Source organism: Vigna unguiculata, chromosome 6 (assembly GCF_004118075.2).
Source record: "Vigna unguiculata cultivar IT97K-499-35 chromosome 6, ASM411807v1, whole genome shotgun sequence".
NCBI lineage: Eukaryota > Viridiplantae > Streptophyta > Magnoliopsida > Fabales > Fabaceae > Vigna > Vigna unguiculata.
Window position 1 is genome coordinate 23329133 of NC_040284.1, and position 125852 is coordinate 23454984.

The following is a 125852-nucleotide window of genomic DNA, read 5'->3' on the forward strand; positions in this document are numbered from 1 at the left end:
CCAGGTGTGCAATGTGTGGTTTCAACAGCTAAAGGGTTCACTGTGGTATTTTCTTTTCTTGGAGCGAAAGAAAAAAGTTCAGACTAATGCAAGAGACAATTGAAGACCACAAAGCAAACTTGGGATGTTTCAGTATTCATTCAAGCGCAAATGATTTGATTTTCCAAAGTACAAATTCCCTTCCTCATTCTAGTTCTTTGAACTAACCTTCTATATCCGTCATCATAAAAAAGGGTTTAACGTTACAAAAAAAATGAATATGACAGGGCATCATCATCTATACTCCGCAGGCAATCGGTAACCCGGCATGACTATTTTATCTGCAGACATTTTGCCAGTCTTTGGCATAACATGCCAATGCATGGTAAGGTTATATTCTTTGCCACGCAAATTGCTTCCCTGGGCACGAAATAATTGAAAAGCTGAGTCCTAAAAAAACATGAAGCAAATCATAGCAGTGAAAAACATCATTCTGGAGTTGTATACCTGGTCAATGAATCGGTATTTATTTGATGTGTGAATCCAAAACTTCGCATGCTCTTTAGAGGGAATGATACCATCCCAAAGGGATATCTGTAAAATGGAATATTTAAGAACCTTAGTAACATTCATGCACGACAGAAACCAGGATGGTAGAGATGCAGCATAATATGCAAAGCCACAGCTATTTGGGTGATACGAATTGTATTAGAAAAACTGTGACTCGAAAACATATATCAGTAAAACAGAATAGCTATTTTATGCATGAATCCAAAACTTGCCCTGCTCTTTAGAGTGAATGATACCAACCCATAGAGATATCTGTAAAATGGCATTTCAAGAACCTATGCAGCATACATGACACAATACATACCAAAGATGGCAGAGATGTAGCATAATATGCAAAGCCGCAGCTATCAGAGTGATATGTTAGTATAAAAAAATTCTGAAGCCACCACCTCACCAATTAAAATTCAATATCCTTTAATAGACCAGTTACCATGGCTTCCTTTTATTCTTTCTTTTATAAATACAAGCTGGCAAACTAACAATTTACATGATTATATTCCAGTTGTAGATGCAAACAAACCAAACAATTCATACCTGATTCAAGGAATTCTTCGGTGTTTCATACTCAGCAGCTAGAAAAACAAAAACCTGCAACCATACAAAAGTAATAGAACTGAATCACTGGACAGCGACGAAATTTCTAGCCTTGACACAGTTTATCTAGAATAAATAATTGATTGGAAATAAGGATCCGATTGATGTGTTATTAAGCAGCTCGAACATTTCCATGGAAATACAATGTTGCACAGACAAAAAGAAAAAGCAATGGGCAAAAATATAAATTAATATTCCGCAACATGAAACAAGATGTAACGATAGGTAAGGCGATTCAAACATTAAGCACACGTTATGTTAGCCTTGTGAATGAATGAGGGATTTCAATAATTTCAAGAAATTGAAATACATGCTACTTGAATTATTTGTAATTAAATTTTTTTCATTTTCAAATTATTCTGTTTGTATAGAGTAATTAAAAAAATCTAATATTTCAATTTTGTTGTTTCGATAAAATAATTGAATTTTTCTTTTAAGATAAAATTTCATTTAAAAAATATGTATTTTACAATTCAAATTTACAAAAAAAAAAAATATTAGTCAAATTTAAATACTCAAATAATATTTAACAATTTAATTTTTTTCAATATGTATATGCATATAATATGTATAAAGAGGTATAAAGAGGGAGTGACTAGTTGTGTAATTTCAATTTCCTTCTTCTTTGAATGAATTTCAAATTCTCTTATTTTAGAAACACTTTCTTAAAATTCTTAAATTTCAATTTCTTTACTCATCCAAACAACTCATTTTACCTCAAAGAATTTCAATTTCAACAAATAAATGAATTACTCCCCTAAATTGTCTTATCTAAACATGGAATACGGAAGAGCAAACAAACACATTTGTTTTTGGTCATTTCAAGAAATAGTCATTCTTTACCCAAAAGCAATTACATCATTCTTCACTGTCCTACTAAGAGCATCCATAATTTTCAGAGTCAAAGGGAGAAAGACAAAAATGATTATAATGAAAATTCTAAGTTAAAGATAGAAACCTGTTTTGTGTTCCACGTGAAAAGGGACTGCAAATCTGCTGATATATTCAGTGTCATGCTGACCTGCAGGAATAGAAACGCTTCCACTTCAGATTTAATAATGAATAAATGACATTTAAATATCAGAGAAAAAGGATTACAAAAAGCTGTTTTTTTTGACAAAGTATGGTATTCAACGTCATAATATCATATATGCATCTTACAGAGCATGAGCATGAAACATGAATACGGTAAAACTAGATCTTCTTCTAAGCAAAAAGCACAATAGAGTTATAAATTTTACCATGCCAGGCTAGTTTAAATAGCACAATATACCTTAAAAGCTTTAAAAAAATCCCAGATTAATATGTAAAATTATGGTTTATGTATGGTTGATAGTCCTGGGATCTGGAACAGTAGAAACTTAAAATAATTGAGCTGTTTGTAATCTATTTGAGCTTGACCCGCTAAACATGATCAAACGACTATACCCTACTACTTCATCTTATAACATAAAAATCTCTACTGAAAAGAAAATTGGTAAACCTCAAAACTCATTGTGAATAGATCTGATGGAAGGAAAGCAACTATTCAGGCTAAAAAAGAACTAGAAAAATCAAACACAGACTTCATATTTTAGAAAGTCAAGCGTAAGATTTAAGTTTGCCTCTATCTTTACATCGCAAGTATAGTCAGCGCTTCAAGTGCTCAATTTTGCTCATATACAAATACTAAGCACCATAGACTCGTGGAATTAATTTACAACTTTCATTTCATTTGTGTTTGATTGTTCAAAACTCTTTCTTTCCTATGTGACATAATAAATAATCTACTAATAAAAAGTATCCAGTATGCCATGTTTTAGCCATGTTTTTTTGGAAGCTGCAACCAAGGATCATTCAGTGGTAACTACTCACGTTTAAGCATTGATGGCTGGGTTAATCGAATATTTACTACTGCAAAATCCTACAGAAATTGCAAGAATTTAGTTGTTTGTTACTGAGACGACAACCATAAACCTAAAATTGCAGAATGAACTGTCTAAGCATCAATATTAATACCGAGTTCGCAACCGCAAAGAGATAAAACAGAAATAAATACAATCTACTGCACAATTATGTTTAATTTTGACAGAATGTGAAGTGCAAAGAACTCAATGGTTTTTTTACTTGTGGATCAAATAGAAATCAGTAATCACCCTAAGTATAACTTTTAAAACAAAGGAACAATTTTCAGTCACATCGCAATCCATAGAATAAATGAAAAAAAAAAAAAAAACTGTAGCTTTAAACACGATCCTAAATCTAAGAGACATTCCAGAGAAGAAAGCGGAAACGAAGAAGCCCAGCAGACCTATCCACCAGCCAGGATGTTGTTTTTGATCAGGAAAAAAAAATGACTTACCTCGTCATTGCCGTTGGGCTGTTTCTGAAACCAGTTGATATTGAGCACCTGCATCCAGAAAAGCAAAAAACGGGATAAAAGAATTGGCGAATTGCAGATCCGTAAAATTGAAATTATATAGAGAGAGAAGACGGACCTGGACTTGCGCGGAGGGAGTGGGAGTGTTGAAATTGTCGGATAGAGAGGCCATGGCGCACATAAGGGCAAGAATTGTTATGGCAAAGGTTAGCAACGCGTTGGCTCTGTACCCGAACGAATGCATTTTCAGGGTTTCTTTTCTTCTCCTCCTTCTTCCTCTTCTTCCTCTTCTTCCTCTTCTTCCTCCTTGCGCTCTGTGTGTTTGATCAAAAGACTGAAAGAGAGAACAATAGTTGACTGTTCTGAGCAGACAAGGAAACGTTTTGGAGCGTTTGTTTCGGTGTTCTGTCATTGGATCAAACACGCCCTCACTCCTCCGAGCCACGCACACAAATCTTGTGCCACCAATTATACAGTGCCACGTCACTAAAAGTTCCACATCAGCATTCTCTTAGAACTAACTAAGGCCTAACTCCATTAAAGCCATTTTAATGTTCTTAAATGACTTTTTTATGTCTAAATTACACATCCAAAATTAGATGTTTGACCATAAAATAAATTATTCCATAATAATAAATTATATATTTTCCTCAAACTTGTAATCTACAATATTTTAATTCCTTTAGAATAGCATAACTTAAAAATATAATAATTTTAAAAGATCATTTTCGTTTAGAGTAATGATACATTGACATCCCATTTTTACCAATTTCATGACCACCTGACGTGGCAGCAGCATTTGGATTTTATTTTTTTATTTTTTAACAGAAAAATGAAATTGGCATTCAGAGGCGTGATTTCCCGCACAAGCGCGTGTTGTCACAGCCTTTTCCCACTCCTCACACACCAGCGCAAACGTTAACATTTTTCGTTTTTGAAAACTCTCCACCGCTCCACCGCTTCTCCACTCTCCCCAAATCTCGCAGTTCCTTTCCCCAGTTCGTCGAAAGCGCCCAGTTCCAGTTCCCTTCCCCGCACCCGTCACTCGCGACTGATAGGGAACACCGAATGGAGAGGCCAGTTCCCTTCCCCGCACCACACAGACACGAAACCGGCGCCCCACAATCATCGTCCCGCACACCCACACACCTTTGGTGGACGTGATCCCGCAACCGCCGCCGTACATAACCCTTCCTGCACCAGACACAGTTCTGCTCCACGACTTCAAATCCCTTACCGCTCCACAAATCCCCTCGCGCACCTGAACCCCAAACATTGGTGGACTTTTTGGAATTTATCATGCGACTCAGTGAAATATAAGTTGTAACCCAGCATAGACTTTTTGGACAAATTACTTGTAGGATATTTTTAATAAAATAATAATCCCAAGGCATTGGTGGACCCCAGTTTGTTTCCCCCTTTCAAGGCAGACAATATTTAATTTCTTTGACTCAGTGCATATGTTATAAGTGAACCCCAAACATTGGTGGACTTTTTGGAATTTATCATGCGACTCAGTGAAATATAAGCTGTAACCCAGCATAGACTTTTTGGACAAATTACTTGTAGGATATTTTTAATAAAATAATAATCCCAGGGCATTGGTGGACCCCGGTTTGTTTCCCCCTTTCAAGGCAGACAATATTTAATTTCTTTGACTCAGTGCATATATGTTATAAGTGAACCCCAAACATTGGTGGACATTTGTGTGACAAATGCTGCTCCACTCAAACTATATAAATCTGTTAGAATGTGTGTGTTCAAAAAGTGTATCGTGCGTTACAACTTATATTTCACTGAGTTGCATGATAAATTCCAAAAAGTCCACCAATGTTTGGGGTTCAGGTGCGCGAGGGGATTTGTGGAGCGGTAAGGGATTTGAAGTCGTGGAGCAGAACTGTGTTTGGTGCGGGAAGGGTTATGTACGACGGCGGTTGCGGGATCACGTCCACCAGAGGTGTGTGGGTGTGCGGGACGATGGTTGTGGGGCGCCGGTTTCGTGTCTGTGTGGTGCGGGGAAGGGAACTGGCCTCTCCATTCGGTGTTCCCTGTCAGTCGCGAGTGACGGGTGCGGGGAAGGGAACTGGAACTGGGCGCTTTCGACGAACTGGGGAAAGGAACTGCGAGATTTGGGGAGAGTGGAGAAGCGGTGGAGCGGTGGAGCGGTGGAGAGTTTTCAAAAACGAAAAATGTTAACGTTTGCGCTGGTGTGTGAGGAGTGGGAAAAGGCTGTGACAACATGCGCTTGTGCGGGAAATTACGCCTCTAAATGTTAATTTCATTTTTCTGTTAAAAAATAAAAAAATAAAATCAAAATGCTGCTACCACGTCAGGTGGTCATGAAAGTGGTAAAAATGATAGTAGATTGTGGTAAGTTCTGAATTTAAAAAAACATATTTTTTGCACCGGTGAAGTGTTTTCTGAATATGTGTTACCAAATCACTGTGTCTGAGGTTAATCAGCGAACAAAGCAGGGTAAAAACAAAAACATTAATTCCTCAGAGAACAAACAAGAGATTTTATTCTCAGTTTACTTTATTAGTGCTTATTTCCTTATAAATAAGCATATGTAAAAACTGAAACTTTCTAGTCTCTCAGACATTAACAAAGTTGAAGAGATCCCCACATTTCACCCCAAACGAGCTCAGTGGGGAAGTGCTAAAGCCAACCCTTGATTTTGCAAGATCGAACACCACCAGATTCTCTTCCAATTGGCGTGCTCCTATGGTGATTTCAGCTCTAGGTTGCATTCCACCATTCACAACGGCCAAACACGACACCCCAGGTTGTGTCTGCACGGTCAAATCCTCTCCAGAGATTCTCCAAACAGGGCCATTAGGCTTCTCCATCACAAGCTCCACGCTGGGATACTCACTGATGTTTTTGGTACGGAAACACAGCTCAAATGGTGCCAAAGCTTTCACTTGGGATTGCTTCGGAAGCTGCTGAGCAAACACCTGAACGAAAGACTCGTAAAGAGATTGCTGCAGAACCATGTGAGGAGTTGAGGTGCTAATCATGGTTCCTCCAGAATGTCCTACTGTGGTTGATGATATCTTCTTCACCGGGGCCACGCTGTACTGGTTGATCCTCATGGAGTTGACTCTCACGTTGTACTCTCCTTGTGGGGTGATGGTTAGCGGCGTGTAAGCCAAGTCATGGAAAATAGCGTGGCCGTGAAACTCATGCAAGTTGTTGGGTGCGTCTCCGAAGATGATAGCACCCTTGGAGGATGAAGAGTAGCGAGAGAGACAGGTGGTGAATTGGCGTTGTAGGCCAAAGTGGGAATCGAGTTGGTTTGCGAGAGAAATAGGTGCATGGCCTAATCCAGCTACTCCTTCGATGTTTTTGGGAAGACCCTTTTGGAGAAGGAAGGAAGGAGCACAAGAGAAGAGGAACTGAGGGACTGTGAACACTTCACCGAGTTGGGTTCCCAGAGAGATGTGGATTCCAAGAACATCCTGACCTAGTTCACCCAAACCGTTCTGTTGGGTGACAGGGTTGGTGGACATGAGACCACATGTGTTTTTGTGACACCCTGGTCTTGTTGCCGCTGGGCAACTGAGACACTGGTGTGTGTTGGCTCTGAAGCACTGTGCAGAGTGACAGAAGGGTGCTTCGTAGGTTTTGGATGAGTAATGCTGCTCACAGTTGAGCCAGACCTGGTTTCCATTGAGGTCCACTAGGACTGGTACTTGTGTTAGAGGGGTTCTTTTGAGAAGGTTGGTCCAATGGAGACCAGTGGAAGCATCTTTTTGAGTAGGTAGAACAAGCATGTATGCAGGATTCATGACATTGTTGGACTCAGATGGTGAGAAAAGAAACGAGCAAGAAAGAGAGAGGACTAGAAAGTAGAGGAGAGAAGCCATTATTGCTATGCTCAAGGTTGGAATAAGAGATGATAATGTATGTTACTGTGTTATGAGGTGAGATTTATAGAGAAAGGAGCATGTAACCCTTTGGATGGAGGTGAGTCATGGGAAAAACATAATGGCAGAGAGATTCTCTTTCTTTTGGCAGTGTTCATCAGAGAGCCAGTTCATAAATTGGAACTGTTTGATGTGAATTTGCAGAAGATTAACCTTATTAGTAAGAAGGAGAGAAAAAACAAAAAGGGTATGGTGAGTGAGAGGGTACTTGGCAGCTGAAAAGAATGCTTAGTTGCATGCATTCAGTGAGCCGTGTTGAATTTGTTTTGGTAATCATTGCATTACAATTTCTCCACATGTTGCTCAGTTCAGTTCGACTAAGTTATGTAATATACTGAGGTTGAAGTTCGAGTTACAACTAAGTTGGATCGGTCATTTGTGTTTTCACTGATTCTATAAATTTATCTGCAAATTTTGGCCATTAAACTTGTTTAAACACTGTGATATATAGTTTGTATCAATTCGTATAACTTTCCTGGTTCGATTTTACTATAAAAATTGTCACATGCACCAGATATTTGTTGAAAAGTCTCTGTCACCACTGTGATGATAGTCGCAAAGGTTTGGTTTGGTTCTGCACTTTTGCCACGATATCCTTCACGGAATCTCCTGAGTAGTATACAAACAGTTAAATTTCACATTTATCGTCTCTGAGACAAATTTACAATATAAATTAGTGTAATATTCATCTTATAACTTAATTTCACATGATGAATTAGGTTTAAATTTATTTTTCAAATGGAAACGAAAATACTCACTTTATAAATTAATTTTATAAAAATAAGTTGAATTTAAAGTTCACTTTTAAATTTTTAAATATAACATAAGAGTAATATAAGAAAACTATCTTAACTAACAAAATTTATTATTTAGTAAATTAAATTTAAAGGCTACTTCTTGAATCATAATTAATAAAATCATACATAAATTAAATTTTATAGTTTCACTTTGTTATGATTCCATATAAGACGTTCTGAAATTTTTTTTTTTGGAAAATAATTTTAGGTTTAAATATCTTTTTGGTCCTCATTTTCGTAGTGTTTGTTGCGGATGGTCCTCATTTTGACAAAATGTTTAAAATGGTCTTCATTTTTTACAGAATGTTTAAAATGGTCCTCATTTTCGCAATTCATGTTTTATTTGGTCCTATTTTTGTAACGTCGTTCAAATCATTAACGGAGCATTGTACATATGACACGGTTGGTTTGTATTAGGGTGTGTTACGTGTACTGTTGTACTGTACAGGTGGCTAACGTTAATTTTTCAATTTAGGGGAAATTTTGCAATTAGGAAAATTTCTTCATCTTCGTCTTTCTTGAGCTCAAATTTGTAGAGGAAGCAACTAATACTTGTTATTTCATCATTGGATTGCAGTTGCGCTCTTCATTTCAATTTTTCAGTTAATCATCATCAACGAGGTAAGTGGGTTTAGGGTTTTTTAGGTTGTGTTTGCTCGTGGGTTAGGGTTTTCGTAATTCTATTTCGGGGTTTGTTTGTCTTTCGATTGTTGTGATGTTCTGCATGGTTTCTAAATTACCTGCTGAGACTGCACTAGATGCCCAAACTGCTGAGAATGCACCAATTGCTAAAACTCAAACAACTCAACCACCAAGGAATGAAGTGGAGAGTCAAGCACCACTACTACCAACACCAGAAGAACCATATTAGCAGTTTAGGATGAAATTACATATTAGGAGGAGGCCATGATAGCAGCTACAAACGTCTTAGTTATTTTTTGAAATTTCTGATGTAGAATTCATTATTGATGTACTACATTTTGACTTTCCTTAAACTTCGTTCAATTTCACTTTTGCCAAACATTGATGTAGTGCATTTTGATGAGGATGAATTAACGTTATGAATTTAACTTCTTCCAGACTTAGATCAATTTATTTTTTCTCAAGCTCAAGCTTAGATCAATGTCATCTACTTCAATGTTCAGATTAAGATGTCATTTTGAACATGTTGGGACTAATATCATCATAATCAAACTAATTCATTTCTTCATTTAACAATAGTACAAAATATATTGGACTTTAAAAGATTACACACAATAACAGTACGAATAATACAATAACAACACAAGTTAACCCTATTACTAATTGCAGCCTCTTCTCAGCAACCTTTAATGACTTCTCCAAATCATTAATTTGCTTCATTTGTGTCATCATGATGATATCCTTTTCATCAACGCCACCATTTGAAAAAGTTGCAGCCCACATTATTGGAACCACCACTCTGTAAATCAATAAACCAAAAATTAAAACCAATTTATTATTAACACAAAAATAAAAACAGAATGTACCCAAAATTTTCTACCAACATTCTTTGGAGTTCTTGCCATCCTCAAAGCTGCCATTTCTCTGCAGCTAAAACTCGGGTTAATCCATTTCTCGTTGAACCACCAATAGTGCACGAAGATTGGGACCGTAACATACCTATATAATGGGATTGCAGGAAGAAGAAGATTGCAGCAAAACCAATTGGGAATGGAGGAATAAGATTGTCAAAATTCACCAACTGTCCAAACATTTCTTACCAAAACCCTAGCTCACTTATTTATCCCCAAATATCTAATTACCACACCTGTACAATACACGTAACACACCCTAATACAAACCGTGCTACCTGTACAATGCTCCGTTAATGATTTAAACGGCGTTACAGAAAAGGACCAAATAAAACACGAATTGCGAAAATGAGGACCATTTTAAACATTCGATAAAAATGAGGACCATTTTAAACATTCTGTCAAAATGAGAACCATCAGCAACAAATACTACGAAAATGAGGACCAGAAAGATATTTAAGCCATAATTTTAATATTCCGTTCTTTCATAAATCACATATTTCATATATATTATGCAAACTACAGTATAATATTCTGAATTACAAGTGATTTCAGTCTTTCATTTTAAAGAAGTAAAAAATTTGAATGATTTATTTCCGACCATTAATTTTGTAAGAGAATGTGTTCTTTTTTCAAATCCTCTTTCATTATAATGATATTACTTATGAGAACTTATCACCATGTTGTGAACACATAGAACACTCATCTTACATCAAGCAACACCCAATTGAGTAATAACTCACGCTTTAAAAAAGATTTGTTAGTAACATCACCATGATAAAATAAACATTTTACGAAAATAAAAAATTATACTATAGTTATTAGCAATTTATGATTTTTATTATTTTATTAAAAACATGTTGAACAACCAAATTTAGTGAATAAATCTCCAACAAATAGGTTGGAGTATCAAAATTTTCTTTTATTCATTTGGAAGAGTCAAATCTTCCTAATGCATATTGAAATTTCTATCATAAAGATGGTCATATTTAGGAATGACCAAAATATTTGTATATGTGGGTATTTGTGAATAAAACTTGTGATGGATAGTAAATATTCGTTCATAAACGGAATGATGTAAGTATCATATTATTCGTATCCACAAATATTCGTGCATGGCCGGTAAAAGATTAAAATTAAAATTTATATTTTATTAAGGATAATTTAATTAAAATTAAATTTAATATATATATATATATATTAGATTAAATTTAATTAAAATTAACATATTTAATTTAATTTATATTTTATATATTTTTGTAATTTTATTTAAGTTTTTTTTATAAAATATCATTTTCAAAATATCTGCATATATTCACAAATACCAACAAATTTTAAAAAAATTGTAAATATTTTTTAAACAAAAATCTAACAAATAACAGAATAAATAAACAATCAATTTTTCTATTATTAATGGAATTGTGGATAAACAAACTATCCATGTCCGATCCAAAATGTTGTCATCCGTAATTGTACTCTTAAGTAACATTCAATAGCTTTCAAATACCTACAAATATCAAATAACTATTTTCATTACCGCATTAATTGAATTGTTCTCGCTAATTAAAGTAATAAAAATTAATGTTTATGTTTTAATACACTATCACTTTTATATTAATTATATAATATAATCTCACATCCTTTAACATTTGAATATATAAATAAATAAAAAAATTAAAGAACGAGTGAGATAATAATCACATTAGTATTAACGAAAAAATTTAAAAAAATCAATTAAAGATATATCTAACAATAACCACTGAATAGATAATAAATTTTTATTGAGGATTTAATTAAAATATTCTTAAGAAATTGAAAGGTAATTAAAGTATTCTGATGATGTGAAATAAAATGGAATGAAAGTATTTGTTTTCCTTTTTTTTTTACATTTTTTGTGTTGATAAAAAAGCCTTGCCTTTTTCCTCCATGGTATCCCCGTCACATGATTTGTTTGTGATCAATCATGTCTAAAATCATTGCTACATTATTGATAAATTTTTGATACAAAAATTCTGTTTTCACCTTTTTTTCCCTCGTAGTCGTGACAGCGAGATTGGTTTTGCAGTTATTTTCCTACACATGGGAAACAGAAAATAATATACGAATTTAAAGGAATGAACTTGCTAGATTATTTTTAAATTAGTTTAATTTAAATTTAAATGTACACTAATGAAATTATATACCGTGTCCATTTTTTTCATAATAAAAAACGATAAAATATTACCAAAACTTATACTAAAAAGTTATAAATCATTTGTATAATTTTATTATTGATAATTTTACATTAACAGTTGTTAATTGAGTTCAAAAAATATAAAAAAATTTTACAAAACTAATAGTCAATTTAATGGTTTAACAAAAAAAAAAAAACGAAGCCAACCTAAAACAACACTACTTATATCATCTTCTAATAAATAACCTCTTTCAATCTTCCCATTCAAATGTAACTGACAAGTCAAGATTAATACTTATAAATAGTAACTAAGATTACACTTAGTAACTAACAGTTTCAAACGTTGTAACTTCTTATCTAAGAAAAAACAATCAATCCTATGTATGACCTTAATTCAAGCTAAAAAGAGATAAGAAAAACGTCTTACTACAAACTGGTGTTTTCTGCAGTTAAAGTATTCGATGTTTTGTCTCTTAATACTTTCACTTTATGTCTATAGGCAAAAAATATACATATATATATCCAAAACATTTTGGATTTTACTTTCAATTTAGTTCATAAACAACTTCGACAAGGTATCGATGCTTTGGGTTTGTCAGACTCTCACTCTATCTCCCATTAACAGTGTTCCAAAATATGACAAGTCTTATAAATAATTGTCTCAATAATGTAAAAACAGCTCCATAAATAGAAAAAAAAGATTTATAATGTAAACTATAATATAATCTAATCTAAAGATTACACATTTACCAGTTCTATGAACTCCCAAAATACCAAAACACAGAATGTAATAGTTGTAACTACTCATTACTAAATGATTCTGCAGCTCTCAACATTCTCATCACTGAAAGTATGAGTAATAGGATCAGCCATTGGGTGAGATGGCATTGGAGGTGGTGCCATGTAGTTCATATATGGATGTGGCCTACCATACATCATGTTTGTTGGATACATGTTGTTCATATTTGCTTCATGTTGATAATGATGCTGATGCTGATGATGCTGATGTTGATGTTGAGGTTGGTTCATCATCATACCCATCATGTATTGCTGCTGCTGCTGTTGCTGAAGGTTATTATATGGAACATGCTGCATCTGCATTCCTTGATGTTGTTCCATTGCATCATACCCTTTTTGGCTTGGACCTACTTTGCCATTTTTATGAAGAAGAGGGGTCTTGTCATAATCAAGAGAATCAAAATCTTTTTTACCATTGCTATGATCCTTCATTTTTCCTTCCTTCTCTTTCTTATTTCCACTTCCATTGTCTTTGTTCTTGCTGTTACTGCTATAAGTTACTTCTTCTAATCCAACCTTTTTGCTCTTTCTCCCCAAACCTAGAAACCTACCTAGCAATCCACCATCCTTTTTCTTCTTTTTACCTTTTTGGCTACTTTTCTTCCCTTCACCATCATCAACTTTGGCTTCATTGTAGTTCCCACCTTTGCCCTTCATTACCATTGCTTCATCAATAACACCACCTTTCTTGTCACTTCCATTATTGTTCCTACTCCCACCAGCATTGTCTTTATGGCCATTATTAATGGCAGGCCCATTCATTACACCACCAGGCCCATGAGGCCCACCTCCATCTCCCATCTTTGGCATCATCTTTTTATGATGCACTGAATTACCATTCCCATGTCCATGCCCATGCCCATGCCCATGGGCTATTACTTCCTCTTCTTCTTCCTCTTCATCATCATATTCATCAAAACTGTCCTCATATTCATCAAAACCATCATCACTAGCATCAAACTCCTCCTCTGGTAAGTTGAATCTCACAGATTTTTGTTCCTTGACAGGTACCTTCAGATCTTGAACCCCTTTCATGTTTGGGAAGTGTGCTATTTGACCTATTTGACCAATTTGACCACCATCACCACCTTTCTGACCCTTCTGATTCTGGGACTTAGTGTCCCTTCCTACTTTGCTGTTATCAACATGAAAGTTCTGGAATTTAGGGTTGATGTGATGGTTCATATTCTGGCCACCATATATCTCAGCATGTTTCCCTCCCATCTTTATCTTTTTCACCAGTTTCTCTGGATCCACATCCCCTGCCACTACCACTCTCCCTTCACCTGCATCTACTTTCACAGAATACACACCTGCACAACAGCAATAGCAAGTTCTTTTACAAAACTAAACAAATCTACTCTAATGAAGATTAGACACAGTAAAGTTGAAAAACCCAAACATCATCTGTGTATCTAATTAAGGAAAGTTGCAAACCAGAAAAAGCAGGACATGGTAATAAAGTTGAGAATGAAACATGTTAACATGAAAAGAAAATAGGGGTGTGCTGAGATTAATGTACCATCGATTTTCTGCAGGGTTTTCTTTACTTTCTGTGCACAGCCATCACAGTCTATATTAACCTTGAGAACACAGGTCTAAAAGGAGACCAAAAACAGAAGAAACAGTTCAGAATTAACATTTCATGGGCCCAAAAACCAGACACAAAAACATAACTGTAACTACAACAGTACTAGAGAATGAAGTGTTCAGTGTACCTGAATTTTCAGCAAGTCTTGTTTACTCATTTTTAACAGAAGTGAGAGAACAGAGAACAGATAACAAAGAAAGAAGAAGAATGTTGAAGAAGATAGTATTAATTTTATGTGTATTGAGTATGCTCAAGCTTTCATAGAGTGTGCAAATAGTGACTCTTGCAGAAGACAGTTCCTTTTATTTATAGAAAATAGAAGGCGGTCACAGACATGAAATAAACAAAAAAGAAACAATGAGTTGTCTTTCACATACGAGGCGGTGATAGAAGCTTCATTCTCAAACCTGCATTAAGCAAAAATATAAAAAAATCATTGTTCAATATTTAAGGTTTTTCTGTTTAGTTTTTTATGAAACTAATTTGAAGATTTTTGAATGAGAGTTTCTTACTGTTTCAAAAGTTTGAGTTGAATATAGTTTATGTAACTCACTTCAACTCCTTTCAGTTTTGCTTATTCCTTCACTCCCTTTTTATTTTTTTACTATTAGTATATATATAAGCTAAAGAAAGAGTTTATATGCTAAAAAACTTCAGTTACTTTGACTCAAACTCTTACACAACTTCTTTCATTTGTATAAAAAAAACTGTTAGAAATTAATAAAAAGTTTTAATTTCTTCTGAAATATTTATTAACTTGTTGCTAAATGACTTTTGTACAGTTTTTTTAAGTTGTTGCCTGTTAAGGAAATACACTTGACATTTAATGCAATGTAAATTATGTTAAATTTATAATTTAATTAGAGTAATTTTTATCTTTTAACAACAATAAAATCTTAAAAATTAATTAATTAGAATATGCTGTAAACAGCGTATATTAATTTAAATTAAAATGTATGTTGTGGTATATACTTATATTGAGACAGTGTTATCAAAGAATCTGCACTTGCATTTGGTACGATGGTTCGTATAGTTGGTGGTATGTGTACTTTTGTAATACAGATAATGGGAAAAAGACAAAACCTCATTTTAGTGATTCTTGTGTTCTAAGTGATCCAAATATCATTTCTTTTATGCACCCATAATTTCCATGTGGGTCTGTGCTGTGAATCACACATGAATTTGTGTTCTGAATTCTATACTTTTGAAGATATTTTTAGATTATAAAATAAAATTTGGAAGTAAAAACTAATTTTAAATTATATAGTTTAGAAAAGAAAAATGGATATATAAAATTTGGAAGTAAAAAAATTATAACTTTTAGATTGTGAATTCAAAAAATACTTTGGATTATATGATCTAAATTTGTTTTTTAGAAAAGTATTTTTTGAATTACGTTATATGAAGATTTATTTTATATAAAATCTGACTTTTAAATTACATGAAGTAAAAAAAATAAAATAGATTACATAATTCAAAATTCTAAATAATTTTTAGATTGTGAAACTGAAAATTTTATTTTTTTCATATAAAAATGATTTTTTATATTGTATGATATAAAATTAAAAAATAAATCGGATTATATAATTTAAAATTTTAAAAGCTTTTAAATTGTATAATCTAATTTAAAACAAATTCTGAATTATATAGTTCAAAAATTGTTTTCCAAGCATTAAGTAGGAAATATTTATGGGTTCAGAAAAAATGAATATTGAGGTGCAGAAAACAAAATGTTGGGGTGCAAAAGAAAATCCACCAAATGGAACCTGTTTTGGTATTTGCAAACTCCCTTCTTCTAAGTTCAAATTGTTTATTTCTAAATACTACATAGGAGCATGCTTCAATTTATATAAGCGCACCGGAAAGTTATGTTTTATTTTTCTTATTTTGGGTTTAATTAATATTTTACTTCTTATATTTTTTTCTTTGATTAATTTTAATTTTTATATATTTTTTATTTAATTAAATTATTATTTTTGTAAAATAGATTTAATGTAATATTTTTATTAAATTTGCGTTAATATTATTTAAAAATATCATACGTTAAAGTTTAAGTTTGAAATTAGATTATTTTATTATTTTATTATTTGAAAGATGTGACATGTCAAAATTAAAAAAAAATTAATATGAAAAATATAAATTTTGTTAGATAACAAATTTAGATTTTAACACGTGATACTTTTAAAATTATTAATTAAATTTTGAAAAAAAAAATCACAATAAATTATTTTACAAAAAGTATGATAAAAACTACAATGAATCAAATATCTTAATATAAATATTAAGTTATTAATTATATTTTTATTTCATTCATCTATATGTCCATGAAAAATAACAGAGCAAGTATGTTTTGTTATTTCCGTAGGTTTAAATATTATTTAGTTACCATACATGATTACTTTTTTTTTTTTATTCCCAACTTATACAATTCACTTGTTATAGACTTTAAGAATACGTTTTCAATTTATTTAATCTGTATAGGTATTTTCTACTGTTCAAATTTTAAAGGCGAAATCTTATTTTAAAAAAAACATGTTGTTCAAACTATTAGTTTCTAAGTATTAAATAGAAACTAAACAATCATAATATATCATTTTACATTGATGAATTCTTTGTCAAAACTATTTGATAAGCTAGTTGGCAAATAATGATTTATAAATTTTATTTATAAGTTTGAAATAAGTAAACTAGTTTCCTGAATTAGAAGTATAATAATTCTTGCACTTCGAACGATAACACTAACTTTTTTTTAGTTGACTGAAATAAGTTTCTCAATTATATTGATTTGGATCATTTTAAAAATTAGAAAAAATAGTAAAGTTGGAATTGCAATGAAAGGATTTTGATGGTAAGAATAATAGATGATATATCAAATCGTGTATATATAAAAAAAAAAAAACTTGACCATTTATCCCATTTACAATACTAATGTATAAGAGTTTTATAATATTGAATTTTAAGTGTAATCAAAGCCAAATGTAGGCAAATATATTTCTGTCAAACATACAAATCAAAGTCAAAGTCAAAGAAAAATTATGGATAACTTAAGTATAATTAAAACATAGGAATTATGAATGAACCATGGACCAATCTAGGTCATTAATTTAAATCTAAATTTGAGTTATAAAATTCAAAAAGTCCCTCTTTGTTTAAAATTCTTGACCAAGGACTTTAGGCATCATCCTATATGTGAATTTGAATATAAGCCTAGGTACAATTATTTTTCATTAAGCTTTGAATTTCTGGACTCAATAAGTTATAAATAGACCATCGTTCTTTCTACAAACAAGGTTTAGATATTAATTGAATCGATAGATATTTATAGAGATTTTATAAATTTATTTTTAAATTGGGAATTTTCTTTTTAATTAAGTTTTATTTTAATTATTGGATATTAAGTAATTATTTCATCTTATTTTTTCACTTTTTTTTTATATTCTCTTAAAGTTGAGCAGTAAGTAAATAATTAAAGAGATAAAATACCAATAAAATGCAAGTCTAATTTATTATACATAAAAGATTAATATCATCTCAAATCTAAAACATTAAAACAATAAATTTATAAGTATTTTTCTTTATATATTACTTAACTTTCTTATAAACTAGTACCTTCAACAATAATGCTTTTAACATGCATTCATTTCACTTTTCCATCTTATCCTTAAGCACGCTAAAAACTACAAGATAATGAAAAAAATGTGTTTAGGTAATAGAAATTCATAATAAATGAATAATCATTTAAAAGATGTTATCTAAAATTGTAAAAGAATATTGTTAAAATTTAATAGTCAAAAAATCATTTTTTTTTTTACAAAACTTAAACTTAAGTTAAAAGGTGGAGTGAACTTAGCAATGAAAAGTGTGGGAACTAAAATGATTGCATTAATGATCTTTCAAGAGTTTTATAATGGAATGAAAATGCAAAACTAAAGATCCAACCAAAGTTGTTAAATTTTTGTTTGGTTGAGTGCAATCATAAAGAGATGAAAGCTAAAGAAAGTTAATTTATAAAAGAAAAGTTGAATTGACACAAAAGTCAAACGAATATATTATCTATATTGTGTGTAGGGATGACAAAAATACCCGTGCCCGCAGATATCCGCGGATAAAATCCGTGACGGATAGTTACTACCCGCGGGTAGCGGGTAACGGGTATTTTAATACCCGGTTATAAACGGGTCGGGTACGGGTATCATACTATCCGTACCCGCGGGTACCCGTTACCCGTAAAAAATTAAAATTAATATTTAATTTATATTTTATTAAGTTAAATTTAATTAAAATTAGAAGTAACAGTATATTTTATTATGTCAAATTTAATTATAATTATAATTATAATTATAATTTAATTTAATTTATATTTTATTTTTATAATTTTATATTAAAAAATTTATAAAATTCATATTTTTTTAAATATTTGCGGGTATCGGGTATCCACGGATACCCGTGGATTTTAAAAATATTCGCGGGTATTTTTTAAGCGGATACCGACGAGTAAACGGGCAGGTAACGGGCGGATTTTTTTTTAGCGGGTTAGGTACGGATATCATACTATCCGTGTCTGACCCGACCCGTTGCCATCCCTAATTGTGTGTACATACACTAGTTTGGATTCAAAAACCAATCACAAAAATTCGTAGTAAAAAGCAGAAGGAACGTGGGTAGTTATTGCCATAGTTCAATTTAGAGCACAAAATAAAAGGAATTTGATTCTTGCAGACAAAGAATTTATTCACTTTTTGGAATACTTTTGTTCTCTGTCTTTCGGAAACGCGTTTATCACTTTTTGTTTGGGGCCAACTCAAATCAATGTGGGAAAAGCTTAAAAAACCAAATATGAATACAAATAGAATATGTTATTCTTTAACAAGTAAGGGAGAGAAATAAGTGTGAAAAAGAAAAAAAAAGGTTAAATTCACTGTTTTCTTCAGTTATTGTATACTTTTCTGAATTTCCAATGTTTTCAAGGAATTATATTGAAAAACAATAATTTCTTGATGCGAGTGTACCAGAGTCGAGAAAAATTATGTTGTCTTGAATTTCAAGACAAAAAAGGAAGGGAAAAGTATAAGTGATCCATGTAGAGATGGAAATTTTTAAAAGATATAATATAGCAAAAATTATTTATGAAATTGTTATTATTAATTATATTTTCTTACAAAATATTCAGATGGATTTCTTTTTTTCAACTAGTTCTAATAACTTTTTATTTGGAGGCTTAGAAGGGAAGATAAAAAAAAAAAGAGCGAAACTTTGGTTTAATTTTATATCCTAAGCTTTTGAGAAAAATAGGGAGATTTATTTTTTAAGAAATAATCACACTTTTTTCCTGATATTTATTTAATGTTATTATTGTTATCTCAATCTCCTTGTTACTTCCTTTTCTAATGCGTCAAGGTAACGTGTATCCGTCATAGGCGACAATCTTATTTAAAGATCCAAAAATTTAATCGAGTATTTGTCTCGCTCTAATCATGTTATTTATGACTTTTTTTTCTTTATATGAAAATTTATTGTTTTTAATAAATTTTCTTTATTTTTAAACAATGCATTAATTATTTTTTTGTTCTAAAGTGTTTTCAGTTAATTAGCATGCATTTACTAAAATGCTAATAAACATTTTGAATCGAATAACATTTTTTTCCACGCTAATTTAATTTAAGAACAAAAGTGTTTATGTTCAATACTTCTTTAAAGATGATAAAAATAATTTCAGAAAAAGAAGTTAATAATTAATTTATTATGTTAAAATAAGTTTTTGAAAGTATAAATTAGTTGAAAGTGTTTAGTTGAGTGAAATATTTTTCAAAACAATCGACACTGATAATAACACGCTAAACTTCTGAGACGATAAAAATTACCACAAATCAACACGCTAAACTAACTTATTAATAACACACTCCTTTACAATTTTTTGCAGCCAAAAAAAATAATAAAAAATAGACAAGTTACATGGCCAAACTCCGCCGGTTAAACCGGTGGCCGAGCCGAGTCAACGGCCCTCGGCGACATAATCGGCGCCGTGGATGACGTCGACGTTCTTTCAACATCGTTGTTCCGCACCCTGGGGGACCTAATAGACAGCGCCCTAGCGAAAAACGGCGCAGCTACAGAGAAAATCCATCGGTCCGATTTCACACTCCGGTCCAACCGCCTCGAATGTTTCCCCCGACTACTCCCTTCTCCTCCGGTTCGGTAACCCCGCCTCGAACTACCTTCCCTCGGTAACACGATCAAGCTACTTGCACGATGCAATTCCCGGTTTATTAGTTGCTTGCGAACCTCCAGAGGAAGTCTCAGAGTGAACCGGTCCATATTTTCGCCCGGTTGGACGATCGAGTGCCCAGTCGAGTGCGACTTCGAGAACCGGCGAGGCCGGTTCGACCGCGATCCACGCGTGCGGTTCCGTTTCAGCGTTTTCTCCACAGAAAGAACTTCCGGTTCGGTCAAGAAACGGTCAGAGTCCGAGTTCTGCTGCTCTGGCGCGGTTTCCACGGCGTCGTTTTGCGCTTCAAGGTCCGGCGTTAACATTTGCGGATCGGGAACTGCAGCAGCAGCGTTGTTGGCGTCGGAATCCTGAGATTCCGCCGGAACGAGATTTGCGCGGCACACGGGACACGTGGTGTGGGAGCTCAACCACTCGTCTATGCACTCGGGGTGGAAAACGTGGTCGCACTTGGGGATCAAACGCAGCGTTTCGGCGTCTTCAAACTCGCATAAACACACCGCGCATTCCAAGGGTTCTTTTCCGATCTTGTGGATCTTGACCTCGGAGTATTCGAGAATGGGGAAGGTCTGAATGACGGCGGGGTCAAGGCCACGCGCGACTCTTCTGGAGCGTGCGGACGTGAGAGGCCTAACGCTGTTGGGAGGCGTATCGGCGCAGTGGCGTACGTAGACGGAGAAAACGGCCATGACGAAAAGCGCCGCCACTAATATGACGATTATTGCGGCCAGAGAGGGGTTGAAGTTGTTTAGGTTTGGATCGGTGAATTCATTGGGCGAGGGCTGGGACTGCGCGACGGCGATTGGAATTGACGGCACCGCCACCACCACCAGGAGGAGGAGGAGTAGGGTTGCGTGATGATGGTGTTTCTTCATCTTGTCGAATGAAGAGTGAGAAAAAGGGTTTGTTGTTTGTGTTATTTAAAAGAGAGTGTTGTTGTTGGTCATACTGTGTGTGCTTTCTGCTTACGTGCTACAGCTGCCTTTGGAAGCTTCCACAGAAACTGGAGAAAATATTGGTTGCTTTAGCACACAAAAATAAACACAGTTTCTACTGAATTTCAGTCACATAAATATTTTTAATAAATATTTCCATCAACATTATTACCGTTTTTTATTTTATTTTTTCGAGTTATTATTATTATAGAGGTCACATGTTAAAATAAAATTCACTTTTAAAACAACTGATTTTAAAAGATGGATAAATTTTATTTTCTAGAGATTCTATAAATCTGAAATTAATATTTGTCTGGTTAGAAGTTAACAAGTGTACAAAACACCACTTTGTTTTGTGTTTGAAAGTTAGCTGTAATATACGCTGCACACTTACTTGTCAAAATAATAAAAGAACTATTATTTTTATTCAATATAATTACTTCCAAAAAAAAAATTCAGGAATAATTAAAAGTAATAATAATTCACTACAAAATAATACTGTTATTTGAATTGTAGTATACTCAACACTCATTATATAATTAAAAACTAAATAAAATATGCAGTAATGAAATTGACTGAATCAGCATTAATGAAAAATGCATGTTCATTTAACTTATTACAAAAAAATATTTATTTTCAGTACCTTCATTTTTCTTAAATAAGTGGAACAAGAGTTTAAAATGAAAATTAAATTAATTTTTAATCCAAAGAAGGATAGGGTAGCACTTAAGAGTCTCCGATTTAGCCCAATTCGCGAGGAATAAAAAAGTCCAATAAAGCCCAGTAAATAAAAAAAACGAAAGCAAGCCGCGAAGTTTGACCAAATCTATTAGATGTTTGTTAACCATTGAATGGAGTATTAAATTTGCATTAATTAATATACACCGTATTATTAGTGATTATAATTTCTTTTACACGGTTTCAGAATTAATAAACATAAAACTTAATTAATTTTTTTGTTGACTTAGCAAAATGGATCACTCCTCTTGAGCTTCGACAACACCGAGTTTCGTTTTTTTTACTATTATTATCAAATATAAAAAGAATATAAAAAGTTAATTACAATTTATGCTGGAACATATAAATATTCTAAAAATACTGATATTTTATTGAAATTAGACGTTTTGAAAACAAAATAAACTAAAGTTTGACTAGTTCTTGCAGTTGAGGGTGAAAGTCAACGTTCTTAAAGCTATAGTCAAGAGTTAAACTATTAGTCAACCTTTTCAAATAAATTTTCCTTGCTAGCGGTGGGTTCCATAATATGGTTACTTGTACAACATCGTTGACTAGTGGTTATTTGCAAATCCATTATTACTGTTCTCTTCTTCGTAAATTTTTAGTCTTTGTCATTATTTTGATTCCTCCATTTTTCATCTTTAACAACAACAAAATACAAAAAATATTATAATAATAAAAAAGTACACGATTTGTTGATTGAAGTTAAAATTAAGCAAGTGGCTAGTGGTTTAAGGATTTTTTGACTTTGATTTGTGAAATTTGTTTTATAAGTAATACATAAGTATTCAGACAAGGAAAAAATCAAATTAAAAAACATTAAATTTGTTAGTTCAATGTAAGCAAACTCCTATCCAATAAATTTGATTCATTAGAAAAATTTACACAGGTATCAAATCCTAGTCTCCAAGAAACACCGATACATAAAATAAAATAAAAAAATCTTTACCATCATATACACAAATTTATTTCTAAAAGAATGTGCTTGAATCAATAAACCTTTTTTTTGTAAGTTCTTGTTAAAGACTTTGTCAGAAAAATAAAATGTATTGGTTTGTGTAGCTTTGAATGTAAGAGAGGAAAGAGGGTGTGATGTTTAGTTTTTGGTAAAGGACATGAAAGGGTAGATAAATTGTGATGGCTTAGACTTTGGTGTTTGAACTTTGAACGTTTCTTATAATAAAAAATCTCAGAAAGTTTGAATAAAAGGATGGAGGTGGCAATTAGAGAAAGATAAAATAATTACATAAATTCTAGAAGGAATGAATTCGAATTAGAATAAAAAATGTGTTTTTTAATGTTTTAACTAACTACGTCTTTAGTACAGTTCGATGCAACCTAAAATTTAACTACCTTGGAAAAAGTCAATCCTTTTTTTTTTCTTATAAATAAATAAATTGTTATACGTTGTTGGTGAGATATTCTAACATATTACTTTTATTTTTATATATCAAAATCCATCATTTTAGAATGGAATTTATATTTATTTAATTACTCTATAAAGATTTGACTTACTTATTGATCCTTTTATTATTACCATAAAATAATGATCAATTATACTTCAATGACGTAGAAGAAAATATAAGAATGAAATAATAATTTTGAAATTGTGTTATATATCGATACATATAAGTTTGTAAGATACTCAATAGTATTTACCTCGTTTAGTAAGATTAAGAATATATCTTTCTCTTTAACCTTTGAAAAAACGGTGAAAGAATTATAAATTTTAAAACAGATAATTTAAGATATATAATACCTTAAATGTAATGAATAATAATAACAAGGTTATTTTAATGAATTTGAAATTCAATAAAAGAAAATGTAAATTCTCCCTCAATTATTACACAAAACTCTACAAATTCTTTCCTCTTCCTTTCACTTTTTTATTTTCTCACCATATGCCTCTTTTTCTTGGCACAACTCTCTTCCATTCTTCCAAGTGCTTAATAAGTTCATAATGTTTTGCATTGTTTTCTTATTTTATCGAACATCTGACAGTATTCTTATTAGTATTATTGTTCTAAGATTCTTGATTTGTTATACAATATTAAGTTCTTATATTGATGTTGTTCTAAGCTTAAATAAAAATTATATATGATTTAGAAAGATGATTTAACCAAGTTCTCGAGGTCCATTGCTATTGTTAAAAATTACAAGTGTCAAAATTTTAATAATTGATACGAGAAATTCCATAAATTATAAATAGGAAAATAGGAAAACACTGTTAGAAATGTCGAAAAAAAATCATATTCGTAAGAATAAAATATAAAAGTATTTCTATGAAAGAGTTGCATATCTAAAATTTAATATAAGGTGTAATAATGATAATGTTGATTTTTATCTATTTTGGTTTGTTTGTTTTCGTGAATAAAATCAACTCGTCATGATTTTTATCTTGTTTATCTTTCAAGTTTAGTGAGTTTTTGCATTATTTTATGTTTTAGTTATTTTGTATTTGTTTTACCTTTAATATGTATTTTGAGTGTGTGAAATAAGTTAATAAAAAATAATTCTGGTGGAGAAAAACAAGTTGAAACTCAAAAAGCATGAGTAAGCAAGAAAAAATGATTTCTAGATAAATACTGCGTCGGACGACACTAGAGTTGCGTATAGCGCTACAAACATGGAGAGATGACTCACATGCATGTCTATATTGTCATGGACCACCCTTAGATGGCAAAAAAAAAATACCATTGGGCGCCAGGCTGACTCGCTGGGAAAGCTAGCTACTCATTGGGCGAAAATGATAGCTCAGACCTGCAATATTCAAGTTACTGGACGAACATATGGCTTCCCCCTTCATCAATGGTGATTTTGAGGATGTAGATGGGTTACAAATTGGGAGTGGAGATGCGAATAAGATGCGCCATTGGAGTGTAGACAAATTGCCAATAATCTTGTGAAAAGACTTGTTTTTTTTATCTATGGTTTATTTTTCTTTTCCTATTCCTTTAATTTGTAAACCTAGGTTCACCACTATGGAGATCTAAGCCTTCTTGTTGAGATTAGATTTAATCAACAAAGTTCTTGTGTATATTGTGGTGTTAATAAATATATTTTTCCATTTCTATGTGAATATTTGATCTCTATGTTTCATATTTGTTGTGGCTTGATCCCATGGCTTGATTATTGGTTCTTGAAGTGTTGATAAATGTCTTTTGAACCTTGAAATTAAATTAAATATCTAATGAAGATTGTATCTAGGGATAAAATATATAATAATCTTAAGACTCTTGAACTTAATGCATGGTTGTTTGTTGAGGATTTACGGGATTGAAACTTGATGAGTTATCATGGGCTCAAAGTCATTAGGAATATGATTTGAGTATGTTGATGAGTTCATTTTGACTTGAATATGAAATTGAGATGTTATAAATGCATGAGAATTAAGTGGTATGAAATCTAATCTTGACAATTGTAAATATTTTATATTAAATTGTTGCAGCAACTATTTGATAAAAATACCAAAAAGAGTTTATCATGCTTTTGTGACCTTTGTTGTCTAATTGAATTATGGATTATAAGAATTGTCATGTGTTGCACAAGTCCCATAAAAAAAGCGATATTTATCACTTGTTATTTGTGACCGGTACACTTGTCGTATTGCATTATCAAATAAAATCCAATATATTTAGTGATAAATAAATTTATTCAATTTTAAAATTTTTTGACAATATATTAGAACGTGCATAAAATATTAGAGTTATACATAGTTAAACCATAAGAAATATCATCTTTATGTCCTTTTTTTCTTTTATGTCCAGCACCTAAAACCTAAGTCCACATGTTTTTTTTTTTTTTTAGGTTATTTTTTCTCTCTCCTTAAATTAGAGGAAGACACTACTATGACTTAATAGTATGTGGTGATTTGAAATAGGAATACTAGATGAACTTCACCTCCAACCTCACAAAATTTTAAGGAAACATTGAATTTTTTTAAAACTTTTAAGTTGGTAAAGAAAACTTAAACTATTCCTTTGTAGAGGAAGGTTCTTTAAAATGTAGGGAAAATGTTTCTTTTTTTTCTTACCTCCAAAGAATAAAATAATGCTTAAAAGCAATTCAAACCATATTAACTTAAAAGTGAATTGTATTTCAAATAAAATATTGTATATAGATGACATAACTCTCTTAACAAATATAATGTGTAAATAATAACAAAAAACTTTTGTCACCAACGAAAAAAATAGTCTTATCAAGTTTGTCAAACCTTCATTTTTGAAATACAACTTTTTATACCTCATGTTTCTTTGTTCGTCAAAATTGGGATCTATTGAAATTTAATTACTTCTCTTCAAAATCCTACAAGTTACAAAAAAAAATGTACATTTATACAGTTTTTATAGAACTAAAAAATAAATTCAAACTTCTAACTTGGATCATTTCTTCCTGCACCTCCTTAATTTCAATTTGTAATGCGATATAAAAATTATTTCAAATTGTATATTAGAAATATAAAATTTACAATTCAGAATACAATAATCTATAGAGTGCATGTAGAAATTTATGGAAGTGCAGAAACTGGCGAGAAGAACTCTTGAGTTGATCCAAACTATTGGGCTTTGCCCAACCTAATTTGCATGAAAATTCTTAAATATTTTACGAGATATCTTTTTACACCCCATGGTTTCCTCCTCCACCTCATGTGTGTAAAAAGCAAAATTAACCCTAAATACCCACCCTCTCTGTCTCGGTTGTTCTCTCGTTTAATTTAGGTGATTACAGACATTTCCCACATTGTAAAATTTATAAGTATTTTTTTTTCTTAAGGAATAATTTTTAGATTATATAATATAAAAGTCTCATAAACTTATTCAAATTACACAAACCTTTCTACAAAGCATAATTTTAACGCAAATGCAAAATAAACAGCACGAGAATATGGACAAAAATCCCCAATATATTATGAGATAAATTATGTGACTATGGCCCATTTTATGTGTATATTTTAATTGGGTAATTTCTTCCTGCACCCCAGTACGTTCTCCCCGCAGCTCCTTGTTTTTCAAAATTTCAATTATAATACTGTCCTGTTGTAATTATAATTTTAGATTTTGCAGTCCGTATATATTCGGATTGAATTTTTAAAGAAAAATTGTATTTTAGATTATATAGTTCGTTACATAAATTGTGTTTTGGATTTACATCATAGATGGTATAATTCGTAATATAAATTTTCATTTCGGATTATTTGTAATATAAATTTAGAATGCAATAAAAAATATAAATTATATTCTGAATTGTACGATCCATCATGTAAATTACATTCACTATAATGCAAAATTATTTTTCGGATTATACAATTTGTAATATAGTTTTGTATTACAAATCGTACGATTCGAAACGTACAAGAATTGTGAAATTGTACTTACATTTCACGTTTTTTATCATTGATTTTCATCGTCTTCTTTGCATTTCATATATTGTGATTTACATTTGTTTTAATGGACATCTGTGAATATTTTTTTAGGGTGGAGGTGGAAGAAGAAAAAGATTGGATGGAGGTGCAGGTGGAAGAAAAAGATGGAGGTGCAGGTGGAAGAAAAAGATGGAGGTGTAGGAAAATGTGGAATTGTAGTGGAAAAGGATGAGTGAAGAAGATGAGGACAATTTTTCACCTTTCTTATGAGGTGCAGTAAGAAAATATGGAGGTGCAGATATTGATTTATTTCCTGAACTTAAATTAGCCAGGGAAACCTTAGTTTATCCTCAAGCTAAAAAAAGGAAAAAAATAAAAATAAAAAAGGGTTTGAATGTCAATTTTATTATGGGACCCAAAAGATGAAGCATGCAAGATGATGAATATGAAAAAGTATCCTCTAGAACACTTTTATTTAGCTAGCTTTTATGTAATTTGGAATTTAGTTTAGATTCAAATCAATAATTATCATCTTAATCGTCATAATGCTAATCCCAACTTAGTAAATGGAAATGACTCAACCCTATTTCCTTTCACTCATTTTCTTCAGAAGAAATAAAAAATTTGTAATTAGCATAATATGTAACACCACTCGTTCTTCAACACTTCCTTAGTTATAGTATCATTTGGTTAAGTAAGGGTGAATGATTTTTTATATTTCTAAGTGCTTAAGTTATTCTAAGTTTATATAAGTCACACACTTTCACTAAATTTATATGTTCATATTCAGTGTCAAACTTCTCACTAATTACTTCCCATCACCTTAAAAAAAAAAAAATCTAAAGTGTTTGCGATTACAAATTAATTTAAACAAATTAGAACTTGAAATTAAGACTTTTGTAACAATGTAATTAAAATCAATTACAATTCCAATTCAACAAACACAATAACAGACTCATACAATTAAACATTATATATTTGAAATTTGACACACTATTAAAATTTCTTACACTCTGACAAAACTGATTTATTTATGTTTAGTTTAAATTATATTTCAGAACCGATCTTTTTAAATACTTAACGATAATTTTAAAGTAGTCAATACAAAGTGTTTGTGTTAATAATATTTAAAAATATATTAACTTCAATAAGTATTTTTATAACTTTATCATGGAAGTTAGTGAAATAAGTTTAAAAGAAATAACAACGACCAATATAACACAGTTTTATTTTATTTTAAATTTGTATATAATATAATAAAATTCACTTTTGAAAATCACTTCAAATAGTATGCATGTGAGAAAAAAATAAGTTCAATTACATTTAACTATTTAAGTTGCGTCATTGAATTAACTTGAATTACATTTAATTCTTGCCAATTCAATTAGAATCAAACTAACATGTGCTAATGATTTTTTTCTCTTAAACTATATATAATATATAATATAAAAAATCAATAAATAGTTTCATTAATAAATTAGAATATTTTAGAAACATTACTGAATGTCAACTACTGCATCATTAGAATAATTTTAACATTTACAAAAAAATTAATTTTAGATATATTAAATTCAATATATGTATTATTATTTTATTTTCATAATTTATGTATAATATAGGGTTGGTTGGATATATCGATAATTGGGCATGGTATGGTTCTGAAAGAAGCATGTCTGTCTGTGAAGGATGAAGGAGACTGTGAAAGTGGTGGAAAGTGTTCATTAACATGTTTCTTTCTTTGTCTTCTTCTTTGGAAACCGCTTTTCAAATTTTGGGGAAGTGGTTTTTCATCGGAAGCCGTTGTTTTGATGGTTTCGGAACACTGTAGTGTGATGTGTGGTGACAGGAGGAGAGACACGTGTACGACCGAGATGACTCCACACACATCTTGGTGCCATTCCAAACACATGATGACAAACTCCTTTACGTCCAATCCAAATCACCTCAATAAATCCAATCATACACGTATGCACGTAACGGATCATTCTTCCTACACCTTCTAGCCTTTTCCTTTCCATTTTCATTCTCTCTATTATATAATAATATACCTTTTCTTCTAATAAACACAATGCCACATTCTATGGTGAAAACAAAAAATCTATTTTTTTTAATCTAATAATATATATAGATAAATATTAAAATTTAGATTATCATTCTCAAGAATTAATTTGATAAAATTGAGGATTTGATGTATGAATAATTAGGGTTTGTGGAAGAGTGGAGAAAGATTGGTTTTGATTTTCACCTGGAGAATATAGGCAAAAAGGGTAATGAGAAGGGTTTGATTTTGAGGTGAATCGAACTTTCACTGTGAGAATCATAATAATTATGCAAAGGTACTTTGGATGGTGACGTAAAGAAGGGTAGGTGAGGATTGTGGGCGCTACAAGAATTTTCGCCACCTTCAACAAATGCAATTCGATTTTGCCTCTGCATTAGGGTTTACATTTTTGGAACAACATTTTCTCACCTTTTTCTTAGACTTAGAACTTGATTTCTGTGCTTATTGTTTTCGTGAGATTCTGGATTCAATAATAAAGCATAAGCATTGGATTGTAAAGATCCACTCACAAGATAAAAGAGAATAATTCAGTTTGTCAAATGCTTTTTGCTTAGAGAAGATAGAACAAACAAGACAATGGATTAATTATATTATATAAGGTTTTTTACGCTTTGTATATTGTATGTTATTCTATGCATTAATATATATTGACACTAAGACAAAGCTAAGTTTGCTTTAATTAACTTATTTAGGATCAAATTATGATAACAATACAATGCACTCTTGCTTCATTCTCATGTGTTCATTAATGCTACCATCGTTATTATTGTCATTATTTTAAAATTTGTTATATTAATTATATAAGTATTTTTCAACTGTTATGATACTTATTATTTTATTTCTTATATATTTTTTCAGTTCATGTAATAATCTACTTATAATGTGAAGAAGGAGGAAGTTTACTAAACTTAAAAAGTTTTCTATAGATTTGATTTTATTTTAAATTTTAGAAAAATGTAGTTTAAATATCCCGCCCCTATATAGAATAATACTATATATAATGGTCCAATGACAACATGGTTTCAACTAGATCCTATACTCTTGGAACATTTAATATACACAATATTGGTCTTAACAATTAATTAATTAGAAAAAAAGAACTTGCAATTTTATTCAATTTGCCAATAACTAACATTCTGAAAATTTAAGGCAAGGAAGGACTTTTTTTTTTTTTTTTTTTATATGATTAAGACTCAACTTGTTATTATTTAATTATAAATACTTTTATGTATCTTCTCCCATAAAAAAGGGACTTCCTTATTATACACGAAAGATTAGTTAATGACTTTATAATAAAAAACCAATGTCGTATAATTAATGTCTGTTTAGGTATACACATTTAACCCTACATGTCTGTCAAGCTATAGTAAAATGACTTAAAACTGTTATTATAAACTAAGGCAATGATAAAATATGTAGTTATTAAAGAGGTTGAACCCTACATGTGAAGATTTTGGTGGATGATAATATTAGTTAATAGAATTAACCTCACATGAAACATGGAGATTCTTGAGAGTGTGAGCTGTTATACACTTGGATAAACTTATGCAGATAATGATTCATGAACATGTTATATGTATTTAGGATGTGATTCATAAGAGACAAGTCTCAGACTAGACCTGCGTTTGTTTTGTCTAGGCAACAACAAAATCTAAATCCTTGAAATTAAATGTTTCCGTCCCAGTTACGTAGCCTCTGATATAGACAACTTTTTTCTTTGTCTTTAGTAGTGTAAAATTAACGACTCAATCAAAGCATTAACTATATATGTATATACGTTTTTTTTTTTTTTTATTTATTTATTTCAGGTTCCTCCCACCAGAAAATTGTAAGATGGGTCCGTTTGATTATTTTTTTTCAAATGGATCAAGTCGCTATTTGGGAGAATGACTCCAAGGTCGGTTTTGTTTTTTTTTTTTTTTTTTTTTTTTTTTTCTAAAATGAATGTTTTGCGTCACATAATGTCTCTATTTAATAGTAAAGTGAAGTTGTCCACGACTTCACTTTTTATTTATTTTTTTTAATTTTTTAATTTCTCAGTTTTAATTATTTCCTTTTCTTTTTTTTATTTTATTTTTCAAATATTTCAGATATTTTTTTAATTTAACGGTTTTGTTTATTTTTTTATTTTTCAGTTTTGATTAATTTTTTTATAATTTTTCAGTTTTCGTTATTTATTTATTTTAAACGGATCAGTTATCAATATTTTTTGAATTTTTAATTTTTTTTCAAATTTTGTTAGATATAAAAATTATATTGATTGTATTTGTATTTATTTTTCTACTAACTTAATTATTGTATTTTAATTATTAATCAATGTTAAAATATATTAATGTAATGTTTATTTGTATTCTATTAATTTTTTTTACTTATTATTCTTCCAAATCTTAAAAAATAATCAAAATTCATTTATTATGGAAAAAAAAGAGTGAAAAAATGAAGTCGTCATGTGTGAGGACGACTTCACTTTTTCATTTTAAACCGCTGTTCCGCATTACGCATCAGCTTTTTTAAAAAAAAAAATTAAGAAACCGTTGAGGGAGATGACGACATTGCCTCTAATGTCGTTTCTCCCTGACAACTTGACATCTTTTCGCAAAAAAAAAAAATTAACGAACCCATTTATACAAATTTGAGTTCCAATAGACCCTAAACTACAAAAAAGCCATGTATATACATATTTGCATGTATATGTGTTGTTATAACCAAATGAAAACTAAGACTCTTTTATCAAAGAGTGTTTGACAACCGTATGTTAGTAGATGGAACAATAAACCTAACAATTTTTTTAAAGATGAGTTCTAACAATGACTCTGATATCACATTAAGAAGTAGACTATAAAGCCTAACTCATCCTGATAAAATCGGCTAATAAGGTGAGGTTTGCACCCAGATAGATATATACTCCAAACTAGTTTTATTTCTAGTCGATGTGAAACTTTCGATACTTATTAATTATTAATGTCTATTTTTAAGAGTATATATTTTTATAACCAACCTTGAAAACTAAGACTCTTTCATTAAAGCGTGTTTGACAACGTTTTCATAGTAGGTAGACCAATAAATCTAACAAATTTCATTAGGATAAACTCTAACAACGACTCTTACCAGTGCAGTAAGGGCTTTCTGCCCCGATTATTTTTCACATTTTGCCTCGGGTCTGGAACCGAGGCATATTGGGGCGAGACCAAAAGGTACACCTTTTGGCCTCGGTTATCACCCGAAGCCATAGACCCAGTTTTATGCCTCGGTTGTTTTGAAATCGGTGCCATATACACAACTTTCTGCATCGGGTCAATTAGGACCGAGGCCATAAGTGATAAATATTTTTCTTACGTTCCAGTCCCATACCCACCACAGGATTTCTATCGCACAACTTCTACACCAGAATCATCAATGTCCCCAGGTCTTGAGATTTTCCCTATCACATCCAACTATCAATGTGGTTCCTCTAACTACTCTCACAAATCCTCTAGATGGGTTTGAAGATCCCTATTGGTCAAATTTATCGAGTCTTGTGGTCTCCCACAACCCTTTTCTTAATTGAATCTTGTGTCATTCTCTAGATCTAAGAACTCTAAGGCCAAGGAAGGGCATGGACTGGGTGGAGTTCGGGGAGAGTTTCTTGACGAGCTTGATCTCGAGGCACGTGGCGGTGGAGGAGGAGGCGGAGTACTCGGAGGCGATGGCGACGGCGCTGCGGAGGGCGCGGAGGAGGATGTAGAGGTCGAGGGCGAAGGCGATGCGGTCGTCGTTGTGGCTGGAGATGCGGTTGACGCCGTTGTCGGTGACGAAAGCCTTGAATTTCATGGTGGAAACGATTTCAATGGAGAAATTGAAAAGTTGAGTGAATGAATGAAGAGAGTGAAGAACTTTGCGTCTGTTTTTGGTGGGAAAATTGATTCAATTCAGTGGTTTATTTTTTGGGGAAAACAAAATGGGAATGGAGAGAGTGTGAGAAGACTTACGCTCTGAAGGCCCAGGGTTAAGGCCCTTGCTGCCATCGTCGGGACGCTTCCAGAACGCTGCTGGTGTTGTCGGAATGTCGTCGGAAGAATGCTGGAACGACGCTGCAACGGTGGAGCTCGAACTACAATTGCCGGAAAAAAATTGAGACCGCGCGAGAGAGAGAGCGACAGAGAAAGAGAGCGTACGAGAGAGAGCGACAGAGAGAGGAACCCTATGGAGGCACTGGCGCGAGGAGGAAGAAGGGTTCTCGAATTTCAAACCCTAAATAATGGCTTCGGTTGTTAGAGGAACCGAAGCCATTGACCCCCTTTTGGCACCGGGTCTCCTTGGACCGAGGCTTATACCCTGACTTCCAACCACTTTTTGGCTTCGGGTCCTACTGGACCGTGGCCTATACCCCTCTTTGGCACCGGTTTTGAGCGAACCGTGGCCTACACCCCTCTTTGGCTCCGGGTATTTAGAGAACCGATGCCTAAAACTTGGCTCTAATTGCAAAAATGCCACCGCACCATTATATGCTTCGGTTCCTGGCCAACCGAAACATATAAGGCGAGGTAAAATGGGAATTCTGCACTAGTGAATTATATCATATTAAGAAGCAGATTTTAAAACCTAACTCAATCTAACAAAACTAACTTGTAAAGTGAGGTCTGTACTTAGATATATACTCCAAACTAGTTTTATCTATAGTTAATGTGAAACTTCCAACACTTAGTAATGTTTACTTTTTGTTGTTAAGATCGAGCGCTTATCACTAAGTCAAAAACTATAGTCATTAGTTAGGGTACAACTCTTTTTACTTAAAAGTGTGACAATCCAAACGTCACGATTCGATTGTGATCCGACTCACTTGACCTTTATCACAGAACAATTGATGGCAACTACAACACTTCTAGACTCATGAGTAGAATTGGTCAACATATGTATGACAAAACGTTTGTATGTATACGTACGTGAACCTAAGTGGATGGCACTGTTATTTCAGTTGGTGTATATACTAGGGTGAAGGAAAACCTTTGATATATTATATTGTGAAAGTTGTGGTGAGTGATTGGATTGTACTGGTTAGTGAGTGGTGAGAGTTGAGAGATTTTGAAGTTGAAAATTTTGGAAGCTGTTGGGTATTGGGCTCCCTTCCTATGTGGAGAAAAGGCCCAAAATTTGAGAAGCCCATGTCTCACTTAAACCTAGTGGAGAGGAGGCTATAAAATAAAGAGAGAGGCAGAACAATAGAGTCAGAATACACTGAAAGCCCTAACACATAGAGGGAGAGGTAAAGGGAAAATTCTGTTCACGTTTTTCATAGAGCTGTCGCAGTAAATTCGGCGCTGCGGATTCGTTCACCGTTGGATCGGGCTGAAATTTTTACAGCAGGTTCGGAACTCATTGCTCTTCATTCTGACCGGTCGGATCTTTGATACGAGGTCTGAGTTGGGAGATATTAATTTCGCACTGCAGCAGTGATTTGTAGAGGTTTTCCTCTCTTGTTCTTCTCTATTTGAAAGCTTTGTTGCTTTGTTATTTGGTTGGGTGTTGGCACTAATTTGTGCTATTGATTAAGACTCTTTTGTACTCTTGTTGATCATAGTGAAGCTATTTCTTTGGTCTGGACGACTCGTGGTTTTTACCCTTGATTTGAGGGGTTTTCCACGTTAAAAATCTTGGTGCCTTTATTTGTGCTTTTGGTGGTTTATTATTGCTGCTCTTTGATTATTGCTCCTCATAGATTCTTGCAAGTTAGGGGAAATTATATCCGCTGCATTCTCTGGTATATTGTTTGTTATTGTTTTCCCCATCAGAGTGGCATCAGAGCTCTTGGTTGGGCTATATTTACTTGCTTGAATGATGGAGGCAAATGCAAAGATGGTTGCTTTGAATGGTACAAATTATCATTTGTGGAAGGGCAAGATGAAAGATTTATTATTTGTCAAGAAATTGCATCTTCCGGTCTTTGCTACACAGAAGCCAGATTCTATGTCTGAAGAAGAATGGGACTTTGAGCACCAACAGGTATGTGGTTTTATTCGGCAATATGTTGAAGATAATGTTTATAATCATATTGCTAATGAGACACATGCCAGAGCTTTGTGGGAGAAGATTGAGTCTTTGTATGCTTCTAAGTCGGGCAATAATAAATTGTATTTGTTAAATTGCTTGATGAATTTGAGGTACAGGGAGAATTCTTCTATTTCTGATCACTTAAATGAGTTTCAAGGGCTCCTAGATCAATTGTCAGGAATGGGCATAAAGTTTGATGACGAAGTTATGGGATTATGGTTGCTTAATACTCTACCAGAGTCTTGGGAGGTATTTCGGGTTTCAATTACGAACTCTGCCTCGAATGGTGTTGTTTCTTTTCAGATGGCAAAGAGCGGTGCTCTTAATGAAGAGATGAGAAGGAAGGCACATGGTTCTTCATCTCAGTCTGAGATGCTTGTTACAGAAGCTAGGGGGAGAAGTCAGAAAAAGGAACATAAAGGTGGTAGAGAGAAGAGTAGGAGCAAGTCCAAGTCAAGATACAAGAATTTAGAGTGCCATTTTTGTCATAAAACTGGACACATTCAGAAATACTGTTTTAAGTGGAAAAAGGAGAACAAAGACAAGAAGGGCAAACAGAGAGAGAATGATCATGATGATGATGATCGTGTCACTACTGCTACAGATGGTGATCTTGTTCTTCTTCGTGACTTTGAGTCCGTTAATCTTGTATCTGATGAGAGCATGTGGATTATTGATAGTGGTGCTACACTGCATGTTACACCTAGGAAGGAGTTCTTCACATCTTACACTTCTGGTGATTTTGGAGTGTTGAAGATGGGTAATGATGGTGAGTCTAAAGTGATTGGTGTTGGTGATGTTTGCCTGCAAACCAACATGGGAGTGCAGTTGTTGCTTAAAGGAGTCAAACATGCTCCGGATGTTCGTTTTAATTTAATCTCTGTGCAGTTGCTTGATGATTGTGGTTATGACAATCACTTTGGTTCTAGTAAATGGAAGCTCACTAAAGGTAACTTGGTTATGGCCAGAGGGGAGAGACAATCTAAATTGTATTGGACTAAAGCTTTGGTTGCTAAAGACAGTGTGAATGCTATGTATATGGAGGCATCTTTGTGGCACCGGAGGCTTGGTCATATAAGTGAGAAAGGGCTTAACTGCTTAGCTAAAAAGGATGTGCTTATGGGATTGAGAAATGCAGAATTGGAGAAATGTTCTCATTGCATGGCTGGTAAACAAACCAGAGTATCTTTTAAGAAGCATCCTCCCTCAAGGAAGTCAGAATTGCTTGAATTGGTGCATTCTGACGTTTGTGGCCCATTAAAGGTAAAGTCATTTAGTGGTGCACTTTACTTTGTTACTTTTATTGATGATTGTTCCAGGAAGCTATGGGTCTATGCTCTTCAGCGGAAAGGTCAAGTACTTGAAAAGTTCAAGGAATTTCATGTTATGGTTGAGAGGCAATCAGGTAAGAAGCTGAAATGCATCCGTAGTGATAATGGTGGTGAGTACCGTGGACCTTTTGATGTTTATTGCAGGCAGCATGGTATTAGACACGAGAAGACTCCTCCTAAAACTCCTCAGTTGAATGGTCTAGCGGAGAGGATGAACAGGACCTTGGCTGAAAGGGTTACATGTATGCTTTCAGAAGCAAAGTTGCCTAAGCACTTTTGGGGAGAGGCATTGCTTGCAGCTGTGCATGTTATTAATCTCAGTCCCGCAGTTGCTTTGAATACTGAGGTGCCAGACAAAATTTGGTTTGGTAAGAATGTTAGCTATGATCATTTGCGTGTCTTTGGTTGCAGGGCATTTGTTCATGTTCCTAAGGATGAAAGATCCAAGTTAGATAAAAAGACAAGGCAATGTATCTTTATTGGCTATGGTGAGGATGAATTTGGCTACAGGTTTTATGATCCTGTTGAGAAGAAGCTTGTTAGAAGTCGTGATGTACAATTCATGGAAGACCAGACCATTGAAGACATTGATAAGGTGGAGAAGACCACACCCGAGAAAGATAGTAATCTCACTGATGGTAATCCGATGAGGTTGCCCGCTCACAATTTGGAGAATGTTGAAACGGAAGCTCAAGACAATGAGCAACATGGTGATGTTGATGATCAACAGTTTGGAAGTGGAGTAGAGGTTCCAATTGATGATGCTCAAGAGGAACATGATGATGATGACGATCTTGGTGATATACCTGAATCACCTCAAGTCCAACTCAGAAGGTCTAATAGACAAAAACAACCTTCTACAAGGTATTCCTGTGATGAGTACATAACCTTGACTGACGGTGGAGAACCTGAGTGTTTTGAAGAGGCTTTGGATAGTGAAGAGAAGAAACAGTGGCTGGATGCAATGCAAGATGAGATGAAATCTTTGCATGATAATCACACTTACGACTTGGTGAAATTGCCTAAGGGCAAAAGGGCATTGGAAACTAGGTGGATTTTCAGGGTGAAACAAGATTCAAATTCTACGCTTCCAAGGTACAAGGCCAGATTAGTGGTGAAAGGTTTCAGACAGAAAAAGGGTGTTGATTTCAATGAGATTTTCTCACCTGTGGTGAAAATGTCATCCATCAGAACTGTGCTAAGTTTAGCTGCTACTCTTGATTTGGAGGTTGAGCAGATGGATGTGAAGACAGCTTTCCTTCATGGTAATTTGGAGGAAGAGATATACATGAAGCAACCTGATGGTTTTCTTATTAAAGGCAAGGAAGATTATGTGTGTAGACTAAGGAAGAGTCTATACGGTTTGAAGCAGGCCCCAAGGCAGTGGTATAAGAAGTTTGAGTCTTTTATGTGTGAGCAAGGTTACAAGAAGACTACTTCTGATCATTGTGTCTTTGTTAAAAGGTTTTCTAATGATGACTTTATTATCCTGTTATTATATGTTGATGACATGCTTATTGTTGGGAAAGATATTTCCAGAATTGACAGGTTAAAGAAGACACTTGGCGAGTCTTTTGCCATGAAAGACTTGGGAGCTGCTAAAAGGATTCTTGGCATACATATCTCACGTGATAGGAGAGAAAAGAAGATTTATCTATCACAAGAGCAATACATTAGGAAGGTGTTGCAGAGATTCCAGATGGAAAATGCTAAAGCTGTGAGTACTCCTCTTGCTACTCATTTTAAACTGAGTGTTAAACAGAGTCCTTCAAATGAAGTTGAGAAGACCAATATGAGTAGAGTTCCTTATGCATCTGCGGTGGGCAGTTTGATGTATGCGATGGTGTGTACAAGACCAGATATTGCACATGCTGTTGGTACAGTTAGTCGATTTTTGTCAAACCCAGGTAGAGAGCATTGGAATGCTGTGAAATGGATTTTGAGGTATCTTCATGGTACAGTTGATATGAAGCTTTGTTTTGGAGGTGATAAACCTACTTTGATGGGTTACTCAGACTCAGATATGGCTGGGGATATTGATTCCAGAAAGTCCACTTCGGGCTATTTGATAAAGTTTGCAGGAGGAGCTGTGGCTTGGCAATCAAGACTACAAAGGTGTGTAGCGTTGTCTACTACAGAAGCAGAGTTCATTGCTATTACTGAAGCATGCAAGGAGGTGTTATGGTTGAAGAAATTCTTGCAGGAGCTTGGTTTTAGGCAAGATAACTATTCATTGTTTGTTGATAGCCAAAGTGCTATCCATCTTGGTAAGAATCCAACTTTTCATTCTAGATCCAAACATATTGATGTGAGGTATCATTGGATACGTGATGCTTTGGATGCTAAGTTGTTGGAGTTGAAAAAGGTTCATACAGATGATAATGGTGCTGATATGATGACTAAAGCATTGCCAAGAGGAAAGTTTGAAGTTTGTTGTGAGATCGCCGGTTTGGCGGTTATCTCCACATAGTTGTGAGGGGGAGATTTGTTGGGTATTGGGCTCCCTTCCTATGTGGAGAAAAGGCCCAAAATTTGAGAAGCCCATGTCTCACTTAAACCTAGTGGAGAGGAGGCTATAAAATAAAGAGAGAGGCAGAACAATAGAGTCAGAATACACTGAAAGCCCTAACACATAGAGGGAGAGGTAAAGGGAAAATTCTGTTCACGTTTTTCATAGAGCTGTCGCAGTAAATTCGGCGCTGCGGATTCGTTCACCGTTGGATCGGGCTGAAATTTTTACAGCAGGTTCGGAACTCATTGCTCTTCATTCTGACCGGTCGGATCTTTGATACGAGGTCTGAGTTGGGAGATATTAATTTCGCACTGCAGCAGTGATTTGTAGAGGTTTTCCTCTCTTGTTCTTCTCTATTTGAAAGCTTTGTTGCTTTGTTATTTGGTTGGGTGTTGGCACTAATTTGTGCTATTGATTAAGACTCTTTTGTACTCTTGTTGATCATAGTGAAGCTATTTCTTTGGTCTGGACGACTCGTGGTTTTTACCCTTGATTTGAGGGGTTTTCCACGTTAAAAATCTTGGTGCCTTTATTTGTGCTTTTGGTGGTTTATTATTGCTGCTCTTTGATTATTGCTCCTCATAGATTCTTGCAAGTTAGGGGAAATTATATCCGCTGCATTCTCTGGTATATTGTTTGTTATTGTTTTCCCCATCAGAAGCTGTGTATCCCGTGATGGAATCAATTGACAGGACCTGCAAATAAAAACATTGCATGAACTGTGAAATATGGATGATCGTTCAAGTTGGTGATGAGTGCACGGATACATAGTTGGCCCCATTATTCACATAACATTATATATGTCTCCCAGGGTCTCACCTCTTTTCCTACACTCACGCTAGTTGTTTTCCACCATATACGTACCTTTGAAAGTACTTGCAGGGTACAGAGATTTGGGTTATATGCTGAGAGATATTGGCTTATATTGCAAAACTTTTTGTGTTAATTTGAATGATTTTTTGTTAGCATAATGTATATGATTTTGTTGGATGAAAAAAGAAGCATTTTTGGATACATTATTGTGAGTTGACTTGTATAATAATATAGTAGTAATAGTCATTTGGGTTTCTGAGATGAACCAGCCGGCCTAATACCTAAACAATGGTGTAGCCCTAACCACGTCCACTCCTAATTAATTATTAATTAGTGATAACTATTGTGTCATTATATATAATTAATTTGTGTGACTTTAATTACCTACTTCATATCTCAGGTGAACTTTGCTGTGGATTTCACCTCACAGCATAGAGTTGGAAAAGTGTAACTTCATGTTTGGTTTTTTGAAATTATGTTTCTCAGAAATGGTATTGAAAAAAAAAAAGGTATGTTACTCTTATTAAATTAAATTCAAATTCAGAGAATAACCCTCTAAGTGTTTGTTTAGTCTACCATGAAGATGAAAAATGGAGGAGTTGGTGTAATACGGGTAAGAAATTTAGTACATTTTTGAAAGCTGGAAAGAAGAAATTTGGTCTAAAGTAACATGCAAATTTTGAATTTAAAACTAGAAAAACTTAATTAGCTAGCATCCATCGTAGGTGGATGATATAAAGAAAGAACAAATCTCTTCTAAGTTGGTTATGTGTACAAAAATTTGTACGAGTTTGACCTAAACTAATGTAAAGCTATAATTGCATTTTTTTTTTTATTGTCAATGGTGATATCGTTGCATAGAAAGTCCAAGATTTGCAAAATGTAGATCTTGATTAGTTATGGCAATTACTAGCGATAGCACGAAGAAAAACCCATTTCAGGTAAAGTTCAAAAGAAAAATGAATTGATAATAAGATGGGGGACAAAAAGTTCGAAAAACCTATTTTATTGAGGAGTTTTTTAATTGAAATTAGTTTTTTTTTTAATTTTGGATCAATTTAGTCTCCTATCTTTAGAAATATATGATTTTAGTTCTCTTAACAAAATTTTATTAAATTTATTTGACGTTTTAAACACGTTTTTCAACTAACACAGAAGAGGAAATGTGTTCAAAGATGTAAACAACTTAAATGCTATCATGAAACGTGTTTGAAATGTCAAATAAATTTAACATTTGGCTAAAAAAATTAAATTTACGCATTTTTAAAATTGAAAGTCTAAATTGTACCAAAGTTCCAAAAATAAATTAATTCTAATTTTCATTGAAAGTTAAGTGACGAAAAATATATTTAACCTTTGATAAATAAACTTAAAAGATTAATCAATCTGATGAAGAAGAACAAGATAATTAAAATCATAGTTTATTCTAATAAGGTTGTTAAATTTACTCTATAATATATATATGTAAAAACTATAGATCTTATACTAACATGACATGCCTAAAAGATTATTCATTCAAGTATACTCATTGGTTAGGGACACTTAAAACATCAATTATTGAGTTCGATTGACCCTTGTTTACTATAATTAAATTCATAAAGACTATATAAAATAATATTAAAGTTAGCATGAATAAGACTAATATCAAGTACTCCAATATTAAATAACTATTGACTCTTTCTAAATGCCACCAGATATACAAGTTCATTTTATTTGTTGTCATTTAAACTTTTAACTCTTTCAGCCTCATAAACATTAAACAAAAACTATTATATATCAGTATCCTTAACCTACCCAAACCACCTTGTTGCACATTCGACATTGACATTACAAAAAGTATTTGAATTATGACAACAATTTAATAACCAACAAATGCAGATTAACGTAGGAGTAAAATTAATACTTTATATTTCATAAGTTTATTAAGAATTTTCTTATATACTTATATGACATATATTAATTCTCTCTCATTTATACTTTTATTTTATTTTCTTGTTTCACAATAAATAATTAGAATGTAATTAACAGTGTTTACTATTTTATCAATATTGTAAAACTATCATTAAAATAAAATATATGTTTTTAAAACCTCAAACAAAGTAAGTAATTGCTTAGTAGAATTATCTGTATATAGCAAACAAATATATACAAATATACATTTTTACGCTACTGCTTATGTTTTTATTTTTACATAGAAATTACAGATATTTTTTATTGGAAAATCTTACAGCAAAATTATGATAAAATTCTTTATAAATATTTATATTATTTGTATATTTAATGTATTTTTTTTATGATGAGAACTACCACGACAAGGTAGTGATTGAGTTCTAATTGATGTTGTTAATTATATCCAGCAATTAATAAAAATTAACACAACATGCAATTATTAAAAAGTAATAAAGAGGTCCCACTTAAGTGTGAAATTTCTTATTGGCTACAGCATTCTTTGTTAGAAGCATCTTCACCATTATGAAAATGATTATGATAATCCACACATCTGACAAGATGCTTAACACATGATTAATGTTAAATTATTGATGTAATAGTAATTATAATAGTCAATGAAAACTATATAGTAATTGTGAATCATTCAATCAATAATGAGTACGTGGCAGTAGGGTCTACATTTTTCATATTTGATTTTAATAAAGTTGAGTACTAGTTAAGATTTAAAATAGTTAAAATCTTTAAATCGAGTGTGATGAGCAATGTATTTTTGTAATCTTAACTTCAATGACTTTTTTAATTATTATAATTGTAAATTATATCATTAAATAAATAAAAAATTACATTAGTAAAAAATATATAAGTGCACAGACATTATTTATTAGATTGCTATTAAACTACTCACAAACATCTAATTTCATAACTGAGATGTAAATATATTAATTGAAAGTATTGAAAAGTGCAAACCTTATCTTATATAAACTAATTTTATAGAAGTTAAACTTAAATTCATTTTTTAATAAAATAAAAAATAATAACGTTTATTTCGATAAACTTGAATAATATAAAAACTTGCTAAAACAACCTTTGATATAATAAGTTAATACCATTATTAGACGGAAACTATAACATAAAAAATTAACAAAAGTGTAGATTATGAAAAATAAAAAAACATGCAAAAATAAAGATTTGAAATGTAAATAGAATTTTAAAAAAACTAAAGGCGTCGAGTCTTGAAAAGTAAAGGATAACAATATAAATAATATGTCCTTTTAAAAGAACAATATCTTATTTTTAAACAAAGTTCATTTTAAAAAAAAAATATTTTAGATTTGGTTGTTTAGTTCGTGAAGTGTCTTTGTAGTTAAAGTGACTATCATTATTGTATTTATCTAGATGATTTGGAGATGGAAATCATAGTAAATGTTATGTTACAATTGTTTTTACTTCTACTATTTTTTTTAAATTAAGGAGATAATTCATATGATGGTTTTATTTAAGGACGTAATATGATGAATTTCATATGCTAATTGACTTAAATTGAATATTAGCGGTACAACTAGGGATTGTCCTGATTTAGCGACATGTGCTTAGAGGAAGTCGTAGTAAATATGCTGGTAGTTTTTCAATCTTTTCGGGGTGTGAATTTCTATTTATGTTGACTTCATGAGAGTCATTTATGCGTTTGGAGTGAGAATTTTTGAAATCTTTGATTTAGCGACATGTGCTTGGAGTGAGAATTTTTGAAATCTTTGACTGAGTTTGTCATGGATACTTTAGTTTGTCATGAGTTTCTTTTATCAATGAGTGATTTCTTAGAGTTTTATAGAACGATGGTATCAGTATATTTTATAAACATATGCAATTTAAAATTTTTTAGTTTTTCACAAAAAAAAAATCACTGTGTTGATAAGTTTGCTAATTTGTCTTTTATTCATACAAGTGCTTTAATGTTTTAATTTCATGTATCCATGAATTTATTCATACTTCTTTTATAATAAATTGTCTATATTTTGTAAAGTGTAATTTATATATATATATATATATATATATATATATATATATATATATATTACTCTTCATGCTTTGTATTATTGTTTTTTCTTTTCTATTTTAATGAAATTCATATGACGTTTCTTAACCCATTATTAAATCCAGTTTGTTTTCTATAATCTTTTCGGTATACCATTACCCTTAATCAATCCATAAAACTACTTTTGACATCTTTCTGTCATCACATTCAAGTAGTTTTAACTTAAAACATTCAGAAAAAAAGAATAAAAATCTAACCAGTACCAAAACAAAACATGCATAACTTTGATCAAAAGAATGACTAATAAAACTGTTACATTGTAGCACTATTATAAAACAATGTGAAAAAAAAAAATCTAAACACATTGTTAGATGTGTGTTTTAAGTAGATAAATCTATGGGCAAATGTTGAGTGTGATTTTTGGTGAAATGAGTTTGCAAATGGAATCCTTTGGTATTTTGGAAAGTTTTTGTTTGTTGATGTTAGTTTTGAAGCACATGGATTCTCTGCAAGTTTCTGACGGTGAAAGTGTGGACAAACTTCTTAACCCTTTTTCTCTCAGCTTTGCAATGCAAGAATCTCTCTCTCACTGCATCAGCTTTTCTTTTCTTCTTTCTGCTCTGCTTCTCCTATTTCCGACCGTCTTATTACCAAATCACGAACTCCTTTCTTTTTTGTCTTTTCACTTTCTCCACGCACCTCCGCCTCACGCGCCCTCCACTTGAGGCTCTCATCTCTCCGTGACTCCCACGCGCGCTCTTTATCCTCTTCCATTCTTCTTGAATTTTGTGTGTTGTTGTAACATTGTAGTGAAGGATACCCATCACAACCAGGTAAAATTAAAACCTTTGTTCTTGCAAGGGTATTCACGTGCCGTTCTTTTTTTTTTTTTTCTTAATTAATTTATCTACTCATCAATTTCTCAATTACTTGAAAAGCTAAACTTTTAAATTATACCACAGAATGTTATTTTATTTTTAACCTGTACCTTGTACTTGTTTATTAAACCACTGGAAACAATTTCTTATTTGTCTCTTTCTCTCACATTAATGGTTTAATGTTAAATGAAAATAATGCATCCACCTAACCTTTGTGTTGATATAGTATAGACTTTATTATCTCAGCGTGTAATCATTTAAGTTTTGTGTGAGTTAACTTCATAGAAATGAAAAAATTAAATAGAAAATTTATTAATTTAATATCTACAAGTTTTAGGTTGGAGTTAGGTTGGAGTTGGAGTTAATTTCTTATATATGAATATTGTGTGCATTTTATGATATTTATGTGGGATTAGAAAATAAAAATAATATAAGCACTATCTAATGAAAATACACATGCTAAATTAATTAATATTTTATTTTTTAAACAGACATATGTGTACATATATAATTAAGCATGATAATACAATAATCATTCACTCGTTATCAATCAATTGATGAATAGATTTAATAAGGTCAAATATATTATATAATTTCTTCATTATGTTTTTTTGATTTTGTGAAATTTGATTTTTCCCATAAAGCAACACTATCTGTGTCTGAACTGTTGGAGAGTCAATGCAGTGAAAAGTAAGTATAAGGCTTTCATGTGAACATTTTTCTATATTGGATTCCAAATGCTAATTAAGACACGTGAGCTATTCTACTTCTAATTTAGTTTTTCTATGTCGCCTACATAATTAATTATACTTTTACTAATATTTATTTTAAAATATCTTAATGAGAAAGTATTATTCATCTTAATTACTCGTACAAAAACGTTGATTACATATATACAACAATAATACAAATAGAAGTTAAATATTAATTAAATTTAAGATATTTTTAAAAATCATTAGATCATCTAAAAATAAAAAGAGTTAAAGATTTTACTTTTTTCTTTATATTTTTTCTTAGCATAGATGGAATATTGTTTTACTGTCTCTTTTGATTTGTTGTTATCTTTTACAAAGAAAAACATTTTTATTGTCATTTTATAATATCAATAAAATATTTAATATTACTTTTTTTTATGTCATATCATTGCACATAAGAAAATAAAAAATACAAATAAAAAAATTAATTAATATGAATAGTTAAAGATATCAAGAAATAAACAAAAAATCATGAATCTTAATATATAAATTTACCACCTCTCTAATTATTGAATGCAAATATTCCAATGTGGCATGAAATATATCGAAGTTTATAAATTGATGGGAAGGTTTATATGAGAGTTTACAAGTGATAAGTTTTTACAATAATTTTGCATAAAAAGTTAACAAAATTATTAGAATAATGAGAGGACATATAGGTTAATCTGTCATTTGCATTGAGTTCATTTATATAAGATATCTAATATAACTTGCAATCCAAATATACGTTTTTCATCTCATCATCTTTATTTAATGTAAAACAAATAACTTTACACATAAATATCAATATAAATTAATTTAGATTTTGAAAATGTATTTTTTTTAATTTTATCAAAATTGACTTTAGCTGGAGTGTATTTTATTATGCAAAAGATTTCTTGATTTCTTGAATTTATAATATCTTAAGAATTTAAGGTGATTTGAAAATAATATAGCGAGTACAAAAGTAAGATGAACATGTATATTACCCATGATTGAGAGATATAAAAATATTCACAATTAAGAAAAATATTGTTAAAAAGTTTTACTGCATTAGATAAAAATAAATAAGATATATTTTAAGATTTTGAATTAAAAATAATATAATTTATCAAAAAAATTAAATGATATAATGTCTAGTCTAATGAGTATAATGTAAAATGCAAATATATATATATATATATATATATATATATATATATATATATATATAATAATTATTATTATTTCCTGTATACTGTTCACCTTATAATTGGAGAGCCAAGTTTCTGAAATAATATCTGAGTTATTGTACTCAAGTTATCTGAAGTCTAAACTCTAATCCTTATTGTTCCATGCTGTCCAAAAAAATTCTTTATTGTTCCTATTCTTGTTCAAATTTGTGTTCACTCCTGTATATATATGATACACATAGGTATTTATTGTTTGTACTTCAACACCAAAGAATACACATTATTTAATACATCATTCTAAATTTATCTCTGTCATTGTCTCTGAAATTTATTAAAAAGTTAACTTTTTTATTTATTTTTTTGAGTCAATAGTTTTAATTAATAGTAAAATATGCATCAGAGAAAAGAGTAGTGTCTGCTCCTATTTTGTTCTTGTTTTTTGGCTACTGTAAAATCCTAACACATAGGTGGTGTTCTCTCTATTTCACGTGCAAAGCACTGTCCATTTTTTTGTGTCTTCACCTTCTTCACCTTTAAAAGCTCAAAAACACTCTTCAATAGCATGCAACTTGGTATTTTCCATCTCCATCTTCTTCTTCACCTTGTTCTTGTCACATCAAAATTTTGTGCATGTGTTTATCTGAGGGAGAGAGAGGCATGGCTCTAGAAGCAGTAGTGTATCCCCAACCTCAGGACCCGTTTGGCTCTGCAATCAAAGACCTCTACAGCTACAACAACTTGTTAGAAGCTGCTGCTGCAGCAAACTGGGGTTATGCAGATTTCACCCTTCAAAAAGAAGACCAAGCTTCTGTCACTTTTTGTGACAACCAAACAGAGAATTACTCCTATGGAGAATGGAACTCTTCTCCTCCATCTCTGTTGCCTCACACCATGGATGCATCAAACCCTCCTTCTTCAGAAACCAGCAACGCGCAGAACAACTTAGATTCTTCAGTTTCCACCCCAGCTCGTACCAAAAGACGCAGAACCAAAAGCAGGAAGAATAAGGAAGAGATTGAGAACCAGAGAATGACCCACATTGCTGTAGAACGCAACAGAAGGAAGCAGATGAACGAGTACCTCTCTGTTCTTCGCGCTCTAATGCCTGAATCTTACGTCCAAAGGGTACCAAAAGATCCTTCTGCTTTTCACTTTCTCGAAAGGGAACTCTTCAATTTGGTGCCTTTAAGTTTGCATCGAAACTGTTTGTGTTTTTGATGAAACTGTTTGTGTTTTGGTTTGAATGCAGGGTGATCAAGCGTCGATTATTGGGGGTGCTATAAACTTTGTGAAGGAGCTTGAGCAGAGGCTGCAATTTCTTGGTGCTCAGAAAGAGAAAGAGGGGAAAGCTGAAGTACCCTTTTCGGAGTTTTTCTCATTTCCTCAGTACTCAACAAGTGCCAGTGGTGGCTGTGATAACTCTGCAGCAGCCATGAGTGAGCAAAAGGGAGAGGTTCAGTCTGCCATTGCTGACATAGAAGTCACAATGGTAGAGACCCATGCAAATCTCAAAATAAGATCCAAGAAACGACCAAAGCAGCTTCTGAAAATAGTATCTAGTTTGCATGGCATGCGTCTCACAATCTTGCACCTTAACGTTACCACAACCGAGGAAATTGTCCTCTATTCTCTCAATGTCAAGGTTCGTGCTATCTTTCAAAATCTCAAACTTTACCTTCAAATGAACAACATAAAAAAAAACATTATGATACATGGTACATGGTACATGGTACATATGTCTCTCTGTGTAAGTGCTGAAGTTTTGAAAATGTTGTTGAAGGTGGAAGAAGATTGCAAGCTGGGATCAGTGGATGAGATAGCTGCAGCTGTATACCAGATGCTGAACAGGATTCAACAGGAGTGAATGGTGAATTAAGATCTGAAGTTGAGCTAATTTAGTCCAATTTTTGTTTTTTTTTAACCTGATCAAGACCTTATCATATTTGTTTCTTCTTTGCTTTATTTTTTTTTTGTTTTGAAGTTGTATCTAATTATTGCAACGGCTGTTCAACTGTTGTTAATCTACTGAAGCACCTTGATCGATGTGGGGTCCTTGGAGGAAGTTTTTGGTTTATTCCTTCTCACATTGTCTTTTTTTTTTTTAGCTTAGTTCTATTTTTTTATCTTTCTCTCTTTCTTCTCTGTGTGGAGAAGATTGTAGTGTATTCTGCTTCAGACACATTTAAGTGCTCTCAGTCAATTCTGCTACCTTGCTTTAATAGCTGTAGGGCCATCTTAATCTCATTCACAGCCCAATTTGTCAATTCCAAATTCAGAATATCTCAAAGCAACTTTGAATAAAAGAGATACCCAAAGATTTTAGCAGATTCACTCCATTTTTCCATTTGATTCTTACATGCGTTTGTTTATTAATAAGATTTTAGGCATTATTCGTTTTGGAGCACGAGATTTTATCATAAAATTATTAAATGTATTGAAATAAATGTTTTTTTTTTATTTTGGAGTTTGAAGTTCTATCACTGTTTCGTGTTTGTCGGTTTTTACAATAGATATCAATATTTCAATTTGATCCAAATTTGTTCGACAATCATAATTAGTAACAATTATTATATCATCGAGGTATTGTTTGTTTTGAAAGGTAAAATTTTGTCCTAAAAAAATATTTCAGAAGATGAGGAAGAAAGAAATACCTAAACAACATTTAATCTCGACTCTGATTTCAACTCTTAATCGATACGAGACTCACTGATATTGGGGAAAAAAAATCTTTTAAGAACATTTCAAATATACCAACATCAGGACCTTCTGGGATAGATTGGCTCGTATATGAACATATTTAAAATCTAATTCTTTAAGATAATATCATATTAATTTAATGTATATCATTATTGTATATTTGTTATGTTATTATTTAGAAATGGCGAAATCCAGAGTTCATTGATCCCTCTGAGTGAAATTTTGATGCTTCACAGAGAACGAAGAATAATGTTTCATCCTTATCATCATTAGGAAGCTGACTAAACACAATCCACCAATCTACACATAAATTGATGTCTAGTGTTCCATTATTGTAATTATAATATTAAAGCAATTGATATCAATTCCATTTTTTTATTCCTCCATTGTTTTTCCGTCTTTTTTACATGTCTTTATAATATTATCCAACTTAAAAAAAAGCAACTTTTGTACCTTTTACTTTTGTCATAATCCAACCATTTTCCTCTTATCATATTAAATAGACACTTTTGTCATAATCAATTTTATTTTTTCCTTTTATTGATTTATTTTTGTTATGTTTCAAAACTATTTATTAGACGTTTTAGGTCATCTTTCTAGCACAATGAAATGAAATGGCAAAGAGAGTGAGAGATTCTTGATTCAATATAATATGTTAAATAAAGGAACTCCCCGTTTTAACTTCTAATGTTTTTTTAATTAATCATTTAGAGTTTATATGGTTATATAAATTTCATCTTTTAGATTCTATACTTTAATTTTTTTTTTGTTTTCACAAAATTGTTTTAATAATTTTTAGTCCTTTTACATATAGTGAGTAAAAACAACAAAATAAAAGTTAAACCTAATTTTATAAAAAAAAAAAATCGTGCCATTTTTTCTTTACTTACAATCCTTGAAATTTTTTCAAATTATACAGAGACGTCAATCTTTTAAAATTTTATGTTATTTCTGTTTACATCACTCTTTAAGATTAGAAACACTATACTCTTAAACAATGGACACCAATATAATAATATAAAAATATAAATACAATTCAAGAAAATCCCATAATTTATTTACTTTTACATCATTAAAACATTGCTTATCACATATTTTTCCTTTTCTTTTCTTTCACTTTCTAGTTCTCTCTTGTATAAAAGTTATTCTAAAAAATTAATACACCATAATATTAATCTTTCACATGCAATTTACAAGAGAATGATATTTAGAGTTTATCCTAACGATATTTTTCAGACATTCTGTTTCACCCGCTATCTGACCACTAATGGACCACCTATTAATTTTTAGTTCCGCACACAAAATAAATATACTTCGATGTAAGAGAGTGTATTAAAAGTTCCACATTGACTAAAAATAAAACTAATTCATAATATATAAGTAGATATAATTCTTATCTTATAAACCAATTTTATGAAGTAGAGTTAGACTTAAAATCTAGATTTAACCTAACTCAAAATTTGCAGGAATACAGAATTGTTGTTTGTTCTATTGTGCCAAGGAATTGTTTTTGAAAAATGTCACTTTGACATAATTTTCAGAAAACAGAGCATGATCATGACAGCTGTTGACTGGAGAAGAAGAGAGAGTGAGAAAGAAAAATAATTCATTAATGGTGGCTGTTACAGAAAAGTAGCTTGAGTTATTATATTATAGGGATCATTCTTCAATTCATGCATTCTATAATTTTTTTAATAGCTATTGAAAAAATGCAAATGATTAGAGCATTGAAGGTAAAAAAACAATGGCCCCATCAAATTGTACTATATTCGTAGTCGAATTCCTAGGTGAAAAAAAAATTGAAAAGAAAGTTATGTTGTGGTGGGGTCATCGAATAACTCAAATGGTAAAGTTAGAAACATAGTTTGAAGTATTGTTGAAAAGTGAGCATAAAACCTTTTTGTGGTTAATGTTTTCATTCATTCTGGGTGATTTGTGTGTTAGCAATTGCTAATGTCATCATTTGAGTCAACAAAAACAGTATAAATGTTTGGGTAAAACCCTTTTCCCTTCCTTCATGCACTTAACTCTCTCTACTCAAAAAATCCAATGCATCTTGTTTTCTCAAATTTTAAAACCTTGTTATTTCCTTCTTTTGGTTGGGTGAAAATGAAAATTCCTTCTCCACTCAAATACAAAATGATGCTAACATTACATACCTTCATTTTTCCAATTTTATAATAAGGATCTTCTTGTTTAAATAACTTTCTTTAGATGGAGTTTACTTGCGAATTTAAATTTTATATTGAATAAAGATAATGAAATTAAATATTTTTTTTTAAAATATATTGTCTTAATATTTTAGATTAAAAATGATTTCATCTATATAACATATATTCTAAAAAGAATATTGAACACAACGCAAACACAAATATTTCAACCTCTACCTATACATGTGATTTAAGTTTGTGTTTCATTTACGTTGAATAAAATATAAAAATAAATCATCATTCATTATTTTAAAATTTTAAATCGGAGATAATTTCATCTATTTAATATAGATTTTGACAGAAACACTAACACAAACACAAACATTTCACTATTGTATGATTCCTCGTGTCAATTAAACTGCAGTTTCATTGATGTTATAACTCACAAGTGAATTTTTCTAAGAAATCGAATCATTTTTCTAATTATAATACTATTAAAAATTCTCATATTACATGTGATTTATTTTGTAAATTTGTTAAAAAAATTTGCAATAAAAGACTTTTTTTTTCTGTTATTTTTTCTAAAAATCTTAATTGACAGGTAATTCATTCATGAATAATTATTTTTTACAAAATTTGTTGCAAAAAGTATTTTCTACAAAATATTTTGAAAAAAAATTGATAATAATTTTTTGTAATTTTATTTTTTACGAACAAAATTTGTGAATATTTTTTACGAAAAAAAATTCAAAATAAAATTAGCATGATAGAGGCTGCATTGCATAAACTCATGATGATAGCTACATTCCACGGACTCGATTAGCATCATAACATGAGTACAAAAACTATATAAAGTTTCCAACACAATTGACAACTTACATGCTTACATTTAAAGGTTGAATTTTTCTTCTTCTTTTTTTTACACAGTGGGAAAATGAATAGAATTTTGTTAGAAGAGACACTGAAAAAACCAAGGCATGCATAAACTGTTGTTGATGTTGGTAAATTGAAGTGTAATGAGTCTCAAAAAGCGTTCTTGAAACTGCAAAATGAAGTGATATTTTGATAGGATCTAGATGTAGTGATCACATGAAGTCTAATTCATTCACATTTGAACTTTGTGCATAGAGTAGTGTCAGAAGAAAATGAGTATTATCTTCATAGGAAAAAAAAAAGAGTGGAAATAAAAGCACAGGATAAGAGGGTAAAAGATAAGATGATGTCCTTTGCAGATTTTACTGTCCTTTGCAATATATGTTAGGTCCCGTCCCCTATTTTTAATTGTCAGATTGCAATTGAATCCACCAAAATATGAATTTTATAATAATAACAATTTTTTGGTTGTTCGTGAAACTCCAGGGTTGTCTTTTGGAAGATTCCAACTCTAACACCTATTTGTCTTCTTCTCCCTGTTGTCTTCCCCCCAACATTCAGTACATTGATTCCAACCCATTAAACATCAAATTTTAATCAACAAACAAAGCATCTTTTGGAATTTAAACCACTGCCAACGTTGCATAAAACATACTCGTTTTCTTCTTTTCGACTTTCTCTCTCTCTTAAACTTAAGAAAATGTTAATTTGGAGACTCTATTCACCGATTAATTCTTGGTGGTAGAAACTGAAGTGGATGATGCAAAAGGTTGTTAACTTTCAGGTTTAATTAATAATTTTGTCATTTTATATGTAAGTTTTTTATTTGTTTTAGTTTTTATATTTTTCTACTCCATCAAATCTTATTTTTATAAAAAAAATATTTAATGTCGTCTCTTTTGTTAATTAATTGATATTTACATACTTTGAAAGTGTGAAGTTTTAGATCTATCACATATTAAAATTAGGAGTGTCAAAACAGACCAGTTCGGCTCGTTTTGGTCCGGCTCGCCTGCGGTCTGCCAAAAATGGGTCGGGTCGAACTGGCCTACCACCAATAAACAGGTTGGATATTGTAACTCGTTTTGTCTTAGAGCGGGTTGGTAGGCCGGTGGGCTAACCTGTCTTTTTTTTTAATTTTTTTAATTTTTTTAACTTTTTTTAAATTTTTGTTTATAAATCTATTATATATATATAATATAAAAAAGTATTATTTTTAATTTTAAACATAAAAAAAAAAAAACAAATTGGCAAGCTAATCCGTTTTGGTCCGCTAAACTGACATGTTAGGCGGGTCAGGTTACATTAGGTTGGCGGACTGAAAATTTCAACCTGACCCGCCCTTTTCTTCGGCTCTAGTCCAGCAGACCTGATCCATTTTTACGTCCCTAATTAAAATCTGGATATTCTTTTATTTGAAAAGTGTCAAATGCCAGAATGTTAATTTGAAGAGTAAATTGACCGATTGACTCTTGGTAATAGAAAATGAGACGATGATGTAAAAGGGTTGTTAACTTTTAGGTTTAATAAATAATTTAGTTATTATATATAAGTTTTTGATTCAATTTACTTTTTACACTTTTTATACTCCAACAAGTTATTATTTTTTGTAAAAAGTACTTAATGTTTAATGTGGTTCTTTATGTGAAATTGAACATCAGCATAGTTTAAAAAAATATACATGTCCAAATTTAGGTTTGTCTTATTGGATCATATTTACTTTAAAAATGTCATGCCGAGATTGAAATTTTAAGATAAACATCACTCAAATTTTGACACGTTGCGTGAATATAATAAAATGAGCTAAATTAAGTATTTTTTATAAAAATAAAAACTTTATTGAGGAAAAAAACAAATATGAATGATTTGAAAAAGAGGAATGAATTAGTGATTATACCTAACTTTTGTAATATACTAAAATTTGAGTATGGAAAAAGTGGTGTGAGGAAGGTTTTATACAAAGACAGAGAGAATAGGGTTGGGTTGCAGCTTTGAGGAAAATAGAAAAGAAACAAAAAGAGTTGGTAACATATACACATACTCACACATAGTATCAGAGAGACAGAAGATAGTGACTTTCTTTCTTTTGTTTGTGTGATAGAAAATACAACACAATAAAGTAAAAAGACATAAAGCTATTTATTAGAACCATGACAATCACCCCCATAACTGGAAATGACACAAAAGTGAAGAAAGACACTAATAATTGAACTCAATGCGATTATGCACTGAATTGGTCCACACCAAACTTCCTCTTTTCTCATTAATCAATTCTTAACAAACAACCATAGCACATAAAAAGTAGCATATGCCCTTTTTCTTTGGAATTGAAACAATTTTGAAGAATGAACGAAGCTATTAAATGCGTGTTTGATTATGTGTCAAAGTGATCGTAGAATTGATTTTCTAACGTAAAATCGGTGCAAAAAATATGATAAGAAGTTCATGTGAAACAAAAAACAACTAATTGTTACTTCTATTTTAAAAAATTGATTCGTCTCATTGACTCAGTTTTCTGTTCTTTTTTTTCTGTTTAACGTTGAAGAATTAATTCAACGTTGAACAGAGAAAAAGAAGAGAAGATCGAGTGAATGAGGTGTTGATTACTTAGTTGTTATTGTGACTAGATTGTGTGCAGTGCATGCATGACATGGTTGTGTTGTATTGTAGTATATTCTGATATCATTTGAATGAATGTTCATCACAATCAACGCCAAAAAGAGAATAAAAATAACTGAGGCTGGCCCAAACACATTCTTTCTTGCTTTGTAATAATGAGGCTTTTCAGAAAAGTTCAATTATTGTAGCCCAAACTCAGTTGGGCCCGAAGCTCTAATTCCATGACGCGACAGCATTATTAAATCCATGAAAAATAAATATATTCATTTTCTTTGTATTTCAATTACTTTACAAGTGTTTTCTCAATGAAATATATTTAGATCCACCTTTTAATATTTTATCATGTCAGAGAAATTTAAATCTCACATTTAAAAAAGAAAGTTGAACAATCTATAAAATTTTAAGTTTTTTTTATGTGTTATTAATATCCATAGTTAATTGAAGTAATTGAACTTAAATTCAGGATTGAAAGCCAAAGAAAAGAAAAAGATGGTAATATATATTTAACCTATAAAATTTACTTTATGAATAATTAATTTAAAATCATTCTTCTTTCTCTCATAAATTAAAGCTGCCATGGTTATAGATTCTTATTCCTTTCATTTTTATCCTTGTACTATCTGCAGGCAATACAGACAGAGTGCAATGCCTTTTATACTTTTTTATTTTTAGAAATTTTTATACTTACTCTTACATTCTTTATCAATTAATATTCTAATTACTTGTCACGTTTAAAATTAAAATAAAAAAATATAATAATAAATTATCAGGACCGAACATCTTATACTTATTATTATATAAATTTTAATTTTTTAACAATCATTATTTGGACACTTGTAAATACAATAGCCCAAACAAAACATTAAAATAAAACGCCCTTTTAAACAAATTAAAGATATAGGTATGATCTATTATTTTCCATGGACTCTATTTTAGGTTTCATCTAACATATTTTTAAAATTTAACTTGATCTATTAAAAGTTAAATATGTTTTTGTCCTACAAGTTTCAGAAAAATTTGGAATTAGTCTTTCCTTAAAATTTTTGACCAATTTAGTCTTTTATATTTAAAATTACGTGAATTTAGTTTTTTTAACCAAATTTTGTTAAATTTATCTGACGTCTCAAACGCATTTCAAGATAGTATTTAAATTGTTTACACTGTTTGACACATATTCACTTTAATGTTAACTCAAATATTATCATAAATTACGTTTAAAATGTCAAATAAACTTAACAAAAATGGATAAGAGGGACAAAAACATATTTAACCCTAAATTTACATAAAAACCTCTTTCAAATTAAATTAAAGTGTTTATACAGGTGTAATTTATCTAGAATAACGAGATGATAGGTCAACAAGAACTTTTATAAGAACAAACTATAATGTATACAAATATTCCAATAATTGTTAGTTAAAATGGATGGATTATACTTTATAGTGAAATCTAATTTGTTTTTATGTACTTTTAAAGATTATTAACACAAATGTCTATTTCTAAAGTCAAATCTAATCTTTATTATAACTTATTTAAAGTCACGTTTGCAATAATACATTCAAATATAATAAAAAAAGTTATCTTCTTTACTGACTTTATTTCTTTTTTATGTACGTTAATATATATTCAAATGTAATTAGTTTTTTTAAGAATTCTTTATTGTTGTATGGAGTGGTAACCAATAATTTGGCAAGCTAATATAATATATTCAAAATATACGTATTACTATTGTCATTAATAAAAAAATTATAATTTAATATAATTTTAATTATAAAAAAATACACATATTTATTTAAACTATTGTAATTCCTTCTCTTAATTTATTAATAATTAAATTAAAAAAATTGAAATATGTAATTAATGAAATCAAAATCAATAAAAAATATAGTAGAAGATTTTCTTTCATTTTTTTATGTTTTAAAAAACATTATACATACATATTATAAAAAAAATTAAGAACACTTGAATTAGTTAGATTATCAAAATTTGAAAAGAAAATTGAGATATAACTATTCAAATTTTGTATATTTTAAACATTAATTGCATATAAGAAACATTCTTGAGAAACAATAAAAGGTCGTATATGACGAATATCATACTATAAAACTGACATTTCATTGTCACGTGAGTCTGAAAAAAGTTACTTTGTTTTTTCTTTTTCCAAAGTGGAATAGAATAAGTAATAAATAAGTAGAAATAATATATATTTTTTTTACTTTTTTTTTCTTTTAAAAAAATAAAAAAATAAGAAATGTGAAAAAACAACAAATTAAGTTTATATTTTACTCTATGATGTACGGACTTTCAATATATATATATATATATATATATATATATATATATAATTGATATGTTTATTTTGAAAATAATAAAACACAATACGCGATACATATATATTGAAAAATATAAATTAATCTTTAAAAATATAATAAATATATGATTGTTATTGTGTGAATTCAAATTGAAATAATATGTATTAAAAGTATTAACATAAAAAATAATCATCATGAAAGTATTACCACTTTGGTGATCAGAATAATCAAATATTTTAAAATATCGAACATGAATACGTATCAGACATAAATATGACATAAATATATAACCCAAATCAAAATATCATGCCTCGTAAATTTTACTATGCACTCTGTCAGATTTTTAGTCTTTGTTATATTAGTTTTATGTGTTAGTATTTATTGAAATTAAATCACGAATTGGAAAATGTTCTAATTAATTCTCATTATTATAAAAATTGGAATTAATTGTTGAAAACGGACAATAGAAAAATTGATGAATTCATAGGGAAAGCTGACCCAATTTTTCTTTTAAGATAATTCCTTGTTTTTTAAGAAAGACTTAAGTTTGAGATGGACAAACTGTAATAATATATCATTTTTCAATTTCTTATATGTATAATCTAGTCTCCACTTGTATTATCAGTACCTATGCTTTTAATACATTTAATATTTCTTTTTAGTTAAGTAATTCCACTTTTTAAGTTTTTTGAATGTCTTAGGCATTGTTCAACTAAATATATTTAAATAAAAATGTTGACTTAATTTAATTATTAAAAAGTTGTACCTTAATCTATTCTTGTTATAGAGTAGGGCACAATCTTTCCAGTTGCATATAAAAGATAGTATAAACTAATAAAATAGATCCAGTTACTAATCAAACTATCTTGTTAACAATAAAAATTTACAAGTAATAATAGAAGAACTTATCAAAATTCACTCAATTTTATAACTTCATTTCAAAAACTTTTCACCACAAATGGATTATGTCTTTAATACTAATACTACTAACTACTACTAATAATAATAAAAATGAATGAAGTAAAATTAAATAACATTTTACTCAAAACAATATTTTTGTGTCTATTCTGTGTCCAATGAATTGTGAATAAAAAATATTATGTTAAAAAATTTTAAACCAACCTTACATATAAAAATGACTTACATCATACTCAAATCACTCAATTTTAACTGTTAAAAATATGAATTTAGAGAACAAATAAAAAAAAATACTCTGTTTAATCGTATTTTATTTATTTGACAATCCTGTTTAAATACTAGAAAGAAATAAAAAATATCCGATCATTTAGCTAAAACCATGTAAACTGGTCAGTGATTAAAAAAAAGTTAACTTGAAACCAAACTCAACCTTAACAAGCTCTAATGGAACCACGAACTTTTTAATTCCCCTCCAAAGAAAAAGAAAGAGTTTGTTTTTTGCTAATTTATTGAATAACAGAAAAACCATTTTTCTTTTCTGAGGGAAAAATGCTTCCATATATGTAGCTTTTAGTAATGTACAGCATTTTCCTCTCCCTTACAACTGCAATCTACAAGAGATGAAGATAAAAAAAGGATTATGGAAAATTTTAAGACCAAAGAAGTCTAAAAGTTTTTTGAAAAGAAAAAGAGAAAAAGATGGTAAACCTTTTCAAGTTTTAACATAGGTTGGTATAGGTACACCAGCCTCTTCTGTCAAATTTTTATATGCAGCTTGCAATCTTCTGGTGATTGCTCCAACTTCTCCATTGCCAATTACGCGACCATCAACCTTCACCACCTAAACAAAATATCCAATAAATTTTAATCTCATACCATTAAACTTGTCCTTTAAATGTAATGTTAAATATGTTTTTACTTCCTAAATTTAAACTTTGATACATTTTTAAATGGTATTTACATTCTGATATTTAAGTTGTTTACACCATTTGACACGTTTAAGCTCAAATGTCAACCTAAAACACCGTTTAACATGTAAAAGAAAAAATTAATGTCATCAGATTAAAGGGACCATATCTATTCATTTTTAAAATTTGAAAGCCAAAATGTATCAAAGTTTGGAACAGGAACGAAATCTAATTTCATGTTCAAGTTCAGGGACTAAAAACATATTTAACCTTTAAATGTATTGTAAGATTGGATTGAAAAGGTATAATAGGCACTTACCGGGCTTAGTTCTCCCATTGTTCCAGTTGTCCAGACCTGCAAGATAGTCTTCTATTTATAACTCAACTTAAATTGGATGATATATATGTATAATTGTACATTTTTTGCACAAATTATTTTTATGCTAAAAGTAATAGATTAATATAAAATTATCAAATAAGAAAATGATTAGAACAGTAAAAGTTGAGAGTTGAATAGTAATGAACTGAGAGTATATATTATCTAATTGCAATGCACCTTTGACATGAATTTCAAAATAGCTACTGTGAAGTAAATAAACTTACCATGGTAGTTTATGACTAGATGATAGTGTAAAACTATTTACAGTATCAGTGTATGATCTTTTGTTCTCATAAGTTAATCCCTAATATCTTATAGCAATTTTTGTTCAGAAACGTATTTGAAACTGTATATGGGAACCTCATCTGCAGTATGCACTTCTGACAAGCTGATTCTGCGCTCCTCTAAGATTAACTCTTCTTTCACAACAAGATCCATTACCTAAAATTGCAAACCAGAAGAGTCAATCAATGCCAAAGTACACTTCATTGATAAGCATAACTTAGAATGAAATTACAAACCTAAACTTTTCTAGTAATCTACTCCATGTCCTACCAAAAAAAGTGATTATTTGCCAACACAATGGCACTCTAACAAACAAAATCAGATGCTGAATAAAAGCACTTCTTGTAGCTGAAACTTGTATTCAGGTGTCATCTGCTTCTTCATGCCAAACATAAATGCTACAATACATATACAATACATACGGACAATGACGAATCTAAGACCCTGAGTCAGCGCAGTCAGTTAGAAATTATGTGTCTCAATCAAGCAACCTTTAACAATAAAAGTAAAGAATCAAGGGGAGAAGAATTAAGGAGGACAAATATATAAGATTACGGAGGACAAAATAATTTTTTTTGAGATATTTGGTATTAATTTTAACAAAATCAGGAAACTGCTTGTTCACGCTCAACTACATGTAGGTCCGTCACTATATACAGAAATTGGTTTTAAAACAACAGGATTAGTGTACACAACTTACAGTTGCGCGAGTAATGCCAGGAAGACAGTAATCGGCATGAGGTGTCAGAACACGGCCTTTTTTGACAACAAACTGCAGACAGAAGAACATTAAATGAGTTGAAGTGTTCCAAACATTAGACCCTGTAGTGTCTATGTTGCAAATAAACCTTGTTGCAAAGCTTTGACCCCAAGAAACATCTCTGTTGGTTGCTACCTAGTACAATGAAAATAAAGACTTGTTTGACAGTAAGGGTAAATTTGAGGACATACAATGTTAGTTGCATTGGTTTCTGACAAATAACCATCTTGGTCAAGCATGATTGCGTCATCTGCTTTTGCATTATTGCCTTCAATCTGCACTTGGTCAATGATAATATTTAGTAATGTAGTGAATAAACATTATCCATAATGATATTACTATAAGGATTACCCTGTTAAATTAACTTAACAACCATCACTGTTACAACAGAAACCATCTACTACCAACAACAGTAATTAATTAGCACATTTTGGTTGAGAAGAACAGGAAAATACCTTTGCAAGTATGTTGTTGAGAAGGTTATTGTGATGAATCTTCGAATCCAAGTTCTGGTAAAAACAAAATGTATCAAAATGTTCTCCAATGTGTAAGATGAAAGAGAACCATGATAACAAGTATACAAAGCAGAAACTCACATTTGGTGAATTACGGCGAGTTGTAGCAGTTACAAGAACTATACCACGGGTATTATCATACACTGGGGGTTTCCATTCAGCAAGCACTGCATATGTAAAGAAGAAACCAATATAGTATAAAATGATTAACCATTTCCAAAGCAATGATGCAAGTGATGATTCCACACATTTAAATATTATTGAAACTGCATGATTTTGCTTGACTTAGCTAAAAGACTAGTGTGAAGATTTATCAAAGCTTAAAAGAAGAACTATTATAGCTAAAAAATAACTTGAATATAAAGAATTTGATACTAACATCAATGTTACTTAGTTGGCAATGGGATAGGAAGTTACCAATTAATGTACAACCATAAAGATTGAATGCTGGGCTCATCCCAGAAGAAACCTGGATAAACAGAATATTGATTCTACTTTAGTTAAAACAAGAATGGTCCATAGAAAGGGACTTTAATACAATTTATTTCGTCTTTACCATAGTTTCACTGAATAATCAAACAAGCAGAACCCTTTGCTTCATTCTATTATAACTGAGATTTCTGGTTAATATGGACAGGCTTTTTGTTCATATACTCTAATATATTATTAAAATTATGAAGCTGCTCCCATATAACGCTGAGCACTGCCATGTGAGTGATGATGAAACAGAATTTGACGAATTATTAGGCTTAAGAAATAATTTAGCTAGCTGAAATGATAAATGAGAGATAGTAAAACCTTTTTCCCTCGTGTTAGGGAAAGCCGTATGTGTGAATTGTCAAACATGCCATTCCTAATCAAAGTTCTGAAAATTGCTTCCTTTATCTGCAATTTTTTGAACATTCATTATGATGGTAACCTAAACAAGAACTGAATGTTTCAACTGACACATGCTACATAGATGAACTGAATGCATCTAAGACTCACCTCATCCCGATTAGGAACATTTTCAAAAGCTAAAGCTTTTGCTGAATCAAATAACCTATAAGAAACAAGAAATGTAAGAGGACACATCATGAGTTTTTCAATTATTGCATTACTAATTCAATTATGTAATCAACTGATCAGACAGAATATTATTGGAATAATGTGATAGCATTACATATAAAAAACTATTCAATTTCTTAGTTTTGTGACATCACCTGTCTAGATGCTCCTCAAGCTTAAATATCTTTCCACTATACACCCGAAGTCCCTCCCAAACCGAGTCACCTCCTTGGACAACTGAATCAAACACAGAAACCTGATAGATCACAGGGTAATATTTTCAAAACATGAGAATCTGTACATCAACCACATAAGTCTGAAGCTTTATCATATGAAAAACATACAGCAGATACCCTTTAATTGTCATGCAACTAATTACCTTAGCACTATCACGAGGCACAATCTCATCACCAACCCAAGCAAGCAATTTCTCATTTGCAGGAACAGGAAGATTGGGAGTAGGTAAAGGAGGGATCAGAAGAGATGATTTTTTCTTCACATGACGCCGAAGCATGTTATACAGTGGTAGACTTTGCTCCAACAAATCGTAGAGAGAAAAAGGAAATGGCTGAAAAGAAGACAAGTTTAAACTTTACAGCTTAACTATAGTCATGTTTTTGGTCAAATCAAATTTTGTATCATCCAATTTTTTTATGGGAAAAGTAAGAACAAACATGGGTTCATAATGAGCATCCAATTTCAAATCTAATTTCTGTTGTTAGAAAAAATATAATGGCAATAGGTAATGGAGCAAACAACTTCAAAATACTAATAATAGCTCAAACAAAATAACAGCATGGATTCTCTATAAAAGACTAATAGAACATGATGAAACAACAAAATACCTGGGGATACTTTCTAGGTTTCTCAAAACCAGTAGTTTTGTGCACAGTCTTGTACCACCAAGGAGCCCACAAGCCATCTATTTCCTTTGGACCTGCTTCCCACCTGGAATGTATTGTTGCAGAATAAGAATATCAGGAACATTGTTTTGTTTGAACGCTAAAAATAGTAACTTGATCAATGTCTTAACCAAAGTTTCCAGTGATAAACTCATCCCCATTGAGTTCCTCGCTGTGATTTTAACTTTGTTGGGAGAATTTATGTAAAGGGTAACAAAAAGCTACATACTTGAGCATAGCAGGTTGAAAAGGAATCTGCAGATCATCACAGAGACCGCGTAGGGTAGCCTGAAAATCAACAAGATCACAAGACTAATGCAAGATAATCAAAAAGTAATGTTTAAAAACATATTTTAAGTTAGTTTGTAAATATTATTATCTATCTAGTGCTCAAATAAACAAAAACCAATCAAGCATGTTCACAAAGCTCAGATAATACCTCAGGATCTTGTTGAAGTTCTGCAGCATCAATAACAGGTGGTGCCTTTCCAATCTCACGAAGTTCATTGTATATACAAACTAGTTCTGCCAAACCCAACTCATAGAAAGATGGAGGGACAACCTTATCAAAGGATGGCTGAACATACACAATTGAGTGAATCACACAAGAACTATCACGCAGTAGTAATAGACATAAAAAACCAAGAAATGTCATAAAAATTGATAAAATATTTGTAACACCCTTTAGGCATTATTAATGAAACACAAAGCTCATAGGGTTTTTCACAAGCCAAACCTTATGCATATGACAAAAATATGCAGAACTGGCAAGTTATTTTAGTGACAAATAAGTAATAAATGAAAGACATTTTACCAATATATCAAGAGGATTTCTTATCAGAATGAAGTGTTTTCCTTTCTTCATTAGATCACCAGTCAAACCTTGTAACCGTTGCTTTGATATATGCTGAAAACAGCAAAAGATAAATAATGAAGGAGAAGAAAACAAACTTGGTTTTGGTAACACATAGCTAAGGCTCAAGATAAACTATTTAGTATGGGGTTTTTTGGATCAATGAATGCATATATCAAAAGATACGTTCTTTACCTTGCAGAATCTATATTTCTTCCTTCCTGGACCAAAAATTATGTCACTAGTGACCTTATTTCCATCAGATTCCTGTTACATTTGAAACACCAACATTTTTCAAAATGAAGCATGGAAAGAGGATACTACAAGAGACAAATACACAGGAACCATTAGAGGAAAGGTAATGAAGGAAGGCATTTTGTGAGAGATTTACCATTTTTGAGAGTAGCTCCTCCCTGTACGGTCTATCAAGACCTGTTACTCTGAGGAAATTTGCATAAAGAGGCTCATCAAGCACTTCTATGTCATCCCTCTGGGTAGCACAAATGAACACGCCTTCATCAGAAACAGGATTCTCGAGTAATCATCAATAGCAGACCAAGGTTTCAATCAATTAATGGAATGATTAACCTATCAGCAGAATACTAGGTACACATTTGTTGAAACTGACCAAATCAAAAGAATGATAACAACAACAACATCATCATCATCATCAAACAAAAACATCATCAAACAACAATATCGTTTTCTTATCATACAAAGTCTGCTAAAATCACTCATGATGAGAAATTTCAAAATAGAAAGGTCAAATTATGCAATATTTTAACTCCTTGTTTGCACCCAACAAAATACATTGGCAAGAAAAAAGGTGAGTGCGAGAGAGAGAGAGACCTGAGCAAAAGAATACATGAGACTGGTACTGAGGGATCTTGGAGCAGACCATGAGTGAATCACCTCCACTTCACTCTCCGCCATCTCTGATTTCACCATGCAAAGCTAAGCCTTTCTTTCTGATTCAACTTGATTAGAATATTATCAGTAACAGTGGTGATGGAATCGAGTGGATTGCCACTTTTCTTTATGAGAATCACAATACAACAGAATATAAAAAGATGGGTCCAAATCTCGGAACAGTAACCAACAAATTCCGTGGAATCTCAAAGAGTTACGTTAAATTTTAAGGCGACTTTAGAGGCCAAAGAAACATGGTAATTAGAAAAGTACTATGGTCTGGTAATTAATATTTTACAACTTAGCTGCATGAGGTTGACACATGAGAGATGCATTTTGTTTGGCTTTTTGTCTTTTACTGTCATAGTTGCTAAAACTTGCAATTGCATAGAGAAGACGAAAAGTGTTTAGATTTTGATCACAATGCCATATAAAGTAACGCCTAGATTTTGAACAAGAGAGGCTAAAAAGAGTTTATTACTAATTATTATTTTACTACCCTTTTTTAGTATACAACAATTATAATCCACCCATAAAATAAAATAATTAGAAAATTATTTAACATTCATTCATATGAAAAACAAAGATTAAAGTTGACACCTTTTAACCAAAAGAAAAAAGCTTTTGGTCTGATTAGAGGTTTTCTGAAATTTGAAGTAATCAAATATCAGAGCTTGCGATTACTTTTTGCTACCAAACAATAAAATTAGGTTGTCACAACTTTTGGACAAGCAATGAGAATTCCTTTTCACAAAATCATTGCTTGTCACTTAATTCGTTGCGCAGACGTGTTATCCACTATATTGTCCGATTCCCATCCCCCAAACATGTCCTTACCTACTTTCTTTTATTTATTATTATTTTTATGATCAATTATTATGTTCAAATAGCTTTTATGTTCTCAATCCACGGGAAAAGAGCATGAAAAAATATTTAAAAAAGTAAGACACGAAATAAATATGCATGATTCAATTTCTTTTATTTTCTTCCCATCCTCTTAGCAGTTTACTACTATATTTATTTTATAATCATAAAAAAAAAATAATCTATAAATTAATAACAAAATTATTTTTTTGAATAATTATTTATTTCAATAGTTATTATAATAATATTTTTTTTATTTTTTGTTATCATAATAATAATAATAATAATAATAATAAATGACACTGAAAATAATATTAAATGTAAAATTATTTATTTCTTCCTTTTTTTGAACCAAACAAATGTAAAAGTATTTTTTTTTATTTTTTTAACGTATAAATATAATTAGGAAGATCAAAATAATCCGTACTCACGTATAAAATCGATAATGGATAGGAAATAGATATTGTAAATGGATACCACAGTATAAGTAACGGATATAGGTATTTTTCATACCCGCATATAAATAGAACAAGTACGAGTGTCATAGTATCCCTAATTGTAGATACATGTACCCGCTATACTGTACTTTACATATAAAAAAATTAAAGAACAGAATTAAAATATTAACACATCAATTTTGAATAGGTTATTTTTTATCAACTAATTTTAAAAAATCTTCATTTCTTTATAAATTATCATTCAATACTATTTAAATAAATTATTTAAACTTTTTTTAAAATTTATGAATGTTATATATTATATTTTATTTGAATTTAGAATTAACATATATTATTAAATATTTTAGTATTTTTTTTGTAAATACTTTTGAGTACCGTGAATATCTATAGATATTAAAAGAATATATTAGTACTCGCATGTATTAAACCAAAAATAATACACTTTACCAATTCAAAGAATATATCTATAGATCTTTACTAATACACTTCAAGCATGGACTAAATATATGTAGATGGTTGGATAGTTTGATGATATAGTAGGTTATCTCGTTAGGATAAATTTTAATACTATTTTACAAACTAAACATTGATTCTAATTTAATCTTACAAAACCACCGACTTATAAGGATAAAATTTGTACTCATTGTATATCTATTAAAATGAATTATCATCATTACCATCTAAAATTATATTCATATCGAAATCCACTACAAAGTATAATTTGATCAGTTATCTATCTTCACCAAGTCTCTCACAAACTACTTATGCCTAGGCATAATATATTTCTGTCACTTCACCATATCTTATGACCTTACAAGTTAAAAAAAAAAGAAAACATAACATGTGAAAGTCAAATAATGGTTACTGTATATTACTGGAAGTGATACGCAATAGTCTTACACTGGTTTGATTGTATGATTGCATGTAGCAGAGGAGATTCAATGGCTTCAATGAATCAGTAAGATCCTCAATATGAAGATTAGCCTGTGTCCCTAAGCTCAGAAAATAGTTGAAAGTTTCAATGTTCCTGATAACATATGCAATATAAGCCACTGGTGCTTCCTTTGACATGCTACTGTTACTACCACCATTATATATTTCAATATCATTTTCGTGATTTTGTTCACCATTTCCAAGTTTAGTGTTTGGAGAGAGGCTCTTGCAACTTGAATGCTGTGTGCAGAAACTCGAATTCATCTGATTCAAAAGAATGGCAAGTAATCGAACAAGATGAGGTAAACAAGCTGGATCATATATCACATCTGCACCCAAACTGAAATAGTAATATATTATGGAATGGCATTTGAATTCTGAACAAATTTAAAGAAACAGGATGAGAAATTAAGTTCAGTGATTGAGTAGAAACTTGAGTTGAACTCTCACACAACATCTGGTATGGTATCTTGAAGTTCACTTTCTGATGCAGATTCCCACGGCAGATACAAGCATTTTACCTGAGTGAGGTGCATGGATCAGTTCATAATACAGAAACTTGGCAACGTATAATACAGTTTATATTCTCTTCTATCTTACACTTGCAAAAATCCAGTACTTGAGAAAAAGGTTTTCAAAAGAATGCAGATCCAGACAATTTTGGTTTCAGCTTTTATTACCATTTATCAACACAAAAATAGACTGCAACAGAAAGGACAAAATAAAACTTAAAAAAGAAATTTTATAGACTAATCTTCTATGGACAAACATGTATGAAACTCAAGATAAGCACATCAACACTCTGCAAGAAGATAAGTAGAAAATCAATATATACAAATACTGAAAATTGGTATTTATATATCAGTTTAGCAAATAGCTCAGTATCATATGCAAAAACCTGAGAGAAGATGCTGTGAGGATTAAATTTTCAATACATGAAAGAAAAGTACAAGGCACAGCATATGCAAATTCAGACTCACCATGTTTGAATCTTTGTTTCTTTCTGTCATATTAGCCTCAGCATTCAGGTGGTTCAACTCCAAATTAAACTTCATGTTAGCTAAAGTTGATAGGTCACCATCACTTAACATCACCTGTTGAGAGACAATAACAAGCTTCCAGTTGACTAAATTCAACTACAAATACCACCTAATATTATATTATCCATATAATAACTAAACAAACCAGCACCATTTTGTGGTTTAAATTTCAGTGTTCTAGCTAAAACACCATACTTTAATAACAAAAATGTCATCATTGAAAATGTTCATGCATGAATCACCAAGTATAATTGGCCATACCTGGGAGGCTTTCACATGGGCCAGACATAATCCAACTAGGCCAACTCCTGAACCAATCTATTTCAAATTTATAAAAAATGCACCAAGGTAAGAACAGATGAGAGCTAATCTTAATGTAACAAATGAAATGACAAAAAGTTAGAAACTACATAGTTAGAGCAGAATTACATCTTAGAGCCTCTCTGATAAGTGAAGATAATCACATAATTATCTCATCATCACATGCAAGATATCTCATGACTAGAAAAACATTATTGTTGCTACTGGATTTAACAAACTCAAACATAGAACTGACCTCAAAGCATGATTTCTTAGAAAATAATTCTGGATGAGAAAGTATTAACTCGGACAAAAACAGACTTGATGGCCATATTGAGCATCTGCATAACCGAACCAAAATCAACTTGTAAGAATTAATGCGGATTCCACAAACATACACGTGGCATATGAATATTGATAGAAGAATTATGATATAAGAATATGTAGATAGATACAACAAATGCCCAAATGAATGGTATTGCTGAACTCAACACAAGTTGAATTCTCAAGGAGCAAGAACACTGGTTTATCATTTAGAAGAACTTCTGCATTGACAAAAAACATCACATAACAGCGTTTAAATGTTGCACTCTATATGCATAGTCTTTTATGACATGAAATATAAGCATACCCAGTATCACCTTCAAGCATGTTTAGAGAACACTGCAACGAAAAAACCACTGCCCTCGAGCGTGGACAACTTTGTAGTTCAGAACAACCTAGCCATTCCAATTCACCAGACAAAGGAAATCTGAATGAAACAAAATCATAAGAATAAATGAAGAAACATAACCACAATCAAGATTTACCCTCAGGAAAAAGAAATGAAATTCTTTTGCAGATTCTTGCATCTCTCTTCCCCAAACTATCATCCTAGCAAAAAGGAAAGAAAATCAAGAAGAAAAAAAACATAGCTTTCCAACCAGAAGAAAAAAAAAGGAAACTTGGAGAAAGTAATGGATGTAACAAAACCTTAAACGATGCCATGTAGTGAGCATAGAGTTCGTATAAATTATCCAACACAAAGCCATGGTCTGACTCAACTTGATTAATAAGTTTCTTGAGAAAATTCTTCAGGTAAGGAGCATGTAAATCACCCTGCATTTATCATTCTATCAGATCAATCAAGCTCAGAGACGAAAATTAGTTTGGTTTAGTTAAATTCTTTTTCACTTCTTGTTTTTCTTTTTCTTTTACAAGTATTTAAACAAAAGTTCATCAGCCCAAGAAACAGAGTACAGAATTAAAGATTACAGGAGTGGAAAGGCAATGGTCCCAAATGAATTGCTGAACTTGTTCGGTGATTGAGCCTCCACCACACGCCCTGCAAATCTAGCTCTGTCACTCTTTTTTGAAGTGTTGCCGAAATACAAAGGAGAAGGAGTGAGGGAAAGAGAAACCTGGCATGGGAGATGACACAGTGAGAAGGTTCCATAGCTATGATTGAAGAAAGTAAATGGCGGGAAGAAGGCATGGAAGGATCTAAGTGGTGCTCCATCGCCACTTCCACTGTTCTGCTCTGCCTCCGACAACCTCCTATTCTATTCAAAACATGTGCTTTTATAGTGTCCAAAACAAGCTCCTAAATATTTACTTTATTGTTTTTTTTTTATGGTGTGCATCTTCAATTTTAAAAAACTAAAAGCTTATTCCTTCAAAATACTCACTTCCTTGTAAAAACAATTTCTTATATCTTTAATAAAATATGTCCGTTTTCTTTCTTTCATTTAAAAATAAGACACTAATAACAATTTAGTTAAAAATCCTTTTGCTGGACTTGACAAAATATTTATCTGTAATTTAATTTAAATAATACATATATAAATTTAGTTTCCCAAAAATACCATTTTTTTCTTCTTCAGAAAAATCATGCACCTTTCAATGAAAACACATTCTAAAAGAAAACAAATTGTAAGATGTAGGAACAAAAAGCCTCTATTGAATTCACTAATCTTGCTATCTTGAGTGGAACACTTACCATTTAAATTTTACTATAATATATATATATATATATATATATATATATATATATATATATGATTTATTATCTTTGTAGAGCTCTTTTGTTATCACATTTTTATTTTTGTTTTAATCTCCAAAAATATTATTATTTTAGTCTTTGGAATAGTTTGTTTATTTTGTGTTAAAAGATATTGGAAGAGGATGATATATTTAAATTGTTCTTGATTTTGACTTCTAAGTTATATGAAACTATTGACCTAAAAAACCAAATCTTCAATAGAAGGTTAAGAGAGTTTTTGTTCCACAAATAAAGTCAATGTTTCAACTTCAAGTTTCTTAAGATAACATCACTAAGGTCAATTATGGCATCCACCGGAACTCTTGTCACGAGTCTAGGACTAGGAGAGTTTTCATTCTCACATATGGTGTCAATGTTCTGTCCTTAAGTCTGTTGAGATAATACCGTTAGGATTAATCTCCACATCCAAGTCTCCACATACGACGTCAATATCCCAATATTAGACATGTCAAAGTTAGCCAACTCAGCTCACATGGATTGGCTCACCACGAGCCGGGTTAAGAATGAGTGAGCTCAACTTGGCTCACTTTATAGTGAACCAAAAATTTTGTAACCCGGATCAACCTACAACGGGTTAGTGGGTTAAGTGGGTTGGTTCACCAACCCACATAAAAAGAAAAATAATTATTTATTTATTTACATTTAGGTATTAAAATATTTAAATAATTTTTAAAGCAACCTATGAGATGAAAATCATAGTAAAATCAAGAACTAATGTCTTCATCATGCTCACCACCAATATATGATGAATTATTTTCAAAAATGTGTCCATATAGTCAAAGAAAACATGGCTAATATTACACAGTTTCTATCAACGGCGAACCTTCCTTATGACCAAGGGGAGCCATGGCTCCCCATGATTCTTAATTTTAATTTTTATATATATATTTATATGTATTTTTTAAATTTATATTTATATATTTATATATTATTTTTATTAAGTTATATATATATATATATACATTATTTATATATTTAAAAAGAAAATGAAAATTAATTTGATGGACTTTGTATATGGTCATAAAGTTTTTTCACAGTAAACCATTAATAAAGTGTAAAAGTAAAAAGAAAGACAAATTGATAAATGAATATTGGAGAATAGAGAGATTGAATAACGCATACTCGCAAGATCTCGTGAATCAGTATCCAATTTATGTAAGTTAGATTTATGGTTCTCTCATTATGATACTTCTCTTAAATTAAGTTTTTTCTAAACTAGTATGAAAACTAATTTGATTTTAGGGGTTTTTTTATGAGATTGACATGAATCCTAATTATATTTTTCTCAAATTAGTATAACCTTATATTATAAAATGTTGAGGTTTTATGTTTTTCACCGCATATAATAAATTAGTTGAATAATCTTGAATTGAAATAGAAATTAGAATATCCATTTTTACGTGAATTCAATCAATTAGAAAGATTAAAAATTGAAAAGTGTGAACCGAGGTATAAAAATGATTTAAATAGAAAAGTAAAATGTTTTTTTTAATTAATAAATTATATATAAAAATTTTAAATAGGCACCTTAGATTTTTTGTCCAAGTTTCGCCATTGGTTTCTATTATGCTATTCAACAAGATATAAATGAAAAAATTACATATTTTTATCATGCTAATTTAGAAAAATTTGTTCATAAGATGGTTGTTTGAGTGATTTAGTATAAAGATAACAGTTAAATATTAAAGTATCAATGCATATAACTTGACAATTAAATTAATTAAACATTCAATCTATTCAAATATTATTGAACAGCATTCTAGCTTTAAAAAATATGAAATTGTGAACCTATATAATTAGGAGTAGTAAATAATTATAATAAAATTTATTTTAAAAAAAATTGTAAAAAAATGTTGGTAAGTTAAGTGGGTCAATCCACCTTCAACCCGGTTTGAACTGTTTAACTCGTGAGTTAAGTAAGCCGGGTTCAATTCAACCCACTTTTAAAAAAATTAAATTTTTCTCAATCTAATCCGGCTTGAACCCGTGGGTTGAAACTCATTTTAACATCTCTACCCGATCTTAAGTTCATTAAGATAACATAACTAAAGTCAATCACCATATCTACTGAAACTCGTGTCAGGAGTCGAGGACTATGAAAGTTTTCATTCTCATATATGACATCAATGTTTAATCTCAAGTCTTTGAAATAATATTACTGAGGTTAATCATCTAAGTTGCTTTGAGCTTATAATTTGTTACAATTTTCTTTTTAAAAAATTTATCGGTTTAAAAGATTTATCGGTTGAAAAAGTATTTAAACTTAAAGTGAGCAATATGAAAGTATTGGTTGTGGTGAAACTTTTTGAATTATTAAACAACATCAGTATATTTTTTAGGAATTAAAAATATTTTTAAGCATAAAGTTGTTAACATTTTTAAATTATAACTCAATAGTTGCTTCGGATTTAATTAAGGGTTTTTTTTTCACAATTTAAATTAAATCAATCCATTTAATTTTAAGCCAAACCACCAATCTAACTCACCTTACTGTTATTTTACCTTAAAAATGTAATTTCTTTTAAGCTAAATTAATTTACATGTCTCAACTTTTTTAGAATTGTTTTAATAAATGTCAATATTTTCAACTCTGTATTTAAGTTAATATATTTATAAATTATTTTATGAAAATAGTGTATGATCTACAATATAAGGTCTTTCAAACTACAATTCAGTAAAAAAATCTTTATTATTAACTTTTACAATAATTAAATATTTTTATGAAAAGTAATAATTATTTTAAAATTTACATTGATACAGTTTCCAAGTTGTGATAATGATTAAAATTCATATTCAATCATCCTATTGTAACGAAAACTTTTTAACTAAGTCAGAAGTGGTTACTACATCTTCAAAAGGAAAATATATATATATATATATATATATATATATATATATATGTTTAACAAGTTAATATTTTTTTATCTTTTTCTTAAACCTTATTTATTACATGTTATGGTGACTGAAAAGATACATACAACATAATGTATATATAAAAACTATTCCTGGAAAATGATCACTATAAATGAATTTTGAGATATACAAAATATGAACACCATTTTAACTATAAGATATACAAAATAAAGTATAAATTAATGTGTGAATTATGTTACAGCCTATACTTAAATGTCCAACTCACTCCACATTTCTATAAGGGCCGCGGGAGGTATCTAATAAGAAAATAAAGCATAATATAAAAATAAAAGAATTATAGATAATTGAGAAAAATAAATTAGTCAGTGACAATCCAAATGAAATAGATTAGGTCTAGAGGACAACCTAAGTATGATCTAAAATCACTAGTTAAAAAGGAAAAGAAAATATGTGAAATTCAGATACTCGCTATTTTATATTATTGCCAGTGATACGCAATAGTCTTACATTGGCTTGATTGTATGATTGCATGTAGCAGAGGAGATTTAGTGGCTTCAATGAATCAGTAAGGTCCACAATATCAAGATGAGCCTGTTTCCCCAGAGACATAAAATAGTTGAAAGTTTCAATGTTTCTGATAACATATGAAATATAAGCCACCGGTGCTTCCTTTAGCAGGTTGTAACTATCATCATTATGACTTGCTTTGAATCTACTGTGAGATATGTCAATAGCATGTTCATGATTATGTTCATAATTTTCATGTTTAATGTTTGGGGTGATGTCCTTACAACTTGCATGTTGTCTGCAAAACTTCAAACTCATCGGATTCAAAAGAATGGCAAGTACTCGAACAAGATGTGGTTGATAAACAGGATCATATATCACATCTGCACCCAAACTGAAATAATAATAATATAATAAGAATGACAACGGAATTTGGAACAAAATGGAAAGAACAGTATGCGAAATTATGTCTCTGAGATTGCATAGTTGAACTCTCACACAACATCTGGCATGATATCTTGGAGTTGAGTTACTGATGCAGATTCCCACGGTAGATACAAGCATTTTACCTGAGAAACATGATCAATTCATAATACAGAGTCTTATAAGTACAGTTCAGGTTATATTCTACTTTGTATACACAAGAAAAAACACATACTTTAAAAAAAATGAAAGAGTTGTGAAAGGGATGGAGAATCCACCATCAGATGAACAAAATTTCAAAAAGAAAATTCAAAGGTTAACTTCCATGAACAAATCAACTATCACATGTTCAAGCACTAGAAACTATTGAAACAGATAAGGGGATGGGGTAAAAATTAAAATACTGGAAATTTCTGTTTGTACCAGTTTAGATAAAAGCTCTCAGTATCTACCATATATTATGAAGATTCCATTTTCTATATATGAAAGCAAAATCCTGTGCACAGTCTATTCAAATTGAGACTGACCATGTTTTGGTCATTGTTTCTTTGTGGCATGCCAGCTTCGACATTCAGGTGGTTCATCTCCAGATTAAACTTCATGTTAGCTAATGTTGATAGGTCACCATCACTTAATATCACCTGTTGAGAGACGATAATTACAATTGCTTTTTTATTAAATTTAATTACAATAATATCATGTAATATTACCCATGTAATAATTAGTTGACCATACCTTGGAAGCCTTCACATGAGCTAGACATAATCCAATTAAGCCAACTCCCGAACCAACCTACTTAAAATTTTAAAAAAGTGCAACAAGGTATAATAAGAAGAACGGAAAGCTAATTCTAATGCAACAAACGAAATGACAAGAATTTATAAACAGAACAAACACAAAAATTTCAAACTTTGTAAGGGGAAAATTATATCTCAGAGCCTCTCCCATAGTGATGATTATCACAAAAATTGTTGCATCCAAAGCTATTCATGATTGGATACATTAACATTTCTGGTAGATTAAAAAAACTCTTAATCATGTTACTAACCTCAAAGCATTTTTTATTAGAAAATAATTCTGGATGAGAAAGTACGAACTCAGACAAAAACAGACCCGGTCTCCATATTGAGCAACTGCACAACCAAACCAATACCAACTTTAAACTTTAATGCAAGTTCCACAAACATATGCATATTCAGGGAAGAATTATTCGAAGTTTTTACGTAGATAGATCTAACTAATGCCCAAATTAATGGCGTTGCTGAATTCACACATGTTGTATTATCAAAGAACAAGAGTACTTATTATCATTTAGAAGAACTTTGCATTGATAAACTAAACATAAAAATATGAGCATACCCAGTACCACCTTCAAGCATGTTTCGAGAACACTGCAATGGAAAGACCAGTACCCTAGAGTGCGGGCAACTCTGCAGTTCAGAACTACCTAGGCATAACAGTTTACCAGCCAAAGTAAGGTGGATGAAACAACATCATAAGAATAAATGCAGAAACATCACTGGAATAGCTATTTACCATCAGGAAAAAGAAGCGAAATTCTTTTGCTGACTCTGGCATCTCCCTTCTCCAAACTATCATCCTAAAAAATGAAAAAAAGGAAAATCCTGAGAAAACCTCTGTAAGAGCAAAAAAAGGAAGCTTGAAGAAAATTGTTGATCAAAGAAAACCTTGCATGATGTCATATAGTGAGCATAGAGTTCGTACAAGTTGTCCAAGACATAGCCATGGTCGAACTCAATTTGAGCGATGAGTTTCTTGAGGAAATTCTTCAAGTAAGGAACATGAAAGTCACCCTGCATTTAGTATCAAAATACGATCAATGCAACTATAAGGCAATTTAAAGAAAATAAAAAGAGAAAACAAAAATTACAGGAGTGGAGAGGCAATGGTTCCAGATGAATTGTTGAACTTGCTCTGTGATTGCGCCTCCACCACACTCCCTACGTACCGAATTCAGTCACTACTTTTCGAAGTCTTACGAAATAGAAAGACGAAAGAGCGAAGAAAGAGAAACCTGGCATGGGAGATAAGGCATTCGGAAGATTCCATGGCGAGAATTGCAGAAAGCAATCGCTGGCTACATGGGAGAGAGGGATCCAACTCTTGCTCCATCGCCACCTCCACACTGCATCAACCTCCTCCTCCTCCTCCTCCTCCGCCATTCAAAAATTGGGCATTTCCACTGCAATACGGGCTTTCAATGTTACTTGAAATTGGTCTCTTGTCCCAACAAAATTATGGGCCTTACACGTCTTAGGAGACTCTCTCTTCGGTTTTTTCTTTCCACACTCCCATAACTTTTAAAATCACCATTTTATATTTCGGAAAGTAACTTCTCTCCTGGAATGGAACAAGAATTTTGAAATTTTCAGTACGCGATTTCTAAAATATAATTTTTGGGAACAAGTTTTTCAGAAATAAAAAGTATTTTAGAACCAGATTTTTGAAATAAAATTTCTTAAACAAGCTTTCAAGAACATATATAATACCTTCTACAGCATTGGAACAAGTTTTTCCCTAACAAGCTTTCCAAAACAACCTTTTTGAAACATAAATGTTGGGTTCCAAAATAAGACGAACACGTAATTTTAGTTAATTTTACTTATTTTTTAACTGATTTCTTTTATATATATTTTTTATAAAATTAAAATTAGTTATTTAAAGTTAACAAGTTAAAAAAAAAAAGCTCTTAAATCCATCTTCCAAGATAAGCTTCCCCTCGATGGCTTAAAGTCAATATTTCGATTCCGATCCAAGTTTGTCCGGTAGTCATCGTTAACAATAACCACGTTTCCGAGATATTATTCCTTTTGGAACGTTTGAGCTCCGTCACAATTTTGTCTTTAAAAGGCGCCTCGGAAGGTGAAGATAGAAATATTTAAACTTCACTTGACCTTGACTCCTAAGCGATGTGAGACTTATTGGGTATACCGGTACACCTCTCATAGAGGGTATAGCGTTGTCATTATACTGCCTTCTTATTATGAAGCATTAACCATGTATAAAATTGATATTAAGAAAAAAAAAAAAGTAGAACATATCAAATGTGATAACCCCAAAATGCCCTCTTTGATAGTATACACATAAATACATATGAACCATGAAGCGTGAATGTGTCATATACCAACCCTTGAACATTATCACAGACCATTAATAAGAGCTTGAGTGACATTCAGAATTACAACCAGCTATTACTTTCAAGATACCAGCACATAAAGAATCAAATAATGATAGCAATAAATATAATGGGGTATCTAGAACTTGAGCTTCAGTAGGAAGGGCATTTTGTCGGAGAAAGGAGGATCAGAGTACTTTCCGGTGAGAATTTGTGATGCTACATATTGATTAGCAGTCTCAGTGTAATGAATCCCATCCCAGCTTATGTACTCACTGGAATCATTGCAAGCTTGTGCTGTAATTGTGGTTCCGTTGAAGGTCTTTGTTTCCCCACAGGAAACTCGACTGTCATAGTTCAGTGGTGGACCTCCGAATCCACAACAAGCCATAATTGGTTGTTCAAACCCTGCAAAGATGCAATCACACAGATTAAATGTTTTTCCTCGCCACAAATTTTGTTATGATACATCATAGAATAGAATGTAACACTGGTGTTATGACTGATACAGGGTCCTTAATGAGCCAATAAATTGAAATGGCTTTTTCTAACTACTTTGAAGTATATTTCATGAAATCACTGGTTTGATCCATGTAATGTTGCAACAAAATAAATTTCCTGCAATAGTTATGTAATGTTGCATTGTCAGCACAATTGAGAACTGATGACAAAGCCATCAGAGAAACTTTAGCAACAGATTTTATAATCTAAAAGTTTTAGCCTAACTCTCTTGGAAACGGTGAATATCCATAGTCAAAATTGTAGAACTGAAACATGGAAAGTAAATAAAAATTACTGGGAGATGCTAACCGTATCTGGAAAAGTTTGCAATCAGGTTTGATTTTATAGAGAAGATATCAACGTATGTGACATTTGAATCGGGATATTGGCCCTGCAATTTAGTACAGAGAGCGTGTAACTGTAGGTTAAAGGTTTTAGCAGCTTGGTTGTGTGAACTAACACATCCTAGTTCGTCAAGCTTTGATGCATCAGTTCCAAATTTGGCAATGTTCTGAGGCAAGCATCCAAGAGGCCCTGTATTGTGTATCCAGAAATATCTAGCCCCCTGGTCATAGAGATTCTAGTAGACACAACTAAAGAGTTAGAACTTGTTTGTATTAATCTCAGTAAAACTGTGCATATAACCTATGGATTCATAAATTCAAGAAAATAGAAGCATACTATTTGACACCAACCTTTATTCCCTTTTCAAGTTCTAAAAGAATTGTCGGAATTGAGGCAAGTATTTGATCCAAAGTTTTTGAATAAAATGCTCCAGCAAGATCATTCTGGCCAATGTCAAACATGTACAATCCCTTCTCGAATACATTCTCATCTGGGACGTACTTATCAAATTTCCTGCCTGAAACATTGTGATGTTTTTTTAACACGAATGAGGGTTATGAAACTGACTGCAAACTAGTTGTGCCGCCGAAATAGTATAGCAAAAGTCAATTTTGAAAACATTAGATAAATTTAGCAGAGATAAAACATGGAATTTAATCTCAATAATTTGTATAAGAAAGATTTTAATCAAAGATCAACATAGATTAACGATATGAAATTCTAACTCTAATGGGAAGCTACCACTAAAGGTATTATGGAACCATACGCTAATCTTATCCTTTGGCAGATACCTTTGGCAGTCAATTCAAGGGCCCTAGCTTTGAATCGGAGGAACTGAGACACCTGAACCCCAAAGGAGAAGGGGCAGAGGGATGATGAAGTGGCTGGGAGGATAGTTGCAGCTGCTGCAGCAAAGTTGCAACCTTTCCTAAAATTTGGCAAACCCAGAGAATCCAGATAGGCATTTAGGAACGGCAAGTCCATAGCATCCACTGCAATAAAAAAACCAACAACACATGGAACAATGAGTGAAAGAGTTGTTTATAGGGCAGAGGAAGACGTAAACATCTACTTGGGATCATTATGTGATGAGGGCATTGCAAAAAATGAGGTTATGGAGATTTATTACTAAGGAAATCGATGATGAGACGGCCATCAGAGTATCTCCCCGATGGTATTTGGAAGTAAGTTTGTCCATTTGGTGGGTAAAGGCTCTCAAAACCAGCGGCAATAAGAGCACCAGTATCAGAATTTGAATCGCCAAAGTTGAAAACTGCTGGAAAATCCAACTGGAAGGATATGGCACAAGGTATGCAGATGGCAATGAGGGTAAGAATCCGAAGGGTACAAGTGTTGGTGGCCATGGCTATTGACTACTGTTGTAAGGAGAGGTTTTTATCCATCCCACTTTTGCTTGTGTTTCAAACTTCTGCTATTAGTTAGATTTCCATCTCATACTTGTTTGTTTGGTTGGTGCGTATAACTTGAATTGGAAGTAAGTCATTTGAATCAATAATAATATAATCAATCAACGTACTAAATTTCTTTGGATGGTAAAGATAAACTTTTATTTAAAGACATTAATTTTTAAATACTCAACCGATGAAAAGTTTAAATTTTGTTATCCTTAGTACTGAACTGTATTATTAGTTCTAATAGAACGCTTGTGTTAACCAACATTAATAAATAAAAATTGATATTTGGATAACAATACTATTTATTATTATAATAAAAATCAAATCCCCGTGTAGCATTTTGATTTTCATCAATAATTAATATAAACACTTTTATATTTTTCTCAGAAACTTAAATCTAAATAAAAAATTAAATATTTTGGTCTTTTTATTGTACACACTTAACAGAAACAAATTCACTTGTTGCACATGTAACTTTGTATTGATATATTATTAAAAAATAACTGTTCATATAATTACGAGTTTTATCAAATTATTTCAATCATGTAATGATACGTTAAAGGATAATAATGTAAACTAAATATACTAAACCAAAATCAAAATTAGTAAAGACGAAAGTCAAACCATTTTCAATGACGCTACATATTGCGAGGCCAGTTAGTTCGGTGAAAACAAAGAAGCCGGTAACTATTTATCGTCTAGCACCTGAGCTTAATTTTTTTGGCCTATGATGTTTTAAGTTTTTTGCCATATTAATTTATGTTTATATTCATGCTTGAAAGCTTTCCGAGTAATGGTTATAGCAGCAATTATAAATAGTATAATATTAGGGTATAAATAAAAATTACTTAGGAAGTCGACTATGAGACGGCCATCGCAGAACCTCCCAGATGGGATTTTGAAGTAATCCTGTCCATTAGGTGGCGCAACCTGAAAGCCCAGCCCTGCAGCCAAGTCTCCTGTGTCCGAGTTTGAATCACCGAAGTTGAAAACTGCAGGGTATTTGAACTCTGCCGCATTTGACATAGCTAAACAGATGGAAAATAAGACAAAATGAAAAAATACATTCTTGGAAGCCATGGCACGTTTCACCTGTGGCCAATGGAACCAACTACCAACTTGATAAGTTGATATACCAATTATAGTTTTGTATACACTGCCATCATAGAAAATGATTCCGTGCCTTTTATATATGCACGCCCCATTGGTTGCTTCAAAGAGCTAACGTGAAGTCTTACCTAATAAACAATAAGAGCTTTGCTTTAGATGGTGGATAAGTAAATGAAAGCCAAAAAGAAAATGTTCCTTGTGTTAAAATTACCATGCTATCCTTATGTTACTACGGTCAACCGCTACTATATTAAGTGATTAGCGCAATCCAGTGAGTGCAATGCATGTCCTAAGTCGTTCCCTTAAGAGGCCTAAACTCATATTAGTTTGGAACCTGCCCCCGAACAATAATTGCCCCAGAGAAGGAAAGAGAACGCTGGGAAAACGATAGAAATGGTAACGGAAACTTGGGAGAGCATTAATACAAAAAGCAAGGAAATGGTTTTTTCCTTGCGACAGATTGCACGCTTGTGGCTTGGCTTGCATTTCCACGGGATTCTATTGCTTCACCTCGTAAACTTCGGCCACACACAGAGAACCCTTTACGTTATTGATTGAACTGCTGTGTCTTATTGTTAGAAATCCAGATCTAAACTCAGATCCTCTCTCTATTGAAATTTAACATGATATTGAACTCGGCGTTCATCCATAATGTTTTTCAATGATTCATCATCCATAATTTAAGACTAGTTTATAGAAGTATCCGTTCTTCCAAATTACATTGCATACTAGAAACCAGTTCAGAAATCGCATTCATGAAATCCAGTGCCTCCTACTCTTAAGCTGCAGAGCTACTGTATTGCTTACAACAGTGTAAAAATCAAGATGAATTGAAGCAGTTCAAATGGTCCATACTTTTATTGGCTACTTGTGAATTCATGGATCTACTGTGCTAAAATGGTTGAATTCATAAAGAGAGGTATCAGGAAACAGCCATCACAAACAATGCTATCGATTGTGATACGATCCATGAATTGGCCATCTCATCATATATTATGCTATTAGCTAGCCCCAAAATGTCCAACAGTAAGTGAATCAGCATTAGGCATCTTTATTATTTCTATGCATTATTTTGATTGTATTTAAAGGCCCCGCAGCGGCAAGGCATCAGATAAGAATGAGTAGTCACTGCCAGCGTCTTGTAGAAGTGTAACCCGACCAACGAAGAAAGAAAGTCAGGATACCCGAAATCATATTCTGAAAAATGGAACTATTCTCTGCTCCATTGTGGAATAGAGAATCCATGGAGGCATCAACTTTCGCCCTGAGAATGCTATTCTCCCTTTTAAGCTGTGAAATTATACGTGCGACGATAAATATTTTTTGTATTATACATACAGCATTTTTTACAAGCTTTTAACTTTACCAAAGGATAAACAGATTTTAACGTACGGGTTGGTTGTAGAGTTTCGAAGAAAAAGAGAAAGATGGTAAATTTTTATTTTAGATTAAATGTTATAAAATGTTCATAAATTTAAGAAAAGACCAAGAAAACAAGTTTATTACTGTTACTTTTTTCTTCCGTTTCGCATTTTAACCAAACCTAGTATTAATCTGGTAAACAAAAAGTGCCCAAATGGTTGGAAGTGACCGAAACATTACTCTGCAGTAAGAGAAAGATTATCGCACATTTTTGTCTTACCTCGTCAACAGTAGCTGTAAGCTTTTCCATAGCTGCTTGCAGCAAGGATATCATCTGTAAAGTGAGGTCATCTATGTCTGACTCCTCTTCAACAGATGAAAGGTCAAAGAGAATGCCCTCTTGTATGAACAATTCCTCTAGGAACTTCACATCTTCAACATTAAATTTCTCCCTCAACTGTATTAACATAAATTTTATTACGAATTCTAATTACAAAGGGATTTTACAACAATATTCTCACCTTGGTCAAAATTCTAGCGCTTGACTCGTCGTCAAACAGAGAAGCAGCACTAGAACTTGTGTCACTTTTTTCTTCACTGTAATTCAAGCGAGGAGACGACTTTATATGTTTCGCCCTGCAATTAGCATTTTAAAATAGAAATTTAATTGGGTGAATATTTATTTTAACTCTTTTCTTCATTAAGGTTGGTCATGATTTTGTGTAAAGCTTGTTGAAAAAAAGTTCATGAGAACTAAACAAGATTGGATTTAATTGAATTTTTCTTAGGAGAAAATTTATCTTCTACCTTAACCAAATTATTTCAACCAAATTCTTATTAGCTTAGGTATGTAACTTTCATAATGGGTCGGTCCGATAGACTAGCCCAAAAATTTCTAACTACACATTAAACATTTCTTTCTGCACCCCTATAATTTCTTTCTGCATCTCATAAATATGAAAACTTTTAGCTTACAGTTGAATAAATGACTTAAATTGTGTAATCTATAAGTTTTTTCAACAAGGAATGATCACAACGGTAGAGACTAAGAGCCCTTTTGACTTTTACACCCCCTCATTGAGGTATAGGAAACAACCATAGGGTGCAGGAAGAAATATCCTAACATCATATTGGACTCAAGAAATTATAACCTAAATATATTCAGATTTTTTGGCCCAATTCATATGGTCATCCCACGTGCTTGTAAATAAAAAATTTTACTGCACCTCCATATTTTCCATCCTACACATTCATGAATATTAAAATTTTAGCTTTACAATTTTTAAATTTTACAGTCTGAAAATTAAAAATGATTTCTAATTTATATAAATTGGAACTCAAAAATGACTTCTGAATAGATTTTTTTGGAGTTAGATTGAGTGTATTTCAAAGTTTTTTTATAATGAATTTGTTGTTGTCATGTTTCAAAATTTTAATTTAATGTCTTATTTGATATTTTATGTTTTGAAATTTGATTTGAGAATTAACTTATATGGAGTTTGAATGAATTTTTGTATTGGACAATAATTGACAAAAAAAAGGCTAGTTGGGTAAAAATTACAGCCCAATAAAAAATTTTATTACCATATTTGACAGTCATATTAGTTTGCTTATTTTGACTGTTCTAATTTAGGTCTAGATTAACAAATATGATTTGGATTAAGTTGAATAATTGGAAAAATAATACATTAAATAAGTTTTTATAGCCTTTACAAAACTTTGAAAAAAAAAATCATTACTTTTATTGCCCAATATTTAATAAAAGTGTTAGTTTTATTTTTATAATTATTTTATTACGTTTAAATTTACGATGTTAACACTAATTTTAACAATGCTACAAGTTACTATACCTACAGATATCTATTAAATATTTATATGCCATATGTTCAATTGAAGAATAGTTTTGTAAAATAATTTTCTAGCCATTTAATAAAAAAAAACACTACATATATTATTTTTTATAATAACTAAATGACATAAATCAGATGTTTCCGTTATTTTAATCTAAGAACATTTACAATATGAAGATCTTAAAAAGATTATTGTAAGTTCTTATTTTATTTAATTGTCTTGTGCTATATTACATTGATTTTAAACAAAGTTCACAATTAAAGATTTTAAGAGAATACACATTTGTACAAATCATTTTACTTCATTTTTTTTTAAATTAGTTCTCTAAAGATATGAAATTATTCTTTAATCTTGAAATATAGAAATCTTATATAAAAGCTCACCATAGCACGTGAGCAAATAATTTTTTTCAAGAAAATAAAGAAGTTACATTAGAACTTTTTGTTGAGGAAGCTCTGCCATCATTTTAAACATAGCAGATGAAAATAAAGAAGGAAAGAAAAGAAAATGGCAGAGCCTCAAGATTTCAGGGATGAAATACCTTGCACCGAAACGAAGAGTGGACAGACTCTCAGATGCATTAAAAGCGCTGGGTGAGCAACAACAAAGCAATGCAGTTCTAGCATTTCCTCCCTGCGAATAGGAGATACAATGTTTGAGAAACTGATTTCGTGAACAATGGGTATGTTTTGATAAATTATAAAAAGGGGGGGTGGACTTACAAGAGCATCCTGAAGAATTCGAGTGAGCTTGGAATCACGATAGGGGATATGGCTTGTTTTTCCTTGCAGACCACATGTAAGAGAATTTATTACATTTCCCAGAGCAGACAAGGATTTGTTTATGGTCTTGGCTTCGTCTAGAACTCTTCCCTCTGCTCCTGTTTTCTCCACTTTCTCTGACCCAGCCAAGTCCACTAGAATTAGTTTTCCAAACCTCGTCCTGTTCAAAGTCTCAGTGTTTAAGAATGATTCATAAACATATCACAGATTTGTGGAAGAAGTATGACCTTTTATCTCTGGAAAATTCTTGCTGAATTGTGAATATATAAATGCAGTGACTTCTGCTGCTGGCCATGTTCATTTCTACATGTTTTGTTTAGGATGTTTGCAGAACGCAAGTAACCTTCCAAATTCCTATCACTGCTTTTCCTCCCTCAAGAAAACAGGGAATTTACCCTAATGTGTTATGCCTTTTTTATCAACTAAGAAAGAAAATAACATTAAACAGGCACAAGAAGTACAAAAATACTTCGGCCACTACCATGGGTATGGCCATTGCTTTTCCTCCCAATGTACTATGTAGTTTAACTATATATAAACAATAAAAAGGCAAAATAAAAACTGAACGGTGAGCTAAGAGTCAAAGCAGGATACGGGTCTCACCAACTGTCCGGTTAGCTATCCCCTTCTACAAATTTGAGGTCAGAATTAGAAGCCGAAATTGTAAAATCGTTCAGAAAATGTTATTCAAGTTGTTTATTCTTACAGACAGGTTTTGCAATGCTTCAGCAGGGTCCAGCACAGTAATCTGAATGAAAAACTCGAAAGGTCCCGTTAGTCCTTTAGGCAAATATTTTTTAGCATACATAAATACCGAATGATTCCAGTCATCAGCTCATGGAGAGCTTCGCCTAATACTCAATCAAAAGAAATGAGACCTTGCTTCACACTAAAATGTCAAGTATTCAACTTTACTTCCTTGAAGCTTAACGGGTTGCATTTGTTATTTTGGACAATGAGTTTGAAATCACATTTCTGCTAAATTATATGATATAAATATGTGCAAACTTAAATTTTACAAGTTAATTTTATAAAATTAAATTAGAAGTTGATTTCTTAATATGATATTAAAATTTATGAGTAAGATCTTTTGATTCTATTGAACTAATATCTTACTACTTAAAAATATCAAATCTCACATTAAGATGTTTAATCGAAATGCATTAGAAATCCTACATTTATTTCAGATAAAAAAATTAAATTATAATATATAAATAAGTGTAAATTGCATCCTATAAATTAACTTTGTTGTCATTAATATTGTGTGCCGAGAGATTAAGCACGTAAACTCACATTTAATCTCAATGTTTTGGAAAATAAAATCAAGCCTTGCATGATGAGCGAAAAGGTCAAGTCCGTGAACTAAGTTACAACTTTACTTACTTGAAGCTTAAGGGGTTACCATTGTTACTTTGGGTCAAGACATTAAGCCCACAAACCCACTTAAAGACAGCCCCCGGATTCAAAACCATGACTTAGTTACTTGATATCACTTGTTTAATCAAATTTTATCTTCTCAGTTTCTTAGAGGGACTACACTCAATATAAGCACCGTAGGCCAAGTTATAACGTGTAAGAATCCTAAGAAAATGCTAACCAAATAATCCAATACCCATGCTTCAAAATTGAAAATTTACATCTTAATCATATGCATAAGAGCACATATATAATTGTGAACAACGAAGTAGTTTCAGATAGAAAAAGAATAATCGGAATGGAACAAGATACAAAGTTCCCAAAAAATAGCTCACCTCTGTAACACCGGGCAAAAATATTCCTCGTGATTTACTCTCCTTAATTTGTATATTAACTTTTGATAAATCAAATAGGTCCCTACATAAGACGATAGAGTTATTCTGATGACTATTGAAGAATCCAAATTCACATCAAAACTAGCTTTTTGCAAAGTTAAGAAAATTTCCTACCAGAAAAGCATATAATATGCTCTAAGTACAATGGAGGGAGGGGAAATACTGTTCTTTTTTTATATTTATACCTCACTTTTTCCATGTAGATTTCAACCTGGACGAATCAGAGACAAAATCAGAGACATAATTTAGTATAACCAGATGATTTTTTAAGACTGATGTGGTTAAATTAGTAAGTGTCTCAGTACCATTGACAATTTAATTGAATATGTTTTCTTTTCATCAGAAGAATTTAAGGAATCAAAAATTCCCTCTACAATTCTTGGAAGAAGTCCCTTCTTCTGTTCACCACATTCAAGTATACCAGATCCCTGCTTCAGAGAAGTAGGTATTTACATTCCTGTATCTGAAGTTTTGTAAGATCGTTTTAAAATACTTTTTAGGTGACAACTTTCCACCTCCATACTATATGTCTTCCCAGCTCCAGTCTGCAATTGATTGTAGGAAAACTAAAGCTTTAAACATTTGGAGTCGAAAGAAAAATGGATTCGTGAATACAGTTAACAAGTTCTTCTGAAAAAAAAAAATGTAATAATAATTACGGCAGTCCCTCGTAATGGAAAACATATGTAGCATATCTTCTTAAGTCAATAGGCAGTAGAACGAAACATATGTGGCATATAATAACAAGAAACTATATTTACTAACATGTATGTTTAACAACATTGTAGATTTTGCAAATTGTCGTCGCTAAATATTTACAAGGGAACTGTCTAGTTTTAGCATCAGGCGCCCTTTTCTTACTTCCAGATTAGCTAGATTTGAACTCAACACAGATACACCGTGAAATAACAGTTCAAATATTTCATGCCTCATCTACACATTTTTCAGTTCTTATTTCCCCCCTTCAAACATAACCAAAATATACTCCAAAAGGGTATTTCTGAGCTAATGCAAGGGATCATATTCACCGAAGCTCGTATGATGCAATATCTCGATACACATGTAGATGCCATATTTGAGGAGAAAAACCACATACGATCTCGTATTTTTGATTTGAAAGTTTAACAAAAGAAGTAAAAGGCTTTTGGAAAACTGGAGACGCGTAATATCTTACCTGGCCATAAGTGATAATTGTCCCATTGTATCCATCAACAACATCTGTTTCATTTATAGGAATACATACAAAAACGAAAGCCTGATATCAATAAAAAACTAAAAAGCAAACTATAATTAAGGCAAGTGTCATTTTCCCGAATTTAATTCTTACGAAACATTCCAGATTTTTAAAATTTGAATGTACGACGTGCAGACATACACTATCATTACACAAACTATAAGGATAATATTTTTTCATATAACCAAAGTTGATATGCACTATTTGACCGTAATGAAGAATTCATTTCATACGGAAGCAGGAGTCATTCAAATTAAGGAAGATTTCAATCTGCATTGCGTTGAGTGATTGGCATATAAATTTGTAATGAGAATTATGTAGTTGTATTGTACCTCTAACCATGGGAAGAGCTAGAAACTGATAGACATCAGCTTGCTCAGACTGTTCGTAAAACACTCTATCAAAGCTAAACACGGATTCTTCATCCTTTTCGTCCTGAAAAAAATTGATTCAAAATTATTTTACTATTCACAGTAATGTGTGATTCACAAAGTTTAATAAAGTAAAAGTAAAAACTAATAGATGCTTAATCTGACGTAAAAAAATTAAAAAAAAAAAAAAACCTTGAAAATGAAAGTTTCGGAATCTCTACATCGAATGCAAACAGAGTTATTGTCATTTTGCTTCTCTTTTGAGTTCAAAGGCCTAAAACGTGCGCATACTGTAATATTTGACATGATGCTTTACAGCAAACAGTACTTCGCTGCAATCGTTGATTTAAACCTGTCAATGGAAGAGATATTAGTGCATAAATAATAAACCAGAGGAATATATATTAGAATCTAGCAGAAATTTTAAAACATATATGCGTTGTTTTCCGGATAACATCGATCAAGAGTCAGGTTTCTCAGTGAGTTAAGGAAAGAAGGAAAACGCTAAGTGAAATCAAAACCAAAACCATGGAACTTATAGCTATCTGGTTTTTTCAATAAACAAAAGTCTCTACTCCATGAATTGGTAATTGCATCAGGCATTATTCCACATTTCAATTCATATTAATTGCAGTAGAAGAGATGAAATGACCGCAGTGGAATTTCTCGAAGCTTCCTGGTTCCTTAAAAGCCATTTTCAGATGCAGAAATAAATTTGAAAACACATTGAGTCATTAACAGATAAACCTGTTCGGAAGTTGAATAATCGTGGCGAAGCATGAACCTGAGTCAATCTTCTCTGAAATGCAACGGCAATGATAATGTCACAGTGTTAGACTGATAAGTCATTCTCTTCTTCATGAACAACGTAGTAAGAAAAACAATTCGAAAGGAATAAATAACAGTATTCGGCGAAGGAAAGAGAGAGAACCACCTCTCCGACGGCGATGGATGAACGGAGAACTCACTAGTAACGAAATGTTGTTCGCGTGATCTTTGATGGCGGGAACCAAAATAAGCCAATATCTTCCTTTATATGGGCCTGTATCTGGGTCAAGTTTATAATTCCGCTTTTACTCCCTTCACCCCATAATTAATACCTCAACCCCCATAACTATAATGAAAATGACAATATTTTAATTTTATATATATATAAAAAGAATAATAAAAAAAATTAAGTTGAATAACTTTTTATTCTTATACAATATCAATCTTTTGTTTAATCTAATTTAAATTGTGGTGGTACAGTCTTGATATCGATTAAGTTGTGTTTGGTTTGAGGAAAATAGATACATGATAAAATAAAATATTGAGTAGAATAGAAATATAAAAATAAATAAAACATTATATAGTTTAAAAATGATGCTATTTGATAATAATAACAATAACGTAAGAAGTAACGTGTTGTTGCCTTAAAGTTTCACATTAAGAACTTGATAAAACATCGATCCCTTGAAAGAAAAGCAAGGAATCTGCTCTGAAAGTTTGAGTGCTTCAGTTACTTGCAAGGAAAAAACTTGTACATATTCTAAGCACACAGGGACATTACTCTATCCACACACCACAACATCTCCACAGAATTTTCTTGCAGATGGATCCAGGAGAACTTCATTCAAGCATTTTCTACAAGCTCTATCTTTTCGTGGTGAAAACTTTGGCTTCTCAAGCAATGAAGACAGTGACTTTGGGGAGTCCTTCGCATCATGGTTCGAGGGAGAAAAGAAGCAATCCGTCGCAAAAGTCTGAATCTCTGCCTTCAATTCTCAAACTTGGTTCTAATCTCAATCACACACCAAACTCAATATGTTAATTCATTTCGTTTGTAATGTTCATGTTATTAGAATCGACAGGGTGAGAGAGAGGACTTTTTTTCATCTCACATCTTTGTATAAATTTGTTTGTTATTGTCATTTTTATTTATTTATTACTTGATGAGGTTTAATATAATTGATTCTTATTATTAGATTAGTTGCTTAAGTTTCTTTAGACTATATATTATATGAATGCTGTTAGGTTTCTATTAGATTTATCATTTATTTAGTCTAACGTGAAATATACATGTCTCAACTTTAACGGGAGGGTTACGAATTAAAAATCCCACATTAATTAAAAATAAGAAACATTTATAACATATATAAATAATGAGAACAATCTTAATTTACCATTTTATAAAATTAAATAAGGTTTTGAGAATGTATTATTCATATATGTAAAATGAGTAAAGATTTAGTTTTCTAATTAGTTATTTGGTTACATGAGTTGTACAGAAGGTCAAAATAATTGTATAATAGATACTTAGATTTTCTAGATCACATGATCATTTAATGGTTTTGATATTAATTATCTTGAAATTAGTTATCCCATGTTTATTAGTAGTATGCATTTATTAAACTCTTCCTTTATTGCATAATTTTTATTAAACCCTCTATTTATAGTTGAATAGTTGTTAAACTCTTAATACATGAAACAATAAATCACACTAAAATTCTCAATTAATTGATAAGGTAATTATCATATAAAAGTGTCAAAATAAGCAAAATAAACTCATGTATTTTTGTTCACTATGGGTTGGGCTAAAAATTGATCAGTTCAGTCTAACTCACTTTCTGGTGAGTCAAAATTTGTCTAATATTGATTGACTCGTGTTGATGGATTAGTGGGTTGATTCAGTTATAAATATTTTGATTTTGCAATTGTATATTTATTTAAGTACAATAAAAGTGAATTTACTTTATCTTTTTGTTTTTTATAGTTATAGAATTGAAAAGTTCAATTAATTTTCCAAATATTATTACGAAGTAGTAATTCAAAATAAAATCATATGTATATAACTTGACAAACTAATAAATATACATCTAAAATATTCAAAAGTTATTGAACAATATTTTAATGTTTAACATTTTGTTGGTGAATTATGAGTTAATTCACCTTTAACCCAACTCAAATCTGGTTAACCGATAAATTAAGTTAGTTGAAATCAATTTAAATTACATTTAAAAAATAATAATTTTTTTCTAAGTCAATCTGACTTGATACTATAATAAACGATATTAGCTTATAAATTATAATATATTTTGAGATCTTCATACCAAACCTTATTTGTTGATTTGTAGGTATGTCAAAGTAGGTCACACTTGTTGGATTGGTCTGCCAACCCGCCAAGAAAATGGCGGGTTGGGTTAGAATTTTTAACCCGCCAACCCGTTGTGGTCTGACCCGCCAACTTGTTTAACTCGACGGGCCAAAGGCGGACCTACCATGACCCACCAACCCTTCTTTTTTGTAATCTTTTAATGTTTAAAAATTAAAAATAATTAAAAAAGTATTTTTTTATATTATATAAACAAATATATATATATATATATATATATATATATATATATATATATATATAATTTATAAACAAAAAATTTTAAAAAGTTAAAAGAAAAATAAATAAATAGAAAGTCCTAATCCACCAGCCTGTCGACCCGTCCTGAGGTGGGACGGATTGAATTGTTCAATTCATTTTCTAGTGATGGGTCAATTCAATCTGACCCATTTTTTGTAGGACAAGTTAGGCTTGTCCGTTTTGCTACCTACTTATTTTCAGTGTGATATGTAACTCAAATATAAATGAAAATAAATCTGCACAAAACTAATCTGATTGACTGTAGAGTAGTTGACTTGAATACGAATTCAATAATTAATCTTAACTAATATTTTCATTTATTAAAACATCTAAAATTATGTAAATAAATAAAAAAACATTAATTAAAATTTAATGTTGATAAAATAAAACAAATTTAAATGAATTTGTTTATAACAAAATGAATTAATCCCTAGTTGCGGAACTAGTTTGTAAATCAATGAAATATAAGTTTTAAATTGATTCATAACAAAGATAGTTTATACTAAAAATATAGGCTTCCTAACACTAATAAGATGTACACACAAAGTTTTTTTTTTCCCCTTTGTTAAGTATTCAACGTACATAGTTTTTTTTTTTCTTTGTAAAGTATTCAACGTACATATTTAGATCAAATTGACTTATTCATTTATTTTTATTAAATATGTCTTGGTTATTTAATTTTCAATGAAAATTAGAATTATTTTAAACTAATTTAGTCCATCATTTTTAAAATTGTGTGAATTTAATGTTTTAAACCAAACTTTTTTAAATTTATTTGACGTTTTGAAAGTGTTCACGATTAATATTGAAGCGAAAAAATTGTTCAGACAATGAGATTTTAATTTAATAAATGTGAATTACATACAAATAAAAAAATTAAATATCAAATAGTTGATAAACATTCAAAAGTATCAAAATTGATTATCTTTTATAATTAATCTTGATTAATGTTATTTTCCTGTGAAAGTTTATTAATGTCTAAATCCATTCGATCCAACTTAATTCCATTCAATTAAAAATTAGTTAAATTAGATTAAAATTAATAGAAAAAATTAATGTAATTCAACCTAATATTTTCTTTAGTAATTTTGATCAATAGCTTTTTAAATCTTAGATCATGAACAACTTTTAACAACAATCAATTTAGTCCACCAAGAATCTCACTGAGTTGAAATACAATCTAAATTATATAAAGAATCTTACCCACCCCGATATAGTAAATTAGAGAGTTAAATATATTTTTGGTCTTCACTTTTAGTAAAAATTGAAATTAGCTCATTTTTTAAATTTTAGACTAATTTAGTCTTTCATCGTTAATAAATGGATGAATTTTAGTTATTTTAACCAATTTTTTTAAAATTTAATTGACGTTTTAAACATATTTTTAAGTAAACATTGAAACAAAAATGAGTTTAACGATGTAAACAACTCAAATACTATCATGAACCTCGTTTAAAATGTCAAATAAACTTAACAAAATTTAGTTAAAAAAACTAAATTCACCCATTTATTAAAGATGAGAGACTAAATTAGTTCAAAATTTCAATAAAGGACTATTTCCAAAAAAAAAAAACATATTTAACCCTACGTTAAAACATTACACACAACGAAATTTAATCATAAAAGCAATTTAAATAAACTATTTCAATTAAAATATTTCCAACAAAAATGAGTCATACAATACAAGTTTTATTTTTATACTGATCTTATACTTTTTTTTCATCACAACATTTAGAATATTTAGTAAAAGTTCTTTAACATCTAAAATTTTGCACCCACCTACTACCTTCTTTATTTCTTTATATTCACTTGACAAGTTGGTTTTGGTTTGATTGTCTGAATCACACAATTGAATTAAAAATAATTAACCGATGTAACATATCAGACTAAAATATCAAATTCATTTGGCACAACATATCTGATCTCTGTATATACCAATAAAATAAGGAAAAAAAATGTCCTTCAAAATTTGAACTTGACCCGTCACCTAATAAGTGCGTTTAAAATATGAACTTAATATCAAAGTGCTCTACATTGTTTTAGTTTAAAATATGAACTTAAAATCAAAGTGCTTTATATTGTTTCATTTTATCCAATAATCTTGAAATTTGTCTTTTGTTTTTAAAAGATGTATCAAAAAATAAAAACAAAATGAATATTTAAATTGTCGACTCTTGAATAATGTGTGGACAATTGAACGTGTTGTACAACTCATGCTCTTCTCTACAACATCTTTGATTCTCCCAAACTCATAATTTGATGTAAAACCATTTTAACCTCGTTATCAACCACAAAACCTAACCTTTTTTCTTTGACAAATAAACTGAATCTAATATTTAGCGCATGTTAGTAACATGTTACATATGCATGTCAACAAAAGATTAAGTAGGTTGGATGGTAGATATGCGCTTTGATACATGTTTTTTAAAAGGTGTTAATTGAATCCTAATTTTTGAAAAGTGTCTCAATTGTATTATCTTTAAAAAAATTTATTAATGTCGTTAACTTTATTAATGACTTTTACCACTAAATTTTAATAAAAATATCAATACTTAATTTTGTAAGTCATTTTAAATATCATATTATTAACAATGTTAATAATTTTTTTTTTCTGAAATATACCTAATTGAGACATTTTTTAGAAAATTGAGACTCAATTGACATTTTTTTAAAAACAGATACTAAACTGACATATCCAAATGAAAGTAAATATCATCTGACTAATTAAACCTAAAAAAAACATTCTAGAGGAACAAGTCAAATGTGATCAAATAACAAAAAAACGTCTTTGATATTATTATTATTCTTTTTATTATTTGAGGTGATATCATTAAAGTGATTTTGGAATATAAAAAAGTGATAAAATAAAAAATTAGAAAATCACTCAAATTATTAAAGAAAGTTGTGAAAAAATTATTTTTCTTATTTTTATTTAAAAGAGGATTAAAGATGGAGCACTACCGGTGCATTGCTATATAATAAACGGAAATGAAAAGAAGACGACAATGGGAGTAGAGGTGGGTGGTTGTTGTGTTCTCCTTCTTTCATTGGAATAAAGCCTAAGGTTTTGAGTTCTTACACTTTCTCACCTCACCAAACACACTCACTCTCTTTCCCTAAACGCATGTCTCAGCCTTCATCCGTCAACCCTGCTCCTCTTGCAGAGGCTGACACTGATTCTTCCGCCGCCCCTTCCCTCTTCGATTATCATAGTATCGACCAAAAACTCATCCAAAACATCGTTTATGATGCTCTTGTCTGGAGCACTCTTCACTGCCTCCTCGTTGGAGATAAATCGGTTCAGGTCAAACTCTGTCACTCTTTTGTTTTCTCTATGTTACTTGGATCCTGTTCCTTTGCTTTCTGCAACTTTTTTTACTTCTGCTTATCTCACCTTGCGCAAAACTCATCAACATGTCTACACTTTTCATAGTTTAACATTATATTTTGTATAATGTCTTTCTTAGATAACATGAGTGACTGTAATAAACAGCGAGCGTGAGTATGACATTTCTCAGAAGGTTAAGGAGTTCAGATTTTCAATGGTATTTTTGAGCTGTATTATTAAAATACACTGATAATACTTTAAAAAAAATTAATATATTTTAAAATATTAAAATAAGTGTCTATCAATATAATATCAAGACACGATAAAAAATAATACACAAAATTAACCGGAAAATCCAAACTCTAATAATATACTTCATGATTAAAGTTTGACATTAATGATAATAATTTATTATTCATTCATTATCCTACTTTTTCTTTAATATTGGTGGGAGATTTCATATATATTATATAAGTGGGTCGATCCTTATTTTATGTGATATTGAGAGAGACATAAACTCACTTTACAATTAAGGTCGGGTAAAATAAACTTAATTCTACTCAATTATAAAATTATCTATATTATATTATACTAAAGTAACTAAATTATTTAAAAAGAAATTGAATTATACTATTTTAAATTTCAGTTCAAGAAAACTGAACCTTTTATTGCAACGCAATTAACTACTTAAATCTCCGCGTTAAAAGTCAAGTTTGGGATGTTTTTTATTTTAAATAATTTTTAACAATTAAATTTTGAAAAATTTTTTATAACCTAATATAATATTTTTGAAGTTACTTTTTATTTTTTATTTTCTTATTTTTATATATTGTAAAATTATTTAAAAATATCATGTCAAAAAATAAAGTTATCAGAATTTAATTATTAAAATATTTCTTTTCTTTCTTTTCTTTTTTCATACCGCATAAGTTAATGTAATAATAATGGCTAAATGCAATAAAAGTCAAACAATCATTTTTCCAAAATCTCCAAACCAAAGTTTTCACAAAAGAAAGACCATCAATTTAACACGGATAAGTATTTCTTAATTATAAATATTTTATAATAATTAATTCAATATAACCAAAGAAATTAATTTGATTAAATATTAGTATAAAATATTGTATTATAAACACCCCATCAATTACAAAGAAAAAGAGTAGGTCCAGTCCAATCTTACACAGTACTTTTTTTCTATTCAAATCATGAAAAGATTTAAGTCTTTTAACTCAAATATGAGATTGACAACTACTTTTGTTTAATAACTTGGGTATCTTTTCTCAAAATTAGAAATTATTTTTATAAAATATTAAAATCAATTTAAGAGGATAACTTCTTAATAGATATTTTTTATATATATAAAAATCAAATACCTATTAAGAAATATAGATATTTACCAGTATTTAACTTTTTTAATATTTATTTATGCAAAAATATGTATAAGAACAATATTTTAAATTTATGTTTAATATGTTAAATTGTGATAAATTTGCTTATTAACTGGTAAATAATGTATTTCAGAAATGTTAAAATTAAATTATAAAATAAAGGTAAAATATAAAGTGGATAATATAAACTTTTAAGATAATATAAACTTTTAAGAAAATAAAATGCAGAAATAAATAAATAAGTGAGTGGTTTGAAATAATCAAGAAATAAACTTTTTAGGGCTAATTGTGTCTTTTACTTTTTAGGTCAATAATATTTCAAGGAAGTTGGACAAGATTTAGACCAATTTAATTCATTTTAACTAAATCATAGTAATTAAATTCTTTTGTAACATAGCTATGGACAAACTATCAATTTTCTTTATTAACATTGAATTTTAAGGATATTTTTTCTCTCTCTTTCTATTTTTTTTTGTTTTTGTACAGATTTAATTGTTAGGATTTGCGGAAAGATTAATCGGGGATGAATTTAATCGGAGAGTAAAAATTCTAATATATATATATATATATATATATATATATATATATATATATATATATATATATATATATATATATATATATATATATATATATATATATTATCCTGTCATTAATTTGTAAGAAAAATTTGTAAGAATTTTTAAGATGATTATTTTGAGTTATGTTACAATTGATTAATTAAATTTGGATTTAACATATTTATAAATTCTGAATGGAGTGAGTAGGGTTTCAAATAACCTTGGGAGGGTTATGGTTAATCTGTTAGGTTTAGGTCATTTTGAAGCAAACATATTGGAAATAATTTTTTAATTAGTTTAATTCTTGTATTAGTGTATAATTTTTAGACACAGTTAAGGAATAAAAGATCATTTAGTCAATTTTTAAAGCTTTTATTATTTATAATAATTTATGATTAAATGACATTAATGTATATGCATCCATATTAATGTATATGCATCCATAAAGTGTAGTTCGGTTGAAAATTAATTTTTTTTATTCAAAAATAATATATTTTGGTTTAAAATTAGTGTAGTTTGGTTCAAAAATAGTACCATCTAGTTCAAAAATAATGCAGTTCAGTACAAAAATAATGCAATTTGATTAAAAAATAATACAGTTCGGTTCAAAATTAGTACAATTTAATTCAAAAATAATATATTTTGGTTTAAAATTAGTGTAGTTTGATTCAAAAATAGTACCGTCTAGTTCAAAAATATTACAGTTCAGTGCAAAAATAGTGCAATTTTATTAAAAAATAATACAGTTCATTTCAAAATTAGTACAATTCGATTAAAAAATAGTATAATTCGATTCAAAAATAGTACAATTTAGTCCAAAATTAGTGCAATTCAATTCAAAATTAGTACAATTCAATTAAAAAATAATGTAGTTCAGAAAACGAAGTTCAACCCAATTTTTTAGAATAGAAAACAATTTAATTTAATTCGTCTTAACTATTTTTTCAGTACAGTTCGGATGAACTAATTTTTAGTTCACTGCAATTTTTTAACAATACAGTTTAGTAAATTATGTTCACATCAACCTCAGATGAGATTAAGTAATACATGGAATTAAACCTTGGAGTTATAAATACCGAGTAATTTAATTTGCAAAATTATGAAAATACCATTTCCATTTTTATGTTACTAAATGGCTATAGTTTTAATCTTGATGTTTATGATATAAGAACTAAATTTGATACAGTGATTTTGGATACTAAAATGATATTTTGATGTTTACAATCAATGTTACCTATCATAGAGATCAGGAACAGTTCCTGGTGTAGGCTTGGTGCATCTTTCGTTTTGCTTATTACCCGGGCCATTTCCTGAAAGTCACTGGAAGCAAGCTTGTGAATTAGCTCCTATTTTTAACCAATTTGTTGATCGGGTGAGTTTGGATGGGAAATATCTCCAGGAATCTCTAGCAAGGTAATGTTTTTTGTGTTGCTATATTACAAGGCACTGAATGAGTCAACTTTACTTTTGGCATACATTATATTAAAATTTGATACTGTGGAGTGAATTTTGAACTATAATCTGTTCATATCGATGCAGAACTAAGAATGCAGACGAATTTACCTCCAGACTTTTAGATATTCATTCCAAGATGCTACAGATTAACAAAAAAGAGGTAAGTGTACGTTGGTAGGAAATTTGTACCACCGACACTGTTAAGAGAGAATCATAATTTTTCCTGGTTTTGATTTTTCTCTTGTCATAATTTTCACAGGATATACGCTTGGCAATAATGCGTTCAGATTATATGGTTGATGAGAAGACTAAATCACTTCTGCAAATAGAGATGAACACCATTTCCACTTCCTTTGCTTTGATGGGAACTCTTGTGACTGGACTTCATAAGTAAGGAGTTGCTGTAAATTTCACGTATTGCGCTTTCATCTCTAACTCTGGTTTGCATCTTGGAATTATTCACACGAACTCTGGTGGTAGATTTTGATTTGAAGTTAAATTTATCATGTTGACGTGTATCAGGTATTATTTTGGTGTTTTCGCAGGAGCTTAATTTCTCAATATGGAAACATCCTTGGACTAGATCCCAATAGGGTTCCTGCAAACAATGCTGTCGATCAAGCTGCAGAGGCCTTGGCTAAAGGTTGGAGTGAGTATAACAATCCCAGGTCAGTTTGGAGAAAGAAAATTCCTTTTCACTTTCATTTGTGGTTCTCTGAGTATTTGATAAAACACGGGTAAGAAAAAGTTTGAAGAAACATAAAAAAGTACGAGATGGAAATTTAGGTATCAGTCTAAGTTTCACGTTGATAGAGATGAGAAAGTCGAGCATCGTATAAGGATGAAGATCCATAAATCATTGTCTTAAGATTTTGAATTAAAAGTGTTATCGATGTCTTCTCTGGTTGGACTCATGTTTCATTGGTGTTATATCTTTCTAGTGAACATTTTTCTTCTTAAAACCTAACAAGTGGTATCAGAGTCTATGATTAAAATTGGTTAAGACAAGTGTAGGTCCTGTATCAAAAGTCTTAATTTTGGTTCCATGCCATACTTCTGAATGGATGTGTACAGGGCTGCAATCTTGGTCGTGGTTCAGGTTGAAGAACGAAACATGTATGAGCAGCATTATATCTCTGCCCTTCTAAGAGACAAATATCCTTTTCTTATTACTTATAATTATGATACTAAAGGAACAATCTGTCTGAGCAGACTCTGATTTGTATCATAGAGATGTTATGTTAGGAAAACTACCGTAGTTTTATGTTCATTACATTTTGGGTTGCAAGAGTTATTTTCCTTAGCTTTATAATACGCATCATATTAAAAGCATAAGGAAAACATTGGCAGAAGTGGATCAGCAAGGGGAAATTCTGCCAGATGGAACACTTTCTGTGTACGTAACTCTCTCTCTATCTTGAAAATCTGGCTTTGTTCTAAAGGTTTTTGGTTTAATTATATTTCATTTCTGACAGTAGAGAAGTATAATTTGTTGGAACTTGCAGGGACGGACAACCAGTTTCAGTTGTTTACTTCCGGGCTGGCTACACACCAAAAGACTATCCTTCAGAATCAGTGAGATACATGAATTCAGTTTTCTAGCTGAGAAAAACTCACTTTTCAACTCCGTAATAATTTTCCTGCTAAAGTTGCATTGTTTTTTAACATTAACGAGTTCTTCTGGTTTGGGTATATCTTGCTAAATGTGTAGGAATGGAGAGCTAGGCTACTGATGGAACAATCTTCTGCTATCAAATGCCCTTCAATATCTTATCATTTGGTTGGCACCAAAAAGATTCAACAGGAACTTGCAAAACCTGGTGTGCTTGAGAGGTATCTTCTGATTAATATTCTTATATATTCCATCCTTTATGATCAATTCACAGATACTATGTCTAAAGGAAAAGTGTAAAATGAAATATTGTGAGTTATTATTGTCTTAAGATTTTATCCTTCATATTAGAAATCCAAATTTAAGTCTAAGTCTTACATTAAGTAAAAAGGAGAAAGTTGAACACTATATAAGAATCAAGACTCATAAATCTATTATCTTAAGGTTTTGGAGTAAGAGTAGTATCAATCCCTTAGGTGTGAATTGAGTTCATGTCTTAGGTGTGAATTGAGTTCATGTCTTAATGTTTTATTGATGTTGTATCTCTCCTTTCATATCTAACTATGGTTGATATCTCTTCCTAAAATTCTTGATTCAAAACTCTAAACAGGTTTGTCGAAAACAAGGACCACGTAGCCAAATTGCGTTCATGTTTTGCAGGGTTGTGGAGTTTGGAAGACTCAGATATTGTTAAAAAAGCAATTGAAAATCCAGAGTTATTTGTGATGAAGCCGCAAAGAGAAGGAGGAGGTCTTATATTAAACTTTGATTCAACACTTCCTTAGAAAAAACACCTGGAAGAGAAACTTACACAACGAAGTGCAATTACTTTTCAGGAAACAATATTTATGGCAATGATTTGAAGGAAAGCCTCCTTAAATTACAGGAATCTGGTTCTGAAGAAGATGCAGCTTACATCCTCATGCAGAGGATATTTCCAGCCACTTTTCCAGCAATTTTGGTGCGTGATGGTAATTGGAGTACGGATCATGTGATTTCAGAAGCTGGAATATTTAGTACTTATTTAAGGTACATTGCTCAGCAACATTGCTATCATTGCTTAAAATTGCAATACCCTTGACACTGATGAACTGAAATTTGCAGGAACAAGGATAAGATTATCATTAATAAGGAAAGTGGCTACACGGTGCGTACAAAAGTATCATCATCTTATGAAGGTGGAGTTTTACCTGGTTTTGGAGTGATAGACACTGCATACCTAACTTGATGGAGCCAAGATCCTTAGTTATCACATTCACTTCAATTCAAAATATTATGAATGTTTTACATGTATCACCATTAGTTTCCTCACTCCTGATTGTGTTTGTTTCTCTCCTCAAACAGTGAAAGAAGAGAAGATGCATTGTTGTTGTCTCCTTTAGCTTTTCCTACGGAATGGTGTCCGATTATCAAATGTATTTATATAAATTTGGTTTGAACACAATGAAATGTTGGTGTATTTGGTGCAGTAATCTTAAGCAGTATTCAACTATACTAAAAAATGTTAATAAAGTGAGAATCCACAACGTTACAGATTCAGAAAAATGGTTTGAAGTGAAGTTGTGATGTGACTCAATGAGATAGCTTTGGCTTGAACTTGAAGGAAGCCATAGCAACCTTTCACGAGGGAGGTGAAGACTCTGATAATGTCATTCATTAACCTCTTCTTCTGCATAAAAAGCCATTTTCCAAGCCATTTTAAATGCCAGTTTAGTGTTTTTTTTTATATTAAAATCCAAGTTGTAATAAAATGTAACACGTGTGTTCTTTTTGAAATAAAAAAGGTGTAAAATATTTTAATTTTTTATGTACCTTCTTATTTTTAATTTGCTAATGATTTTAAATTAATGAAATATGGCTTGTCATCTTTTTTAATATTTTTATAAACTAGGTCAATTGAGTAATTTTATTTTTAGTTTTGAAATTTTAGCTGTATTTTGCTTCTTATCCTGAAAATTTATTTTTTGATTTTGGTTCTTGTTATTTTTTTAATCTGTAAAATATTTATTTATCTTGGTTTTATAATATTCTTTTCATTTTGAAGAAATAAACTAATAAAGAGAATATACAAGTAATCTATGTGTCGTAAAGAAAAAACACAAATTATAAATATTTTGGAGATTCTAAAGTTAAATAAGGAGTAAAAGAAAAAAGATAAATTATAATAGCCAAAAATAAAATATGGCCATGTTTCATGAATAAAAAAACATATTTAAATTTAAATCAAATTCAGTCTCTATTAAAGTTCACCAAACCAAAAAGAACGTAGACAAAAGAAAAATTTTACGGGCCATGATGGGCCACTGAAACTAACGTTAAGTAAAAGAAGAAAAATTATGTTTTTACTCTTATCTCTTAATTTTCATCTTTTATTTTTTAATGTAATTAATATGGATTATCGATTTTGTAAAGAAAAGATAATGATATATTAATCAACAATATTTTAAAAATGAAAAATAATATATCATCTCTCGTGATAAAATATTTATTTTATAATTTATACATATCTATAATTTTTTAAGTTTATTTTTTATTAACTAACTATTTATCTGTTTATTCTTTAAATGACTTTTTTTAATCATTTTCTTAATTCAAATTTTCCGAAATTTAATTATTTTTGAAACAAAAATAGATATTTATAATAAAACATTACTTACAAAATAAATAAAAATATTCTTTTCCTTAATTTTGAAATTTTTTGGATCAATTTAGTCTTTTATCTTTAAATATGCATAAATTTAATTTTTTTAATCAAATTTTTATTAAGTTTACTTGACTTTTCGAACATATTTTTAAGTTAATATTAAAGAGGAAAGGTGTCAACAACAGTATAAAAGTTTTAAATCATGAATCACATTTGAAATGTCAAATAAACGTAACCAAATTTGGTAAAAAAAACTAAATCCATGATATATGAAGTTAGAAGAATAAATTGAATCAAAGTTTCAAAAAAAATTTAGTTTTAATTTTCAAAAGTTAAAGAACAAAAAACATATTCAATCCAATAAATAAAAACTATTTATAATAAAATAACAAAAAATATTCATATTTATTTTTATAATCATATTAATATAATCTAATTTATTTATATTTTGTACCACTATATAGAGAAAGATTTCTCATGTTCATATCCACAATATTTTTTTAAGTTTGTTTTTTATCAAATAACTATAGATCGGTTATATTCTTTAAATGACTTTTTTTACATTTAATCATTTTTTTCATTCAACTTTTTTTCAAATTTCATTACTTTTAAAACCAAAAAATAACTATTTATAATAAAATATTACGTATAAAATAAATACAAAGATTTTATTTATAATAAATTACATAAAATATTTATATTTCCTTTTATAATTTTTTAACATTAAAAAAATCAAGCAACAAGTTGAAAAAAAAATACATAATAATAATAACAATAATACGTAATTACTTTTCAAAATATATTTAAAAATACTCAGTGACAATAATAGTTTGCATAATTGTACCATATAAATATTTCTGCATCCAAAATGATGGAAAAATTACTATTATGTTAAATCATATTACATTAATTATTAATATTTTATAGTTTTTTATCTTTAAAAATGAGTTTATATTCCCTTATGTTTTATCTAGTTTCTAATTATACAAAATGATTATTGTAAAAAAAATTCTCTCGAATATATAAGTATATATACAACAAAAATGTATATTTAAAATAGAAATATTAATAATAAAAAGTATTTTATATTACTCTTTATAATTATTAATTTTTACTTTAAAAATATGATTCGTTCTAAAAATATTGGCGAGATTGATTTTGTGAAGGAAAAAAAATATTCGTGAGTATCTGATATATTGCAATAAAAATATTTATAATGATACATAAAATAGAATATCTTTAATATAATATCTTATCATAGTAAAGGAACAACTAATATTTTTTATAGTCTGTGGTTTCTTTAATTCATTTTTTTTAATTTTTATGTAACATTTTATCTTACAATATTTTTTTTAGTTTAAATATGAATATGAATTAAAAGCCATAACAATATTTAAAATTAACTTGAATAAAAACATGTAATTCTATTATAAATTACAAGTGAAAAAAAAATGCTTCGTTATATTTTAAGAAAATAATAATAATTAAGAGTAAAATACAAATATTAAACATGCACCGTTTATCTATTAATTATTATAAGGTTTTTTAATTTTAAAATACAATAAAAAATAAAACAAAAATGTTGAATAGTACAGAATATATTCTAAACTAGGGAGACTATCTTTTCAATATTGTTACGTTACCTATAATGACTTGTTGTAATTAAATATATTATAAGTAAATAAACATTATAATTTCACTATTACATATATTTATCATGAATCGATAATCTAACGAAAATATGTATTTATATTATCAGTTTGATCTATAAAAGTCAAAAAAATAATAGTCTAATTTCTTAAATAAAATATTAATACAATATCATTACTAATATATATATATATATATATATATATATATATATATATATATATATATATATTCTTTGTCAATTTTATTTTAAAGATTCTTTAGAAAAATTTTATAGATTTTTTTACGAAAAATAATTTGTAGGAATCATTATCAATAATTTTTTGCAAAATATTTGTACATAATAATTTTCAAAATTTTTTTAAAGTATTTGTACAAAACATTTTTTTTTAAATAATTACAACAAAATATTTACAAATTTTATAATTTTATAAAAATAGTTATCTAAAAAAATTATTGATCAATTAAAACTCTTAAAAAAATAACAAAAAAAATTAATAAAGTACTTCCTATAATATATATTACATATACAATAAAATATACTTCATATAAAATAACACCATATAATTTTTAAATAAATAATATTTACGATACATTATTATGATTAGATAATCTAATGAAAATGAAAATATGTATTTATATTATTAGATCCACAAATCATAAAAATCATGCCAATAATAATATTCATAAATACTATGTAATTTGTAGATTAAGAAGTCAATAAAATAATAGGCTACTTTCTAGAAAAAAAAATACTAATATATTTGATTTCTTTTTTAACGTTGATTGATGTTACCGAAAAACAAATTTCATATTAATTATTTTAATAATAAATTGTAAGATTATCTTTAATTTAGTTTTAATTTTTATAAATTTAGAAAAAAAAATATATAAAATTTTAGTAATATTGATATTATTATTATTATTAATATTAATATAATCCATTATTATTATTAAATGGTATGATATTATTAACGGTTATAGCTGTCAAAATGGGTTGAAACCCGCGAGCCAACCCGGCTCACCACGGGTTCGGGTCGGGTTGTGTTGAAATTTTTTTATAAATTTTAATACGGGTTGATTTTTGACCTGACTCATTTAGAACTCGGCTCATCCGGGTTGAGCCTGTTGTGAGTCGGGGTTGGTGTAGATAAAATGGTTACACAAGTGTTTATTATTAAGTTGAGTTTTACATTTGGGTCATGTTGAGTTTTTTTTTAACCAACACATAAATAATTTGTATTTTTTTTTTATTTTGGTTTGTATTTCGATTGTATTAAAGTTTATTTAGATTTTAATTAGAATTATAATTTAGTTTTGACTTAAAATAAATGTATTTTTTTAATTAAGTGAACCCATGAGCCAACCCGTTTAACCCGCCAACTCGTGGTGGGATCGGACCGGGTTCGAATTTGTTTGGCTCGCTAAAAAGTGAGCCGAGTTGGGTTGGTTCACTAAATCATCAACACGTGGTGGGTTGAGTGGGATAACCCGTTTTGACAGCTCTATTACCAGTATCATATATATATGTATGTATATATATATATATATATATATATATATATATATATATATATATATATATATATATATATATGTGTGTGTGTGTGTGTATGTGTGTGTGTGTGTGTGTGTGTGTGTGTGTCAAAATGGGTTGGAACCCGCGAGTCAACCTGACTCACCACGGGTTCGGGTCGGGTTGGGTTGAAATTTTTTTACAAATTCCAATACGGGTTGATATTTGACCCGGCTCATCTAGAACCCGGTTCATCTGGGTTGAACCCGTGATGAGTCGGGTTGACTCACCAACCCGCAGATAAAAGGGTCACACAAGTGTTTTTATTTATTTTTATTAAGTTGGGTTTATATTTGGGTTATAAACACATAAATAATTTGTATTTTTTTTTTTATTTTGGTTTGTATTTGGATTATATTAAAGTTTATTTAGATTTTATTAGAATTAAAATTTAGTTTTGACTGAAAAAAATAAAAAAATAATATTTTATTTAATTAAGTGAACCCGTGAGCCAACCCGTTTAACCCGCCAACCTGTGGTGGGCCGGGTCGGGTTCGAATTTTTTTGACTCACTAAAAAATGAGCCGGATTGGATTGGTGCACTAAATTATCAACTCGTGATGGGTCGAGTCGAATCGAACCGGGTTATCCGTTTTGATAGCTATATATATATATATATATATATATATATATATATATATATTTCATTTTATAATAGAAAAATTAATATTAAAATGATTGGATTGATAACAAGTGATAACAGTATTATTGATAATTATTTTTAATTAATATGTTATTAAAAAAAAAATATAATAATTATTTTATATTTATCATATTATCTAATTCATTATTTAAATATTATATATAATTATAGTACTTCAATATAAATTGTATAAAAAATATTTATTTAAATATAATAATAATATTGTTAATTTTTTAATTTAACTTAAAAAAGTAAACAAAAAAGGAGCCGTGCACGGGTGTAAGTCTAGTAATAAATAATATAAATGTTCTTACTCACTTTTTTATTTTCCCTTTTCAGTGGATTCTGGCTTTTATCTAATATCTTATTGTGTGGTTGGCACCATTCCTAATGGAATAGTCCTTTCCCTTCCTTCTATGAGCCATCACTCTTCACTCTGTTTTCAGAATCATTAACCATTATGTATCTCTTCAACTACCACCGTCTCGATCAACAACTCCTTCACACCGTCGCTTATGACGCTCTCGTTTGGAGCTCACTCCATGGCCTCGTCGTCGGTGATAGCTCCGTTCAGGTCACTCTTCCATCATTTTCTTTTCTAATTTCTTCGGTTCCTTTGCTTGCTGGTAACCGCATTTTGTTAGTACCAATTAAAATCATCAATGGATGCAGAGATCAGGGACCGTTCCCGGCGTAGGACTGGTGCATGCTCCGATTGCATTGTTACCGATGCCGTTTCCCCAAAAGCAGTGGAGACAAGCCTCTGAATTAGCTCCGATATTCAATGAACTCGTTGATCGTGTTAGCTTGGATACAGACTTTCTCCAACACTCTCTCTCCAGGTTAACCCTTCCTCCACTCTTTCTTGCTACCTTCTGGATCATTTTAGGGTTTATTGTTCCATAATACCATACTTTATTTTGTTTTACATTTATTTCTTGTGTGTTCATATTTTTGTGTGTCATTCTAAATGCAGAACTAAGGAAGCCGATGAATTCACCTCTAGACTTCTGGACATTCATTCCAACATGCTACAGATTAACAAAAAAGAGGTAACTGTTTGTTATAATTACAACTGATAGATTGGATTTTAAGTCTAATTCGTATTCTAAATTGACTTCAAATTGCAAATGAAAGAATGATAGAAGTAAATGAATTTTGCATTTTATTGCTATTTTGCTGTGGCCATTGTGCATTTGCTTTTCTTAGCATAGGTATGTGGAAAATACAAAAGAACAAAAACTATCAATTTTGTAACTTTGGGGACAGTATACATGATATCGGAATTGCATTTGAATTTCAAACTAATTAGTTCGCGTCTTTAAATTTTCTTGACAACACACTCATATACGAATGCATCAACTATGGAAATGATTGTTACAATCTGCGTATAAATTTGGTTTCTCTGCCTCATAGTCATTATAAACAAATTGCGTGTGTCCTCTTTTTTTGAATTGGAGGATTACTCCAACTTTAGAAGTTTAATTTCTGATTTCTTTTGTCTATCTGACTGGGCTGCTGTCTTTGTAGAAGGAATCGAAAATTGAACTTTAAAAGTTAGGAAAATCTTCCAATTTAAAGGAAGCTAAAATTTGTCAGGATGAGTGTGATGCACAAAAGCCAAAATTATGCATAAATTGTCACGATCATTTTTATTGTTGATGCATTCTTACATGGACCTGTTGTCAACTCTGACAGAAAATTTAAAGATGACATTTACTTAGTTTGAAATATTTTCATTGTTCTTTTTATTGAGTTAGGCTTAAAGTCTACTTTTTAACATGATATTGTAGTTATGAGTTAGAACCTATCTTATCGAGATTTGTTGTTTATTCGACCTATTATACTCTTTATCTCAAGATTTGTTGTTTGTTGGGTTTATCGTGTCACTGCTATCGAACAATCACTAATATTTAATCTCACACTCAAGATATACATGTCTCGGCGTGAAAGGTGTGTGTTCTTACATTAACTAAAGATAAGATGATTTTATAGTATAGAAATGGATACAAATATTTTCTCTTACAAATTGATTTTGTAGAGTTAAGTTTAAAGACCACTCCTTAAAATTTCACTTGTTTATTATAATTTTCTTGATGAATGGTGTCTGCTCTGTCAAAATTTTTGTAGGAAATACGATTGGGGTTACATCGCTCAGATTATATGCTTGATGAAAAGACTAATTCACTCCTGCAAATAGAACTCAACACAATCGCCTCTTCTTTTGCCGGCCTTAGTAGCCTTGTGACAGAACTTCACAGGTAAATGTTTTGAGAGGTCTTAACTTGTTTCATTGCGGCAAATTCTCATTGTTCATACATGTATTTATATGTATTATATATTATTATGCGGAATGGCGTGTCCTTGTCGTGTGAATAAGTTATTAAAAAATTCATCTTATGGATAAACTATTTTATACTAAATGTAAACAAAATTATGACTCGACTAATTTTTCATAATACTTGTCTATACAAAAATTTTATTTAAAATTATGTGCTAAACTAAGACATTCATATTATAATAATAACCCATTTAAGTATTTTCTGCAATTCACCAACTCTCATACCCAATGCTCATTTACGTCCTTAGCCAGTCGGTTAAGGGATTACATTCCTTAATTGCAATGGAGAGATTACCCAACAATTTTCTAAATTTACCATAAAATATATTAATTTTTTTTATTCTACACCTAAATTCGTACAGTTATCATACCATCAAACAAGATACCAATAAAATGATATACAAATATGAAGGTCTATATTATATATATATATATATATATATATATATATATATATAATATTTGTTATGTTTTAAATCAATTGTTCCCCGTGAACCATGTTTTGGGTCCTTCACATCATGCAACATGATATTGACGGTGTGTGCACGCACAGGTCTTTGTTCATGTTGTTTCTTTTATTTTACTTGTTTATAATTTTGGTTTTTGGTTTAATTTGAAATGATTGATATTTTAGTTTCTTAAGTTTTGTATCTAATTAAAATTTTCTGTTTTTAAATTAAATAAATTTGTTTGTTTTCTGATTATCTTCTTCATAAAACTTTAATTCTCATTTTTTTTTCATTGAAATAACTTGGGGTTTAAAAATGATTTTGTAAAGATTTATGAAGTTAAGAATTTATTGCAATGTTAATAAAATTGTTTAATTTTTCTGCAAAGATTAGGGTTTGATTAAAAAAAAGAAACTATGCTCTATAACTAGTGCTTTGTGAGACTCATCATATTTCACTAATTTCTTTTTGAAGTTTTTTTTTTTTAAATTTCATCGCCTCTCTCTCTTCTACATCTCTCCTCTCCCTCTGTTATTTCTTTTCCATTTTTATGATTATATAGTTCACATAATCATATATATATATATATATATATATATATATATATATATATATATATATATATATATATATATATATTAAAACGCAGAATTCAAAATTAAAAAATATTTAAATTATTTTAACAAATATAACATTTTAAAAAATATTTTAGCTCTATCCAACCAGAATTTAAAAAGAAAGAAGTTCAAATAATTCAAATTACATGTGTTTCAATGTTTTTAAATCATAATTTTTTTCATCCAAACATACAACCATGAAATTACGTTGGTATTTCTTTCATTTTTAATTATTATAGACGTTGAATGTGTACTATGATCCAACTTTTAACAGTTAATTATGAAATTCTGTAATATTTACTATTTTATTTTAAACTACTTGTGTATTATAAATGATTTATCATCTATCTGTGATATTTTAGTACAGCTATTTTGCTATATCAGTTTTTTTGTTTTTTTTTCATGCTGTGCCATTCTTAATAAATATGTTTGAAATTATGCATTCGTATTAGAGTTGTAATTTATTTTGGTTTTAATGAAATTTTGCTGTCGAGGAAATATCTTTATATTAGTTGGTCATTTTGTAGATACATACTTTCTCGTCATGGAAAATTGCTTGGACTTGATTCCAAAAGTATTGGTGCCAACGATGCTGTTATTCAAACTGCAGAAGCCTTAGCTAAAGCTTGGAGTGAATACAATAACCCCAGGTCAGTTAAGGGGAAAAAAATAACTTTGAACTTTCTCAATTTTTATGCTGCTTTTTGATTCATTATGTTTTCTTTGTATCCATGAAGGGCTGTGATTATGATTATTGTTCAAGCTGAAGAACGAAATATGTACGATCAGCATTTGGTTTGTGCAGTTCTGAGAGAAAAATATCCTTTTCTTAATGGTTATAAATAATGTCAAAAGAATAGTGTTCATTTTATTCCTATAAAGTTTTAATGCACTTCTATTTTAATACTTTGTACAATTAAAGGTCATATCAAAGGAATAAAGGGATGCTTTTATATGTAATGATTTTGAGAGTTCAACTGTTAGTTTTAGTTTTACATCGACTAAAAATAAAAAAGTTGAATGTGGTTTTGGATTAAGTGGTATGTCAATCAATTTATGTGTGGATTGGACTCATGATTTTTTTAGAAAGATCCATCAAAAGGAAATTACTGTAGCTTTTATGCTACCGTGTGCATATTTTTGTTGTGTTAGTATCCTTAGCTTTTCAACACGCACAATATTACAAGTATACGGAAAACATTGGCAGAAGTTGATGAAGAAGGGGAGATTTTACCAGATGGAACGCTTTGTGTGTATGTAATTAACCTTCAGCCACTAAAATAAAAACTGCATATTCAGCTTTGTTTTGTGGTTTTATTTCGGGATATTTCTGAGTGTGGAGAAATATACATAATTTTTGCAGGGATGGACAGCAAATTTCAGTAATTTACTTCCGTGCTGGCTATACACCTGTTGACTATCCTTCAGAATCTGTAAGTGACATGAATTCAGTTTTTTTCATGCTCGTATGAACCCTGCCTTTTCCCTCTGCAAACATCTCTTTCGTTTTCTATTCTTTTAAAGAAAAATGGTTTTTGACACTTCCTGTTGACAACTTATTTTAAGGATATTTTGATTATTAAAAAAAATTAACCTTTATATTTATAGAAAAAGAAAAAATTAAAGGATAAAATAATGAATATAAAATGTGTGAAAAAATTTATTGAGTGTAGAAATAATAATAATCTTTCTTAAACTTCATTTTGAAGGCATCAGGAAAGTTGATCCCTACAAATATTAAATTCTTTACGAAAATGATCAACTTGATATAGAAAACATGGGAGTTTTTCTTTTTACATTCCATACTAATATAAAAAAATAAAATAAAATACGCCATCCTTGTCAACATTATAACTTTTTTAAGGATAACATAGTTATTTTAAACATGATTGGAGTGTAGTTATCAAATATGGGACATAAACTATTTTTTGGCACTATAAAAATAGTTGGCGTACATCGGAATCGTTGTCTCCAAAGTCCACCATCATTTGAGACTGAATACTTCTCGTCTAATTTTTATCCAAGTTAATTATTACAAAAATTCTTATATTAATTTTTTTTAAAAATGATTTTTTTAAATTTAAATATTACTTGTAAAAAAAATATCTTTTTCCATCAGTAAATTGTTATTCAAATATTCTTTCTCAATTCTTTAACTAAAGAAACACTTGTAATATATTTTTAATTTTTAAAGGTTCATTAAAACTTTTTTAAAATAAAAAATGTAAAAATAAGCTGAAAAAAAAACCTCTTAAAATTTTTAGTGGGAAAGCTCATCTGAAAAACATGAAAGAATATGTTTTCAAAAAGCTTGTTTCCTTCTTTTAATTCTATGGATTATTTTCTGCCAAATTATTGTTTCTTATTACACTTACGTTATCTTATATTATTAGTGAGTCTTCTCGCTTCACTTTGACATCTTACGGTTTTGGTATATGTTGCTCAAACGCAGGAATGGAAAGCTAGGCTACTGATGGAACAATCTTCTGCTATCAAATGCCCTTCTATATCCTATCATCTGGCTGGCTCAAAAAAGATTCAACAAGAACTTGCAAAGCCTGGTGTTCTTGAGAGGTATCTTTTCCTGTCAATTGTATGATGAACAATTTTAAGTTATCATGTAAAATGACATTATACTTAAGGATCTGTTTTCCTTCCAGAAGTTGTCCATAGAGCAGATCATAACGGGGAATGTTTCGATAAAAGAGTTAGACTAGTTAATTGGTAGAAGTTGTCGATATTGGAATACAAGTATGAGTGTAACTTTCACAATAGAATTGAGAAAGTTAAATACTATATAGAAAGAAGACATATAAACTCGTTACATTAAAATTTCAAGTTTAAAGCAGTGTTAACCATTCGTAGTTAAGACTTAGATTACATTTCTTTAATTGTGTAATTAATGTTATGACTAAATCCTTGAATTAAAACTATAAACAGGTTCCTTGAAAACAAAGAAGACATTGCTAAACTGCGTAAATGCTTTGCTGGGTTATGGAGTTTGGATGACTCGAACATTGTTGCACAAGCAATTGAAAAGCCAGAGTTATTTGTGATGAAGCCCCAAAGAGAAGGAGGAGGTCTTGCACTACCTAAACTTTGATTCAACCTACTACCTTACTTTATTGAAAAAAAAAACTTACATGATTATTACTTTCTCAGGAAACAATATTTATGGTGATGATGTGAGGAAGACCCTCCAAAAGTTGCAGAAATCAGGTTCTCAAGAAGATGCAGCTTATATCCTTATGCAGAGGATATTTCCGGCTATTTCTGCAACAGTTTTGATGCGTAAGGGTTGTTGGAGTAAGGATCATGCCATTTCAGAACTAGGGGTATTTGGTACTTATTTAAGGTACATTTGCTTCACCACACCACACTACAACAGTTCAGAGTTTAAATTTGCATTAACTTGACATTCATGCACTGAAATATGCAGGAATAAGGATAAGGTTATCATTAACAAACAAAGTGGCTATCTGATGCGTACAAAAGTATCTTCATCTGATGAAGGAGGGGTTGCAGCTGGTTTTGCAGTGCTAGATAGTGTATACTTGACTTGAGGGAGCCAACAACTTACATACCTTAGTTTATTTATCAGGCTAATTCATAACATTATGTTTGTTTCTTATCAGCAAAACATTATGTGATTGGTGACAAGCTTCTAAAAGGAAGCTTAACTACATTTTATTTGACGGGATTTTTCATAGAGGGATGTCATTCGGGATTGTAACCCACATATAAATGATTGTAACCACTTTTAACCAAAAACTTTAACATAACAAGGTTACTGAGTATTTTCTCTTATATGGTGCTTGAAATTTTGAGTGACTTGGATTATTTTCAATATTATTTAATAACCCGGGTCCAATCTTTATTAGCGGGACCAGAATGAAATTCAATCGTCAATAAAATAATGCAATATTGCTTCTATAATATTGGTATCTTTAAAGCTTCCAATGAAGCATCCACCAACCACCATAATACCCGAACTGAATGAAATCCACTAGTTTCTCACCGGTTCTGGATCTGTAACTGTTATTTGGAAAACCTTTTGGCAAATGGCATTGTTAGTATTCAACTGTGTTAAGGTCTTCTTTAGCGATCAATTTATGAAAAAAAATGAGCTAAACAAGGATGAAGTAACACTAAACTTGCTTTCAATGGAATAGAAGACGGTTATGAAAAAGTCAGAGTATATACTGGATTTGTTTATGCCGTCCTCTACCTAAATTATATTATTACTTTAAAAATCTTTTTAATATATTTTAAAATTTTAAAATCAGTGATCACTAATATATGTCAAAAACATAGTCGAGGAATAATATAGAAAAATCCATTAGAAAATTTAAATTCTTTCTGAAATCATCTCAAAAAACCAGTGTATTGGCTATGAAAGCTATGTTACAATTATCATTAGCTAATGATGGTTAACTCCTTATGTTTGTTCTGTCACTCCACCCATATTCACGAGCTCGATTTTCCCACAGTGTTGTGAGCCTTCGTTCTTCAACGAGCTCAGCCTCTGCCCTCTGCCTTGCTTCTTCACAAGTTTCCATTCCAATGTTGCACTTTTCTGCTTCCTTCTGGTACTGTGAAAAGCTATTCCTGGCATCCATTACTAACCTTTTCGTGTGTTCCAAGCTCTCGTTGGCCACCACTTTCTGCAAATTTAGCTCCTCAGATAGCATTGCCAGCAGATCCTTCTTCATTTCCTCATTCAAAACTGAATCATGTTTCCCACAATCTACACTTGCAATTTCATGGCATGCATGAGTCAAATTTGATATTAAAAATTAAAGCCTTGATGCATCAAAGTAAATAATAAAGCAAATTGTTTTTGAGACATTTCAACAAGTAGTAGAAATGCAAGAGATGAAGTTACCAGAAACCGAGCCATTGGCAAGTCCTGCAAAAGTGAAAAAAACATGGTTGAGAAATAAACCAATGTATTTAAAGAATGTCAACACCATATATATAAATACTAATTAGCACAAGGATAACTAAAACTGGAAACTAATACTTCCCACCATGTCTAACTAAATATGTGGCAACACAAACTACAGTTATGGCAGTAGGCTTAATATTAGGTAAACCTAATTCCCCAATTTTCTTTGGTTCTTCCCTTTTAAGACCAAAGGTAGATCCAAGCTTTCAAGATTACCCATTGATGTATGGATGAAATAGCAGAAATAACAAAAGTTTAGCTTTCTACATTATTAAAGATACACATTTTTCTGATGATTTTTTTCAAAAAAGGTTACAAAGTGCAGAAGCCAGTTCCTCTGCAAATTGTTGCAGATGTGGCAATTCCAGATTCAGAATAGCGCAGCACTGGAAACAATAAATGCTAACTAATTGCGATACCTATTTTCTATGCCCGCACCATTTTCCATTTTCCATTTTCAAACACACAAGGGTTACTTCTGTCTTTTTCTTGTCATTGCATCAAATCAAACTTGTTTCTTTTTTGGACTTCAAAACCAAAACTGCTACATTACACAGTAACTAAAAATGGAAACTTCACTCACCCAGAGGATCGAGCAGAAATTCCGCTGAAGAGCAGTAACAATCACAACGAGGACAAGAAAGTTGAGGAGATGCACTCTTCTTCACCAGCGACCGAGACGGTGGACCAACCATGAACACAAACAAACACACACTCATCCAAACCAAAACCCACCTAAAAACACCATGAGGACAAAGATTTTGCTCTGGTAGGTGAACCCTCCACACCCTCATTACAAAACCCAGAAAGTAACTTCAACAATTCTTTATATATGGCTCATGCAACAATGCGACGACACTCACACTGCCATTTCAAGATCTGGGTCAGTGAGAAATAGCAAGTAAGGAACAAACAACACTTTGTTGGATACTGCGATAAATAAAGAGTGTGACTTTGTGAAGTTGCGAGAGAAGAAGACCTTTAACAAGCGGAAAATTTTACAAAACGAGATCATAGACGCTGAATTTGACTGCAGAACGCAATGATTGACAGAGAAACACTTCAGTTTGATGAACTATCACACATCACATAGTCTCTCTCCTTTTTCAAAGTGAGTGGAAGACACCGTCACCGTCTACTTTGTCTTTCGGGAAAATTAAAGGAGACCCGACCCAGATCCCGGAAAAGTGTAAAGATGGTGTCTTTATAGGGTTTGCAAACGGGAATTTGGTGCTGAAGAGTGGGGAAGAAATTGCATAATAATGAGAAAGAAAAAGAGTGGTAGTGTTGTTGCGGCTTTAGGATAATCAAGAAGGTTGCTTTAATGATTGGGTTGGTTCGTTTGTTTAAATGAGAACGGTAACCTTGACATTTTGAAACATTGTGTTAACACCAATAAGGAAGAGTTTAGTAGTTGGTAGGTTATGTTTTGTTATGCCCCGTTTGGTTACTCTCAACAACACTCGTATATGACTTTAAACCGAAGTGATTAAACAACCGTATGTGCCCTGTAATTTTGGAACGGTTCAACTGAAAGATTCTTTGTTGCTACTCAGATAGATACCTTCCACTTGGTCTGTGTTGCACGTGCAGGGCTGCAAAATTTTTTCGGGGTGTTACGATAAAGACAAAGGCAAATCGAACGTTGTAGGTTTTCGTCACAGTACCATGTTTGTTTAAGGATTGGTTAGTTAAAAGATTAACATCTTAAATCGGAGGGAAAACAAACTATAAATAAATATTATAGTTAAAAATTATAATTCAAATTATATTATATTTTTTATGAATGTAAATATATTGTGGTCATATTATAAATCAATATTTATGAACATGTTTATTAGTAGTTAATTAATTTTAAATATACAATGTTATATTTAAATACAATAAATTGTTTGGTTTGACTCTTTAATTTTGATTTAAAAAAATTTTAAAAAAATCCAATGAAAACTCGGTATGTTTTATTTTTTGATCTGTTTTTAATTTTAATCCATCTAACAAATATCCTTTACTATTGTTGGAGTATCAAATAATCTATTAAATACTCTTTATTATTGTAGGAGTATCAAATAATGGACACTGATGCCAACACTGGAGCAACTAATTAATGTGTGAACAACGAACTTAAATGTAATACAAAGTTGATGGAAGAATCTAATTTGATGGTGAGATCGGAACAAGCAAGTATTGAAAAGCATTTATTGAACACCGCCACCTAATCACTTTTTTCTACCCCTAAAACCTAAGCAGAAACCACGTATCAGAAGAACATCCTATTCAATTCATTTTTACTTTATCTATTTGGAATCTTCATTAAGTCCACCGGCCAACTTTTCTGCCTTTGGTATCAATACTTTTTAAAAGTAAATTCTATTTTCAAGGGTTTCTGTATAAAAACCTAAAAAGAAAGATAAAAATCAATGAAATGAGCTATTTTAATATGGTTTATATTCATTAACTGTCAAATACTTTACATACTTATTATGAATTAAACAAATTTTACGAAGTCATACATATATTTAATAAATACAAATACTAAGTATATGCTTCCATCTGTACATTATTATCATTCTACATACATAAAAGGAAAACAGAAAAGTAATAAATGTCGTGTTCAAATGATGCCTGGTAGTAGTTCTACTTGTATAGAAGAAAATAAAACCGGCCCCAGTGAGACTCAGCAATTAAATGGATAGAAGAATTACAATACCATGTCAATATTAAAATCATAATTAGTTATCATTAATATACCATTAAATTTTAAATAATTTTAGTATTTTATTCACATACATTTTTAAACTGCAAGATATACTTAAAAATATGGCAAGTGTTTATGTTGTGCAAATATCATAGGACTGGCTCATTTGCAATTCTTTCTTTTTCTGTCAAATTGATTCTTAGTGTCCAATTTTGTATTTTTCACACAACCCTGTTCTACATGATTTATAGGTATATTCAACATAAAAATGTATAAACCAGTACAAATCCAGAAGAATTTTTCACATCATGAAAGATCCAGAATGATATCCAATATTCACAAACACCAAGAATCAAAAAGTGAGTACAAAGTCGAGAAACAATGTATATTAGGCTCTCCTAAATTCTGTCGTGATGCATTCATATTATGCATGCATTATGCATTCATTATGCATTCTCAAAGCAACCATTCATTATGCATTCACGAAACAACCATTCATATTACGCATGCATTGTGCATTCATTATGCATTCACAAAGCAACCATTCATTATGCATTCACAAAACCACCATTCCTTACAATCGAATGCCAAGCTTATGATGATGAATGAATGATTAGAGCAGCTAACTAAGAAGGAACACCCATTAATCACCTTGTCCTTTCCCTTCTTAACTTCCCTCTGTTTTGGAAATGAAATTTTCATTCTTCAAACAAATAATGACCTACTGTCCAATGAATGCTAACTACGAAACCCAAACCCAGAAGCTAGCTAGGCACACTATGAATGCACAGTCAAAGAATTTGTCTCGTCAAGTTTATCCACATTGTCATCATCAGAGTCAGGAAGAGGATCGAAAAAAGAATCAAGGTACCAGGAACATCGATCGTTCCCCTCACCCTTGTTGGCACAGGCTCGCCATTTCTGATCAGCTATCATATCAGGAGAGAGACCCCACTCAAGCAGTTCTTCGTCTGCGTGATGAACTGCCAAACTGTACTCTCCACCACTCCCCAACTGTAGCACGCGGAACTCACCGTTTTCAAGATTTCTCAGAAGCTCAAACTGTTCAACTGTCCACTTGAACCACTTCATCATGAAAACACGAGATGCCACTCCATGTGACACAATTATTAAATTCAGATCATCAGAAGGATTGTGATTAAGTCTGTTCATGTCAACATCCCTCCACAGAGATTCTAGGAAACCTACAAAACAACACAATATGTCTATAATCAATCTAGTTTATTCAAACATGCATCTTACAAGTAAAATAAAATTTCCATTTCCAGTGTGCACAAGTCCAAACCAACTATTCTTTAGATTTAAAATCAAGAATCACACTAAGTAATAATGAAACATCTTCACATTGCATGTACAGTCACCACCATCCAATAAATAAATATACACATAATTCTATCACAACCTACTACTAATCACTACTAATCGATTTCGAATCAATTGACAGTGAAACCTGTATTTCATTCCAATCCATTTCATCCGAACTCATTTAATCTCTTTTGCTCAATCCAAACAAATAACCTCCGAAATGCTTAGCCTATTTACCAAATTATTGTCTTCGAACATTTAATCAATAATTCCTATTCTATCTATACATTCAGCCCTAACTATTGCGAAAAATGTAGTTAATCCCAGGAAACGACGAGAAACATTCAATTTTGATTTGCGACAGAAGAGAGAAAGAGCAAGAGAGAGCGTACTGGAAACGCGATCGAAGACGTCGGCGGCGGATTCTCCTTCTGGAAACCGATAGAAGAATCTGCCGAAGCGTTGTCGAGTCTCCTTGATGACGTTCATGTGTTCCTGCACCTGGAAGTTGCCGAAGTCCTGTTCGCGTATGCGGCACTCTTCCCTGACTCCGATGACGCGCTTCTTGGAGAAGGAGCGACCAATCTCCCGGAGCGTGGATCGGGTGCGAGCGTAGGGAGAGACGTAGAAGTAGACGCGCCAATTGGTGGAGTCTCCGCCAGCGATAAGGTGGCGCATGCGCGCCCCGGCGAGTCGCGCCTGTGCAATGCCTTGCGTTGTCAACTGGATCTTAGGGTCCGGCGTTGTGTCGTATGCTGCGGGGTCGTTGTTCCCCTGCGATTCCCCGTGACGCACCAGAATTATTCTCTTCGGTAACACTGCTCTGTGACCATCCCTCTCCCTCATTTCCCCACACTGCTTTTGTTTTATTACTCTTCCCTAACTTTCACTGCCTAATCCCCAAATTATGTTTCATTTTCTTCTTACCATTCAATTCTCCTCAACCACTTTTGTTCTTCTATTCTTTTGCAACCAAGATACTCACCACTTCTTTCACTGGGCTCTCTTTCACATCGAATCATTTACTCTTGCTTTATTTTATTTTCTATAATTAAATATTCATTTTAAGTTGTTGTAATTATAACAAAATTAAATGTTAAATATTGTAAAATTATAAATTAAGTTTTTTTGTGATCTTATTGTTCTTCAATGCTCTCGCCATGTTACAATTTAATAGTTATTTTCTCACTCGATGTCTAGAATGTTCATATCTTAACATGATTTTTTTAAGAGTCAAAGTCCTGTGTAAGATTCGAATCTTAATTTTAAGATCTTTAACATGTTCATATAGGAGTTTCTTATGAAATGCTCGTTTCATTAGCAAAGGCTTTTGAAATATGTCAAAATATATGTACTTTATTTATCAAAACTAACAAATAAGATGAATTTTCAAATTTCAATTTATATGCATGTATATATAGATGAATAGTTTATTATCATTAATGAGTTTATACTTCTTTAATTTATAGAATCAATTGTACATGTTTTATATCACTTATTTGAGAAGGTTGAAATATTATGTTGAAATGTTTAAATAGTATTTTCGTTAATAAAAGAAAGTATATTTATTGATTAATAAGGAGATTTATAATAGAATGATGTTATACAATTAATTATTCAATCGCTTAAAATTCAAAATTCAAATAAAATTCAAATACGACTTATTTAAAACTAATAATGAAGAGTTTGGTGTATTTAGGTTCAGTTTATGGAGTTTACTATTGGCAAGAAAGTGAAAGCGAGTGACATAGTTGTTTGTTTCGGTTGATTTGGACATGTTTGAGGGAGAAGATTTGAAGATGGAAGAGAGAGATGATCTTTGCATAGGTGAGGATATACGAGGGTGAATGTGATTTTACTTAAATGTTGGCTTTTTTTCTTTTATCTGAATGGTGTACTTTTTGTACACAACTTATAAAAAATGTAAAAGAATTTAAAAAAAAAAATTATACTATTATTATCCTTTATTTTTTCACGTGATTTAGTATGAATTATTATTTTAAAAAAAATATTAATATATTAACCAATAATTTATACTAAAAGATAAAAATAAAAATATTAGAATTATAATATAATTATTCTTTTAAAAAATTATACAGTTTGGGATAATTCGTGTCCAATTAATATGATTCTTACATTTATTTTGAAGAAGTTGTGGGTTACAAAGATGACTTTTTGAATTTCAATTTTCAAAATAAAAAGTCATGTAAAGAGCATGTCCTTGGATACTAAAGTCTGAAGCAATGAAAACAACTTCTAATTTATTTATTTTTTAATTAGAAGTCGTGTTATGTTACACAAACACACAACTTTATCAGCCTAATTTCGTTAGGAAAGCACACGACTTCACCAAACTCATTTTGTTAGAAAACCTCACTTATGTTAGCATGCAGTGCAGTAGGCAGTTTTACAATATTAAATTCAACTTTATACACTTAAAAAGAGTAGCTTTGTAGTGTCATGATCCAAATACAGGTGCTACGATTAGACTTAGCATGAAAAGAAAGTTTCAGTTCCAATAAATGAAAAACAAAAAAAGAAAAAACTTATTTTAAGTCCGGTCACATTTTTATTATAGTGAACCATTCACCTTATACACTTCTAGTGAGTACAAAACATAACCAATCGTGCTTAGAACGTGCATAGCGCTTTTTTTTATAACAGAAATAGATTTATGGTGGGCAATTCTAAAGTCGGTGATTTTATGTTAATTTGTTGGTAAAAAAAAAAATCCAATACAGAAGTCGATAATCAAAGGAGTGACTTCAGTTAAAAAAAATTAAGCAGAAGTCGTCCACTTTTAATTAAAAAAAAGGTTTAATTATGCCTTTGGTCCCCATTTTGGAGTCAAAATCTCAAAATGGTACCCATATTTTTAAAAGTCTCAAAATAGTCCCCTTTTTTGTTGAAACGTCTCACGTTTACCCTTGCCGTTAAGTCAACGTTGACACCGTTAGAGGGAGTGCCACGTGTCAGTTCCTCGATTTTTTGAATTTTTTTATTATTTTTTTTTGAATTTTTTTTATTTTTTATTTTTTTTTGAATTTTTTTAAAAAAATTAAAAAAAAATGCCACGTGTCAAGCTGTCATCGTGCCACGTGGCAGTGACAGTGACACGTGTCAGTATTACGCCACGTGTCATTTCCTTAGTCTCAATTTGGTCCCTTTATTTTAATTTGTCTCAAATTAGTCCCAATTTTTTGTAAAAATGAACAATTTTGTCCCTCTCCAAATTGAAATCAAATTTAATTTATGTATAAATGTACACAAATATTTCCATCAAAATTGATATTTCAATTAAATATTTTTAACCAAATTAAGTTCATTTAATTAATATTTTACATTGAACTTTATTTAAAATGGTTTAAAAGTTGTTAATAGAAAATAATGTTCATAGAAAAAAATTCATAAATTACCTAGTTAATGTTACAATAAAACACATATAAATTTAAAATTTTAAAACAATTTTAAGTAAAGTTGAATGTGAAACATAATTTTAACTAAACTTAGCTATGTTAAAAATATATAATAAAAATATCAATTTGAATACAAATATCAAATTTAATAAAAATATTTGTATAACATTTATATAAAATTAAATTTTGTTTCAATTTGAAGGGAGACAAAATTGCTAATTTTTACAAAAATTGGGACTAAATTGAGACAAATTAAAATAAAGGGACCAAATTGAGACTAACAAAATGACACGTGTCAGTATTACGTCACGTGTCACTGTCACTGCCACGTGGCACGATGACAACTTGACATGTGGCAATTTTTTGATTTTTTTAAAAAAATTCAAAAAAAAAAAATAAAAAATAAAAAAAAAATTCAAAAAAAATTCAAAAAAAAAATTCAAAAAATCGAGGAACTGACACGTGGCACTCCTCTAACGGCGTCAACCTTGACTTAACGGCAAGGGCAAACGTGAGACGTTTCAACAAAAAAGGGGACTATTTTGAAACTTTTAAAAATATGGGTACCATCTTGAGATTTTGACTCCAAAATAGGAACCAAAGGCATAATTAAACCTAAAAAAAACATTAGTAACTAAAGGCATGCTTATGTACACGAATTTGGACTTTGAAAAAAAAAAAAAATTGAAGTCATCTTTGTAGTTCACATATTATATGTATAATGAATGTTAAAGTAAATAAGCACAATTTATCCTAAATTTCTGTATATTTTTTTAACCTGCCAATTCTTTAAGTGACGTTAGTTAAGCACGTCTAACTCTAAACTTCGGTATATTTATTTTTAATCTGCCTGTTATTGTAAATTGTGTACAGCAGTATACCGTTTGGGAACCTAAAAAATATATTATGAGTATGAAAAATGGATAATAATATTTTGACTTACTTTTAATTTATCATTTCAATTATTTTTTTATTATTATATTATATTATTAAAAAATTAAAATAAATAATTAAAAAAATATTGAAGTGATAAATTAAAAATAAATCAAAATATTATTATTAAAAAAAATATTGAAAAGTAAGAAAAGTTAATTTATATACATTATATACATTATTCAAAATAAAATCTACAACCATAAATCCTAAACCCGACATAATTATATACATTAGATCCATTTCACCATATTTAATATCCTATCAAAAAAGTTGTAGTATTTTTTAAGAATGTTGATTGTGACTAACAACATAAAAATATGTACTATAAGTGCACAGAATTAGTATGGTGAAAAATATTCTATTGATGAGTTAGCGATACATTCAGTTGTTCATGGAATTTTTTTACTGAACAACCATTAAATTTAATACCATTTACTATACCAATTACAAATATTAATGATCGACTTTCCGTTTATTAGAAAAATAAAGTGTTTGTAACTTTACCATTAAAAAACATAACTTTATATTTTAATTAACTTGTACACTTTTATAAGATGTAATATTTAAAATACACTTAAACTCCACCAAAAACTAATTTACGCATAAAAATGTATAAAATATTTTTTTGTATAACTTGTATTTATCTTATTTTCTTAGAAAGCTTTATTGAAAAGATAGTCAAAAAGAGATCCTTCAAATTAAAAAAAAAAATGTTACTTTATTTAATTTTTAAAAAACTTGGAGACGCGGGGAATCGAACCCCGTACCTCCTGTATGCGAAACAGGCGCTCTACCATATGAGCTACGTCCCCTTGATGAAAATTTAACTGATTATTCTAATCATCTTATGTATTACGAACATTAAAATGGAGAACAATTTTTAATTCGGAAATTTTGATTGAAATCAATATGTTATGTATAATATTTATTTCATTTTAAATGTTTATAAGTAAGGTAAGTAAGTCATAAAAAATCCTCAGCACATAAGATAATAAATAAAGCCTGCTTAGATCACACTTAGCTTGCACATTTTTCTACGTTTACAATTGTTTAAAATTTCATTTATGTAAACAAATGTTTTTTTTTTATAAATATCTTTTAACAAATGTAATGTACTTCAAATTTATTATTATTATTATATATATATATATATATATATATATATATATATATATATATATATATATATATATATATATATATATATATATATATATTTCTTGTGACAATTTGATATCATGTTCACTATTTTGATGGGTAGAGATAATAGACATATTTCCCTAGACATTCTATCATAGGCTTGATTATTATTCATAGCAAAAATCTTCTTCCGAATATTAATGTAGCTCTAGACTTAAAAAAAAACAATATTTCTTATTAAATTTAAATAACCTTTTGATAATTAGTTAATATATTCATTACCATAGGAATCATTTGATAAATTGTTGATTATTGTATAATTATAATTCAGTGTTAATGTATAATTGATTACATATGCTATTCCTAATCTATGGGCAAATTTAAAATAATGGTAATCAATTTATCACGCAACACAATCAATTATTTTTATATAAAAAAATGTTTGCTATGTTGAAAGTTTGGTTCAGCATATAATCTATGGACATTCTATCATAGTCTTGACAAATTTTTTTTTGTTTCGATATATAAAAATAAATTAATTTATTGAAATATAAGAAATTAGACAAAATGAGTCGAAAATATAAAATTGATAATATAACCATTTAAACCTCTAATAATTATTTTTCCTTCTCTTTTGTTTCGATATATAAAGTTTTTTTGTTTCCGGCAGCTGGTTTGTTAAAAATACCACTCTTAAATCATAACATAACTATAACGAATTAGAGTAGTGAGTTAACTTTAAAAATATTATAAATATTTGTTAACTATACACGTGATATTCTTTATAATAGCCTAAATAAGTATCATTTATATGATCTATTATTGGTAATTTTTCTTGCAAATTAAGTACATAATAAATTAACCAGTTTATTTTTATGTTAATCCCCTGGGTTCTACCTCCCAGGGGAGGAGTCATTTAGATTCTCTTGTCATAAGATTATGTGTATTCAATAGTAATTAATATCATATATTTTCCATATTATTATTGCATGTCATACAAAACATAATAATTGTTGCGGTAAAAAGTGTTGATCACCAGAAAAAAATTAAAAGTATTTAAAAGACTTTAACTAAAATAAGTAAGAATAGTAACTTCATTTAAAAATTTAAACTATATAGTTGGTTTAGTAAATATTAAA

At 30.5% G+C, this 125852-nt stretch overlaps 13 protein-coding genes and 1 non-coding gene across 19 annotated transcripts; 3 read left to right on the forward strand and 11 right to left on the reverse strand.

Annotated features, from left to right (window-relative positions):
- Positions 1 to 99: 99 nt before the first annotated feature.
- Positions 100 to 3933, reverse strand: LOC114187935 (signal peptidase complex subunit 3B). The gene is made up of 6 exons (XM_028076363.1): positions 3621 to 3933; positions 3485 to 3532; positions 2102 to 2164; positions 1084 to 1137; positions 487 to 573; positions 100 to 399 (listed from the first exon to the last, which is right to left on the reverse strand). Exons 1-6 carry the CDS (start codon positions 3912 to 3914, stop codon positions 274 to 276), a joined length of 672 nt encoding a protein of 223 aa, XP_027932164.1. The 5' UTR covers positions 3915 to 3933; the 3' UTR covers positions 100 to 273.
- A 2045-nt stretch (positions 3934 to 5978) lies between these two features.
- LOC114186823 (basic 7S globulin 2-like) lies at positions 5979 to 7419 on the reverse strand. Its single transcript, XM_028074861.1, has one exon. It carries the CDS (start codon positions 7369 to 7371, stop codon positions 6097 to 6099), a length of 1275 nt encoding a protein of 424 aa, XP_027930662.1. The 5' UTR covers positions 7372 to 7419; the 3' UTR covers positions 5979 to 6096.
- A 5223-nt stretch (positions 7420 to 12642) lies between these two features.
- On the reverse strand, positions 12643 to 14689 carry LOC114186958 (heavy metal-associated isoprenylated plant protein 34-like). The gene is made up of 3 exons (XM_028075044.1): positions 14471 to 14689; positions 14275 to 14350; positions 12643 to 14065 (listed from the first exon to the last, which is right to left on the reverse strand). The coding sequence occupies exons 1-3, from the start codon at positions 14498 to 14500 to the stop codon at positions 12765 to 12767; spliced, it is 1407 nt and encodes a 468-aa protein (XP_027930845.1). The 5' UTR covers positions 14501 to 14689; the 3' UTR covers positions 12643 to 12764.
- Positions 14690 to 20170: 5481 nt separating this feature from the next.
- LOC114186527 (E3 ubiquitin-protein ligase ATL6-like) lies at positions 20171 to 21604 on the reverse strand. Its single transcript, XM_028074452.1, has one exon. The coding sequence runs from the start codon at positions 21442 to 21444 to the stop codon at positions 20314 to 20316; it is 1131 nt and encodes a 376-aa protein (XP_027930253.1). The 5' UTR covers positions 21445 to 21604; the 3' UTR covers positions 20171 to 20313.
- A 25957-nt stretch (positions 21605 to 47561) lies between these two features.
- LOC114187038 (transcription factor bHLH94-like) lies at positions 47562 to 49440 on the forward strand. 2 transcript variants are annotated; one of them, XM_028075140.1, is made up of 4 exons: positions 47562 to 48240; positions 48365 to 48757; positions 48896 to 48982; positions 49097 to 49440. In XM_028075140.1, the coding sequence occupies exons 1-3, from the start codon at positions 47746 to 47748 to the stop codon at positions 48977 to 48979; spliced, it is 972 nt and encodes a 323-aa protein (XP_027930941.1). In that variant the 5' UTR covers positions 47562 to 47745; the 3' UTR covers positions 48980 to 48982; positions 49097 to 49440. The 2 variants fall into 2 exon arrangements, with proteins under 2 accessions (XP_027930941.1, XP_027930940.1); XM_028075139.1 differs by having other exon boundaries at positions 47563 to 48240; positions 48896 to 49440.
- A 9589-nt stretch (positions 49441 to 59029) lies between these two features.
- LOC114187408 (branched-chain-amino-acid aminotransferase-like protein 1) lies at positions 59030 to 70367 on the reverse strand. The gene is given in 30 exon segments (XM_028075661.1): positions 59030 to 59293; positions 59391 to 59523; positions 59910 to 59945; positions 60330 to 60410; positions 60955 to 61026; positions 61206 to 61289; positions 61470 to 61523; positions 61611 to 61696; positions 61947 to 61998; positions 62328 to 62414; positions 62517 to 62571; positions 62732 to 62832; positions 62956 to 63144; positions 63422 to 63524; positions 63708 to 63766; positions 63918 to 64055; positions 64293 to 64385; positions 64527 to 64598; positions 64723 to 64821; positions 65181 to 65291; positions 67463 to 67835; positions 67946 to 68016; positions 68476 to 68589; positions 68797 to 68853; positions 69092 to 69176; positions 69467 to 69554; positions 69645 to 69708; positions 69808 to 69933; positions 70090 to 70159; positions 70236 to 70367. Coding segments are annotated over 29 exon segments (2847 nt in total). The 5' UTR covers positions 70334 to 70367; the 3' UTR covers positions 59030 to 59293; positions 59391 to 59394.
- A 3698-nt stretch (positions 70368 to 74065) lies between these two features.
- On the reverse strand, positions 74066 to 76867 carry LOC114187406 (protein-lysine N-methyltransferase EEF2KMT). 3 transcript variants are annotated; one of them, XM_028075658.1, is made up of 10 exons: positions 76716 to 76867; positions 76572 to 76641; positions 76369 to 76494; positions 76217 to 76280; positions 76040 to 76127; positions 75729 to 75813; positions 75416 to 75472; positions 75208 to 75321; positions 74756 to 74826; positions 74066 to 74651 (listed from the first exon to the last, which is right to left on the reverse strand). In XM_028075658.1, exons 1-10 carry the CDS (start codon positions 76811 to 76813, stop codon positions 74219 to 74221), a joined length of 1206 nt encoding a protein of 401 aa, XP_027931459.1. In that variant the 5' UTR covers positions 76814 to 76867; the 3' UTR covers positions 74066 to 74218. The 3 variants fall into 3 exon arrangements, with proteins under 3 accessions (XP_027931459.1, XP_027931460.1, XP_027931461.1); XM_028075659.1 differs by lacking the exon at positions 75729 to 75813 and having other exon boundaries at positions 76050 to 76127; positions 76406 to 76494; XM_028075660.1 differs by lacking the exon at positions 76572 to 76641 and having other exon boundaries at positions 76716 to 76849.
- A 948-nt stretch (positions 76868 to 77815) lies between these two features.
- Positions 77816 to 81238, reverse strand: LOC114187309 (GDSL esterase/lipase At1g54790-like). 2 transcript variants are annotated; one of them, XM_028075527.1, is made up of 5 exons: positions 80926 to 81238; positions 79454 to 79654; positions 79013 to 79179; positions 78627 to 78897; positions 77816 to 78224 (listed from the first exon to the last, which is right to left on the reverse strand). In XM_028075527.1, exons 1-5 carry the CDS (start codon positions 81155 to 81157, stop codon positions 77956 to 77958), a joined length of 1140 nt encoding a protein of 379 aa, XP_027931328.1. In that variant the 5' UTR covers positions 81158 to 81238; the 3' UTR covers positions 77816 to 77955. The 2 variants fall into 2 exon arrangements, with proteins under 2 accessions (XP_027931328.1, XP_027931327.1); XM_028075526.1 differs by lacking the exon at positions 80926 to 81238 and adding an exon at positions 79792 to 80108.
- A 1498-nt stretch (positions 81239 to 82736) lies between these two features.
- LOC114188542 (kinesin-like protein KIN-1) lies at positions 82737 to 89588 on the reverse strand. Its single transcript, XM_028077115.1, has 16 exons — positions 89533 to 89588; positions 89346 to 89397; positions 88791 to 88950; positions 88560 to 88662; positions 88168 to 88211; positions 87509 to 87538; positions 87299 to 87421; positions 87179 to 87204; positions 86904 to 87015; positions 85889 to 85930; positions 85777 to 85810; positions 85410 to 85485; positions 85123 to 85342; positions 84942 to 85033; positions 83071 to 83185; positions 82737 to 83006 (listed from the first exon to the last, which is right to left on the reverse strand). Exons 3-16 carry the CDS (start codon positions 88902 to 88904, stop codon positions 82737 to 82739), a joined length of 1401 nt encoding a protein of 466 aa, XP_027932916.1. The 5' UTR covers positions 88905 to 88950; positions 89346 to 89397; positions 89533 to 89588.
- Positions 89589 to 94985: 5397 nt separating this feature from the next.
- On the forward strand, positions 94986 to 101804 carry LOC114188952 (glutathione synthetase, chloroplastic-like). The gene is made up of 12 exons (XM_028077630.1): positions 94986 to 95293; positions 98509 to 98678; positions 98805 to 98880; positions 98980 to 99110; positions 99266 to 99388; positions 99795 to 99875; positions 100036 to 100116; positions 100226 to 100295; positions 100432 to 100553; positions 100943 to 101082; positions 101169 to 101361; positions 101437 to 101804. Exons 1-12 carry the CDS (start codon positions 95114 to 95116, stop codon positions 101558 to 101560), a joined length of 1491 nt encoding a protein of 496 aa, XP_027933431.1. The 5' UTR covers positions 94986 to 95113; the 3' UTR covers positions 101561 to 101804.
- A 5385-nt stretch (positions 101805 to 107189) lies between these two features.
- LOC114186756 (glutathione synthetase, chloroplastic-like) lies at positions 107190 to 114059 on the forward strand. Its single transcript, XM_028074760.1, has 12 exons — positions 107190 to 107419; positions 107518 to 107687; positions 107822 to 107897; positions 108976 to 109106; positions 110780 to 110902; positions 110990 to 111070; positions 111425 to 111505; positions 111616 to 111685; positions 112705 to 112826; positions 113193 to 113332; positions 113415 to 113607; positions 113692 to 114059. The coding sequence occupies exons 1-12, from the start codon at positions 107306 to 107308 to the stop codon at positions 113813 to 113815; spliced, it is 1425 nt and encodes a 474-aa protein (XP_027930561.1). The 5' UTR covers positions 107190 to 107305; the 3' UTR covers positions 113816 to 114059.
- A 504-nt stretch (positions 114060 to 114563) lies between these two features.
- On the reverse strand, positions 114564 to 116642 carry LOC114187403. 2 transcript variants are annotated; one of them, XM_028075655.1, is made up of 4 exons: positions 116180 to 116642; positions 115784 to 116064; positions 115138 to 115161; positions 114564 to 114999 (listed from the first exon to the last, which is right to left on the reverse strand). In XM_028075655.1, exons 2-4 carry the CDS (start codon positions 115992 to 115994, stop codon positions 114683 to 114685), a joined length of 552 nt encoding a protein of 183 aa, XP_027931456.1. In that variant the 5' UTR covers positions 115995 to 116064; positions 116180 to 116642; the 3' UTR covers positions 114564 to 114682. The 2 variants fall into 2 exon arrangements, with proteins under 2 accessions (XP_027931456.1, XP_027931455.1); XM_028075654.1 differs by having other exon boundaries at positions 115784 to 116079.
- Positions 116643 to 118151: 1509 nt separating this feature from the next.
- LOC114187326 (phosphoglycerate mutase-like protein AT74) lies at positions 118152 to 120229 on the reverse strand. The gene is made up of 2 exons (XM_028075545.1): positions 119614 to 120229; positions 118152 to 119100 (listed from the first exon to the last, which is right to left on the reverse strand). The coding sequence occupies exons 1-2, from the start codon at positions 120065 to 120067 to the stop codon at positions 118673 to 118675; spliced, it is 882 nt and encodes a 293-aa protein (XP_027931346.1). The 5' UTR covers positions 120068 to 120229; the 3' UTR covers positions 118152 to 118672.
- A 4083-nt stretch (positions 120230 to 124312) lies between these two features.
- TRNAA-CGC lies at positions 124313 to 124385 on the reverse strand. The gene has a single exon. It is a non-coding gene; the product is annotated as a tRNA-Ala (tRNA).
- Between the last annotated feature and the right edge of the window lie 1467 nt (positions 124386 to 125852).

Excerpts from the sequence above, each read along its gene's own strand:
- LOC114187309 (XM_028075526.1), bottom strand. The coding sequence starts at position 80,026 with ATGGCCACCAACACTTGTACCCTTCGGATTCTTACCCTCATTGCCATC. Across the intron at positions 78,898-79,012 it reads AACTTGAAAAGGGAATAAAG|AATCTCTATGACCAGGGGGC; the intron begins GTTGGTGTCAAA and ends TGTGTCTACTAG. Across the intron at positions 78,225-78,626 it reads TGCAAACTTTTCCAGATACG|GGTTTGAACAACCAATTATG; the intron begins GTTAGCATCTCC and ends GCATCTTTGCAG.
- LOC114187406 (XM_028075658.1), bottom strand. The coding sequence starts at position 76,813 with ATGGAGCAAGAGTTGGATCCCTCTCTCCCATGTAGCCAGCGATTGCTT. Across the intron at positions 76,642-76,715 it reads TGCCTTATCTCCCATGCCAG|GGAGTGTGGTGGAGGCGCAA; the intron begins GTTTCTCTTTCT and ends TTCGGTACGTAG. Across the intron at positions 75,814-76,039 it reads ATGCTTGAAGGTGGTACTGG|TTGCTCAATATGGAGACCGG; the intron begins GTATGCTCATAT and ends TTGGTTGTGCAG.
- LOC114187326 (XM_028075545.1), bottom strand. The coding sequence starts at position 120,067 with ATGAGGGAGAGGGATGGTCACAGAGCAGTGTTACCGAAGAGAATAATT. Across the intron at positions 119,101-119,613 it reads CGTCTTCGATCGCGTTTCCA|GTTTCCTAGAATCTCTGTGG; the intron begins GTACGCTCTCTC and ends GTTGTTTTGTAG.
- LOC114188542 (XM_028077115.1), bottom strand. The coding sequence starts at position 88,904 with ATGTCAAATATTACAGTATGCGCACGTTTTAGGCCTTTGAACTCAAAA. Across the intron at positions 88,212-88,559 it reads AGCTCTTCCCATGGTTAGAG|ATGTTGTTGATGGATACAAT; the intron begins GTACAATACAAC and ends TAAATGAAACAG. Across the intron at positions 85,343-85,409 it reads GAATTTTCCAGAGATAAAAG|GACGAGGTTTGGAAAACTAA; the intron begins GTCATACTTCTT and ends GACTTTGAACAG.
- LOC114186958 (XM_028075044.1), bottom strand. The coding sequence starts at position 14,500 with ATGAGTAAACAAGACTTGCTGAAAATTCAG. Across the intron at positions 14,351-14,470 it reads AAGACTTGCTGAAAATTCAG|ACCTGTGTTCTCAAGGTTAA; the intron begins GTACACTGAACA and ends GTCTCCTTTTAG. Across the intron at positions 14,066-14,274 it reads AACCCTGCAGAAAATCGATG|GTGTGTATTCTGTGAAAGTA; the intron begins GTACATTAATCT and ends GCTGTTGTGCAG.
- LOC114186823 (XM_028074861.1), bottom strand. The coding sequence starts at position 7,371 with ATGGCTTCTCTCCTCTACTTTCTAGTCCTCTCTCTTTCTTGCTCGTTT.
- LOC114188952 (XM_028077630.1), top strand. The coding sequence starts at position 95,114 with ATGTCTCAGCCTTCATCCGTCAACCCTGCTCCTCTTGCAGAGGCTGAC. Across the intron at positions 98,881-98,979 it reads TACAGATTAACAAAAAAGAG|GATATACGCTTGGCAATAAT; the intron begins GTAAGTGTACGT and ends TAATTTTCACAG. Across the intron at positions 101,362-101,436 it reads ATATTTAGTACTTATTTAAG|GAACAAGGATAAGATTATCA; the intron begins GTACATTGCTCA and ends TGAAATTTGCAG.
- LOC114187038 (XM_028075140.1), top strand. The coding sequence starts at position 47,746 with ATGTGTTTATCTGAGGGAGAGAGAGGCATGGCTCTAGAAGCAGTAGTG. Across the intron at positions 48,241-48,364 it reads CTGAATCTTACGTCCAAAGG|GGTGATCAAGCGTCGATTAT; the intron begins GTACCAAAAGAT and ends GTTTGAATGCAG. Across the intron at positions 48,758-48,895 it reads TCTATTCTCTCAATGTCAAG|GTGGAAGAAGATTGCAAGCT; the intron begins GTTCGTGCTATC and ends ATGTTGTTGAAG.
- LOC114186756 (XM_028074760.1), top strand. The coding sequence starts at position 107,306 with ATGTATCTCTTCAACTACCACCGTCTCGATCAACAACTCCTTCACACC. Across the intron at positions 109,107-110,779 it reads CTTGTGACAGAACTTCACAG|ATACATACTTTCTCGTCATG; the intron begins GTAAATGTTTTG and ends GTCATTTTGTAG. Across the intron at positions 113,608-113,691 it reads GTATTTGGTACTTATTTAAG|GAATAAGGATAAGGTTATCA; the intron begins GTACATTTGCTT and ends TGAAATATGCAG.
- LOC114187935 (XM_028076363.1), bottom strand. The coding sequence starts at position 3,914 with ATGACAGAACACCGAAACAAACGCTCCAAAACGTTTCCTTGTCTGCTC. Across the intron at positions 1,138-2,101 it reads TCACGTGGAACACAAAACAG|GTTTTTGTTTTTCTAGCTGC; the intron begins GTTTCTATCTTT and ends GTATGGTTGCAG. Across the intron at positions 400-486 it reads AATACCGATTCATTGACCAG|GGAAGCAATTTGCGTGGCAA; the intron begins GTATACAACTCC and ends TTTCGTGCCCAG.
- LOC114187403 (XM_028075655.1), bottom strand. The coding sequence starts at position 115,994 with ATGAGGGTGTGGAGGGTTCACCTACCAGAGCAAAATCTTTGTCCTCAT. Across the intron at positions 115,162-115,783 it reads ATTTCTGCTCGATCCTCTGG|GACTTGCCAATGGCTCGGTT; the intron begins GTGAGTGAAGTT and ends TCACTTTTGCAG. Across the intron at positions 115,000-115,137 it reads TGCCAATGGCTCGGTTTCTG|ATTGTGGGAAACATGATTCA; the intron begins GTAACTTCATCT and ends TTGCAAGTGTAG.
- LOC114186527 (XM_028074452.1), bottom strand. The coding sequence starts at position 21,444 with ATGAAGAAACACCATCATCACGCAACCCTACTCCTCCTCCTCCTGGTG.